General features: G+C 38.9%; 1 protein-coding gene across 3 annotated transcripts; it reads right to left on the bottom strand.

Moving 5' to 3' along the window:
- Positions 1-17652: 17652 nt before the first annotated feature.
- On the bottom strand, positions 17653-105273 carry LOC5572033 (nuclear factor 1). Of its 3 annotated transcripts, none has more exons than XM_021838802.1 (8): positions 104646-105273; positions 74260-74316; positions 73672-73833; positions 44051-44242; positions 43777-43954; positions 18831-18837; positions 18088-18224; positions 17653-17887 (listed from the first exon to the last, which is right to left on the bottom strand). In XM_021838802.1, exons 2-8 carry the CDS (start codon positions 74299-74301, stop codon positions 17778-17780), a joined length of 828 nt encoding a protein of 275 aa, XP_021694494.1. In that variant the 5' UTR covers positions 74302-74316; positions 104646-105273; the 3' UTR covers positions 17653-17777. The 3 variants fall into 3 exon arrangements, with proteins under 3 accessions (XP_021694494.1, XP_021694496.1, XP_021694497.1); XM_021838804.1 differs by having other exon boundaries at positions 104625-105273; XM_021838805.1 differs by lacking the exon at positions 18831-18837.
- Positions 105274-109673: the final 4400 nt, after the last annotated feature.

Raw genomic sequence — 109673 nt, forward strand, 5'->3', positions numbered from 1 at the left:
CCACACTATGAAATTGCTCTAACTTTTTAACCGTTGGGTAGAATTTAATGAAAATTTGGGTGGATTTAGTTCATAGTGCATGTCGATGAATAGATCAAAATCCCCATCCACTATCCCCCCGTTGATACTATTTGGAGCTGTGGATCCTATTCTGTAACCACGGTGTGATATGGTTACCAAACCACCAATACTGATAACACCGGCGAATAGTGTAGAAGTAGCAGGAGGAATGCACTTTTTTGAAGTCGATACCCGCCAATGTAAACTTTAGTTTAATATAGTAAGAGGGCGATCAATAGGCAGATCGATAGGTGGCCAGGGACCAAAATTGTATTTTTGTTTTTAAGCGAATAAATGTAGTGTAGTGTGTTGTTAATAAAGTGTTTTATGTCTGTAAAGTGATAATTTGATTAGTGCAATAAACGGTTTGTGTCGTGTTGTGCCAAAAGGAAACCTTTCACTTACTCGTGCCGAAGAAAAGGCTACCCAATAGGAAGAACCAGTCCCCAGGTACAACAGTGCATTATTTACATCCTGCAAGTTAAAGTCCTGTGATCAAAACTCGCGGAAATGGAGTCGAAATATGTAACAGCTCGCGCGTGATAAAATCTTGCGCATTCATTACGAGGACAAGGATCTCTCGCATCGTTCCATCGATGCAGAGCAGAACAAGTCCGCCAAAACCCGTGCCAGGAAGTTGTACCTCAACATGCTGACGAAAGTTGAAGCTGCATCATGGACGACGAAACACATGTGTAGGCCGACTTCAAACAGATCCCCGGCAACCTGTTTTTCACGGCCAAGGATAAGTTCAGCGTTCCGGAGCATGTACGCACTCAGAAGATGTCGAAATTTGCGAAGAAATTCCTGGTTTGGCAAGCTATCTGCACATGCGGGAAGCGGAATCCACCTTTCGTGACCCAGGACACGATGAACGGACAGGCGTACATGAAAGAGTGCCTCCAGAAGCGGCTGCTTCCTCTCCTGAAGGCCCACAACGTCCCAACAATCTTCTGGCCGGATTTGGCCTCATGCCACTACTCCAAGGACGTGCTGAAGTGGACAATAAGGTCAATTTCGTGCCGAAAATGTTCAACCCTCCCAACACTCCGGAGCTCCGCCCCATCGAGAAGTACTGGGCGATTATGAAGCAGCACCTTCTTAAACGACCTAAGGTAGTGAAGGCAGTCGAGGAACTGAAGAAAGTATGGGTTTACATGCAAAAAACGGTTGATTCACAGGTTGTGCAGAATCTTATGGCCGGGGTTAAGGCCAAGGTGCGGGTATTTGCATATGGACTGTAAATAAAATACGAGTAAAATGGTAAAATGGGATTGGGGGAAGGAATGTTAGTGTATAATCTTTGCTATTTGGAGACCGTGTTTGCCTCTGCATCTCCACAAAGGTTGCTGGGAGGGAAGTTTGTTAATGGGGAGGATCGTTGGGTCGCAGGATTCACTTTGATAAGCGATTGGACCATGATAAATAATTATTTGTGAGATATAAATATGCTTGTATGCAAATATAATATTCTCATTTGATATGAACAATATCTATGTAGAGAAAAATTATGCCGACACTTGAGGTGACCAACCAACAAAGTGTGTTGAATAAAGTGAACCTTTTGCAAGTCTACACTTGTAGTGTCGAACCATTCAAAGTTTTTTTTTTAATTACAAAAATAAAGGTGAAAAGAAAAAGATGTTTTGAAAAAAAAAATTAGACATAAATAATTTATGAATCAGAGTTTATGTCGACAATCACAGTGACGAACCTTTCATAGTTTATTGAAAAATCATATTTACGTCTCACCGTTGTAACGATTGAAGGTGCAGTCATACATATTTTATAGATTAGAAATAGTAGCATGAAACGAGCTCATCAATTGATCCGTCATCCTTGAGCAGCAACAATCCACTTTCAGCTTCACTCGTTTGCTCGGCGTTTCTGATCTATAAAATATGTATGACTGCACCTTTAATCGTTACAACGGTGAAACGTAAATATGACTTTTCAACAAACTATGAAAGGTTCGTCACTGTGAGTGTCGACATAAAATCTGAATCATAAATTATTAATGTCTAATTTAGTTTTCAAAACACCTTTTTCCTTTTACCTTTATTTTTGTAATTAAAAAAACTTTGAATGGTTTGACACTACGAGTGTACACGGAGACGGAATTCAACTCAATTTTGGGTTGTTTCAACGCAATTCCGTAGTTGAGCCCGATAACTCAATTTTGGCTAAATTTCCAAAGTCCCCACTAGGTAGTTTGGCTTTAATTCCATTAGAAAAATATACTCAATTTTGGGTTGATTTAACGCAAAATTGAGTTCTTTCGACCCAAACATAAGAAAAGTAGCATTTACCCAAATTTAACTTATTGGGCCAAAGTACCCCCATTGGGTAGATGCATCTCTCTCTATTTTTGACAACATTCGTGTGGGAGAAAGAGAAAACCGAGAGATTTTGGGTTGAAACTATAATCGATATACTTAATTTTGGGTAAAGTAAACTCAAAAATTAGGTAAAAATATTTCTCTGTGTAGACTTGCAAAAGGTTCACTTTATTCAACAAACTTTGAAAGGTTCGTCACGTTAAGTGTCGGCATAATTTTTCACTACATAGATATTGTTCATATCAAATGAAAATATTATATTTACATATAAGCATGTTTATATCTCACCAATAATTATTTATCATGGCCTAATCGCTTATCAAAGTGAATCCTGTGATCCAACGATCCTCCCCATTAACAAACATCCCTCCCAGTAACCTGTGGAGATACAGAGGCAAACACGGTCTCCAAATAGCAAAGGTTACACACTAACATTCCTTCTCCCAATCCCCCCTGACTGCAAGGACGTGGCCGGCGCCGTTATTGACCATGTATAAATAGAGGCACTGAATTATGCACACTGAAGAAGATTATGGCCTATCCCAGCCGATCTTCTAGTTGAGTCTTTGTGCATTTTCACTGACTTCGGTCAATCACGGAATAGCAACCATTGATATGTGTAGTCAGTCTAAGCTAAGCTAAGCTAAGCTAAGCTAATACAAATAGCTTGTAAAATCTAATACGATAAGAATTTTGGAGATTTTGGCATAGTCTCCATGATTTTGTAAAACAAATAAATGAATATTGTTTGACCACACCACACTGTGAGGTCCAAATATCAACAATAGAAAAACAAGTCTTCTTAAGTGATTAATCTATCTTTGTTGGAAGAGTTATGAAATATTTTTGTTTGAAGAGTATTGACGGATTTTATGGAGCAGACAATTTTGAGAAATTGAAGAAGAAAAAACGAGAATAAATCATAGTAATGGACAATTTGGATATCCCCGAACTGAATGGCAATGGGCTCTCAACATGATAAAAAAGCGTTTATTTTAAGAGCTTCGACAAATATCCTCTTCAAAGCCTGTACCAGGTGACCAGTTGTGTGTGATGACCGGAATCAATTGAAAATAATGCTTGTAGATATTGGATGTCTTTTTCTTCATAAAAGGCACAGGTTCCATACTATGTATCCGAACGAAAAACTAGTATGAACAATCCAACTCCATTTTAGCACATCAAGCATTGAGAGTTTGCAGTTTTAGGCAGTGATGGAAAGTGGCGAACATTTCTGCTGAACTGGAACAAAAACCAAACCAAATTTGTCTGTTTGAGAGTCTGTCGCCGTCACGTTTAATATGCGTTGGTTCACACTTGTGAGCTGTTCGCATCACGAGAACTTTTCTACAACAGGTTAGCAATGGTACCCTATGAAATAATCGATTTTCTCAATCAATCCACGATGGCGAGTGAAATCAACACAAACATAATTTTTTGTACGACGAAAAAACATTTTCAATCGTTGTTTTTTTTCATACTCATTATTTAAAAAATATGAGTATTATTTGGAGTGGATAAATCTGGTGGCCTTCTCGGATTTTGACATTATCTTAATTTTGAGTAGTAGAATGACTTTTTCACCTTGTATTTGAAGGCTACTTTTTCCTGGCGTTACGTCCTTATTGCAGCAGAGCCTGCTTCTCAGCTAAGTTATAAAAATAGGTCATTAAACAGAAATGTTGTTTTATAACGCTCTTTTGATTCCAAATTGATTATTCGACATTTTTTCTTTCATTTATATGGTCTGAAACCGTCGATTGAAATGAACAACAATGTCTGTAGATCTTTTTCTGCACGCATTCCTAAAATAGTTCCACCTGAGCAATTCATCAGAAATCTACCAAGAATCTCCGGATTCCTGCAGAGATTTTTCCGTAAACTACTACAAAAAATCGCAAGTAATTTTCTTTTGAACTCTATTATAAGACTTAATACAGGAATATATTCAAAATTCTATGTAATTTCTGTTGCATGGAATATCGTCAAGAGACATTACTTCTAGTATTTTTTGTGACTCTATATATGTTCCAGAATTCTGTCAAGGATTCTTCCATCTCTCTGCTACGAAATAAATGAATAAAGGTTTTCAATGAAATACATCTAAATATTTCTTTACAAGTTTTTTTCAGGGATATATTCGTGAAAAAATATTTATTTCAGAAATTATTTTTTTTTGGTTTATATAAGAGTTTATCTACACACTTAGATTTTTTTTCACGAGCTCGGTTGTGCGAATCTTCGTTTTCTAATTTTAACCGAGACTCAGCTAACAAATTGTCCAGTTGCTTAGCAACGAAGCAACGATCCTGCCCTCATCGCCCGCCCCCGCAGGAGCAAGCGTAAAGGACGAGAAGGATCAAACTCAACTGAGTTTGGCAAAAACTTTGACAGTTTCATATCTGATTTTTGACAGATTTCTAGCAATATCCTTTGCGGAATGTTGATAATATTTTCAAATGCTATTTTATTTCTTATTGGACTCCAAGAATTGTTCAAAAAATTTATCAAGACGCTATGTTACGTAAACATGAAGTTTGAAGATCATCTTTTGAAAATTCAAGCGAAATATTCACGTTTGTAGCAAACCAATTGTTTTTCAGTGTTTCAGGGAGGAGGGAGCAATTGTTTCCATTGACTTAACCTGGTTACGCTCAGGGAAGAAGTTATAATTTCCCAAAATGTTTTTCGAAGGAAACATAAAATTGTCGGGATTTGCGGGTTCAACGATAAATGTGTGGGTACAGTTGTGTTCAGAATAATAATAGTGAAAGCCGATTTTCATACAAAATGCTCAACTTTGGTTGTAACTTTGTTTCCATATGAGCAATCGGCATGAAATTTTGACATTGAACTACAAATATACTCAATTTCATTATCACAAGATTTGAAAATTTTCACACTACCAGCTGAAAAGTTACGCCCAGGTGAAATTGCTCGAAATAATAGTAGTTTTTTTTTGTAAATTTTTGTTCAGCAACTAATTTGTTAAAAAATTGGCTTGTTATTATGGGGAAGAAGATTTTGTTCGCTCTAGACAGACCGTGACCGCCATTGTGTCTTTTTTTTTTCATGCAACTAAGAGTATAAAAATCTTTATAGACTGGCCTGTATTTGTTCATGCTCATGCCAGTGTAATTTTTGGCGCGGTGTGGGATCCACAAAGTGCCTTCTCCACTAAAAACACTCTGCTAATCCTCCGGAACCACCTTCCGGTATCACTTCGGAGGGGAGGCTAACGTGCTGAGCGCACCTCTTCAATTTGTTATTCTACATGCTGAGCCCTTCGGCTCCTGTTAGCAGTTTTAAAACCGTTTAACGTTGTGCCTCATGCTGAGCCCTTCGGCTCCTCACGTTAGTAATTTGTTAGTATCTACTAGTTAGTATCTACTAGTTTCGCCCATTGGCAACCCGTCAATTTGTTAGTACCCACATGCAACATTCTGAGCCCTTCGGCTCCAGTTTGTACACTACTCTGCACTCATTCAGAGCGCGTACTCACACAGTTACGACGACCCTCTCCTTTTCTTTGTTCAGCTGGTAGGATGCCGAGGTCGGTCCAACGATTCCAGTTGAGCATAACTTCCGGTTCGTAGGCGCCTCGACTACCCATTACCAGCGTCCCGACGTACTCTACTCGACTAGTCCCCGACGGTGGACCTAGTCTACACCGACGAAGAATTCCCCGGCGGTGAAAATTCTCCCGAGACCGATTCTTATTTTTCTACGTTTCGAGCCGACCGGAAGGGTGCCGAAGTCAGTCCAGCGATTCCGGTGGAGCCTAGCTTTCGGTTCAGTGGTGCTCCTACGACCCGGGACCGGTGCAACGCCGCGTCTACTCAGCTAGTCCCCGGCGGTGGATCTAGCCTACTCCGTCAGAGAGTTCCCCGGCAAAAGAATATCTCCCAAAACCGAGCAGCCATTCTTCCTTTTTCATGCGTTCACTCTAGCTAGCAGATCGTTGGTCGCTACGCCACTTCCTCTGAAGCTCGGTACCGTGCTATCGACAGCGTTCCAGATGCCATCTTCTCGGCACATCTCTTCGGCAACGTTATCGACAGTGACTCCTCGCATGTCCCTCCTCACTTCTTCGAACCTAGGACATTCTAAGACTACGTGCTCCGGTGTCTCCTCCACATTCTCGCACTCCGGGCAAAAAGGTGAAGAAGCATGTCCAAACCGATGCAGATACTTCCGGAAACAGCCGTGTCCGGACAGAAACTGCGTCAGATGGAAGTTCACTTCTCCATGCTTCCTATTAACCCACAGTGATACATTTGGAATTAGACGGTAAGTCCACCTTCCCTTCTCCGCGTTGTTCCACTCTTGCTGCCACTTAGCCAACGAGTTCGTTCTGACTAACCTTCTCACATTTCTGGTGCCTCTTCGCTCATAACACTCCACGTCCTCGGCCAGGGTGATGCAGATGGGCATCATGCCAGCGATCATTGGCGTAGGAACAGGGGGGGCCAGGGGGGCCTGGCCCCCTCCAGAACCATCCAGGCCCCCCCAGAATTTTTGATGATAATAAAATTCAAAAAATTAAAAACAAACAATTTAACATGCAGCAAAATCTTCTGAATCCAATGTACAAGACTCTTGTTATAGACAAACATTTCTTTAGTAGTTACATTATTTCATGTTGTAGAACACTATAGCGAGAAAACCTCGCTTGTCATATACAGCATCAGCGTGGTGGTTCTGACTTTGGTGAATCACGTGATAACCGAAAACTTATCTGTCCGGCTGTCGATCGATTGGTTACTGTTAGAACTAGCTTCTTGTTGTATGTGGTAAGCGCAATTTTTCGACATATCCATTGTAAAAAATACCGTGGTATTGAAAAATGGAAGTTTGATTCCAAAAACTCGTTTTTTTTTTAATAATCCAAATAATTTTGTTTCAGCATAGAGCAGCACTGCATTCTGATTTCTCATGAGTTTGGAGGATACCCTGCTCGAGGTGTGTGGTGATGATGATTACCCTTATGAGAATCCACTAAATAAATCCATACATTAACTTCAAGTCGTATAATGTCAGAAAAAATAATTGAAAAAATAGACAAAGTTACTATAGGAATTTCTCAGGCTATACATAGCGGGAATTCTTGTCGAAAAATAAGGCTTTACTTTCAAGGAATTTCGGCAGGGCCAAGTTTTCATGAAATGGATGGTAAAAATTTAACATGACGTGAAAAAATGTAACAAAATTGACCAGCGCTTTCCTTGATTTTGATTAAATTTTTTAAGTAGTTTTGCATGAATAAATTTGTTGCTTGAATTATATTTTTTCAAGAAACATTATTATTTCAAAAATTATTTGATTAATATTCAATAGATTTGTAGCACAATTTTTCAAAAAGCTTTTCGATATGCATTAAGGTACACCGAGGCAAGTTGAAACGGGTGGGATAATATGAAATGCCATGTTTTGAATATGATGCCAATAAATATCGGCAGATTTTTCTACCCTAAACGTTTGGACCATTTATTAACTTAATTTTTTGTTGTTAATATTTCTTATCATACTACCATTTCACTATGATACCTTTCCATTTGATCTTACACCAGCCATTTCAACTTGCCCCGGTGTACCTTATAAAATTTTAGTATAATCAAACACCTCAAGGAATATTTACTTTTTATTATCAAATTGATTTTGGAAAATGTTCCCGGATTTACCTTAAAAATGTTACTTAATCTTTCAAAAGTTCAGTTTTCGCTCGCAATTCCCTTAAAAAATCATTAATTCTGTCAAATCTAATACAGAGATATTTCGCTGAAAGTTCTATTACAAATTCTTCTTTTAATTGCTTTAAATAGTTTTACCAAAAATTTCATTACAAATTCTTCCGCAAATTTCATCAAAAGTCCTTAAGAAATATTTCCAAAAAATTGCACATATTGCGCCAAAATGTCTTATTTGTTTTCTTTTTTAGAAATTTTGGTTCAAATCCTCGGATAGTTCAAGAATTGGAAAAAAATGTCTTGCTCTCGAATATTTTGAGGAAATTTGTTGAAAACCCCCAGGAAAATTTTGCTTCCGAAATTAGCATAGCGGTAGAAGAGTCTGTGGCAAAATAACTGGGAAGGGGAAAATTTATGAAGATATTCATAAACAAATTTTGATTGATTTTCCTTAAACCACTTCTTTAGAAATTGGTTCTTGGTTTGATTTTTTGTGCGATAAGAAAGCTGAATTTCTAAAGGCTTTCTGGCAGAATTCTAGAAAACCGGAAACCAAGAAAGGGTAGCTTTTAAGGATAATTTCTAAAGAAGATTCTGGTGGACCTTTAGAATTTTGTTTTATTTGTTAATTCATTATAGAACTTTTTACTATCCTGTAATTTACCTGTAGAAAACATATTATAAACTATCATTCATTGTATCATTCCCCACCTATTGTTCGACTTGCTTCAACATTTTGTTGTTTCTCCATCCTTCGCATAACGCTTTGAGGAACCTCATACAAAAATCTGTCCATACTCCAAAAAGCAACGTTTTAAAGAATCTAAAAGAGTTAATATTATACAAGTTTTGAAAAATTACACAGTTTTTATGCGTATGGTTTCTGATTCCTGAAAATCCATTAGGAATTCCTCAACAATAATAAAACCGATAATAAAACCTTCAAAATAGTTTGTTTGGAAATTATAGAGGTAGGAAAAAATTGTTTCTACGTCAATATGTTTACCATAGTATCATGAATCCTTTAAGTTCATACTAAATATTATATCAAATTCTAGTTACAAATACTTTCAGTAAAAATTCCATACGATTTAACACGAATCATTTTTTATTATAAAAGACGTCGAAAAAGAACACGATTTTATGTAGTAAATTCCTATAAGAACCTCTTAAGCTTTTCTGTGAGGTACATTGTTAACATGTTTCAGAAATTCTTAAATTATACGGCAGGAATTGAATGATTTTTTCCGAATTATATTTAAGCTGTAATTATTTCAAAACTTACTAACAAAGTTATTTCAAACCTTTTGTTTCTTTAGAAATCTGATGTGGAGTGCATCATAGAGGAATTCATAGAACAATCCCTAAAAATATTAAATTATTCCAGGAGTAGTTTTTGAACCAAAAAATTGAGAGTGTTTAAATTTTCATATGTTTTTTTTTATGGAAGAGTCCTGAGTTTTTATTCGCAAAAAATTGATTATTTCGAGAACCTGAAAGAATACTTGATGGAACTTCTGGATATTTTTTTAGAAGTATAAGAATGAATTGCAAGTGCTTAGTGAATCTGATGAAAAATTTCTTCCATTAAAAAATTTTTTTCGGATAAATCTACGAGATTAATTCTCTAAGAAATATCCAAACAAATAACTCGTGGATTTTTGATTATTTTCACGGAAAAGTTTTTGGAAGTATTGCTTAGTTAGGAATTTTTGAAAAAATAATAAACAAATAAAAATTTTCAAGAGACTTTTAAAGTAATGCGAGATGCTGCACCTTGATTTTAGATAAATCAAAAAATAATTATATGTAAAAAAATACAGATTTATTGCGGAAAGCTTCTCTGAGTAACCTTGAATAACATATTCCAATTAAATTTTTTTAAAGCGCTTATGACATTTTTGTGGAATATTACTAGGAATCCGATTTTTTAAGCAATTCGATAGAGATTCTTCGAAAAATTTTCTGATGAGATCAAAAAGTCTGAGAATGATTCTCTTGGGGAATCCCAGGACGAACTCAATGAAAACTAGTAAGGAGTTCTTGAAAAAAGCGCTGAAAAGTACGAACATAATTCATGAATAAATTCCTGTAGGAATTCTCAGAGGAAACTCTTCAAACCACATGATTTAATACCTGAAAAGATCAAAGAAGAAACACAGAAGACAATCCTTGTGAACTTTTTGCTAGAATTCTTTAAAGATTTTTGACTGGATACAACAAGAGTGAATCTTTTTCGTAGCGATAATTGAAATTTACAAATATCACTGATATGCCGCGAAATGAGACAAAATAACAAATAAATGTAATCGATACAAATCTGTAAAAACTACGAAATTTGTGAAAATCGTGATTATTGCGACCGGCATTACTTCTGTAAAACAAGTATTTGCTAGGCCCCCCCTAGGCCCCCTCCAGAAAAAAATCCTAGCTACGCCAATGCCAGCGATATCGCATACTGCCTCCGATGAAATCGTCCTATAGGCGCTCGCTACTTGTATGGCCATGAGTCAGAATGTGCTGTTCAACATCCTCCGATTACGCTTGGTTTTTACCGCTGAGGCCCAGACTGGGACTCCATACCTGAGAATAGAGACCGCTACACTCGCTAGGAGACGCCTTTTACTACTTCTCGGTCCTCCGACGTTCGGCATGATCCTCGCTATCGTGTTGACCGCCTTCGACGCCTTTTCGCAGGCGTAGTCCACGTGAGCGTGAAAGTTTTGACGGTCATCTACCATCACCCCCAGATGCTTCAAAGCACGTTTTGATGAAATGTCTTGTCTACCGATGTTGATTTCAGCCCTCTGAACAGCTTTGAGGTTGCTAACCAGCACTAGCTCCGTCTTATGATGAGCCAGCTGCAGTTTTGCTCCAGTCATCCACGCTTCAACCGTGTCAATCGCTTCCGTCGTCAGCATTTTGACCTCCTCCAACGTCTCGCCAGTCACCGTTAGAACGACATCATCTGCGAATCCAACGATTTCCACTCCGTTAGGTAGTTCCAGCATTATTTCTCCATCGTACATCGCGTTCCAAAGCGTTGGACCAAGGATTGAGCCTTGTGGCACTCCTGCCGTGATCCTGATCGACTTTTGACCCAACTCCGTTTCATATACCAGGACTCTGTTTTGGAAATAGCTTTTTAGCACACTGCACAAGTAGCCAGGAACTCGCATTCTATGCAGTGCTAAGGCTATAGCCTCCCAGCTGGCGCATTTGTTGAAAACATTTTTGACGTCAATCGTCACTACGGCGCAGAACCGATTGCCTCTCCTCTTCTGTTGGGATGCCTTCTCCGCATTCTGCACAACTGTCCGGATTGCATCCACCGTCGACACCCCTTTCCGGAATCCGAATTGTCTCTTCGATAAGCCACTCTCGCTCTCTGTGCATTGTGTCAGCCTTTTAAGGATGATCCTTTCCAGGAGCTTACCAAGTGTGTCCAGCAAGCATATAGGTCTATACGATGCTGGGTCCCCTGGTGGCTTCCCTGGTTTTGGCACCAACACCAGCTTCTGAACCTTCCAACTGTCTGGGAAACAGCCTTCATACAAGAGTTTCTGCAGCGTCGTCCTGAACAAATCCGGGAACGCTAATATCGCGGTTTTTAGTGCTACATTGGGGATCCCATCCGGACCGGGAGCCTTCTTCACCTTCAGACCCTTCGCCACTGCTAGTAGCTCTTCATTAGAGATTCGCACACCTCCGGGTTCTTCTTCCTCGTCTTCGTATGGCGTAGGCGGCCACACTATTGGGTCATGATGCGGAAACAGACCTTCCACAATAATCCTCAACTTGTCTGTGTTGGACGGTGCAATGCGTACCTCTGCCATTCGAACCTTGCGCTGTTACACACCTAGATCTACCTATGCGTATCTGCCGTACGCACACAAACACTTTTTATATTAACACTCACTGACAGTTCGCAACATATTTTAGTCTATAAACGTACGCGTCCGAAGTACCACGTATATTTTTAAGCACTTTTAATAAAGTTTCTGGTAATCGTATTCCGCGAGTTCAAACAATTTCCCCCGGGAATAGATCGCTTCCAAAATTCCGCACACGTTGTGTTTTTCCACTGGACTCCGGACTTTGCCTGCCGTCAGGTTATGGGCCCAGGTTGGAACGGATTCGATCTCGGGAAGATTCGATCGGGAAAAATCGAATGGCGTGTTTCGCTGACCCGTGGCGTCAGTGAGGTGAACTGCGAAGGACAATAGTGCCGGTCATTGACCGATTGAAAAGAACAGTGATTTGTGAAATTTGTGAATATGGGCGACGCTAAATTCGCCATTCCCAAGTTGAACGGTGCCAACTGGCACTCTTGGAAGGTGCGGGTTGAGATCCTGCTAGCCCGCGAAGATTTGTGGCATGTTGTTGAGGACGACATTCCTGCGGAAGAAGAAATGAGTGAGCAGTGGAAAAGTGAAGATCGCAAAGCGAGATCGACTATCATTCTCCTTCTGGAGGACGGGCAACTCTCGAAAGTGCGAAATTGCGTGCACGCGAAAGACGCATACAATGCGCTCAGAAACCACCATCAGAAGACGACCCGTTCGGTACGTGTATCGCTCCTGAAGAAGGTATGTTCCACCAATTTGTCGGATAACGGTGATGTCGAAAAACATCTTCAAGAGTTTGACGGCATTTTCGAACGCCTCGGGATGAGACTGGATAAAGATACGAAGATCTGTATGCTTCTTCGTAGTCTTCCTGCATGCTTCGACGGTTTGATTACGGCGCTCGATAGCCGTACAGACGACGATATTTCGCTAGAGGTAGTGAAATTGAAGCTGGTGGACGAATATAATCGACAATTGGAACGGAAAGGTGGCTCTACCAGAGTAGAGCGAGCGATGCGGTCGGATGTGCGGTATAGTGATGGCAGACCTGAAAAGGATACCCGTACTTGCCATTACTGCAAGAAGACAGGACACATTAAACGAAACTGTCGGAAGTTTTTGTCGACGCAGAAAAAGGACGGGAATTCTTCCCGCCAAGATTCGGACAGTTATCCGAAGGCAAAGACAGCGCACGGTGACGTCAGAGAAGTGGCGTTTACGGTTGGTGGTGAAAAATCTTCGAATTGGGTGATTGACAGTTGCGCCAGCTCACACATGTCCAACGACAAGGCTTTCTTCGGGTCGTTGCGTGAATTTTCTGGAGGATCCATCACGCTGGCCGACGGCCAGAAGACCAAAATTGCGGGTGAAGGTTCTGGTGTGATCCACGGTGTCGACGGTTCCGGAAAAGTGGCAAGAATTGAAGTGAACAATGCGAAGTATGTGCCTGGACTATCCACGAACTTGATCAGTGTTACAAAATTGGCCGAGAAGAACTTCCGTGTGAACTTTGATGTGAATGGCTGTGCTATTATCGGAAGACGTTGTGGTGGCCACCGGAAGTCGACACGGTGGATTATACTACCTGCGAATGGCGGAGGGCGCTATGGCTGCTTCGGAATCAGTGCACAAAGTGGATTGCAACACCAGTGGCACCGGCGGCTCGGCCATCGAGATTGGGCGGCTGCTGAGCGAATTCTTAAGGAAGAACTGGCTACTGGAATCAGAGTGAGTGATTGTGGACAGCGTGTGGTTTGCGAATGCGGCATGGAGGGCAAGTCAGCGAGGCTCCCATTTCCTCCGGTCGTAGATCGCAAATCGTCTCGTGTATTGGACATTGTCCACACTGATTTATGTGGTCCGATGGACATCGTTACACCAAGCGAAAATCGGTATGTGATGACGATCATCGATGACTACAGCCGGTTCGCGGTTACGTACCTGCTAAAGCAAAAGAACGAGGCAGCTGGCAACATCAAGGACTATGTGCGCTGGGTGAGCAATATTTTTGGGCGCAAACCCCGTGTTGTGCGCTCCGATGGAGGGGGAGAGTTTGACAACCGTGAACTCCGAGCGTAGAAATCGGAGGGAATTCAACCCCAGTTTACGACCCCTTACTCCCCTCAACAAAACGGCGTCGCCGAACGTAAAAATCGTTCCCTGGTAGAAATGGCGACGTGCATGCTGATAGACGCGGGTTTGGAGAAGCGCTACTGGGGCGAAGCGATGCTCACAGCCACTTATCTCCAAAATAGGCTGCCTTCCAGATCGATCCAGACAACACCATACCAGATGTGGTGGAACCGGAAGCCGGACTTAAGTCATCTTCGGGTTTTCGGGAGCCAGGCGTACGTACACGTGCCGGACACGAGGTGTAAGAAGCTAGACAGTAAAGCGACCAAGTTAACGTTCGTCGGATACGCCATGGAGCAGAAAGGCTACCGATTCGTCGATCTAGAGACGGATCAGGTGACCATCAGCCGTGATGCTTGTTTCATCGAGCTGGAGAACGGAACGTCGTCCGTGGAAGTTACGATCCCAAGAAGCAAGGAGCCAGAAGAAGAAATTAAGTTGTTACCGCTGAAGGAGAAGAAGGAAGAAAAGGACGATCCGTTTGAGGAGAGCATTTCCGCTCCGGAAGATTTGATCGAGACTGACGATGGTGATGAAGTTGGCGAGCCTGTTGCAAGTTTGACTGTTCGTAGATCGGAACGGTCAAATCGGGGTGCATTGCCGAAGCATTTCGACGTTTACGAACTGGACTACGTTGCAGACATTGCAGCGTGTGCAGTAGAAGAACCGGTTGGTGTGAAGGAAGCTCTAGCGGATCCGGTGTGGCGCAAAGCCATGGAAGAAGAATTGGAAGCTCATCGTATCAACGGAACATGGCAGTTGGTGAAGTTGCCCGAAGGAAGGAAGGTCATCGGATCGAGGTGGGTCTACAAAATGAAGAAAAACGAAGAAAACCGTGTAGTGAAATTCAAGGCCAGATTAGTAGCCCAAGGCTACGCGCAACGATACGGAGTCGATGTAGGTAAAGTGTTTGCCCCTGTTACTACTCAAGCAACATTCCGTACGTTCCTGTAGGTGGCGGCCAAACACAGCATGATCGTTCAACATCTTGACATCAAGACGGCCTACCTGCATGGGACGCTCGAGGAGGAAGTCTACATGCGTCAACCCCCAGGATACGTGAAGGCCGGAAACGAGGAGTTGGTGTGCAGGCTCCAGCGCAGCATCTACGGCTTGCGTCAGTCCGCTCGCTGCTGGAACAAGCGCCTGCATGAAGTGCTCGTGAAGAACGGATTCAAGGCCGCAGTTGCAGATCCCTGCCTCTACATTCGCGGCGCCGGCAAGACAAAAGTCCTGTTGCTGGTGTACGTAGACGATCTGCTCGTGGCTTCAACGAATGCGACCGAACTCAAGATAATCCAGGAGCAACTGAATGCGGAGTTCGAGCTAACCAACCTCGGGGAAGTGCGACATTTCCTTGGTGTTGAAGTACGACGTGAAGGCACAGTGTTTAAGATTGGTTCACGCAACTACATCGACGGATTGCTGCAGGCGCACGGAATGAACGAGGCGAAGCCCGCCAAATCACCAATGGATCCCGGGTATCTGAAACTGACCGACTCTGGAAAATCATTCGACGATCCGACGAGCTACCGCAGTCTTGTCGGTGGCTTGCTCTACCTGGCCGTTGTTGCTAGACCGGATATCGCAGCTTCCACTGCAATTTTGGGAAGAAGGTTCAGTGCACCGAGAGAAATCGATTGGACGGCAGCGAAGCGCGTACTGCGCTTCCTGAAGAAGACCCGAAGTTATCAGTTGCAGTTGGGAGGAGCTGTTGATCAACCGCTAGTCGGATTCTCCGACGCCGATTGGGCTGGTGATGCCGAAAGCCGCCGCTCTACTTCCGGAATGGTGTTCCAGTTTGGAGGCGGCACAATTTCGTGGGCAAGTCGTCGCCAGTCGTCCGTAACCCTTTCATCCATGGAGGCTGAATACGTCGCACTCAGCGCTTCGTGCCAAGAAGCGCTGTGGCTGCGACAGCTACTCCACGACTTCGGCGAAGATCAAGATGAACCAACAGTTATAATGGAGGACAACCAGGGGTGCTTGGCGTTTGTACGATCCGAACGGACCAGCCGTCGCTCCAAGCACATTGACACCCGTGAGCGATTCGTACAGGACTTGTGTGCGAAGAAGATGATCCAGCTCCAGTATTGCTCGACCGATCGTATGACCGCTGATATCATGACCAAGCCCCTTGGTCCGCTAAAGCATCAGGAGTTCTGCGAGCTTCTAGGACTGAAGTTTGCTGCAGAGATTCCGCATTGAGGGGGAGTGTTGGACGGTGCAATGCGTACCTCTGCCATTCGAACCTTGTGCTGTTACACTCCTAGATCTACCTATGCGTATCTGCCGTACGCACACAAACACTTTTTATATTAACACTCACTGACAGTTCGCAACATATTTTAGTCTATAAACGTACGCGTCCGAAGTACCACGTATATTTTTAACCACTTTTAATAAAGTTTCTGTTAATCGTATTCCGCGAGTTCAAACAATTTCCCCCGGGAATAGATCGCTTCCGAAATTCCGCACACGTTGTGTTTTTCCACTGGACTCCGGACTTTGCCTGCCGTCAGTCTGGACATGTTTCGACTGGTGTCGCCGGACCCTTAAACTTTGCCATCACAATACGGTAGGTGTTGCCCCAAGGGTTTTCTTCGGCTTCTCGACATTGCTCCTTGTAACAGATGGACTTGCTCCACTTAATCTCTTGTTTGAAAGCAGCTCTAGCTTCACGGAAAGCGATTCTTCGTTCCTCTCTCTCTACATCGGTTCTCGCTCTCTGGACGCGTCTTCTGGCTCGGAAGCATGCAGCACGGAGGGTACTAAGCGTCTCATTCCACCAGTACGCTGGGCGCCTTCGGTTCCTAGGCTCCAACTTTCTCGGCATCGATGCATCACAAGCCGTTGCTACCACTTCTGTCAACTCTTCTGCGTCAAGGTTCGCCCTGCTGTATGTTCGAAGCGCCTCAATAGACACCTCCTTGTCGAAGTCCTTTGTCTTCCACTTCCGCTCGTATGTCTGTGCGAGCTCATGTGTATAGTGGTTATCACGCCCAATGGTATGGGTGCCCTAGTGTAGATGTACTTGTGAACCTTAGAGGAAAACAATATGCACTCAGTCTCGAAAAACACCCAGAAACCGGGTGTAAATTTTTCAAATTGGGTAATATTTCCATATGCATGTTGATAAGTCTGGAAAGCGTGTGCCCGTTTCTTTGAGGAAAACAAAAACAAATTGTGTATGGCGAGCGTATGCTAGTCTACGTGTGTTCAAATGTGACTAAGCTCTATTGCAAAGGTGTCAGCAAAGAGACTATTTATGTCACAAGTTTGCTTCAGTTAGCAGGTTAGGCGTAAGGAAAGTCGTATTACTATGATTATGAAGAGGTCAATGTAAAAAAACGGTTAGTTTCCCATTGTTGGTTGTATTGTATGATAAAACCAAAATTTAGACTGAGAGAAAGATACACGGGATAATCAGTACCAACATAAAATAGAATAGAGGGGATCAACCTGGGATGTACCGTAAGACTTTTTGCATACAACATCGTAACGAAAACTTTTTAATTAAAAGTCTCCTTAATTATCAGTTGCGATAAGGTAAGGATTTTCTCTGATTTATTGAAAGTAATTAAGTATTTTATTATGAATGTGTTTATAGAAATCAGGTCACAAACTTTTTATTGTTACGATCAGAGATTTTGTTTAGTAATTTCCCAATAGTTTCCCAACTGAAACCACCAGCATTCCTCTCGGACATATCATCGATTGGCCTCGGTTACATTTGACAGCAGATTAAGTGGTGAAATCGAGCTACTGAAACGAAACTTATCAAAATCAAAGAAACATAAACATTTCCTGAAATGAAACCCTGAAACGAAAGCCGAAAAGCATTTCCGAAATACGTAATTTTTGTAACCATTCGAAATATACTATATGAAAACCATATTTTTCAAGCCCATCGATCTCATTATGTTAACAAACATTTTCAGTAGGTAAAAGTACAATATTCTCAATAGCGCAGAGAGATTAAGCTGAAACGAGACGGGAAATAGAGAAAAAAAATACCACCTTGCGTGATGCTCCACAGCTCGGACGAAGTAAAAACGCCCGTCGGTGCGATGAAGTCATACGAGAAGGCCTTACTGCTCCCTTTGGAAAATTTGCGTGAACTGTTGTGCGATTTTTCCCCCTGGTTTTCCTCATCGCTGCAGGGATGATATTGGTTTTGAAGGAATGACGGTGCACAAGAAGAGGTAAAAAACAAGCAAAAAGAGAAGAAAGAAAAAGAAAACGGAAATAAAGCACTCATCAGAAATCGATGGTTTTGAACACAGGTTGTTAGAGTGTAGAAAAACTAACTAAAATTTATCGGGTAATTTGCGGAAACGCCATTTCTATAAACTACCACAAAGAAAAAAAACACAAAGCTGAAGGGAGTGTACTGAACTGAACATCGAAGTAGCCTGGTTTTTCCGGGGCCTACTTCGATTGCGCTTGGTTTTCTCTACTGACTCTCGGTGTCTCGAAGAAAGGTATTATTTCCCGAACAGTAGTCCAGGAGTGAGCAGTGAAAAAATCGGTTAACGAAAATAAAAACAGAAACCGCATTAAAAGGTGCCGAATTTTGGTCGGTGCCAAACGAAAAGTTAACAACTAATACTTTTTGACTACGGATTTTTTTTCGGTTCTGGTAATGGAAACAAAAAGAATTGTCGCTCCATGCTTAAGGTGTGTCGTTCCAAATTTGGTGGTGCAACAAAATGAGTGTGGTAGAGTGTAGGTGTGTAGTCAAGGAAAAACCAAGGACTTACCTGAAACCTGTGCGAAGAGAAAGACAAAAGAAAGTCACTTTAAAGAAAGTTTGCCTCTCTGCAATTTCGGGGGCTTTAAATTGATTGTAGAAAATATGTAGAATGAAATTCTTGATAGTTTTTGCAGGGTTCCTTTGATAATGGAATTTCAGCGCTTGCTTAGATATGACGTTTTGAAATTTGACCGGGCAAACCCTTTGAGTTTGCTCAGCTTCTTCGCAAATAATCGCGTGTGAAGATCGGTTTCTGAATTTCCCTTTCAACGAAATTCCGTGGAATTCTACTCTCAGTTTCAGAAAGATTTGCTTTCAAAACTCATACGACCCATTAAATATTTACCATTCGGAACAATCTTTGCGATCTTGGTCCCGAAACTCCCAAGAAACCCGAAAGGAACTGAAGTGAGAAAAGAGTTAACCGATCTTGACGCGGTCAAATTTCAATTCATTATGCTCGTTGCGATCGTCGATGATCTTCACCGATCTTCGCAGCTTCCTTTTGTGTACCGTCTGCCAAAGATAATACCTTTATTGATCCGGTAAATATTGTTCGGGTACAGGAAAGCAAATCGATCGTTCTTTCTCACATTTCGATTTCTCTGCAAACACCATACAGTCTGCCCTGGAACGCCGAACCAGAAGAAGAACGATCGAGTGGCCATTCTTCGGGAACAATATGATTGAAAGCGGGTGAAAACAAAACAAATCAACCACCTTCGCTTCGGTTCGAGTGGTCAGTCTCACAAAACAAGAAGAAGAATACGAAGCCTTGTCCGAGCCAGACAGAAAGGTGAACAGAAGTAGCACCCATCCTCTCGTGTCTTGCTTGCCTCACAAAAGCGCTATTCTGGTTAATGTTTTTCTTTTGTAGACAACACAAAACCCGAAAACTCAAACAACGTTCAAGTTTCAATAAAATGGATTTCAGGAAAACAAAATAAAAGACTCTCTAGCAAAGTTATCTGGTCATCACTTCGGATAAGTGTAGGAGACGAGGCACGGTGGGACAAAACGTCGGAAAAACATCAAATTACCTTCTACACTTCAGGCACTTTGTACGACCGTTCTTTTCACGTTCGTTTTACGATCAACTTTGTACGACCAAAATTCAGATTGAAAAAGTTTTAATATAGTTATTTATGCAACAAATGCAAAATGATGATTTTTTCAGCACGAGTCGTATATTTATCCAACGAGGCTTGCCGAGTTGGATAAATACTACGACTGCTGAAAAAAATCGAGTTTGCTGACGGTTAAACGTTAAATCTAAAGCTGAAACTAGTTTTTATTATTCAATTATCCTCAGCTTTTTAGCAACAATTATTGAATAATTTTATAAAAAAAATTTTGTAGTCATGACAAGATACTCTATATGCCTCAGCGAATTAGTAAATATGTTATTTCGCTGAAAAGATTTAAACCATACAAAAACTTTTTTTTCATTAAAAAACACGTTTTTGAGTAGAATTAGTTAAATAACTCAGTCAAAACATTTTCATTTACTCAAAACATCTTTCAAATAAAACATGTTGTTTACACAGTTTAAAAACAACTAAATTAGCTTCAAAAGCATGTAAAAGGATTTGGAATCGGTTGAGTGCTCATGAAATAATAGTCAAACAAAGATTTTTTTTTCTATCTTTATTAACGAGATTTTTAGCCCTGGGCTAGTTCATCTCGGGACCAACGGCTTTACTTCCCTTCCGAAGGAAGACGTCACTGAAATTTTTAGTGACTATCTCGGGGATGAGATTCGAACCCAGGTCCTCGGCGTGAGAGGCGTGTGTTCTAACCACTACACCAGGTCCGTCCCCACAAACAAAGATGATTTTTTTGGTAAAATTTAGAAAAAATTGGAGAAAACAACTTTTAAATAAGACAAGTTTGATTTTAGCCAAATTTGATGCTGCACTAACTATAATTTAATTTTGAAGAGAAAAATGCTAAAATTCTTGGGAAATTACATAGTTATGAAGATATAAATTAAAGTTATTGTAGACTCCAGATTGAAGAAAGACGAGGTATTTGTAAGGAACAAAGTATATTTGTGTGCTTCTTCTTTGGAGGTCTAACTGATAATAATCAAAGAACAGAATTTAACATAATGACATAAGGTTAGCAAAGCCTACTGCTCTGCTACATCTCCCCTTTTAGAATATGTCGTATGGGGCCAACCAAGCTGGCAACTTCTTGGAGCGAAGCGGTCGTGGTTCAACATCGGTATCAGCGGATGGCTCTTGTCCAGTCGCTTCATCTGGTTGGATCTCATCAGGTTCGGCAACAGCTATCGCTTCTGGGTGGACCAGTTCAGGTGTCGTAAGCGGTCATCATTTGCTGAAGTGGTTGCTGAAACTTCAGGAACTGGTACGACATCGGGTCCAGGAGGGAAGGTTTCTTCTTCTAGGTCATCTGTTTCGATATGGGTGTAATCTTGATGTTCTTGTAGGAGGATTTGCCATGGAAGATTAACTGGTTGAGCAACGGATGGTTCTTTGGCTCCATAGCGTTCACGTAGCTGATTAGTGTGTGACCGTATAAGCTTCTCACGGGATCCGACGTGCAGGAACACTTTGTAGTCCAGGAATCCAGGATTTCTTGTTGTTGCTGTGGTACTCGGCGTACACCAGATCTCCAGGTTGAAACTCACGTTTGATAGCACCGTGTCTTCTGTTGAACTGCAGATTCTGTTGATCATTACTGCTCGTAGGTGTTCAAACGGGCTTCTTCAAGAGGTCCAAAGTCGTCCGGGCTGGTCTACCAAGAAACAGTTCTGCTGGAGTCTTCGTCTGCGGACTGCACTTATTCGGTGTATTGCGGTATACAAACAGGAAGGTTTGAAGATGCTGTAGTGTTGGCGTAGATTCCCCTTCACTTAACTTCTTAAGTCCGCGCTTGAGAGAATCGACAAAACGCTCTGCTTGACCATTCGATTGGGGATGGTATGGAGCAGTACGCATGTGATTGATTCCGTTCTCTTGGACGAACTGCTGGAATTTTTCGCTAGTGAATTGGGTTCCGTTATCCGAGACTAGGGTTTCCGGATTCCCGTAGCGCGCGAAGGTTTCACGTAGTATATCCAACGTTGCAGTTGCGGTTATGTTACGAGTTCGAAAAATTTCTGGCCACTTGGAATATGCGTCCACTATAACCAAGTAATAGTATCCGCCGATTGGACCTGCGTAATCTATGTGTACACGTTGCCATGGTTGGGTGCACACGGGCCAGGATTCCAGAGTAGTCTTCGTCGGAGCCGTCGCTGCTTGAGCACAGGATCTGCATTCACGAACAAAGTCTTTAACGTCCTCGTCAACGTTTGGCCAGTAAATGTAGCTTCTTGCCAGTGATTTCATTCGGTCCATGCCAGGGTGTCCCTTGTGGAGCTGATCAAGTACTTGCTTGCGAAACTTTTCTGGAATGACGATGCGGTCACCAAACATCAAACTGTTGTCGACTATCTGCAATCCATCGCGTCGGGAGTTTCTCACAGCAGGGTCAGTAATCTTCTTACTACTTACGGGCCAACCTTCTTTCAGGAATTGCATAACTTGCTGCAGAACTTGATCTTTCTGGGTTTCAGCAACAATCATCTTGAATGTCAGGGGGAGTTTGCTCACCGTGTCTGTGACAACAGCTTTGACTTCGTTTTCCAAGTGTACTGCAGCGAGAACGTAATCTTCATCTGGTCGGGTTTGAGTGGACATCAGTCTTGACAGGACATCTGCGCAACCGAACTTGTAAGTCGAAATGTGCTGGATCTCAAAATCGTACAGAAGCAAAGTGAGGGCCCAACGTTGCAGTCTGTTGGCAGTATACACCGGTATACCCTTCTTGGATCTAAAAATCTTGATCAGCGGCTGATGATCCGTCTGGAGGATGAATCTACGTCCGTACAGCATTTTATGAAAACGAGTAACTCCAAAAACTAGGGCGAGTGCTTCTTTCTCTATCTGTCCATAGTTGGCTTCTGCTGACGTCAAAGATCTTGATGCATGTGCGATAGCCTTGATTTCGCCGGTTGGAAAACGGTGCATGATTACGGCCCCAAGTCCATACTTGGATGCGTCCGCCGCGACAATAATTTCCTTGGCTGGATCAAAATGGGTCAAGGGCAGATCCGAACAAAGAATTACCTTGAATTTGTCGAATGATTGTTGACACTCGAATGTCCAATTCCAGTGGGCGTCTTTCTTGAGCAGATTGTCGAGAGGTGATCTTAACTGTTTTTTTCTGCTTCAAAAATCGTCCATTATAGTTGATAGCTCCCAGGTAAGAACGAAGCTGTTGAACGTCCTTCGGTGGTGGCATCTGGGAAATCGCTAACGTCTTCGATGGATCTGGGCGAATACCGTCTTTGTCGACTATGTGCCCGAGAAACTTGATTTGGGAAACGGCGAACTTGCATTTTTCAATGTTGAGGTGAAAGCCATATTCTCGAATTCGCTCAAGGACAGCATACAGGCTACGGTCGTGTTCATCCTTGGTCTTGCCAGCGATGAGAATATCGTCCAGATAAGGTTTCACTCCAGGTATTCCGGCAACCATGCTATCGATGATGCGTTGAAAAGCTTTTTTTTTTTCTGGCGTTACGTCCCAACTGGGACAAAGACTGCTTCCCAGATTAGTGTTCTTATGAGCACTTCCACAGTTATTAACTGAGAGCTTTCTTTGCCGATTGACCATTTTTGCATGTGTATATCGTGTGGCAGGTACGAAGATACTCTATGCCCTGGGAATCGAGAAAACTTCCTTAACGAAAAGATCCTCGACCAGCGGGATTCGAACCCACGACCCTCAGCATGGTCATGCTGAATAGCTGCGCGTTTACCGCTACGGCTATCTAGGCCCCTTGAAAAGCTCCTGGGGCTGATTTGACTCCTGGCGGTAGGCGGTTATACTGGAACAAGCCTCGATGTGTGTTAACCGTAAGCAGCTTTCTTGAAGGTTCCTCAAATTCAACTAGGCATCTGACAAGTCCAGGTGGGTGAAAAACCGTGCTCCGGATAGTTCAGCGAACAGATCATCAGGATGCGGAAGAGGGTACCGGTCAGATTCGAGAGCGTCGTTCAAGCCAGTGGAATAGTCACCGCATACACGGACAGAGACATTATCTGCCTTCCGTACGACGACTATCGGTGCCGCCCAATCTGAAAATTGCACTGGAGAAATTATACCTTTGTCCTGGAGCCGCTGGAGTTCTGCTTCCACCTTCGGAAGTGCCGCGTAGGCCACCTGTCGTTTCGGACAGTACACCGGACGAGCGTCTTGCTTCGGGTACAGCTTAATTTTCGCTTGCGTGCATCGGCCCAGCGTACTCTTGAACACTTCTGGAAACTTCTGCTTGAGCTGCTTTGTAAAATCTTCAGGACGCTGCTGGATTGCATTGACAAGACTGTTGATTGGAATGGACCAAAGATCGAACAGGTCCATGGTTTCAATTCCCAGCACGTTCAATTCAGGATTTTTTGAAATGAAAATGCGCCCTGACTTGCTCACGTTGCCGATGGTGATGTCGGCGTGAAATTCTGCTAGAAGCTTGAGATTATCTCCAGAGGCGGTGATTGCTGCTTCGGCAGTTCTCCGAGTCGCTGGTTGTCCTATTTTGATCCAGTTTTCTTCCGAAATGACTGTGATGCCCGATGCCGAATCATGTTGAAGCTTGACCGGTACCCCGTTGAGTTCCACTGTGACGAATTTGCGCTTGCTTTCCACGTTCCGGATTGAGAAAATTCCTTTTGTCTTCAGATTTTCCTTTGGCTTGAAGTGGAATGGCTTTGGTTTGGTTTTGTCGTTTGAGCAGTACCCTTCTTTGTGGCCTTTCTGCTTGCACTTGGTGCAGGTGTGACTGGAGAACGGGCAAAAGCGAGTGTAGTGCATTTCACCGCATTTCCAGCAAGGCGTCTTGGGGGTCTTGGCTTTCTTCGGGTTTGAATCTTTATGGTTCCGAGTGATGGCGTTGATGGTCTTGCTATCCTTGTTTTCGACCATTTGAGTATCGTGCTTCAGGTTAATAATACGATGACACTCCTCCACCAGATTTTCCAAAGTGATAGTACTTGGACCATCTGGCCGCGCCGGGGCTGATTCTTCAGCTTCTAGTTTGAAGATCAGCCTGGCACGAATATCAGCATCGCGTGGTGATTGCAGGCCGCAAATGAACTGGAGAGCCTTGAAATGGTCGTTAGGTAGCTTTGACAACTGGAACGCTTCGCAGTGTTTGTTAATCTTCGCCGCATACGAGGTAAAATCGCCTGCTTCACTCTTGAAGTACTGCAAACACTGGTACCTCGCATGGAAAATTGACTTCCGACGTCCGAACAGCTTCTTCAGTTTGCCAACGGTTTCATCTAAGCTGAATTCCTTTGGGTGCTTCGGAAGGATGCTGTCCACGTATCGCTCATGGACCGTCGTACTGAGTTTTCGGAGAAGCAACCTCACCTTGGCAGCGTCGTCCAGGCGTTTTCCGTCCTCTTTAAAAACTTCTTCGTAACGAGAATACCATGCATCAAAGAATAGGCCGTCGTCAGGATCGAACTGGAACTCTTGAATCCCGAAGGCGAGCGATTCTATGATTTTCTCACTTCCATCGGTTGAATCGGGTCGTTCCAGAGCAGTAATCCGCTTCTGCTGTTGCACAATTAGCTCCGTTAGACGTGGAATAGCGTCCTTGAGATCGTTGTCGGACATTTCTTCTTACGGTACTTCGATAGATGTTCCGTCGAGAGACTTGAGGTGACTTCGGTTCGTACTTCTCGTCGCCAAAATATTGTAGACTCCAGATTGAAGGAAGACGAGGTATTTGTAAGGAACAAAGTATATTTGTGTGCTTCTTCTTTGGAGGTCTAACTGATAATAATCAAAGAACAGAATTTAACATAATGACATAAGGCTATCAAACTTGCAAATTCACCTTAAAAACGTGTTGTGACATGCTTTGCACCATTAAATGAGATATGTAATAATTTATAATGTACGACAACAATTATTTTGGCTAAAATACAGTAATGGACAAAACATTTGCAATTTTTACGATTTTCCATACAAAATGACCAACTTTGATAAACTATATCTCAGTTATTAATGGACCGATTTGAATGAAATTTTCACAGAATATCAGACATAACTTGAATTTTAACATATATGTTTGAGTGATTTTTCCAATCACAAGTTGAAATGCAGTAACGGTTTGACTGAAGTGAATAAATAACTGAGATCTAGCTTACCAAAGTTGGTCATTTTGGATGGAAAATTGAAAAAGTTGCAAATGTTTTGTCCAATACTGTACTTGCATCTTTCTATCTATAGTGGTGCATCAGTACCCATAGTGGAGGGTCCCTTAATAAACCTATGAATTGCGCCAATAAAGTATCCATAAGGACTTACCGCGATAGAGAAATTCTTGGAGGAACCCCGGAAGAATTTTTGGAGAAACTCCTAAGGAATTACTGGCGGAACTACGACGAATTGCTGGAGGAACCATGAAAAAAATCTGAAGAAATTACTGGTGGAGCTCAAAAGGACTTCCAGGAGGAATCCCTGGAGGATATCTGAAAAAACCGTAGGAAGTAGAGAAGCTCTGGAGGCGTTCCTAGGAACTCCAAGGTAATTGATTGAGGAGCTCTGGTGAAACTCCTGAATAAACTATGGAGGAAACCCGAAGGAAATCCTGGTGGAATTCCAAAGGAACTAACGGGGAATTGCAGGATTAAATCCAATGGAGGAACTCCGGAAGAATTTATGGAAAAACTTTGAAGCAAACACCGTTGGAACTCCGGAGGAACTTCCGAGCAATTGCTGGATGAAATCAAAGAGGAATTGCTGAAGGAACTCTGGAGGATTTTCTGGGAGAAAGGAATTCCTGGAGGAACTCCGGAGGGATTCCAGGTAGAAATTCGAAGGAACTACGGAGGAAATGTAGAAAAAGCTCTTGAAAAATTCCCGGAAGAACTCTGGAGAATTTCTCAAAAGAACTCTGGAGGATTTCCCGGAGGAAATCTAGGGGCGTTCTTGGAGTTACTCCAGAAGAATTCCTAGTGGAATTCCGGAGGATTTCCGAGGAATTACTGGAGCAACTCAGAAGAATTTCTGGAGAAACTCCGATAAAATTCTTAGAGGAACTATGACGGAAATCCGAAAAAAATACCTGGTGGAACTTAAAAAGAATTTACAGAAAAACATCTGAAGGATTTTGTGGAGGAACTCCGAAGAAATTCTTCCATAATAATTCCTGAAGGAACTCCGGACGATTTGCTGGAGGGACCACGTAATATTTTTTAGAGAAATTCTAAAGGAACTGTGGAGGAAATCCCGGAGGAACACTGGAGAAATTTTCTGGAAGAACTCCGAGGGATTTTTTAAGGGAACTCCGAAACAATCCATAGAGGAAATTCGAAGGAGTTCCCGACAGAGCTCCAAAGGAATTCCCGGCAAAAACATTGAAAGAGTTCCTAGAAGAATTTCTTAGGACACTCCGAAGAAACTCCTGGGGAAACTTTAAAAGAATTCCTGAAAAAAAAATCCTAAATAATTCCCGGAGAAACTCGTAAGCAAATCCTGCAGTAATTCTGAAGAAGTTCTTGAACAAATGCCCGGAGTAACGGAGTTATTCTTTAGAAATTCCCGACGGAGCTGTGGAGGGTTTCCCAGAGGAAGTCTGGAGGAATGCCCGAAGCAACTCTGAATGAATTCCTGAAAGATCCCTTAAGAAATTCCTGGAGAAACTCCGGATGAATTGCTGGATGAACCAGACTCTGAAGAAGGAATTCCTGAAAGAACTACGGAATAATTCCAAATGGAGCTAAAAAGGAAACCCGAAATAATTTCCGGTGGAGCTCTAGAGGAACTTCGGAGGATATGCTGCCTGAAGTCCAGAAGAATTGCTGAAAGAACTCCAGAGGAATTTCTTGAGCAACTCAGGAGAAATTACCTGGAAGGAATTTTTGGAGGAATTCTGGATAAAATTCTAGATAATCTGCAAATAAAATCCTGGAGAAACTCCGGATGTGTTTCTGGAGGAATTCCGGAAGCGTTTCTAAAGGAACCCCGGAGAATTTGCTTGATTAATTCCGGATTTTTTTTTTTTTTTTTTTTGAGAAGTAAGGAGGAAATTCGAAGGAATTTCCGAAGGAGCTTCGGAGGAGCTTTCCAAAAATTACTGGATGAAATCCAGAATAATCGCAGGAACTTTGAAAGAATTTCCGGTGAAAATTTGGGAAAGTTCCAAAGACTTCCTGGATCAAATTCAGAGAAATTGCACAAACACTCGACAAATCCTGGAGGAACTCCATAAGAAATTCCAGGAGAAACTTTTAAGAAACTTCTGAAGAAATCCTAGTGGAACTCCGATCCTAGTAATTACTTGAGGAACTCTGGACAATTCCTGGAAGGATCACGAAAAAAATCCAGGAAGAAATATGAAGAAAATCCGAAGGAATTCCTAGTGGAGCTCCAAAAGAATTCCCGGGGGAATTCTTGGAAAAAAACACCGAAGGAATTTCTGGGGAAAATACCTGAAGGAAATCTTCATCCCCGGAGGAAATCCTTGAGAAAATCTTAAGAGGAGTTCTTGGGGAAATCTCCGGAGGAATTCCAAGAAAAATATCTGAAGGAAATCCCCGGATGAATTCCAGGGGCTAATTTTTGGATAAATTCCATGAGGAGCTCCCGTTGGAATGTCTGGATCAAATTTCCGGAGCAATTTCTGTAGGAATCTCCCGGAGGAATTGCTGTAAGAAATTCCCGCAGAAATATATGGAGAATATCCCCAGAGGAAATTCTGAGGAAAATTCCCGAAAATTAATATGAATAGAAATATATGAATAGAAATATGTAAAATACTCCAAATCCCACTTATGGGGATTTCTTTTATTACCGTACGGGTTTGGGCCGAAGGGTCTCAGATTTCCATGAAACTTTTTCCACAGGCAGGGCTCATGGATATAGGAATAAAAAAAAATTGAGAAAAATTCAGGGTCGCCTATTTTTCCGGAAAACTCAGATGGAAATTTTTTGTTTTCCCTTGACACTACTTACTTTAAAAAATCATAACTCAAGAACGAAGCATTGTAGAAACAAAGTTTTTATATGAAAATTTAAGCAAATTTTCTCAGAAATCCAAAAAAAATATGAACTGGTTTTCCACAAAATTTTCCACCGTTGGGAAAATTCGTAAAGAAAAGCCGGAAAAACTATGCTCGAACTCGTGGAAAATTTTCAAAAAAATATTTTCGAGAAGGTAATTTTATAAGCTTTAATCACTGAAATTTTTGGAATGCACTTTTTTTTCGTTTTTGAGTTATGGCCAATTTTGTGAAAAATGTCCAGATGTGCCATATAAGACTTTTCTTTGAAAAATCATAACTCAAGAACGAAACATTGTAGAAAGAAAGTTTTTGTATGAAAATTTAAGCAAATTTTCTCAGAAATCCAAAAAAATATGAACTGGATAAAGTTTTCCACAAATTTTTCCACCGTTGGGGAAATTCATAAAGAAAAGCTGGAAAATCTATGCCCGAGCTCGTGGAAATTTTTTAATAAAATATTTTTAAGAAAGAAACTTTATAACCTTCAATTCTGGTAACTTTTAGGATGTACTTTTCTTTAAATCCTGATCTATGGTCAATTTTGTAAAAAATGCAAAGATTTGCCACACATGCCTTTTCGTTAAAAAATCATGACTCAAGACTCATCATGACTTGTCGAACCGGATTCAAATTATCTAAAAAATATGAAATTTTTGAAATGGAATCAGTTTCCCAGGACATTTTTCACTGTTTAAGAAAAAAAAAATGAAAACCCGATTAGCTATTCCAGCTTTCAAACAAAGTATATTTGAAAAGAGCGATCAATAAGATCCAATCCTACAATATTTTTCAATACTTGGAATGGAAAAGAAACAGTTTTTTCAGCTTTGCTTAAAGGTGTAATGTTTCATGAAAAATATAATCCAATCCGACTTATACTTCATTAAAACCAATCCCATATCGTTTCTCTCAGATCTTTTAAAAAATTTGCAATTGCTTTGATAAAAAAAACCTTGTTTTTTTGATGCTTCGATTGAAATATGGGTTTTCAAAGAAAAGGCTAATATGGTCATTTTTCACAAAATTGACCATAACTCAGGAACAAACAGAAAGTACATCCTAAAAGTTACTAGAATTGAAGTTTATAAAGTTTCTTTCTCAAATATATTTTAATAAAAATTTTCCGCGAGTTCGGGCATAGATTTTCTAGCCTTTCTTTATGAATTTCCCTAACGGTGGAAAATTTTGTAGAAAACTTTTTCCAGTTCATATTTTTTTTTGGATTTCTGAGAAAATTTGCATAAATTTTCATACAAAAACTTTCTTTCTACAATGTTTCGTTCTTGAGTTATGATTTTTCAAAGAAAAGTCTTATATGGCACATCTGGACATTTTTCACAAAATTGGCCATAACTCAAAAACGAAAAAAAAGTGCATTTCAAAAATTTCAGTGATTAAAGCTTATAAAATTACCTTCTCGAAAATATTTTTTTGAAAATTTTCCACGAGTTCGGGCATAGTTTTTCCGGCTTTTCTTTACAAATTTTCCCAACGGTGGAAAATTTTGTGGAAAACTTTTTCCAGTTCATATTTTTTTTGGATTTCTGAGAAAATTTGCTTACATTTTCATACAAAAACTTTCTTTCTACAATGTTTCGTTCTTGAGTTATGATTTTTCAAAGAAAAGTCTTATATGGCACATCTGGGCATTTTTCACAAAATTGGCCATAACTCAAAAACGAAAAAAAAAGTGCATTCCAAAAATTTCAGTGATTAAAGCTTATAAAATTACCTTCTCGAAAATATTTTTTTGAAAATTTTCCACGAGTTCGGGCATAGTTTTTCAAGCTTTTCTTTACGAATTTTCCCAACGGTGGAAAATTTTGTGGAAAACTTTTTCCAGTTCATATTTTTTTGGATTTTTGAGAAAATTTGCTTAAATTTTAATATATAAACTTTGTTTCTACGATGCTTCGTTCATGAGTTATGATTTTCCAAAGTAAGTAGTGTCAAGGGAAAACAAAAAATTTCCACCTGAGTTTTCCGGAAAAATAGGCGACCCTGAAGTTTTCTCAATTTTTTTTTATTCATATATCCATGAGCCCTGCCTGTGGAAAAAGTTTCATGAAAATCTGAGACCCTTCGGCCCAATTTGTACGATAATAAAAAAAAATCCCCTTATGCCTCTACTGGAATCCTGAACTCAGAAGAGCCTCAAACGGCTCTGGAACGTAAATTTGACCCCTTATAAAACTCCTGTGCAGATATGGTTTTCTGGGCAGTCAGCAACTTTCGCGGTCTAGACAATAGCGTAGATCATTGATTGTTGAAACCTTTGATAGGTAGGAGAACAACTAGATAAAAACAAAGGTGGAAGTGATTAGCCAGCAGCACACACAGTTCGTGATACAAAGATCCTAGTTAATTTGGTTCAAATGGATCATTAAAATAACCAAAACGGCCGCTATGGAAAGCATAGATAGCGCCACCGTAATCTTGTGTGTTTGACAGAACAGCAATGCTAAATCCCATATACAGTGGCGCCTTTGTTTTAATGCGGTGAGCACTGCCAAAAACTACCTTCAATGATCCATTGGAAAAGTAGAAATTTGAAAATCTTGATTGATTATTAAAACGAGAATTCGAGCACAACCTGAGAATTAAATATTGCGAGAACGCCATTCGCTAATTGTAAACAGGTGGCGAATTTCCAAGGCTAAACCGAATAACTCCCTTGGAGGGAGGGAGAGAGAGAGATGGGCACTGTTACACCTCCCCTGAGCTTCATAAGCTGTTACAAGAAGGGGTCATAAAGCTGCATAATGGTGTCTAGGGAGCATGATGGATTTAAAGGCGGTTTCAGAGAAAATTTCAAAACAACAAGGTAGAGATGTAAAATATTAGAAGAAAAGAATATAATCTCATCCAATTCTACTTGTGCCCATACGGGAATCCCACATTCCCCCTTCCTGAAAAGTACCTTATACGCATCTGGAACACAAGTGTTGCGTGGGAAATTACAAACCAAAAATGCTCAAGAAAAGCAATGTTCTTTGATCGCAGTACGCAATTGAAAAGAAAGGCAATTTCAAATGAAGGTATCTGTAGAATTTCTTTCGCTGATTTTTTTACTTTTCTTGAGCGGAATATCCCTACTTGGCTTAAAGCCAAAATTTGAAAACATAAATGACCATTTTGAATAGTTCTTAAAATAAAGGGTGTTATGAATAAAAATTGCTCGACCCTACTGCATGTAGCACAAATTCATGAAGGTAGTTTGACAAGACTTTAAGTGTAATTTAGCGATAAATCTGACTTTATGTGCATGACTTTATGATGAATTTTCATCAAAGATTTTGCTGGCTGGTTTTCGGTCTTCACCAACGTTAGTGTTTAACGAATTTTGGAATTTTAGCTTGAAATCTATCTCCTAAGAAGAGTTCTTGAGATTTCTGATGAAATTGCGTAGAATTTTGAGGTTCCCTGTGCGTTTTTTCTTTTTTCTTTTTTCAAAGCAAGGATTCCGCAATTCCAAAGAAAATCTGAGAATCCAGGATGTCAGAACTCATACGTAAAATTCAAAATTATTTTATAAATACCTGAATTTTCACCGACATCCCGAAATTCCTAAAACACAACATAAATATCGTAATGCCAGAATTAATACGAAAATTACAAAGTCCTACGGTCGGTAATCTTACCGGAATCTCAGAATTCTTTACAAAACCGCAGATATCTCAAAACACCTTTCGAAATAACGAAACTCACATCGTTTTCCAATAATTTTTACTCAAAAGTTAATTATTCTATTCAATTCCGCAATATCAAAGCATGTGTAGCAGCCTCTGTAGCTAACTATCAGTAGCTTTGTAGTGAATGCTACCTTTATTTATTTAGGACTGATTCATTTTACGACCCCCATAAAACGGTCGGAAAAAGAAGTCGAAATGTATTGTACCACGAAACCAAACCGACAACTTTCACCCACTATCCAATCGAAAAGAACAAAAGAAACAAAGCAACCCGGGAGAAAATTGTTCTGTCCGAAGCGGGGGCCAAAAGCGCCAAATCATCCCCCTCTCGCATTACCTCCTGAGCCGGCTATCGACAGACGGATCGACTCGACTTGAAAGCCTACAAATAAAAACAAATCCAAAAAACACCAACCAAACCATTGATAGCCTGTAGTTTGGTTCTTCGGCTCACTTTTGCCGACCGACGACGCGAAACAAAACTATAGGACTCCATTACAAACCAACAACCGTCCGAAATCCATCCATCGGCTTCACATCGAGGATGATGATTTAATAAAATCGACCCGAGCAAGCAAAGGGAAGGATATTAGATAGCTATCGCTTCCCGCCGCTCTGATGTGTGTCCAGAGCCGAACTTATGGGGGACGAGGGGGCATAGCCCCTGAGCCCCCACAAATTTTACCTCACATGTAAAATAGTTTGCGAATTTTAATGTAAAAATCTCAAAATTTCAAGAGCACAAATCTTAAGAACCAGAAATATTGTTCAATTGGTTACTGTCTGATAATGATCAATCGATTAAGTTTAAAGCTCGCCATCTAGTTTCTAGATTTGTGCTTCTGAAGTCATGAGGAGTATTGCTTCGATTCGTTTTCACCTTAACCAAAATAGAAGTCAAATCCATTTGACAGCATCATTTTTTTTTTTTTGGCAGAATAGAGGCCTTCAAAAGTTTATCGCTCAGGGTCCCCACTTTTGTAAATCCGCCCCTGTGTGTGTGTCTGTGGGTATCCATGGCATCCAAGGCGGCTCTGCTCTGGGGTTCAATTCGAAGCGCCGCCGAAGCTGTTTGTATTCCTATCACTCTATCAACCAGAGCATGGCTTGCTTGAATGCGTTTTTCGGTTCGATGCGATGACGCGCGTTCGGGATGACCATTTCCTCCTTCGTTTTATTTCTTCAATTTGGCAGACAAGCCATTTGAGCGATTATTGTGTATTCCCGTCGCGTAGGATTTGAACACGTTGGTTCGGGCAGATAATTTGTTATTGTGAGTTGCGTCACTGCGGAGAGAGACATCAGGGAAGGTCAAACTAGAGGCGGCTAGTAATCGTCTGAAGTTTGGCCACACCCAGATCGGTATCACTGATGAAAGCTATACCACTTAACGACTAGTCGGGGAACAGTTGTTGCTGGTATCGATTCGTTGGGATCAGGGTGTAACATTTGGTGTCAATTCTCAACACAAAGGGGAGTTGGCCAGTTTCCTTGACCTTATTGTGTTTCAAAAACAAACTCTGAGAACTAGGATGCACTTTGTCTGTCGGCGTTTTGATAAACTACATTGGAATGTTGAAGATTAATCTGTCATGTTAGGGAGAAGTAAGCCGCTATTAAAATTTGCACACGTCATTGATGATTTTTGTTTTACTTTAGTTTATTCGTCTCACTTTGGAGAGCCATTTATGAACCGATTTAAATGAAATTGTCAGCACCTCAGATATAACTTTCAATATATATTTTTCAATGTCTTTTTTTTTCTAATTCAAATGCAGTAATGATTCAACTGAAGCGTTTTTTTTTTGGCAAATTTCAATAATTGACATAATTCAAAAGATGAAAGAATGAGCTTGATAGCATCTTCAGCAAAATTATACGTTACTAAAGTGTGGCCCATTTAGAATTGAAACATACTCAATTTGGCATCATGTGGACACTCAACTCAAATATTGTACACTTCATTAGAAAAATATTGAAAAAAAAACAATTTTTTTTAAAGAAATTTTCGGACTTTTCCTGGAATACGGTACATTAACCGTTTTAGATTCCGCTTCATAATAGCCAAAAGTCGTACAATCGGTATGAATTAGGGTAAATTATGTGGGTTGAGGGTTCACGTAGATATCATCATCCATCAGGAAAAATCCTTAAGTTTCGTCAAAACTTGATCATACAGCGTACTGGTACAGATTATGGCCATATGCTTTTGTTCCCTATTTGATTTTCTGCAGACATGGTATGATTGGAAGTAAGTGTCCGACACTTGCTTTGTGACTTGCGATCCGTCGAAATAGTTTCTTCGTACTCATTGAGTACATACCAAACAGTATTTGTTTGAAAATCTAACACTTTGGCATATTTTTATTCCTGACCAAGATGGGTTTTTCAAACACAATTATTTTCCTTCTTTTCTCTTCCATGTTGAATTTATCAGTAGTATGCTGCGAAAAAAATCATGTGATGTCGTTATTGTTATAGAGCATACATAGTCGATTCAGCTTCTGAACTCGACCACTAGTGTCGCTGTAAGAACCAGATATATTTGTTCCAATGCTAAGTGGGCCACACCTTAAAGAATTTTTTGTCTAGGTCTTTTCTATTTTGAATTTACTAATCGTTAATAATTGTTCGTTAAAAATTTCACTTTACTCAAATTGTTTTTACTTTTGATTTCGTGAATGGATATATTCTCATGATTATATGCTGAAATTCAAGTTATGTCCGAATCAATCCATAAATGACTGAGATCCACCAAAACTTACTATTTTGTATGAAAAATCTAAAAATTTGCAGAAGTATTATCAAATACTGTAGAGGTGCGTAGTAATAAGTGTATTACCTATTTACGTGATAGATGATTTCATGTGAAAAATGTGACAAAACAATAGACACCACTTTTGTTTTACGATTGCGCTTCAATGAAAAGAAGTAAATCAGAGAAGCAAGAAAGACCCTCGAAAAGAATTTGGGTATCGGGTAAAAGAAATCACGACCCACAAATCGGAGAGAAAAAATCGTGTGAAAAAGGATCAGGTACATATTTGAACCACAACTTACTAACTTCCTAACTGCATTTTAAAACTATGAAATTGCGAGTTATCGTATTGGTTTCAAAAACAAGCAAAATTTCCCTTAGACCTAGGCTTTGTAGTGAAAAACTTGGCGATTTCCTGATGGGCCGTCCATACCCAGGTAACAAACAATCAGTATATTGTGCAAAAATGTTGATTTATGACCACCATTTATTAGCACAAAGATACATTTAAATAGCACAGCATAAGCCGTACACAAAGAATTTGGCCGAATATAGGGCTTATAGTCACCTGGGTAAACCACGGATTTAATTATTAGAAATTACATGTGAAGCTGACGGTTTAGATAAGATGATCATTGAATCCTTCAAGAGGCTCACAAAAATCAGCCAGCCAACCAAATAAGGCCTAAATGAAAATAGATCTTTTCAAGGATCTTCATACTGGCTAAGGCTTCTGAGAAAAGTCTGACAAAATCGGCCAGTTTTTTTTATATCCAGCACCAAATTCTTTCTTTGATTTCACTTTAGTGTTGGAAAATAATTTCACATGAATATACGTTTTGCATATATTCCAAACTACGTTTTACCAAGAAAATGTTTTATATTCTAAAAAAATAGTATCAAATTCCTCAAGGAATAGCGAAAAAAGGGCTTCTTACATTTTGCTTCAATTCTCCTTTTTATCCACAGATTGATTCCAGAGTATGTTCCCGGATAAAAATAGAAAAAAAAAACTCAGCCCTTCAAAAGATGAAACTTTTCCTCCGCAATTGCTCCAAAAAATCATTGTTTCTGTCAAATTTTTTCATACAGTTTCCCAAAAAAAATCAAGTTCTTTCGCAAAGTTCATCAAAAGCCTTTCAGAAATAATTTCAGGATACATTATGAATTGCTTCATGAATTCTCCTCTTTATCTCAGGAATATACAGAAATTATCCACGAAAAGTATTTTTTGAATGTCTATTGCCTTCGAATCTTCAGAGGAAATTTGTTGGAAAACCCCAGACATACTTTTGCTTTCAAAATTAGCATAGCGGTTGAAGAATCTGTGGAAACACATTTAGCAAAATAACTGGAAAGGGATTTATTGAGAAATTCATAATGAAATATGTAAGGATTTTCCTTAAAACATTTTTTTTTTCTGCCAATTATCCATATTCTGGAATTGAATTCCTGTGCTATTTGAAGACGGACTCTAGAAGGAATACTTCTAGATTTCAAGGTTAATTTTTAGAGAAGATTCTGATGGAGCTCCATGAGAAATTTGTTTTATTCTTTTTAATTCATCAGAGAGGTTTCAATTATCCGTTAGTCATTCACCTATAGAGAAAAGATTATCAATAATCAAGTATGTTCAATTGTTCCGTTATCCATCTGTTGTTTCTCCTTCCTTCACATGGCTTTTTCTTGAGCAACTTCGTTCAAAAACGTTCTACTCCAAAATAAAAGTATCCTAGGACTTTTAGAAAATTACAGGATTCTTATACGTATGATTCCTGATTTCTGAAAGTCCAATAGGAAAGCCTCAACAAATTTGCAAAGTAATGCAAACATTTCTTCAAGATTTATATTTGGTAAAATTTCACAATACGAATTTTACCATAAGACATCTTTGCAAGCATCTTTGGCGATGTTCTTAACATTACCGCCAATATTTTCATGATAAACTTCTGTAGTTCTACCAAAAGATTTAAAAATATTCCCTCCAAAAAAGTTTGTTTGAAATTTCTGCAAGTAAAAATAAATTGATTAATTTATTCACCATAGTATCATAAAATTTTGCGGTTCATGCAAAACATTTTCTAGTACAAAAACCTTCAGTTAAAATTCCCTCCGTTTTAACGTAAATCATTGCCTGTTATAAAAGACAAATAAAATACTAACAAGATTTTTTGTAGTAAATCCTACAAAAAAAATCTTTAGAAATGTTTCATAAAAAAAAATTGCAAGCTGAATAATCCAATTTTTTTAGAAGTTCTTTCAAAACTCAATGAATCTGATATAAATCGGATATTGATATGGTGTGATTCGTAGAGTAGATTGAGAAAAAATCTCTTAAAATATAAAAGTATTCCTGGAGTAGTTATTAAACCAAATCAAATTGGGGTATTATTTGAAACCTGGAAGAATACTTCAATGGAATCTCTGAAGCTTTTTTTTCGATAAGTTCGAGAACAAATAGCAAAATCCTTTAGTAAATTTGTCATTTTTTTTTTTTTTAATTCTTCAAGAATCGCTAATGCTGTTTAAAGTAAAAAAAATCTCTGGAAATTACTTGGATCGATCTCTGGAGACTTTTTCGGAACAATTTTATTACGACAATAATATAATTCTCCGAAGAAATCCTGAACAAATTGCTAGGGATTTTTTTGATTATTTTCACAGAAGAGTTTGGGCTCATTCACAAATTTCATAACGCTGAAGGGGGTGGGTGGGTGTCCCTCGGATGTTACAGCTCATACAAAATTTGGGGAATATTCATACAAAAAGCGTTACAAGGGGGTGGGTGGGTGTCAAAAATGGCCTGTTTTGGCGTTATGAAATTTGTGAATGAACCCTTTATGGAAGAGCAGTTGAACGTATTCCGCTAGAAACTTTATAGGAGCGTTTGAACTTTTAATTTTTTTAAGCAGGCATTTCGATTTTTTTTTTTTTTTTTTTTTGCAATTTCTCATCGTATTAAACTGTTTTTAATCACACTGAAGCATGCAGCGCAGGAATAGTCATTACACAACTGAAACCAGTGTTGTAATAATTCATTACGCAACGCTTTCTCATGACGCAACTGTTTTGAATTGCGTAATGAATCATAACACAACATTTTTTTCAGAAATTGTAAAATAAAGATGAATGCATTCCGATATAATTTCAGATACTTTCAAGTGGTCTTCTACAAAAATGCAAAAAATAGTGTACGTTACTCGTTGCAGAGCTCGATTTATACAGCACTCGTCGTTATTATCCGATTTAAAATTCACGACTCGTGCTGTAAAAATCATCATTCTACAACTTGTTCCGTAAACTACTATTTTTTAATTCCCTTGTATATCATTCTACTTTTCTTCGAGAAGAAGTACGATATAGTGGCCTATTTTTCCTATCAAAAGAATCATTACTGAAAAGTGCTACTTTTCAGCATTCTCTTCGGTGCTGAAAAGTAGCACTTTTCAGTACTGTTTCAAATGTCTGAGTCTCTACAAACGCCATCCATCTAGTTTTTAGGAATTCCTCAATCACTTTCCAAGTAGCTACTAGTTCTTTACCATTGGGTGATCCGGTTCAGACTCAGGGTTTTTTTTTATGTAGAATAGGAACGTTCAACTGGTACAGAAGACGCTGTAGTAGAGTCAGATTTCTTACTTATAAGTTTTCACACTAGCGTTTGCGTAGGCAGTTTGACAAATGAAAAATTGAAAATTACTCGTGGCATCTTACCTGGTCTGTCCTTAGATCAGTATTTATGGAAATGTGAAAATTTGTGACGGTATTCTACTGTGTGTATAGCACAGCCTACCTGATTGAAAAGTACTGAGTCAATACAACGCATGGATGTGCACGTGGGTTTCCTCTTAATATGTTTGTGATCCTAGAAACAATTCGATAAAAATGGCATTTTTTGCAATTTCTCATCTTAAGGTGAAGATGAATCGAAGCCAAACCTCGAATTATCAAGAGCACTAATCTGGAGAACCAAACGTCCGTTTAAGCTGAAAACTTAATCGATTGGTCACTAGCTGACCAATCGATTAAGTTATTAACTCAAACAAATATTCGGTTCTCCAGATTTGTGCTCTTTAAAATTTTGAGTTTGGTTTCGTTTCATCTTTACCTTAATAGGCTATTTTCATCACGTCAGTTTGTCATGAAACGGCCTACTTTCCTGCACTGAGTTATGCCGTTCAGTAATAATCATTACGCAACTGAAAACAGTTGCGTAATGAATATTATGCAACGACTCGGCGAGCCTCCTTGGATAAATGTACGACTCGTGCTGAAAAAATCCTCATTTTGAAACTTTTTGCATATATAACTTTTTCGAAAGAGTTTTGAAGGAAAGATATAATATCAAATTGAGAACTTTTCTGATAAATCGTTTAATATATTTTCCCAATTGAATCTTGTTTAATTGGTCATGGAAATCTTGAGGAATATTATGAGGAGTTCTGAGAGCATCCTAGAAGAATTATTCAACTTTTTTTGTTTTGTAGAAAATCCTCAAACAATTGGATGGTATTTTGAACTAAAAATTATAATTTATGTGTAATATGACGAATTCCATGTCAAATCGGTCAGTCACAGAACTCGACTATCTTCGATTTGGATTAAATTTTGCACATATTTTTGGTATGGTAAGTGTTTTCCATAGGAAAATTGATCATTTTGACTCAAGTGTAACTTTTGAAAATGGCCTATAAATTTTTGCATGCAACTTATTTGAAAAATTCCAACTCGGAGACTGTTGATCTTTGAATGATTCTAAGAAATAATGATTATATGAATAATTTCTCTACAAGTAAATAGCCATTTTCGAATTATATCAAGTTTAATGCAAAAAATATTGTTTAAATTATAAAATATGCCATTTTCATAAGTTATTCGCATATCTCCATTAATAATAAGGCTGATACAAATATTAAATTTCTTTTATGTCCGAGACCACTTGAAGGGTACGAGGGGGGGGGGATAAAAATAAATAAGGAACAAAAAAATAAAAATAAAAACAAAGTTATTTTTCTAATTTTAATTTTTAACGATAGTTGTTAAACTTTTTTCAATTGTCCTCTGAACCATTATTTTACTTGTTTTTTTAAACTTTAAAAATTGAATAAACCTAACTGATGTCAAAAAATGATGAATCTTTTTTTTTCTCCCCTTCAAAATTTTCGTATTTTTGAAGGGGGGGGGGGAGGGGGGTGACATAAAAGAAAATTAATATTTGTATCAGCCTAATACGTTTTCGAGAGCAAAAACCATATTACTTTCCACTTATTTATTTTCCTTGATGGAGAATCGCGAATAACTAATTAAAATGACCTATTTTAATATTTAAATAATATTTTTGGCATTAAACTCGATATACATCGAACATGACTACTTCTACATAAATTATTCATATAATCAATATGGCTTAGAATCATTTAAAGATGCTTACTTTATCATCAGAACGTATTTATTTTGACAAAAAATCAAAATTTTTAAAATTGACCAAAAGTTGTTCTTAGAAAAACTTTTTTATTAAAAATTTCTCCATCATGAAACTTTGTCTCGAACATCTGTTTATTATCAAGATTCTATGGTGAAAATTTAAAAAATATAAAAAAGGGGGTTTTTGTGTAATTTTAAATTTGAGTTTTATTTTTGATTTTTTTATGAAAATTAATAAAATATTTTTTCAGTGTATATATTTTTCTAATAGTCCAAACGGTTCACTACAACTTCTTCATACAACATTTTTCTCTAAAATCAACAGTTTCCGCGAGTTAGAATTTTTCAAATAAGTTGCATGCAAAAATTGATAGGCCAATTTCAAAAGTTAGGCTTGAGTCAAAATGATCAATTTGTCTATGGAAAACACTTATTCTACCATACCAAAAACATGTGCAAAATTTAATCCAAATCGAAGACTATCGAGCACGATTTTTATTTTTTTTCGACTCCAGAATGGAATTCGTCTAATAAGTAAGTTTTAGTATGTTTATGATTCGAAATTCTTCAAGAGATTCTTTTAAGCAAATTTGATACAGATTCTTCAAGAAATTTTCTGGTAAGATCTTTAGAAACTTTAGGGACAAATCTGTTGAATTTTAACTACTAATCCCGGGAATGATTTTCCGGGGGAATCCCAGGTGGAACTCAATGGAAACTGGTGAACGTGTTCTTGTAGAAAGCACCAAAAAAATGCCAAAATAAGTCAAGAAGAAATCCCCACTACCTGAAAAAACTTGGAAATATTACAAAGCGATATCCTTCAATAGTTATGTGGAAGAATTCTTGAAGGTTTTTTCTACTAGATTAGACAAAGAATGAATATGTTCCGTAGTGAATGTTTTAATTTACAAGTATCACAGATGTGCAGCGATATGAGACAAATTCACAAACAAATAAAATCAATACAAATCTGTGCAAACTATGAGATTTGAGAAAATCGTGATTATTGCGACCAACATTACTTCGGTAATCCAAAAATTTGCTAGGCCACCTCCAGGAAAAAACCGTAGCTAGTAAACCATCTAGGGCATTGAAAAAGGTTTCTGAGCAGCTTTACTATTACAGTCGAAGCTCGTTATAACGACAACTTTTATAACGACCAAAGCTCTCTAAAGCGATATTTTTCGGTCCCTTGAAAAATATTTCAATGTTATATCTATTCTCTATTGCGACGGTCCGTTGCGATGTCGTTATATCGCGCTTCAACTGTATTCCGATAGTCAAATAGGATGAAAATTTAACTGTTTTCGTAAACTTACGGTTTTACTAGAAAGTTAAATTTTATGCAGCACTTATTATCTGCACTTACTCTAGAAAGCATAATTCAAGTGAGGAAATAATAATATATAAGATTCAAGATAAAATTTGTTGCATTTTACTCTAGTGCTCTGCTTGCCCCATTATTGTGGCACACTTGTCCCGTACTTTCATCGTTAAAAACCTAAAAAAAATTGTATAAACGGAGTTGGTGGTCCAATGGCTACCTGACTAGAGGTACATAAGATAAATATAATAAAATATTATCAAAATATGATATGCATATCTTATTATGATATAATTTTGTTGAAACAAAAATATATCATATTGTGTTATATTTATTTTGAGTATATTTCTTTTTGTTTATTTTTCTACCGTGGGAGCCAGTTGCATTCTGACGTGGCAGGCACCATTATCGCCTAAAAATAGAAGATCACCAGCAGTTATACACTGAGGGTGTCTGTTAGTCCCAAGCAGTCATCTGGTTGATTCTTTGAGTAAGTGCAGCTGATCTGGCGATACTGGAGTAGCAACCACGGGCGGCCAACCAAGCTCAAGCACAAGCTCAAGCTCAAAAACCTGAAAAAACTGTAAAATCTCAAACCGTTTTTTCAATCCTAACGATTACGTCATTTAGCACAAGCGGTGAGCTGACCCTCACACTGAAGTATTTTAAAATTGTGCTAGTGTAGGTCAGAAAACACTAGAAAATAAACATTTTCTTTAAACTTCGTGCTTCTTTGTACCTTATTTCAAACAACGTAGGTAATGAATTCAGAAATAAAAATAATAATATAGTGAACAGTGGGGCAGATGGTCCATTATTCGACGCTCCAATTTTCAATACAAAAACTTTTTTTTCCTGTTAAACATGGATTGGAAGCTTTCGTTCAACGTACTGACAGTAATGAAATATCTTTTGATTTACTTATAAAAATGTTTGTCCTTTGGGTGGCGAATACTGGTACACCTTTTCGAATCAGTCAGTATTATAACCGATTTATCTTAACATTCAATGATCCGCCATCGTGATCATCGCAACTACATCAGCGGTTTTCCTGATCAAAAGTGATTTTTTTTTCGACGAAATTGCAATCACTATGTTTAAGTCAAAAAAAAACTACAGTCATGTATTGTCATGTAAACTTTGATGATTTTAAACGAAAAAACTGCCTTCGAAAATTCTGAAATTTCCCCAACCCACTTATTACAGTCAGCTATCCTATAAGACGCTGCCATTCGCTTTACGACCACATTTTTTTAGTTTTAGTTGTCTTCCAAGCGATTTAGGTGATAATCGGTAGACAACTATTTATTATTTATTACACCACTACAGAAAAATTAGCTTTATCTCATTCAAAACTGCAGAAAAAATGCGGTGGGATGAAAGAAGGTGGCTGTATTTTATAGGAGACCTGATTGTATTCGCAACCTACAATGAATAGCAAACTTTATCGTGTTTCACAAATAAACTTCTCTAGAAAACTAGTGTTAACATGATGCATATTCAAAATTAACACAATACCTTCGAACTCTCAACCCAGTGGCAAGTAATCGGATAAGATCCAAAATATCACAATAATCATGGCGTTTTTACCAACGCAAGGAATCCCTATCAGTGTTCATCCCCACCTCGAAAACCACCCCGCTGCTATCGTCAGATTATATACTTACATCGGATGAAGTTGGCCAGATAGAGATCCAACTCCTTAATTAATACTTGTATGTGGTACGGATTGATGCACAAGCTGGGACTGGTGCAGAAGCAGGCCTTCTCGAGCCGCTCGCCGTCGGTGCTTTCCAGGGGAATCGCCTTAAACAGGATCACCATCACCAGATCCAGACGCCAAACCTTAAAAAAGACGACCGAACAAGGAGTGAAAAAAAAATCATAATCTCAGTTGGCCATGGTGGCTCTCGTGGTGCAATTCAAGCAACCGAAACGTACCTTATCCGCCTGCCGAAGGCAGTCTATTCGGCGCATTTTGCCCTTCTGGTCCGGATTAGACAGGATGCACATGGAGGTTTTCTTCTTCGAGATGCAGTGGACGAAATTCTCCCGGCTGTCGTGGGTGATGTCCTTGCGCAGTTTCCCCAGCAGACGGGCGGCCCACTTTTGCTTGGTTTCCGGGTTCTCGTTCTGTGCAATCCGGCGACAGGGTGACATGGAATAACAGACAAAAAGGATTTAGTTTGGGGTTGAATGCAAAATGCAGCGCCATGAAATGAAACTTCCTGTAATATAGCTGATGGCCGTTGGGTGAATGCATTTTGTGGGTGCAGATATGGAAGCCAATCGGAAATGCGTGGACGTGAGAGAGATGCCCTCGACGAATGCAGAACGTTGTGCTTGCGTTTTTCGTCTGCGTTGCAATGAAGATGATTTGGGGTGTCGATTATAAATGCAATATGTAAAATATGAATGTGCATCTGCATCCTTCGTTCATGGAGCCATGACGCTTCAGACGAATTTTCCGAGTGGCAAATCGAAGCAGGCTGTAGCCCACGCTAGTCGATTCAAGTAAGCAAGTAAATGGTGCGGCCAATCGTGGTCAGTAGGTATTTGCGAATTTGGTGGAATTAGACAGAATATCTCTCAATTACGGGTTTCCTTCCAAATCGTAAATAAAGAAGGCTGCTGCGTTTTGCCAGAAACATTTAAATATCATGAACTGCGTCTCAAACATCTTGAAGAAACGGAGTGACAACAAAACTGAACGTTTGTACAAGTCAATCTTTAATAGTCTCTTAGGACAAAATAAATCACCTGATGGGATGAAAAATTTATTAAATGATTTCAGTGCTAGAAGTCATAATGAAAAAGAAAACCCGATCTGGAAATCGCCTGAAAGGTCATTCTCAAGAAATTTATTAAGTTCACTCCACGGCATACCAAGACAAGACAGTCTCTTTACTTGTGTGAACATCCAATTTGATTGTAAACATGTGACGTCACTCCTATCGTAGTATATACGGTCTGGATCACTAGATTATTTTTTCAACAAATTTTTTCGAGATGGATGAGAATGACGTTGTCAAGTAGCTGTCAGTGTTCGGAATATATAACCTTATCAATTTTGTAAACCGTGGTTCACTCTAACAAAAGTTGTCTGTCCATGAGACAAGGGAACATTTCCGGAAGCCTGAGATTAATTTTCATGGGGGTCATGGTACAAAACATTGCCACATGCAAGCTGAATGGATGATTTGTGGAGGTTCTACTCGCACTCCGGACATCCGTTCTGTGAAAGAAGATACCAAAAAGAGTGCATGCAAGTTGCGGAGGCATCCATAAGTCCAAGCTTTGGGATGCCCGTCAAGCAAACGAGTTGTGATGGCTCCTGCCAGGAAGAAGAATAACACACCCAAATAAGCCTCCTCAGAGGTCTCCTCAAAGATCTTCTTAAAGGTATCTGCTGAAGCCTCCACAGAAGTCAATCATTTAGATCATTTCTTGTGAAGAAACCATGTCCATAAAATTATTAGATTTACTTGAGTGCGCTCGCACCGATAATTTTCAGCAGACCACATATGCACATCTCAGTCAATATTTTGGTTTGTATAACTTTTGCTATACATCATTCTATATAAATCAATTCACTCGTGTAAAATGCATGGAAAGGCTATATACATACCAAGACTTCGCATGACATTTCCAGACTTTTCGTGGTCAGCAACACGATGCCACAAGATTTTCACCTAGTGCCGAACTCGGAACCTCTGGATTCAGAATCCGATATTGTACCACTACACCACCAAGTGTTACATGACAGTAAGGCGATTATTTACCATTATGAATGAACAATGAACATTTCCCATATAATGACACTTGCATTGAAAGTTATCGAATCCCACCGTTCGAAGATACCAAGCTGTGATGGCAAGTTTTGGCTAAGTTACCGCGATTTCATTCCACGCTATTCTGGATTTATAGATGGTCGGCGTTCAGACAAACCGAACTGGATGATAATTTGGGCTTGTAAAAATAAGTCACAGTTCGACAAAAAAAAAGTCGATCTGAATGCACAGAGACCGGACACCCCGGGCTTGAAAGTATAAAAATAGACAAAAATAATGGCGTTTTCAGAATATTCGTGTCTGCCCCAGGTCATTTTTAAAATATACTTGAACATTTAGCATTTTTTAAATAAAAAACAAATCTAATCAATAACCCGACACAGTGTTTTATATTCAGGACAGCAGAATTCATGTGCCATATTATGTCTTAAACATGAAATTCGATAAGAAGAGTTGTTCTAAGATTTGCATGGACCTCCCCCCCTTTTTACACCCCCCCCCCCATTATTAAAGTATTGCAAATGAAGAAATATTTGATATAAATGGTTGAAATAAACGATTTTAGTGATACAACAATCCACCAGCTATCTCTCTAGAAATATCGTGGCTTATGAACAACCCCTCTACCATACTGTGGAACCGTCAATAAATTACGTGTTCATTTTAGGGGTGATTGTTCAAAGGTTACGGTTCATGTAAATAAAATTTAAAAAAATGATGAGTTGACCACAAGGGGAAGGAGGATGAAAATTACCAAAAATATAACCACGTATCCCTTGCAAGTTATTTTGTTTCTTGGTAGTAAACAAGATGAATGAATGAATTTAAAATCTAACAGGCTAACGAACTTTTCACTTATTTCTATCAAATTCTTTGCTAGTGTGATGGCTTTATCATCTTTGCCAAATTTCTCATGTACATATGAACAGCTCAATGACAATATTTCACAAATGACAATAGGCACAAAAAGTGCCTTTGAATTGTTATTGGACATCTAAACATTTTCACAAATATCAAAAATATACATTTTTAAAACGAATTTATCTATTGTTCACGGAGATCTACAATTCCTTCAGATAAGAGTTGAGTTTACTTGCAACTACATTATCTTCTGCTTTATTTTTTGTGCACCACCTTTTTATGTCTTTGCTACAATGTAAATTAGAATTTTGGATTGAGAAAAATAAAATGGAATATATGTTTCGTGATACTTTTAAGCTATTTTTTTCTACATGTATTGAACAACGAAATATTTTGTTGTGGTTGGTGATTGTCTTTTATGTTCTTTTGGATATTTTTGTCGAACTAATCCCCAACAATATGTTCCCATTGCATTGACGTTATTTTTCCCTTTAAACCGTTGTTCAATGATTAATGTCAAGTTTTTTATAGCTAGCCTTTTCTATAGAACTGTTTTTTATAGCACTGGTTTATAGAGCGCTGCATATGACGAGCCTAACCTCACTTATTTGACAGCTGCTGGTCCTGTTGTTTACGTTTCGGACTTAGTCGTTTTTTCCATCATTTTTTCATCTTCGCATTTCTATCACCAGCATACTGATGGTGACGATTTTCCACGGTAGGAAGATAGAATAATACGATCCGTGGGTATCTGCAGTGGATTTGACCTCTCCTCGCAGCAAACTTTCACGAAATTAAGAATGATTCGAAAAAAGTACTAAGTCCAAACTGTAAACAACAGGACCAGTACCTGTCAAAATTGATGCGTGACGTCACAGTGCAGTGGAGTATTGTCTGGGTACTTATCAAAAGAAGGACGTGATGGCCATGCTGATTCAATATCCCCATCATTGTTCCTGTCCTACATGTAAACAAAACATGGCAAGAGTTGTGTTTGATCCTTCGACCTTGACGCTTGCTCCTGCGGGGGCCGGCGATGAGGGCAGGATCAAACATGTCGCGCATCGGTCGAGTGAAAATGATAAAAAAACCGCGATCGCTTAGTTGTGTTTGATCTTCCGACCTTGCCGCTTGCTCCTGCGGGGGCCGGCGATGAGGGCAGGGTCAAATATGTCGCGCGTCGATCGAGTAAAGTGAAAAAGTGCCGCTTTCGATTAGTTCTTTTCGATCTTTCGACGTTGACGCTTGCTCCTGGGCAGTGCGTTAAGAAAGCCCGAGCAGTCGTCAGTTGTTTTCCCTCACGGGTCGCGCGCCTATTTTCTCTGAGTGCTTTTATATAGCCGAGCAAACGAGTGAAGCTGAAAGAGGATTGTTGCTGCTCGAGTATAACGGATCAATTGGTGAGCTCGTTTCATGCTACTGTTTCTAATCTATAAAATATGTATGACTGCACCTTTAATCGTTACAACGGTGAGACGTAAATATGATTTTTCAAAAAATATGAATGGTTCGTCACTGTGAGTGTCGACATAAACTGTGATTCATAAATTATTTATGTCTAAATTTTTTTATTCAATACCCCTTCTTCTTTTTACTTTTATTTTTGTAATTAAAAAAAAACTTTGAATGGTTCGACACTTCAAGTGTAGACTTCCGAAAGGTTCACTTTATTCAACAAACTTTGAAAGGTTCGTCACCTCAAGTGACGGCATAATTTTTCTCTAAATAGATATTGTTCATATCAAATGAAAATATTATATTTACATATAAGCATGTTTATATCTCACAAATAATTATTTATCATGGTCTAATCACTTATCAAAGTGAATCCTGTGACCCAACGATCCTTCCCATTAACAAACATCCCTCCCAGTAACCTTTGTGGAGATGCAGAGGCAAACACGGTCTCCAAATAGCAAAGGTTACACACTAACATTCCTTCCCCCAATCCCACCTGACTGCAAGGACGTGGCCGGCGCCGTTATTGACCATGTATAAATAGAGGCACTGAATTATGCACACTGAAGAAGATTATGGCCAATCCCAGCCGAACTTCTAGTTGATTCTTTGTGCATTTTCACTGACTTCGGTCAATCACGGAATAGCAACCATTGATATGTGTAGTCAGTCTAAGCTAAGCTACATGTAAACAAAACATGGCAACTTTGGATTACCCTTTTCAGCCCCATGAAAATGTTGATCAGCCTGAAATCTGCAATTATTTTCCATTTAAAATCAGGGTAATAATTCAAATACAGAATGTCTTGCAGAACGTTATATTTTTCTTTGTGTAAGTATAAGTGTAAGGCACTGGAATACTGGAGTAAACATTTCCATTGTGCAGTAACAAGGCTTCTGTCAATAAAAAGATGCCCTTCAGTTGTATCGTGTTCGACCTCGAAAAGTTCAAACAGCTGGCGAAGATTCCTTAAATATGTTATTCCGTTGTATCCATCAAACGTTGAGCGGAAATCATCGACCTTCGACCTATTTGCGGTTCTTGTGCCTGTTTTTAACAGTTGTTTCTCCCTCAATCTGGATCCTAACAATGCAAAAAGGTTTGAAGGCAAATTTAGATCCCAGGTTGAATTATCAAAGCTAGCTTAACCAACCTGGGCGGGATTATCAGTCTGACCCGCCGACGTAGACGGCTGTGGATGATATGATGATTTTGTTGCTATTGTAGGCGTCGAGTTTATTAGCGGTAAGCCATCTTCGTGATTACCAGGACAAGTTCCCTCCTCCTCTTTATCAATCTCGTCAGATGGTAAGACTTTTTCTGGAAGATAACAATGCATATGAGCCACATCAGGAGCTGATAATATCATAGGCACTGTAAGTATTGACCAATGTTCCCTCTTGAGTAGCATTGAATGGCAGCAAACACAAGGATTAATTTTATGAAAATCGTTGATTTGTGGATCCCTTCTAAAGTACTGCTTGTGCTTTTCAATTACCAGTGGAGTGAAGTTTAATTGTTTGTGCCTTGGCATGTAAAACCACAAATGTTATACAAGAGACTTCTAACCAAATCACGCTTAGAGTTATCCATTTTCGCCTTGCCATTAACACTTTGTTTTTTACTTGAATGAAGAAACATGACACGTCGTAAAATTATTTTTATAAGTAAAAGTATAAATCAACTCAACGGCCGAATGTGAGTTTTAGCTACCCAATTGAGAAAAGCGAGTTTGACAACAACAAAAATCAACCGGTTTATATAAATTTATCTTACCTTTTAATTGTTGGCAAGGAGGCACAAGTATTGTTTGTTTCACAATTTATGTATCGATTTCCAATAGCTTTAATTTCAGCATTGTTTATACTTCAATGTTTAATAACCAGAGCAAAGCAGTTTACAGGCACTATATTGATAGGATATTTAAAAAGAGGTATAGTTATCACGCAAGCATAGGATTAATTCAAAATTAGTCCAAAGTCCGTTGATCTGTCAGGGAACATTCATAAACCACGTGGACTTTTTTTTTTGGAAATCAAGATCCCTCTTCCCGGAATGCCCTTTTGTTCATATACAAATTTAAAAAAGTCACGTGGTTTATGGATTGCCCCTTGATTTAAAATTCGATATTGTAAATATGAAACATAATAGCCTGCAAGGGCCCTTCATAAACGACGTGATTATGGATGGCTGCACAGTATGGTCAAGGAGTTGTTCATAAACCACGATAATTCTGGAGAGATAGCTGGTGGATTGCAGTATCACTGAAATCGCTTTCAATCATTTATACCAAGTATTCCATCATTTGCAATACTTTAATAATGAGGAGGGTACAAAAAAGGGGGGGAGTCTATGCAAATCTTAGAACAACTCTTCATAGACGGCATCCACAAATTACGTAACGCTCTAGGGGGGGGAGTAGGCTAAAGCGTTACGGTTCATACAAAAATTTTAAATTTTTCATACAAAAAGCGTTGCGAAGGGTGGGAGGGGGTCAAAAAATTCTGATTTCAGCGTTACGCAATAAATGAACGCTGCCATATTGAATTTCCAGTAAAAAACATAACATGGCACATGAATTCTGCTGTCCTGAATATAAAACACTGTGTCGGGTTATTGATTAGATTTGATTTTTAAATAAAAAATGCAAAATGTTCAAGTATATTTTGAAAATGACCTGGGGCAGACATAAACATTCTGAAAACGCCATTATTTTTGTTTATTTTTATACTTTCAAGCACGGGGTGTCCCGTCTTTGTGCATTCAGATCGACTTTTTTTGTCGAACAGTGAATGGATTTATCCCTCAAAGCAATTTTCAGCGATAAGCTGCCTTGCGATTTTATCCGTCCACAAAACAAAGCGAAAATAGATGGGGAGCCGGATCCTATTCTTGGCACTTTTGATTCACTTCGACAGTGGGGTAGCTACACAACCCACATTTGACCACAATATGCAAAGCATTGAAGTGCTTCTTATAGCACAGTTTTAGACAATTCGACCAAGAAAAACCCCCAATGTCAAAGTGAATCATGGAAATCCCCAAGTAGCTCGGCACCCTAATTGCTCTTTTTCACAGCTGTGAGAAGTTTTTTCTCTTTTTCCTATCAATAAAGAACTTATCTTGTATCCATCGCCACGAGCAGCAGTTGTTTTTATGCACCAAATTACCCACTATTTCCGTCAATGTTGGTGTGGTAGCATGACTAGCGTGCACGCATCGCGGTTGTTTTAGCAATGTTCTAGGTTTGAATCCCATCGCCGGCACTAGTTTTTATTTGTCCACATAGTGAGAATTCTACGGAGCAGTTGGTGAGCGAAAATATGATGGAGTGAAAAAGAAATTATCCCCAGTGTGGAATGATTGTCGGTTATTATCCTCCGTTGTGTAACTCTAGGGAAAATTAGTGAGAGCGAAAAATGATGTTCGCGTGAGGAAGCGAAAAAGCATTCTCTTTACGTGCGAAAAATCGTAGATTTCGCATCATTGATACGAAAATTCAGATCCCTGCTTATACGATACTTGGTTCACTGGGATGGTTTTACCATGTCTGTAGTCGATATCAGATTGACGGAAAAGATTTCTGTCATATGTACCTGAAAGACGGGTGAAATGTACTACATTGTTATTTTCTCTGAAATTCCATGGTAGTTTTAAGAATGGGCGTAGTTAGATATAATAGTAATTATTACCACAGGTTTTTTTTCCAGTGTAGGGACAGAGTGGTATTCTACTAAAAATAAAAACAGAGTGTTCACAGCACTCCTCGGTTCGTGGGTTGGATTCAGCCTTTCCCAAACTTCACTAATGCTTTGATCGTTACTCTAAATGCATTTCAAGTTATTGATCGTAGGATCTTCAAAACCTAGTTGCTAGATATTTGTAAGCACTTCTTTATTCTCCTAATATTCACTGAAACTTCGAACTTAGATGCAACTACCAATTCATTCGAACCGAACTATTTATTTACCGTTCTTTATTGCCTGAAAATTTGTTGGCTACTGACGAGCAAATGCTTACTTAATCGCATCTACATATCGCTTCGGTTTATTACCTACATTTAAATCCGAGTTTTAAAAAAGTGTTGTGTATTCATTTTATGTGTGTTATCAGTAGATGCATGTGTACTTATAACTGTTCAGTGTTGTGTAGTTCAACCGTGTGTATTACAGTTTTATCGTTTTTAATCCTAGCTGCAAGTTTTAATTCACTGATTCACAGGCTTGATAAATTCAAATGATAAATTAAGTAGATCTTCATGGGCAATCGGTGAACACAGAGTAAACAGAACAATTCAATTTGTCAGTAAATAGGACAAGCATGTTCATCAGGAATTCTCCTTGAGATTTTTTTCTTCTACAAATCTATGCATGCTACATGAATTTCATTTTTTTTTTAGGAGACTACACTTTGACTGTGCATTAGGGTGCAGCCTAGGTTGCGGTTTATTTTTCGAAAGTTCCTAAAACCAAAAGTTTGTGTGCTCTTCTGAATACCAATTACATAAAAAACAAAACCTCTTAATTTGGGGCCTAAATATTATGATTTAGAGGTGGCTCAAGTTTTTGCTTTATTTTATATGACTTCCAGTGAAATTTACATTATTTTGTTATTCTTGGACCAATTCCGCATCTTACAGCCATTCTATTCTACAATAGTCCGAATCGAAAATTTATCAGGAAAAAGGTGTTTTCTCTGAAAAGTTGTCCGTAATTGAATTTTGCATCTTCTTAGAAATAACTTAAACTGGATAACCCTTAGGGATGGTACACAAATTATGTCACGCTAAATTTCAACTTTTTTGACCCCCCCCCCTTTGTCACGTTTTTTGTATGAGTCCTCCGAAATTTTTGTAAGGCTTGTCACGCTTGGCTTGACCCCCTCCCCCCCTCGGAACGTGACGTAATATGTGCATGATCCCTTACTTAAGCTTAAATTTTGAATCAAACTTTTTTGTTTGAGAAAGTTTGTGGCTGCACTATTCTGCAAACTTTTAGAAAATGATATTATGAATAATTTTTTCGTAGAAATTTTTGATATAACTAATCATTTGAACTAAGTTGATTGATTCTGAAAGTTTTAACTTAGGGTGAACTCCAAAAAACAGTTTTTTGTCTAACTTTTTTGTTTTAAGTTTTACGTGAATGTGGGCTCCAGAAGAGTTTTTATAGAGGAAGTAATGATACACATTTAAGTTGAACATTTGTATTTCTAGCTATTTCGAAGTTATACACAAATTTGAGTGAAATTGTCTTTAGATTCCCATAACTGATTAAATTGATTAATTTTTTTGTTTATTTCAGCGGCATTCGAAAAACCACCATTTCTGTCAAAACTGTGAGAGCGTCGTGGGTTCGAATCCCACCGGTCGAGGATCTTTTCGGGTTGGAAATTTTCTCGACTTCCCAGGGCATAGAGTATCTTCGTACCTGCCACACGATATACACATGCAAAATGGTCAATTGGCATAGAAAGCTCTCAGTTAATAACTGTGGAAGTGCTCATAAGAACACTAAGCTGAGAAGCCGGCTTTGTCCCAGTTGGGAAGTAACGCCAGAAATAAAAAGAAGTGAGAGCGTCATTTTTGTAAATTGAGAAAATTCACCATAAAAATACACCTAAAAAACTTCAAAAATACACACCTCAGTCAAAATTCGCCTGGAACTCATAATATTTTTAAGTTATCGGCGTGCTGTATTCATCCCCAGAAACATCGGATTTCTTCAAATACCAGATGTGTATCATTACTTCCTCTACAAATCTTCTCAAGACCACATTCACGTTAAACTGAAAAAAGTGAGACCCAAATTTTCGGGTCCACCCCAAGTTAAAAGTTTCAGAATCAATTCTCGAAAACTTATTCATACAGACTCAAGTCAAAAGAGTATACAAACTTACTTTATCGATCCTACGTGTTAAGCAGGCGGAATTCTACACGTACCGCTTTGTACCAACTCAACTTTTCACTTTTAGAACGTTTAATTTCCGGATTTACAAAACGACGAAAGTAAGATTTTCAACTTTCGCAACCTAACCACTACTTTCGCCGCCCCGCTGTATGGAGAGACAAAGTGACTTAACCACGAATCAAAACAAAACACTACTTGAGCCGATTTTACACTGGTAGAAAAACGTCGAAAGTAACTGAATGAAACGGCTAATCATTTTCTTATAAATAATTTTGAGGGAAATAATAGAAACTACCTAGTTTTTGAACGTGAGCTGAGTGTATGCAAAATTTAAGCGAAGTACACGGCAAAAAAATGTTAAAAAGGTGATTCATTTTAAAACAGTTTTAGAAGATAGATTGTGATTTTTCCTAATTAATTTTCTCAAAACCGTATAAAAGTTACTTACGTCGATTTGAAAAAGTAATCGAGAATTAATTTAGCTCAAATGGGGAGTTAGATCAAAAGTATCTTCGACAAAATTGTTCAAAAAACGTTTTCTAAAAAAAATTTTGAGTTAAAATTAAATCCAAAATGAGGGCTAACCAACTCAAGTTTTTAAGATGATGTAAGACTCAATTACGGACAACTTCTCTGAAGCCATCATACGACATTAACATCAGCAAGAACAGAGAAAACACTATTCGGAGCATTGTGCATTCATTTTAAAATTTAATTTATGAATCGTTTGAAGTACATTAAATTTGTTCAAAACTATAACTTATATTAGTAAAACATAGTTTTCTCAATTTTATGAAAAAATTTCTTGAATAATTAATTGATTAATTAACTACAGTGAACTCTCCCTTGCGTATCTTGATCGGAGTAAGAGAACTAGGTTTCATGATTCCTTTGATTGCATTTGTCCTGGTTTTGTGTTCTATAACTCGATGAATACTTGCCCAACTCATTGGTCCTTTTAATATAGAGTTAGGGAAAAGTGTAGAAAAAAAATGCTTTCTTAGTTCCTACTATGTATGATAATTGTTAATAAAGAATTTCTTCAAAGTCTTATACAAAATAATATTAGAAATTCCATTACAAATCTTGACTTCAATCATGCTAAAAAGTTACATAGTTTTCATCATAATGTTTCAATAATTTTCTAAAATTCCACAATACGTCTAAAATTTCCCTTTCGATTTCGCTTTTTCCCCCAACACTCCATTAAAAATTTTCCAAAAAAATATTGCATAAAAGCTACACGCTATTATTTCAATTACATTCAAATTGACATCCAATCTTTTCAGTTCCAGGTTCTTCTTCAGAAAATTCTTATCATGATGAAAATCATAAAAATAATTTATAACTTCCTAAATTATTCATTCTAAAAATCGACAAAATGTAACTGTAACTAAAAATATCTCAAAGAAATCTTAGCGAAAAATCATTATCTTAAAGTCGAGTCTAGTACACGACACTGAAGACGGCCTTACAGTTGAGGTCGAAATACGCGTATCTGTCAAAGGATACAAACTCTAGTGGAATTAAATGGTATAGCACTAAATTCGGTTTTTTCATCTGCTTAAAATCCTTGTTATGTGTATTTTTAGGAATTACAAAAATGGTAAAGGAAACAATATAGGAATGTTCGGGAAAATAAATGTAGAAGAGAAATTTCTACTTGAAATCACAATAAAAATATGAATATATGAATGGCAAACAGAACAAAAATGGTGAACATATTCTTTGGGATGTTTAAGAAATTTTTTGAACATCCCTTGACAGAATCATATTTCAGTTATACTTTAAAAAAAAAGTTTCATTGGAATATGTCCATGAATTTTTATCAACTATTTGGGTTACAATTGTGGTGGAAATCATCAGCAAGAATTCTACTATATTTCAGTTATACAAAAATATCTTTTTATAATCGAAATATCTTTTTTATAATTATTATAAACTTATTGGAATAAAATTATGTTTTTTAAGTAATTTTAGATGTGATTATTGTTTTTATCAATGTTCGGTAGAACTTCTAAAGGAGCAGCATAACTCTAGCATAATCCATTAGAAAATACTTCAAGCTATCTCATACAAATAAAATAACATCATAGTCACAAAAACTGAAAAAAAAAAATTTGCACAGTTAATTAATGATCATGTAGGCAATTCCCGGCTAAAGAAACTTGCTGCTATAAGGTTTTAACGTTTTGAACATGTAAACTTCATAACGTTAAAACCTGACAAAATTTTGTCAAATTTTCTTTTATAAATTTCTCCACAAGATTCAACAAATTTAAAAATCACTTAAGAAATTTTACCAAAATGCACAGAAAGATCCTCTGTTAACTGAAAAATAAGAAGCTGCTGTAACCGTTTCCTAATGATTTCCTAAAAACAACCAAGATAATTTATATACCTTTGGGGAAAAAAAATACTCCAAGAAGATCCCCAGAAATTTGTGGATGAAGATTAAAATCAATTCCTTCAAAAATGTTGCCATGGACTTCGCCAAAAACTATGGAGGAAGAAATTCTTCCAGATTGAGAATACGAATAGCTTCAGATTTTTTTCACTTTAACAAACGTCTAAAATTTCCATTCCATATAAAAAATAATGCAAGCGAGATATATCGCCAATAAGTGAAAATAGCCTCGAATCAATCAACCAGATATTGCTGAAGGAATTGAGCTATTTTTTACCAAAATCTCAAAGCTAACCCCTCTACCGGCACAATACAAATATACAAATATACAAATCGCGATAACTTTTTTTTCTCGATATTTTTTCACCATTTTTCCACAAGTTCTAAAAAAAACTCCTCTAGTTTAAGAATCTGTGTCGATATTAATGATTGATCGTCTGGATCCGGTGATATTCCAAAATTCCTTAGGGGACCGACGTGTTGCCAAAACCCACGTTAATTTCTCCGGCTCGCTCTCTGATATTTACACATCGGAACAATATACTGATAAGAGTATGTTGTGATAAAATGAAGCAATTTGGTGCAGCCTTCTTTGAGTAATGAGCATTAGGTTTCTGGTTCCACTCTGGCCAAACAAAGATCTAGAGAAGTTCTCTATAAAAACATCATAATTTCCATTTATCTCCAAGAATACTCTAGCAATTTGTATGATTTTTTTAGAGTAGCTCCTTATTACCTGGCATTGCATATCCCACATTTATTTATTTATTTATTTATTTATTTTTTTTTTTTGATAAATTGACCAAAAACAAATTGGCCGTCAAAGACATTTTATATGGAGAATGTCGGTCCCCCAGAAACATCCGATATCTTCAAAACCAGGTCACCAATGATTGATATCAACAAGGAAGAAGAGTTGTATGATCCATATACATATCCATTTAAGAAGATTCTTAAAACGAAATTCTGGGGAAAACTGTGGAAACATTTTTGTAGGAATGTTTACAAAACAGCTTGAAAAATACAATGATTTATCATGGAAGAAACAATGACGAAATCTATTAGAGAATTTATGAATAATTCACTCAAGATAATAATGGAGGAATATGAATCTATCTAAACAAATAAAAATGAAATGGTGTTTGAATGTCACGAAATAGCTTGAAAACGAGGTAATGGAATAGTCTAACTCTTTCAGTTCATGAAGTGTTCCGACGTGTTTGTGTGTATAAAAACTAAAGTGCCAAATTTTCTGAACTAAACTGAGTATCTATTCATCACTCTCACTTTCCTGCAATAACAAGAATTACTGACTGCTTGCTACCTACCAGCAATATACGACTTCCAAATTACAAAACACGCAGCATCCCACAAATCAACCGAAACCAGTAGCTATACGCACAAACCACCAGGGACCTGCCTCGCTTCGCACAAAAGAAAATTACCGCATTTTGGTGCACAATTAGCCCTAAACAGACGCTCGTGGTGGGTAGTTCTTTTACTGCTTCGGGCTATCTTACAATATGATTGCACGTGCCACCACCCACCTCCACCCAATCACCCGAGCCCTACCCACGCGTCATTGAATCGAATCGCAGCAGCAGAAGATTGGCCTCCGCCGCCGCCGCCACCGCCTGCTATATTATCCGGTGATTAGCGATTGTTGTATTGAATTAATTTTCGGGTTGCGCTGTTCGGTTGTCATCGTTACACGCATCTCGCACACAATAGATAAGGTGATTATCTTGTTATTGTTTGGCCGGGCTTTATTAATATTTCATATGTTTTCTCGACGGTCAGGATTTGTCGGAACAACACCGGAAGATAACATCAAAGGTATCGAGTTCGGATTACTGCGACCGGGAGGACGAGGATGATCACTTGTGGGGTTTCACGCTGAGTTTCATCTTCGAAAGACCTGATAACGTTGGGTTTCTTTGCTCGAAATTGAACACATGTTTCCATGTTTGCAATGCAAATTTCGCGTCTCGCTGACGGTTAATTGGAAAATAAACGCTTGCTTTTTGATGTCGATAACGGAATTAGCTTCCCCCTCTCCATCGCTGACAAGTCAACAATGCACTTCGAAACCCTCCATTAGCGCTGGCGATAACTTCATTACCACTGCTCGAAAATTTTTCGCCATCCGGCTTTTGAAGTCCGACGCGTTTCGTTTACGAGCGTTTCCAGGCCGAAACGCAAATCACAGAGTCGCTATTTTTTAATGAAACTTTGTTTTCATAGTAACGGCTTATTTGATAGACTTTTTTCAAAACGTTTTGTAAAAAATATAGAAAACTTTTGATGGTAAATGTCGTATCGGATAATGAATAATCATAAGAAAAGTTACATTTGGATTAATATTAGTCAGTCTGAAAATGCCGTTTCTATTTGCGTTTCAAGCTGGAAATGCTCTAATGCGTTCGATGTGCGGGCACCCTTTCCTTTTGGGGTGAATTTTTCTGTACCCGGTGTAAATTGACACCGCCGCACACGCAACGCAGCCCAAAAGGGAGTTTGGAATGGTTTTCCCTCCAAGAACTTACTCAAATGCCGACATTTGCCGGTTGATTGAGATGGTATCACGTTTCTCCTGCGAGCAAAGTTCCTTCAGAGAGCAACAGCATCGAGCAGCACATGGGCAAAGTAATTGAATAATTGGCGCTATCAGTTGTAAAACATATCAAGCATGCTCAAAGTGTTGCCCAACCTGACTTGCCCCTCTGGGTGCCCCCAGATTGCCTTTCCCTTCCAACTTCAAGCGTTGGTAATGGACCATGGCAATAACGAAGTTAACCAATCGACTTTCAACAAATAAAGTGTCTATCATCATCACCATCACCATCATCGACACCCACTCGAAGAATGCTTCTTTCGGTTCCGAGTGCTGAGCATGGGCATAACCAGGATTTTACATATACATAGGGTGATGTGCTAGTATCCATCGTATTAAGCTTTACTAAGTGAGAACCTGCAATTTTCCCAGTATTGCAGTGAATGATGCTGATACAAACCGATGCCCAACAATTCTTTCCCAAAACGGCTTTCACATTGTACAATAAGATTTTGATAAATCTTGATCGTCTTTTTGGAAATAATGCAATGAAATTGCATCTCATATTCGTTATGTCGTTCTCATTTCTATCGCAATCAGTTTTCAGATTCGTCTCACAACTTAGGCTCACTGTGATATAGTGAGTGGTCAAAATACAACATATCAACGCTGATATAAATGTTTTACTAGAATCGGGCATCTCCCTCAATGCCTTCAGCATGATGATTTTAATTTCCTTTGAAATGCATTGTTTGCCATAAAAATTCAGCTCAAACATGTAAACACAACTCCTTTTGACCGAACAATCATGGCAGCTGCTCACAGTGCAGCGAAAACAACACAATCAAAGGAACCGTTTTCTACACCTAGCATCGCGCACAAGCTTTTTTTTCAGTACGACGGATTGAACTTTGTTTACATTCTCAATTATACACGATCGTTGCGGAAATTTAATAAAATTTCGTAAAATATAGAACTTTTACAGCGTGAGATTGGAATGAAATCCTTCAGTATAAAAGTTAATTAAATTATTCACTTAATTGAACTGAAGTTATTTATCGAAATACAGTAGTTTTATTGCAATTTTGGTGTACAAGTGTACGAACCATATCAGCTTTCACAAAATTACACTTGGACAATGAATCTATGTTGCAAGTATGTTTGAATATCCGCCGTAGTGGAACATTTGAAGTTCAGTACGACGAATAATAGCGCTTACGACGAAGTGGAACGAAACCCTATGGCAAATACTGTAGAAACTTGTTATACTGACATCGCAATGTAACGTCGAAGCTCTTCAGAGCAACTTCACAAGAGATCATCGTTGTGACGAGATGTCGTTATAAGAATGTATCGTTATGAAGAATCTCGATGTCGTTATAAAAAAGCAAATATACACATATATAGACATCCAAAATGGGATCCACGAGGAGGATTGAAGTGCCAGCGAATTCCGGAACTCAAACACTCATTAGCGATAGCATGCCTGAACTCTTCGGCGCACAACAGTTTTCGCAGCTCGTTGGCAGAACCAACGAAATTCTTGCCGTTGTCAGTGTAAATATCTGCACACAAACCACGGCGAGAAACAAAACGACGGAAAGCTTGGAGAAACTTAGCCGTACTGAGATCCACTACAAGTTCTAAGTGGACTGCCTTCGTACTAAAGCACACAAATACTGAAATATAGGCCTTCGGTGGCGCGTCTCGACGATGGCGTGGCTTCAAATAGATCGGAACCCAAAAGTCGATTCCGACTACGGAGAATGGCCGCGATGCTGTGACACGTTGTGACGGAAGTTCGGCCATGAACTGTTCGATTGCTTTGGGTTTTGCTCGGAAACATGTCACGCAGTTGTGAACAATCCGCCGAGTATTATTTCTGCCTCTCAGGATCCAAAATAGCAGCCGAAGAGTGTTGGTGAGTAGCTGCACTGCTGCGTGAAGAAGACGTTCATGCAGACTACGAACAAGTAGTTCCGTGAACGGGTGTGAACCTGGGAGCAGAATCTGATAACGGGAATCGAAAGGTTGTGCCGAGCGATCAAGACGTCCACCGATACGAAGAACATCATCCGAGTCAATGATTGGGTGGAACCAACGAAGACGAGAGTGTGGAGAGACAGTTTGTTTTGCTCTGACAGCCTTCAATTCCGCCTGAAAGCTGTCCATTTTGGACCAAACGAACGAGAGTCAATTCAGCGCCAAGAATCTCGGCGGTAGATAGTGGCAAGGAACCGACTCGTGTAGATTTTGGTAGACGTAGATTATTGAAGTATCGCTGCCAGTACGCAGTGATCCGCAGCATATGTTGGTAGTTGGAGAATCGACCAACGTAATCTTCAACGAATGTTGGCGATGGTAACGCAGTTGCAAATGAAGCCTTCCGTGCTTCCTATGCCGCTTCTTCATCAATACTTTCACTGATCTGAATTGGCCATGATTCCTTTTCGTGTTGGAGCCATGAAGGTCCTTCCCACCATCTTTAAAGATGGCAATTGGCACTTGAGAAGCTCCGCCGCTGGCAGCCCTCTTGAAATTATATCGGCGGGATTTTCAAGACCAGCGATGTGGTTCCATTCACTGTTCTCAGTAATTTGCTGGATTTTTGAAACGCGATTGCCGACGAACGTGGACCATGTCGACGGTGTTGCCTTGAGCCAATTTAAAATGGTTGTCGAATCAACCCAGAAGTACGCCTTAGAAAAAATACGCAGCGCAGCGGAGACCTTGAGGTAAAGTTCAGCGGCTAATAGTGCACCACAAAGTTCTAATCGGGGAATGCTTTGTTGCTTGAGTGGTGCGACCTTTGAGCAAGACGTCAGAAGTGCTACCCTGACTGTCCCGGAGGTGTTTGACGATCGGATGTAAGCACATGTTCCGTAAGCAACTAAAGAGGCATCAGAAAAGATGTGCAGCTCAGCAGAGGTTGAATCTGGAACCAAGATGAACCTATCAACGCGCAATTCATTCAAACGAGGTAGTTCAGAGTAGTCTTCAATCCAGCGGCGCTTCATGTTATCTGGTAGCTCAATATCCCAGTCGTATGGCTTGTCATCTTCGTCCCTCAGACTCCAGAGTGCTTGCATGAAGACCTTGGCTACGACTACGACAGGTCCCACTAAACCGAGTGGGTCAAACAATTTGGCGATGCTAGAGAGGGAACTGCGCTTTGTAATTACAGTATCCGTGTTGAAGGAGGCTTTGGGAGCAACGTACTTCAACTGATCGGAGGCGGGCTCCCAATGCAGACCCAGGGTTTTGATGGACTGGTCTTTAGCAAAATCTACCGACGGCTCTAAGGCATGATTAGCAGGAGAAACCGGAGAAACGCCTTCTAGTACTTCCGGACAGTTGCTTGCCCATTGCCGGAGTTGCATTCCAGCTGAATTCAACATGGCGTCCATCTGCTCACGGAGTTCGATGGCTTCGTCGACAGTGCTTGCTCCGGAAAAGAAGTCGTCGACGTAAAAATCTTCGCTGGCCGCCCGAGCTGCGATTGGAAAGTTTGTTCCTTCGTCGAGTGTGATCTGTTTCAATACTCTTGTAGCAAGATATGGAGCAGAAGACGTTCCGTAGGTTACAGTCTTCAGTTTGTAGATCTGTATCGGGTCTGCTAGTGATCGGCGCCAGAAGATTCGACGGAATTGACAGTCTTCTGGAGACAGCAAAATTTGCCGATACATTTTGGCAATGTCGGCAATTAGCATGATCGGGTGCAAGCGGGATCGCATCGTGATTGCCCTTAAGTCTTCCTGTACGATTGGACCAACTAGCATAGCATCGTTCAAAGAAACTCCACTAGCGCTCTTGCACGATGCATCGAAGACGACACGAACCTTAGTGGTGGTACTCTCTTCACGAATCACCGGATGATGGGGAATAAAGTAAGCAGGCTCGGACGCTGCCTCCGCGTTATCAATTCGCTCCATGTGGCCTAGTTCCTCGTACTCATCCATGAATTTCGTATATTCTACTGGTCTCGTACCAGTCGATTTTCGATCAAGCTAAAGCGATGGAGTGCAGTGCGCCTATTGCTTCCCACCTTCTTTAGCACGTCTTCCTTGAATGGTATGCGCACCATGTACCGTCCGTCTTTACAGCGAACTGCAGTCTCAGAGAAAAACGTCTCACAATAGGCTTCGGATGGAGAAGGAACAACTGCCGAATCACCTTCAATCGTCCAAAAACGCTCCAAGTTGCGCTGCAGCTCGGCAGTTGTAGCGACGTTGCAGACTACGGGGGACCTTAAGTGTTCTTGAGATGTTTTACCGCTAATTATCCAACCAAAGACAGAATTAACAAGACAAGAAAGCGACTCGCCTAATGGAATACGTCCCGCAACGCTGAACAAATCAAAAAACACTTCCGCTCCCAATACAACGTCGATGGTTCCGGATTGATAGAAGGACGGGTCGGCTAGCTGGATACCCGTTGGAAATGACCAACTCGACGCGTCGACAGAAATTGATGGCAAATCGACAGTAACTTTGGGTAGGACAAAAGATTCGATGGTGGCGCAGTAGTTAGTGATTCTGGATTTAATGGTTGACTGGAATTTACAGCGGACCTTGGTGTCCGCTTCACCGATTCCTGCGATTGGCAAATTAACCTTGCTCAAGTGCACTTGCATTTGCTGAGCTACACGCTCCGTTGCGAAGCAACATTCGCTGCCTGAGTCAAACAAGGCGCGTACTGGATGCTCTTTCCCGCTTTCGTCTACCATGATGATAATCGCTGTAGCCAACAGGACCATCGTTCGGGATCTGTGCAGAGAAGTGCAGCTGGTGACGCCCATGTGTGCTGCGGGGGTGGATGACATTACTTCATTGTTGCTGGATGACGGGTCTGACGGCGGATACAGATTGACTACTAAATCGTAAAAGTTGAGCCAGCTCTCAACATTTCCATCGAAAATGGGCAGCTTAATATCGGGTAGCTTAACATGGCAAACTTGATTTTGGTCTGACGGTCGTGCTGCCGGCAACGAATCGTTTTGGTTCAGTTGAAGTAACGTACCTTTTGCCTTATAGTATAACCGCTCTACGTCTGTGCGCTCTTTCAGGTATCCTTCCAAAATTTCATCAACTTCTTCCAGCGTCTCAAGTTCCCCCTGTACTTCATTAAACTCGTTCCACAATGCGATGAGATTTTCTAAGCGCACTGCCACCTCGCGCTTATCCCGATCGGCTTGATAACTAGTGAGGAATGACCCAATCGCGGACAGGGATGCAAGGATGCTGCGTTTGCGGTTTTCCAAGCCTCGTAGTTTCCTCTCAGCAGCTGACATATTCGCAATCTTTGATGAAAATCTGTAACTAGGGAACAGCGTAGACCACACGAGACGATTTAAACTTGAAGGAACTCTAATTACCTGATATCAGGTAAATATTGCCTTGATTTTTAAGAATGGCTCCTCGCCGATTGCGCCAATCGCAGTTGACGGAAAATTATGCTTCTATTGGTATCGTCGTGGAAGTTGTTTTAGCTGTTTGTTGGTTGTAGAATATTCCTGCAGGCCACTGCTAGTCCTGATTATCAGTGGGTGAATTTCGTTGCTCAGAGCATCAACCAAACAAAAATTACAGCATCCAAACAGCAGAAAAGGGGACAAGCAAAAAAGGATCACGGTAGAACATTCCACATAACGTTGGATTGCATGGAATTGCACTCACCTGGGTGAGGCATGAAAATGCCTGGTATTAATTCCAATTAGAAACAGTGTGGACTGTGAGATGGCGCATTCGCCATACAGTTTGTACAAAATGACTAGCAGAATCTTAATAATTAGATGATCAATGGAGACGATTCCCCATTTCTGGTCTGAGCGGAATTTTCTCGACGCTCAATCCGGCTCGAAGGACCAATGTTTAATCTTCAGGGAACTAGCGGACTCTGCCTTCACTTTCCTTTGATGGTCTATTTCTATGGATTCACACTTTCAACACAGAATTGCTTGCACGGTAGATTTAAACAAAGCTTTATTCTTATTCACAACCAACTCGCGCATTTATTCTTAAGATTAAATGTTTGTAACTTAATTTATTGGTTTTAACTTAATCTAGCATAACATAACAACGAGAATTTTGACATTGATCACAACAAACTAACGAAAACGTAGATTCGACACGATGGGTCACTGTGGTCACACGCCTTACGACGACGGAGGATCGATCTGCACTGGTTCGGTTGGGGTATTTGATGAGAGCCAAGAGTGTAGTGTGTCATCCCTCTCTCGTCTATGCCGGTCATGTATTGAGTAGATGTGGATGATGAACAACAGAGAACTTCATCTCACACATGTAGGGTCACCTAGTCTATGTGTACTGACCAATCGATGGTTGATCGTCGAGTGACTACGTTGGTGATAGATGGGTGACAATCCACAGATAAGAGGACATGATATCCAACACTACTGTATTAATAATAACATTATTTCAATAAGGTTTCTGTTCAATTGACCTCCCACATATCTATAGCGAAAGATCCATCTAGATAGGGAGCAATCTAGACCGAAAAAAATAATGCTAGATTGAAAAAATCTTCGATACCAAAAAACAAAACTCTGGATGGCATTTATGAGTCATACAATTGCAATTTTTCACTAAAATTTGATCTTGTAATTTTCGATAGTTGGCATATCAAAATATGGAGGCAAATCTACAGTAATAATCAACTAGATCACTTCAAGATAAACCGCAACATTGCGCTCACGGCTTAAGCAAAGACAAATTAAAGACCTCCATGTCCCTTACAATCCATTTTTGAACCAATTTACGATCTTTCAGCTACATACGAAAGAAATGGAACTGATGAAGGGAACCCTGGTCATTTTTTGTAATTATGTACCCGGAAACTGTTTCAGAAAGAACTGGTACATATCAGAAGTTCATACGCATGTATGGAACGACAGTTCAAATTTCATTATTTTTCATTCTGGATCTGAATAGACGCCATGCCAAATACCAAACATACGTTACGTCCCAACCAAATCAGAGCCTGCTGCTCAGCTTAAGTGTTCCTATGATAACTTTAAGAGTTATTTACTGAAAGCTATCTCTGCCGTTTGAACATTTTTGCATGAGTAGATCGTGTGGCAGGTACAAAGATACTTATGAGGAAAATAACTAAAGTCCTTTTACAAATTTTCAAAAACCCGTTTTTTTGCTCAAAATTGAAGTATTGCTCAAGAAAATTTGTCATTGCATTGCACTTGTCATCAGTAATACGATTTTTACGAGGATATCTTTAAAATTGAACGTAAAAAATGGTTTTAAATTGATGACGATATAGTCAACAGTTCTCTGCAGCTATTTCTCCGGGGATTCCACTAGGGATGTCACCAGTGATTCCTCCAGGGATCCCTCCGGGAAAAACTTTTGTACACTATGATGTTTGAGAGGGCGCTAGGTATACCTTCAGCAATTCCTCCAGGAATTATCGCAGGGATTTGTACAGGAAATCTCTGCAGAGATTTTTCTAGAAAATTTACGAGGAGTGTCTGCAGAAATGCCTCCAGTGAATCCTTCATAGATTCCTCAAGTAAAATTTCTACTGGGATTTCTCCAATGGGTCTTCCAGGAATCGTTTTAATAATTCCTCCAGGAATTCGGAATTCTTCAAGCGATTTGTCCTTAAATTCTTTCAGAGAAAGACTCCTCCAAGAATTCACCAAAGAAAAACTGTATAGAGCTCTTTGCAAAGATGTCTCCAAGTCTTTCTACAGGGATTACACTAGAACTATCTCTTATAGGATTACTCCAGATATTTGCTCGATGGATCCCTCCAAGGATACATGCGAGGATTTCCTCCAGGTAGTCCTCTTCAGGGCTCCATGGATTCCTCCAGGGATCGCTCTAGCGATTCCATCAGGAATTCTGCCAGGAATGCTTGTTTCACGAATTCTTTTGAGGGGTGCCTCCAGGAATTCCTTAAAAAACACCTCTTGGAAAATCGCTATGTGAATTACTCTAATGATTTGAAATTTCTTCAGAGATTCGTTTTGGCATTCTAATATTTTATCAGAAAATACTCTAAGAATGTCTCATTAGGAAAATCTCCAACTAGATACCCCTAGGAAATTTTTTCATGGGTTTCTCCAGATATCTCTCCAATGATTTATACAGAAATTTCCACGAAGGAATTTCTCCAGAAATATCTCTGCAGGGATTTCTTCTGCAAAATCTTCACAGTGATTCGTCAAGTAATCCTAGAAGGACTACTCCAGGAATATTTACAAGGATTCCTCCTGAGATGTTCCCAGGGATTCCTTCAGCATTCTTCTTCGTTTTATTTGGCTTTACATCAATTATCTTAATAAAGCCTCGCCAACAATATTTCGCCAATTCTCTCGGTTCATGGTCGCTTCTCTCCATCCTCGACTGTGACCCACGCTCTCCAGGTCCTGGTGCACCTGGTCAATCCACCTAGCTCGCTGCGCCCCACGCCTTCTTGTTCCGACCGGATTCGTAGCGAACACCATTTTTACAGGGTTGTTGTCCGGCATTCTTGCAACATGCCCTGTCCAGCGTATCCTTCCAGCTTTAGCTACCTTCACGATACTGGGTTCGCCGTAGAGTTGAGCGAGCTCGTGATTCATCCTTCGCCGCCACACGCCGTTCTCCTGTACGCCGCCGAAGATCGTCCTTAGCACTCGGCGTTCGAAAACCCCAAGAGCTTGCAAGTCCTCCTCGAGCATAGTCCACGTCTCATGCCCATAGAGGACTACCGGTCTTATGAGCGTTTTGTACATCGTGCATTTGGTACGGGGGTGAATCTTTCTTGGCCGCAGTTTCTTCTGGAGCCCATAGTAGGCACGACTTCCGCTGATGATGCGCCTTCGTATTTCCCGACTAACATTGTTGTCAGCCGTCAACAAGGCTCCGAGGTAAACGAACTCGTCCACCACCTCGAAGGTATCCCCGTCTATCGTAACACTGCTTCCTAGGCGGGCCCTGTCGCGCTCAGTTCCGCCAACCAGCATGTACTTTGTTTTCAACGCATTCACCATTAGCTCGACTCTTGTTGCTTCGCGTTTCAGGCGGGTGAACAAATCTGCCACCGTTTCAAATTTTCTCCCAATAATATCCATGTCGTCCGCGAAGCAAACAAATTGTCCGGATCTCGTGAAAATCGTGCCTCGACTGTTAAGTCCGGCTCTCCGCATGACACCTTCAAGCGCAATATTGAACAACAGGCACGAAAGTCCATTGCCCTGTCGTAGTCCCCGCCGAGACTCGAACGTACTGGAGTGTTCGCCCGAGATCTTCACGCATTTTTGCACACCGTCCATCGTTGCTCTGATCAATCTTGTGAGCTTCCCGGGAAAGCTGTTCTCGTCCATGATTTTCCATAGCTCTATGCGGTCGATACTATCGTATGCCGCCTTGAAATCGATGAACAAATGGTGCGTAGGGACCTGGTACTCACGGCATTTCTGGAGGATTTGCCGCACGGAAAAGATCTGGTCCGTTGTCGAGCGGCCGTCGATGAAACTTGCTTGATAGCTTCCCACAAACTCGTTTGCTATAGGTGATAGACGACGGAAGAGAATCTGGGATAGCACTTTGTAGGCGGCGTTTAGGATGGTGATTGCACGATAATTTTCACACTCCAGTTTGTCGCCCTTTTTGTAGATAGGGCATATAACGCCTTGCTTCCACTCCTCCGGTAGCTGATCCGTTTCCCAGATTCTGACTATCAGCCGATGCAGACAAGCGGCCAACCTGTCCGGGCCCATCTTGATGAGTACGGCTCCGATACCATCCTTGCCAGCGGCCTTGTTATTCTTGAGCTGTTGAATGGCATCCTTAACTTCCCCCATCGTGGGAGCTGGTTGATTTCCGCTGTCCACTGTGCTGACGTAGTCATCGCTTTCGTTGTCATGACCTTCTGTGCCTGTGTTCTCTGCGCCATTCAGGTGTTCGTCGTAGTGCTGCTTCCACCTTTCAATCACCTCGCGTCCGTCCGTCAAGATGCTCCCATCCTTATCCCGGCACATCTCAGCTCGCGGCACGAAGCCTTTGCGGGATGTGTTGAGCTTCTGATAGAACTTCCGCGTTTCTTGAGAACGGTACAGCAACTCCATCTCTTGGCATTCCACCTCTTCCAGGCGGCGCTTTTTGTCCCGGAATAGGCGGGTTTGCTGTTTCCGCTTCAGTCTGTATCGTTCCACGTTTTGCCGCGTACCATGCTGCAGCATTGCAGCCCGCGCTGCATTCTTCTCCTCTAAAACGTCCTGGCACTCCTCGTCGAACCAATCGTTTCTTGAGCTCCGTTCCACATATCTGACAACGCTTTCGGCAGCGTCGTTAATGGCTGCTTTGACTGTCCTCCAGCAGTCCTCAAGAGGGGCCCTATCGAGCTCGCCCTCATCCGGCAACGCTGCCTCAAGATGCTGCGCGTACGCATTGGCGACATCCGGTTGTTTCAGCCACTCGAGATTGTACCGGGACGGGCGTCGGTACCGTACATCATTGATGACGGATAGTTTTGGGCGCAGTTTCATCATCATCAGGTAGTGGTCGGAGTCAATGTTAGCGCCACGATAGGCTCTGACGTCGGTCCTTGTCATCATCAGTGCTTCCGGAGTGTGGGCTATGCATGTTGATTATGCTGAAGTTAAAGAATCGGCCTTTGATTCTTAACTTGCACATTCGTTCATTGATCGGCCACCACCCGATCACGCGCCTTTGCATATCACCCATCACTATGAAAGCTGTTCCCAGCTCGCGTGTGTTGCCGCAGCTCTGGTAGATGGTATGATTACCTCTAAACGTTCGCACCAATGCTCCTGTCCAGCACACCTCCTGCAGCGCTACGAAGTCGAAACCGCGGGTCTTCAGTACATCGGAGAGTATGCGAGTACTCCAATGAAGTTGAGAGATCTGCAGTTCCACGTACCGAGTTTCCAATCGCTAGTTCATTTTCGTCGCTGTGGTCTTTGCCGATTGTTCCGGTCCGTATTCTCTCGTTGACGTTCCTGTGCTGATGTGTTTTTACGGTTGGCTTGCAGGGCCTGACATCAACCCCCTAGATTTCCGGAGGACCATTCCCCCTAAATGTTCGGAGGGCCATAGTACGCAGTTTAGCTTAGAGTCCTTCTCTGGCACTCGGACGATGATCAGCCGCCCCTGACATGGGGAACAGACGCTGTTGTGAGCCGCTCCTAACATGGAGTACAAACGCTCAAGGTTTCCAGAAGCAAGAGCAAAAGCAAACCCCCCCCCTTCCCTGTCAGCATACGACCAAAGATCCCACCGGGGGTTTATTACCCGATCTTCCCCAAGGTTACTCGTACCCGGCCAGTACCACGAGGAGGTAGGGATAGGAGTTGCTGGGCAAGAGGCTAAGAACCGCACAAAGGGGTACGCGAGGTACCAATGGTACGCCATGCCCAGCCATTTACCGCGCCGGATTCCTTCAGCAATTTACCCCGGTAATCCTTCAAAGATCCCTTCATCAATTAACGCAGGTAACCTTTCATTAATTCATTCAGCAATTTACCCAGAAAATCCATCAGATATTCCAACAGAAATTTCTCCATAGACTCCTCCAGGGATTCTTCCTGGAAAATTTCTCCAGGGATTTCTCCAGAGATTTACTCAGCAATTTCTTTAGGAATTTCTCCAAGAATTACTTCAGGAAAATCTACATGCGTTCGTCTTAAAAAGTTCCAGAGATTTCTTCATCTATTCCTACAAAGATTTCATAGGGTATTCATCTAGAGACTTCGGTATGTTTTTTTTAGAGATTTTCCAAAGCATTTTCCAAGGATTGGGAAAGGATTCTTCAAGGGATTCTCTCAGATATTCTTCTAGAGATTACTCTAAGCTTTACTTCAAAGAGAAATCCATACTTTTTTTTAAAGGGTACTATCCATGGATCCTTAGGGATTACTCTAAGGATTTCTTCATAATTTTTTTTTTTCCTCCAGGGATGCCTCAAAGATCTGGCGATTCCTCCAGGAATTTATTCATGAACTTCTTCAGTAGAGGAGATCATCGTGCAATTCTTGTAAAAATTCCTGGATGAATCGCTAAAGGCACTTCTTCTTCTTCTTCTTGGCATTAACGTCCTCACTGGGACAGAGCCTACTTCTCAGCTTAGTGTTTTTATGAGCACTCTATGAGGACTCTAACCACTCGGCTAAGGAAGGCCCTCTAAGGGTAATTTCTGATTGAAACCTTGTAGGAATTCATGAGGGAATCTCCAGAGGAGTTTGTACAGGAATTTTCAGAGGTCAATGGCGTATCTCCAGAAAAACTTCCCGGAGGATTACTTGGGAAAATCTTCATGTAGTGATTCTTGTAGCGATTTTCTTGGATATTCCTGGGAGAATTCATGAAAAAAAATCTTGAAGTAATTTATTGTAGAAACCCTGAATGAATTCCTGGCGGAACCTCTGAAAAAATCTTTGTGGAATCCCTGGAGGAATCCATGAAAAAATCTACGGAATAATTCCTGAAAGAATCTAAAGATGTCTACATGGGAAAGTTTCCGCAAGTATGCTTGGACAAATTTCTGCAGAAATCGCTGGATAAATGGCAGGAGTAATTTGTTATGATCCCTGGAGGAAATCGTGGACAAAGCCAAGATTTTTTGTAGAGATTTTCTTGGTGGAATCTTTCGAGGAGTCTCTGGTAAGATTTCTGGAGGAAGATCTATTTTTGAAAATTTTTGAAGATATCTCTGGAGGAACCTCTGGAATAAGTGCTTGAAAAGTTCCCGGAGAAATCCTTAGAGAAAATCCTGGAGGAATCTCAGTAAATATTATACTGGAGGAGTCTATGAAGGAATCACTGGAGAACTCCTCGCCAAATCTCTAGAAAAAAAAAGAAAAAATCCTTGTAGAGATTTTCCTGCAGAAATCCCTGGAATAATATTTGGAGTAATTTCTAGAGGAACTCCTAATAAAATTCCGGGAGGAATTGCTAAAGGTATTCCTGAAGCACTGGAGGAATTTTCGGAGGATTGTCTGACAAAATCGCTTGTGATTCCGATTTAGCATTTTTTTTATCTGGGTGGCCAAGATAGCCGTGGCTGTAAACACTCAGCTTTTCAGCAAGACCAAACTGAGGGACGTGGGTCGAATCCCAACGGGTTCCGAATTTTCTTGACTTCTTAAAGCATAACGTATCTTTGTACCTACAACATGATATACAAATGCAAAAATGTTCAATCGGCAGAGATAGCTATATGCTATTGAAGACTAAAACCTGATATATTGGTCGTGATTAGATTATTCTATATGACAAGATTTATATGATCAGTTTTATTCACTAATCTTCATAGTATACCAGGCTAAAATATGTTTACGCACAAACAACACAACTGTACAGGTTTTAACCAGTGATTCCCCTAAACTGTCACAAATCACTTCAAAACATCTCCCAAGAGACTTAAATAGCTTTTGTGAATAGCTAAAACAGCTGTTTTGAGACGAAAAACGAACAGGTAAGAGTAAAATATTGGTATGTGAAGCAAAACGTCAAGTGTGCACCTCATTTTGACACATCTTTTAAGACAGATTTGTTTCTTCTTTGTAAAAAAAAAATGAATGATAAAATAACAATTCGGTCATTTTGCACTCTTTAAGGCATTTTCCCAGAAATTCCCCAATGTATCCTATTGAATGTATCGCTTCAAAAACATTAAACATGTGTTTTTGAGTAGTTTTTATAAAGATATTTTTGCAAAGATTCTACCATAGCATTTCGGTGCGAAGCATAAAAAAACCCTTTAGGGATTTTTTCAGGAATATTATTAACGTTTTTCAAGAATCAATTCAATATAATTTTCAAACTTTATAATCCTCTTCGTTGGATGACCTCAATATATATCATAACGCATTACTCCTAATATAATAGGACTGTGATATAAATATTTCTTGAATTCCATCATAGATTCATCCATACATCTCTTTCGTGCAGAATTTCTCAAGAAGTTTTTGATTAAATACATCCAAAGATTATTTTCTTTTAGAGATATATCTTAGACAAATAATTCAAGAATCAAAATATTCTCTCGTTTCACCGAAATTTCTATACAGATTAATATTAGAATTTCTCCATGAATTCTTTTTTTCGTATACGATTTGTTGGGGCCTTCCTTAGCCGAGATTTTTTCATCATTATTTCTTGAATATTCTGCATACAGCCTAGAAGAAGTTCAGAAAGCATCCTTGGAGAATTTCTAGAAATAGTGCATACTATTTAAAGAAAATAATTGGAAGAAAATCTGTAACAATTTTTGGTGGAATTGCCCCCGTCTGACTACGCCCACGGTGCTGAGCGGAGCCGGTTTCGATTCTTGCCTCGGATAAGAAAACCCCGACCGTCGTCGGTGTACTTCAAAAGAACCTGATTGTAGTTTTTACCGGGCATTATTATTGTTTGATACAACAACCATTGTTCCGATAATTGAATGCTTTTGCATCTACTGAGACAGATGACAGCGATGGGCCGGAATGCATCTTCGAAACATAACCTGGCAATTACGCACACAAACTCAGGCTACCTAATCATCCAAGTAACCCTCTCTTTCGGAAACTGAAAATGGAGCCAGAGCCTACTTCACTCACCTGGAAATCTCGCTTGCACTTGTTCTCCTCGTTGTGGGTCATCTTTTTCTCGTGCTTCTTGAGGTATCGTCGTTTTGCCGCCTGCAGGTTGAACCACGTGTAGCTGAACGACTTGACGTAAGGCAGCAGTGCTTCGATGAACGGGTGAAAATCTTCCTGTTGCTGAAAGGGCGCATCCCGCCGAGCGCGAACATTGTTTGATGTCAAAAGAGTACGACACTCGAGTCAGTAAATTGGATTACACAACAAAAAGACGGAAAAGTGCAGCGTTTATGGATTTGCATTCCATCACAATCGCGCGCGGAAGTGCATCAAGCAAATTTTGTTCCTAATCAATTTCGATTCCAATTGGTGGGAGATGACGGAATTTTGTGTCGGATTTGTTCTGTCGAGTTTGCCAATCGATCGCAGTTGGCTGGATTTTGTGATTTTGGAACTTCCTGGAAGAAGGGTAACCAATCAGTGCCTACTACTGCAGTGGATTTCGTTCTACGATTATTGCTACGAATGTGCTGTTTGTTCGATGGAATGCAGACAATATGATCGAATGAATGACTCTATTGAATGTACGACATAAACTGCGCTTACCTGTGTCAGAAAAGGCCCTTTAATTGAAGACTTATTATCCATGTTGCTCAGCACTTCCTGTGCGAAAAAGAAGGGAAGAAAGCGTATTGAGAAAAGACAAATACCGGTAAGTAAACTTGTCACATTAGTCCATTGACATGTGTTTATTTTTCACAGCATTCAATTCATTTGCCAAGTGGCCTTCGGTTGTTGTATTTGAAAAGTCGAACAAGCTTCCTGTTTGATAGTCTCTTGTTGTTGCATCTTGAAACCCTCAAGACTAATAATAAGCTATACACTACTGATTTCTTAGATGATGATGATAGATTTCTTTTGGAAAAGTTTAATTTAAAGTTAAAGAAAAACATTCACCATTATCAGCATATTAAATAGCAACTTTGTGATCAATTTTCTCCAAGGCCTTCTATTGGCAGTGGAACTGCTTTGTATTTATGGGCAGTACATATTTATTTTCAGACTCATAGAAAGATCTTCGTCGATAAAATCAACATCTCATTATCTTATGTTACGGTAAATTTCAAAACGATAACGAGCCAAAGCAACAGATGAACACAAGCTTTTCTAGATTCTTTGATATTTATGTCATTTTGCCCAGATAATATAATCTATCATCCGATTGATCGAATCTCAACATTTGAATGAATTGTGTGAACAAAATCTGGCATTCTGATGTATTTTTTATGTAGATTCCGAATCAGTCGTGATACTGTACTATAACACTTGTTCGAATGGAATTTTATCGAACGGCATTTGGTCGAAAGTATTAAGGTTTTTTTAGTTGAAAGATCATTTGCTCAGCTTGAGTTTGGGAAACTTAATTGAATGGCATTTGGCCAAAGTAATATTTATCTGAAGGTACATTTGGTCCTATAATATTTGGCCAAAGCCATTAAACCAAATTTCATAGATACCATCTTATGGGCTTCCATAATGATTGTAAGTTGAAATTATTTAACTATTAGGGTGGTTGAAAAAATCGTTTCTACTTCACATCGCTCATTTGATTCTTGATCAAATTCTGAGTGTTCTCCTAACATTTAAGCTCATTTGGATGAAATCCAAGACTACACAAGCCCTTCAAATTTTGTATGGGAATTACTAGGGGAAAAGCACCAATTTTCGACCCATCCATACGATTTTGGCCTACTTTGTATGAAAATCCGAAAATTTTGCACAGAATTCTTCATTCAATCGATCATTGTGCTCATCCTTGTGCTCTTAAGTCTTTGTAGAGATTGCGCCAGATTTGGCAATGGTGCCTATTCAGATTTCATGTTCTTATGAGCAATGTTGAAGAACTTCGGAATAGATAGAAATCAATTTCTAATTACTGAGACGTCCGATTTAAAAGCGGCCTGCAACGAAGTTATAGTTAATAAATGTATAATGGTTGGTTGCCGAAGTAGGTCTTGCGATCCCAGTTGGGGGATGACTCCAAAGCCGGCGGTTTTTCGTGATCGATACTACTCGGCGTAGATCCTGTCAGTGAAGCTAGCCTACTCCGATAGAGAGATCCCCGACGGAGGAGTATCTCCCAAAACCGGTAACGTTATGCGTTGTTCTTACTCCGTTGTTGGCCGGTAAAGTGCGGAAGTCGGCCCAGCGATTCCGCTTGGAGGATGGTTTCCGGTTCATTGGCGATCCGACGACTCAAGCCGGTGATAGCTACGAACTACTCGGAATAGTCTCTGGCGTTGGATCTCACCTCCTCCGACGAAGATTTCCCCGGCAGCGGAAGATCTTCCGAACCGATGCTTTCCGGGCAGATGTCGAGGTCAGTCCTGCGATTCTGGTAGAAGGAAACTTCCGATTCACAGGCGCCTCGACGACCTTTTGCCGGTGCTACTTCGCGATCTATTCAACTAGTCCCCAACGGTGGGCCTAGTCTACCCCGACCATTTAGTCAATGCTGGTCGTTTTGTTGCCGAGGTCAGTCCTCGGCGTAGTCCACGACAGAAGATCTAGCTTACTACGATCGCGGCTCGAGGTCCTCTGGTCTTCTCGCAATTTCTGTCGCATCGATATAATTTGCGTTATCGCTCTGTTTACCGCGCGCCACGTACTTACGTGTAGACACATTTCTTGCACGATGTTGTCGGGGCTTAGATCTCCATCGCTGTTTCTGAGCATTTCGTTCTTTCCGAATTCTTCTGCGAATCTTGGGCAGTCGACAACTACATGTTGCGGTGTCTCCTCGATGTTTGGGCAATCTGGGCAGTGTGGCGAATCTGCGTGCCCGAATCTATGGTGAAACTTTCTGAAACATCCATAACCTGATAGGAACTGTGTCAGGTAGAAGTTCACCTCTCCATTCATCCATTTCTGACGTCTCTTCGTTGGTAGCAATCGATACTCCCAGGTGCTTCAATATGCGCTTCGATGCAATCACATACCTTCCGACGTTGACCTCCATCTGCTGAACCACTTTGCAGTTGCTGACTAGCATTACAGCATATCAATCTTCACCTTCCTGGGAAATCGCAGTGTAGTAGGCCGAGAAACATGTATCAATCATAGGAGGCACGTCAGATATATGTTATAATAAATGTCACTTTAGATCCAGAGCTCTAAGAAGTAACAAGTGTTTTATTGACTTCTACATTGGCGACGAAAGTGAAGGACGTTTGGCCGCCGGCAGAAAGTTCCAGCCGCAGAAGAGGAAAAAAGTGAGAATCGCGAAGCTCGAGAGTGAGAATTATTTGGAAATCATCGTTGAGCGGAACAGAAAATAGCTACGGTAATTATACCTCATGTTAATTTCAGGTGGAGAAAAATGTTTGACAGAGTGAATTGTTTCAAATTTTGACCTGAGCCAAAGGGAAGACATTCCAGTCTGGCCAGCAAAAATCTCAGACATAGAGAAAGAATGTTCTAGTCTGTCTGAGTAGTGACTAGAAACAAAGAGAATTCGGAAAATTCTAGTCTGTTCTGGAAAAATCCTGACACATAGGGATTAAAGGTAATCCAGTCTGTCCAGGTAGACAAAGGGAAATCAATTTTCAGCCTGTCTCCGAATTGAAAAGATTGCAGGGAACATAGGTTCCAGTCCAATAAATTAGTGAAGACGTAGTGAATTGTATCAAGACCGTCTGAAAAAAAAATCAACTCTGTTGTTGATGTCGCTTTGGACCTTTGCTATGCAACGGTTGAGTCTAATGGATGCAAATGAAAAGTTGATCCAATTCACGAAGAAAATAAATAACTGTCAAATAGAAGATTATTTTGAATATAATTTTATAAATTATAATTGGAATCATATTATTCCACAGTTCAATTAGCATAAGCATAAGCATAAGCATAGATGACCGTACAATTCGTAGTTGCTACTCCGTGATTGACCAGAACAATCGAAGTTGCACAGGGAATTAATGAATGGGGCTTGGGATTAGCTTACCATTCTTCAATGTGCACAAATCGAGAGCTCAAATTTAAAAGTCAATAACGGCGCCGGCCACGTCCTTACGGTCATCGGGGAAGGGAAGGAATGTTAGTGTGACTACCGTTGTTACTAGAGACCGAGATCACCTCTGCATCTCCACGGTTGTCATGGAGAGGATATTGGGTTAGTGGGATAAGGTAAAGATCTGGGAGTCACCAATGTTTGGTGATGCGAGCCATGATATAATCACGCCTAACCGGATTCGCGAAATAATTCGATAATCGCATTAAACGCCGAACAAGTGTTCGTCACTCGCCCACGCAAGAGCAAGCGACGCGATCAATAGATCAAACACTACTAGCGATCCGCGGCGCTTTTTCATTTCTCTGAGCGAACGACGCGCGACAAGTTTGATCCTGCCCCCATCGCCCGCCCCCGCAGGAGCAAGCGTCAAGGTGGAAGGATCAAACACTACTAACGAACCGATCACTTTTTCACCGCTTCACTACCGACGCGCGACATGTTTGATCCTGCCCTCATCACCCGCCCCAGCAGGAGCAAGTGTCAAGGTCGAAGGATCAAACACTACTCTATTCAAAAGATGTTTTTATTAATGACGAAAACTGAAAATTACATGTATATATTTTAAATTATATGAAACAGGAATAATGCCGACACTTGTAGTGACGAACTATACATAGTTTGTTTGAAAATTACATATGAGTATTACTGTGCATTTTGTCTCGATATGTTACAAGTTTTAAAAAATACGTCAACATTCACAATGTCGAACAATTCAAAAGATAATTTTTAATAACGTATAAAAGAGACAAATATATGTATATTGAAATTGTATAAGAAAAAAACATAATGCCGACACTTATAGTGACGAACCATACAAAGTTTGTTTTAAAATTACTTAAAAGTTACGCTTTCAAGAAAATATGTGTTATCACAAGAATGAAACGAACTCACCAGTTGGTAATCCATCCTCGACTGAACACAAAACTGATACTGACAGCAAAACTTTTTGGCGTCCCGAAAACAAACCGTCTTGCTTGTGCCTTCCAAATACCTACCCAGCAAGTCGCTCCAAAACAGAAAAAAAATCTTAGGAGCCGAAAACACGCGCGAAACCGTGAGCCAAATCTATCGGACGACGCAAAACCGAACTGTCCTGCTTGGGCTTCACGAAGCACTACCCAGCAAGACGCTTGAAAACAGGAAAAAAAAATCTCCGGCGACGAAAACATGCGCGAAACCGTGAGCCAAATTTATCGGACGACGCAAAACTGAACTGTCCTGCTTGGGCTTTACGAAGCACTACCCAGCAAGACGCTTGAAAACAGGACCATATTATTCCACAGTTCAATTTTACAATTACCCCGTTTGTTGAGAATGATGTTGGTCCTACAAGCTCACGCTGGGATCTGTGGAAAGATCAGTTCTGCGCATATCTTGCGTTGAAAAACGTAACGGATCATGAGGAAATGTACAAGGCTCTTATGTGTTTTGGAGGTCCGGATGTACGAAAAATTGCTCAAAATGTGCCATCTGTGGTCAGCAATGTTAGGGACAATCCTTACCGCATCGCGATGGAGGTTTTGGACAATTATTATGCGCCTCGTATGTCTTCGCGGTACGAGCGATTCAAATTCAGACAGATGATGTTCAATCCTGATGAGAAGATAGATCAATTCGTCATTCGGTTGAGGTCACAGGCCGCCCTTTGCAATTTTGATGACCAGCTCGATCAAATGTTGATGGACCAGATAGTTGTAGCTACACAAAATGACGATAAACTGAGAGCAAAATATCTCGAGGCTGATGTTTGCCTTGATGATATGCTGAAAATTGGTCGAACACATGAGTCAGTAAGAGCACAGGTAATGTTAAACTACTTGAAAATTATTTTAATGTGTCCCATGTAATATATATGTAATTTCACCAATTAAAAAAATAAAATAAAATAGGTTCAAGAGTTTCGTGGAAAGTCAAACGAGATTGGAGATTTGAACACCATGTAGAGCATTGACAAAAATGCAGATAAACCTAGTCGGACTTGCTTTAGGTGTCTTGGTAATCATTTCTCTAGAGATCCAGGATGTCCAGCCCGTTCATCACGTTGCAACAAATGTAAGTCTAAAGGACACTTTGCCCGGTGTTGTGATCGTTTCCGTAAATTCGAAAGTCAACAATCAAGATTCAAGAGATCGATGAAGCAAGAAACTGGGAGGACGAACGGAAAGTCTCGATTCGATAGAAAACCGAAATTCATTCGCGAAGTTGATGATGTGACCAAGCCCGTGGAGATCCGAGAAATTTTTCATCTGGAAGGCAAACGGTCAGTTCAAGCAACAGTAGGAGGTGTCAATATCAGGTTCATCATAGATACAGGTGCTGATGAAGATGTACTAAGCGAAATGGATTGGAGATGTTTGAAGCAAGTTGGATTTGAAGCTTTCGGTATTCGCAAAGGAAGTGATAAGATTTTTCATGCGTATGGTTCAAACAAAGCCCTAGTTGTACTAGGTGAAGTTGATGTGAAAATCGCAATCGAAGATCAGTCCTGCTTCACTACGCTTTACGTTTCCAAGATGGTAAATGTTCCTTACTATCGGGGAACACTGCCGAAAAGCTTGGTGTGGTAAAATTCCTCAGATCGTTGTCTGATGATACACTGCCTGCAATTAAAGGTGAGTAAAAAAATTGTGCTTTAAATTTATATTACCATTGGAAAATTATTGAAATAAATATTAAAAAATTTAGATATGTGCGTATCGATCAAAATCGATAAAAGTAAATTAATTAACTCATTACGCGTGGTAAAGATGGACAAATTATGGGTGAAATTATGAAAAAAATCCACGTGCTCGGCTGGGATTTGAACCCAGGACTCTTGTATGCTAGACGAGACAAGAGTCCTGGGTTCAAATCCCAGCCGAGCACGTGGATTTTTTTCATAATTTCACCCATAATTTGTCCATCTTTACCACGCGTAATGAGTTAATTAATTTAATAACCATGCGGATTGGATTACCGAATAGCTCAATATAAGTGTCAGTCGATAAAAGTATTCCTCCTGTTCAACAATCTTATCGTCGGATCCCTATTCCTTTAGAAGAATTAACTCTTTTGAAGCTTAAAGAACTAGAAAAACAGGACATTATAGAGCGTGTTCGAGATGCGTCAGAATGGGTATCTCCAATGATTGTAAAACGGAAAAGTTCGACTGAAGTGATAATCATAATAGATCTTCGAGAAGCTAATAAAGCTATAATAAGAGAGATTCATCCTCTTCCAACATTGGAGCAAATGGCTTGCAAACTGCGAGGAAGCAAGGTATTTTCAAAATTCGACATTAAGCAAGCATTCCACCAACTCATGTTGCGTGAAGATTGCCGTTACATCACCACATTCATCTCTCCTTTGGGTCTTATGAGATATAAGCGATTGGTTTTTGGTTTATCAGCGGCACCTGAACTTTTTCAAAAGTGTATGGAGACAATATTGGGAGAATTCCCATGGGTTATTGTGTTTATTGAAGATATCTTGATACATGCTCCCGATATAGCAACATTGAAGGTATTTTAAACTTTAGAATATTATGTTTAAATGTTAGGTTTTGATAATTTGATTTTACAAATTCGAACAGATATTGTGAAACGTCGACTAACCGAAAGGAACATATGTTAAATGATTCCAAAACAGTAGAATGTGTCTCTCAAACTGATTTTCTCGGATTTAACTTAACATCGAATGGTGTTCGCATTTCACAAGAGAAGTTACAAGCTATCAGAGAATTTCGGGAACCGCAGTCTGCCGAAGAAGTTCGAAGCTTTCTGGGTTTAGTAACATTCGTAAGTCGTCACATTCCAAATTTGTCAACTATTGCCAATCCGCTAGTAACTCTTACGAAGAAAAACATAATATTCAATTGGACGGCACACCAGAAAGCGTTTGAACTACTGAAAACTAGTTTACTAAAAGAAGAGACCTTGGCTTATTTCGATCCTGAGTTAGAAACATTCGTAGTTACTGATGCCAGCCCAGTCGGCTTAGGTGCAGTTCTGTTTCAGAAAACAAGATCGGGAGAATACAACATAATTAGTTACGCTTCAAAAACACTGTCAGATGTAGAAAAACGATACGCCCAAACGGAACGTGAAGCTTTAGCTTTAGTATGGGCACCAGAGAAGTTCCATTTTTACCTATATGGGAAGTTTTTCTGGCTCATAACAGACCACAAACCACTTGTAACGATATTCGGAGACCGATCGAAACCTTGTGCTAGGATTGACAGATGGAAGTTAAGATTGATGTCTTATGACTACAAAGTCATTTATAGACCTGGAAAATCCAACATTGCAGATCCATTATCTATAATGTGTCAAAATCAGACCTTATGCCCAAGTAGCTACGATGAGGAAAGTGAGAGAATTGTAAGGTTGATTTCGTCTGACGTTTCTCCTGTAGCAATTCCAGTTATTGGAATAATCGAAGCCACTAAAAAAGATTTAGACTTACTGGAATTAATTAAATGGTTGCCTTACCCACACAAACGCTGGCCGAAGACATTAGCTAGATACAGATTAGTTGCAAATGATCTATCAACAGACGGGCAGATAATATTGAAGAATCAGAAAATTGTCATACCCAGAAGCCTTCAGAAGAAAATTCTACAATTGACTCATGAACCACATCTTGGTATTGATGCAATGAAGCGGCGATTGAAAGAGAAAGTTTGGTGGGTGCGTATCGATACGATGGTGGATAGTTTTGTTAAGGAATGTCATGGATGTTTGCTTGTTTCGCAACCATCGGTGGAACCTATGACTCGTATTGAAATGCCATCCAAACCATGGAGGAAAATTGCCATAGATTTTATGGAAGTATTGAATGGCATTCATCTTTTGGTTGCAGTAGACTACCATTCAAGGTTTCCGGAGATTGAAATCATGACTTCTACAACGGCAAATCTGACGATATTCAGATTACGCACCATCTTTTCAAGATACGGATTCCCAGAAGAAATTGTGTGCGATAATGGTCCACCATTTCAGTCAGAAGAGTTTAAGGATTATTGCACATCAAATGATATTCGTATTAACCATTCAATTCCTTATGCACCATTTCAGAATGGTCTAGTGGATCGACAGAACAGGACCATACTGAAAACTATACGGATTAGTGTAGCTATGGGAAGAGATTGGAAAAATGATCTATACAGTTTTCTTTTGGCTTACCGAAACACTCCCCACTCCATTACTGGAAAATCACCAGCGGTCCTAATGTTTGGTAGAACGTTGAAGGACAAATTACCTGAAGCGCTGAATACGCAAGAAGATGAGAAAGATGTGGTAACCAGTTTTGACCAAATTAAAAAGGATAAAGGAAAACAATATGGCGATTTTAAAAGGAAAACTAAATACTCGGAAAATGACGTCGGCGATACTGTGCTACTGAAGAACCAAATGAAGAAAAACAAACTTACTACTAATTTCAATTCACAGCCTAACATAGTTTTAAGACGAAACGGGACGAGGCTTACGGTTAAGGATCTCAAAACCGGAGCAGAAAGTGACAGACATGTTAACCATGCTAAACGAATAACATCAAGCAGCCCTTTTCAGAACTCTGAAACAGCTGCTACTGAAGATCTGTTCGATCCGAATCAAAACACAGCTTCTAGTAATCCTAAGCATCGTGAAGAAGATGGCCGGGATGATACCAGCAGAATAACTAAGAAACCAAGACGAGAACGACGAATGCCTGAGTATTTGAAAGATTATAATATAAATGAAATTGACTGTTAAGCACTTTTATATTGAATGTTATTGAAATAATTTAAAATTATATAAAGTTGAGGAGGGATGTAGTAGGCCGAGAAACATGTATCAATCATAGGAGGCACGTCAGATATATGTTGTAATAAATGTCACTTTAAATCCAGAGCTCTAAGAAGTAACAAGTGTTTTATTGACTTCTACACGCAGTGTCAAGGCTACATCATACATTTTGTTCCAAATAGTTGGACCGGGAATGGAACCTTGAGGGACGCCCGCTGTTACTTGCATTGACTTCTGTCCTTCATTTATTTCGTACACCAAGACTCTGCTCTGGAAGTAGCTCTTCAGGATCTTGCACAGATAGTCGGGGACCTGCCTAATGTGTAGTGCTGCGGCGATGCCCTTCCAGCTGGCGCTGTGGAATGCGTTTTTCACATCTATTGTATTCACGGCGCAGTATCGATCTCCTCTTCGTTTCTGCTTCGACGCTTTCTCAGCACACTCGAGTACTGTTCGAATTGCGTCCATCGTCGATACTCCTTTGCATAATACAAACTGCGTTTTCGACAACACGTACTCACTCTCCATACACTTCATAAGCCTGTTGAGGATGATTCTTTCCAAGAGTTTTTCGAGCGTAACCAGAAGGCAAATGAGCCTAAGAGGCTTTGGCAGCAGTACCAGCTTCTGGATCTTCCATATTCGTGAAAAGTTTCCTTCGTCAATACACTTCTGCAACACCTTCCTGATCACGTCCGGATATGACTGGATGGGCGTTTTGCCGCTTCTACAAGCTCGTCGTTAGACACTTGCTGGTCCACGACGATTGCTTCTGCGTCTTTACCGTACGTCGTTGGTGGCCAGGACGTTGGATCGTGTTTCGTAAAGAGACCATTCACGATCACCTTCAGCTTGTCTGGGCACATCCCAGCTGGCGTCGAAGGGTTCTTGATCGTTGCCATAACGACTCGATACGCACTACCCCATGGATTGGCGTCTGCATCTCGGCACAGTTCCTTGTTACAATTGAATTCACTAAGCTTGATCTACCATTTGCGTGCGGTCCTAGCTTCTCGAAAAGCCGTCTTTCACTCCGTTCCCTTCATTTCTATCCCTGCTCTCTGAGCCCGCCTTCTGGTTTTGAGACAAGCAGTGCAAAGCGTTTAACAGTCAGCTCAGTGGCGTCGATATCCTCGTTATTGTCGTCTTCCCAAGTGCCTCAACGAATAGTTCCTTGTTGAAGGCTTTCGTCTTTCACACCCGCTCGCTAGTTATTCTTCCTATTGTTGCCGCAGGGTTCCGTTGACCGATGCGGAGGTGAATCGCTTGATGGTCGCTATGGGTGTATCTCTCACAAACTTGACTAAATTACCAGTCAAAACTAAGAACCAAAATTCATTCTTTGTATATTAAAATAAAAGCTACTTGATTATGATATCACTGAGTTCAAGTTTAGAACTAAATGCGTATTATAATATTCGTATTTCAATATTCTGGTTATGAAACCTGAAAACTACTTTTTTTGCAACATGAATAGTCTGACCAAAATCTACCCAGACAGTAAACGATCAAAGTCGTTCAATTTGTACAAACTGCATCACTCCCGCACTGTATGAAATCGTTTGAGCGATGAGTTTCCTCGCATAATATGCTATTTTATGAGTTCATATGTACATTCCGTTTCGTCCCATTTACTTGTACAACGTAAGTCACGTAAACTTTGTTCTCACTAATTAATTCGCATAAAAGTACAGACTAATTCGCAAGAAAATCAATACACTCGCATTGCATGTTATGTTTCATCATATATATTATGCACGTATATCACCTCACTTTTGTACGTATAAGACCTTTTCGCGACATCTTATGCATCGCATAAGGATATTTTTTTTTATTTCCGTACAAAGTGGGCCGAAGGGTCTCAGATTTTCATGAAGCTTTTTCCACAGGCAGGGCTCATCAATATATAAATAAAAAAAATTGAGAAAAATTCAGGGTCGCCTATTTTCCTGGAAAACTCAGTTGGAATTTTTTTGTTTTCCTCTGACATTACTTACTTTGAAAAATCATAACTCAAGAACGAAGCATCGTAGAAACAAAGTTTTTTATTAATGAAAATGAAAGCAAATTTTCTCAGGAATAAAAAAAAAATTAACTGGAAAAAGTTTTCCACAAAATTTTCCACCGTTGAGAAAACTCGTAAAGAAAAACCGGAAAAAATGATTCATAAATTATTATTTCGAATGAGAGAAAATGTGTTTGAAAACATATATTGTTATCCATTTGTTATCAGACATTTTTCATACATTGGTGACAAATTTAGCTATCATTTGTTTAGCATTACAAAACATCAAAATGACATCAGCTATAAGCATCCATAGCTGAGAGAGAAGGGACTACTCACTGACACTTAGCTTGTTTTCTTGCCTTCTTTGATTTCTTTCTTCCATTCTGGGGTGTGCACAACGGTTAAATAAACTATTCAACTTTACTATGAAAGAGGACATTAATATAAAAGATACCAACAGCAGTTAAGCAATACCCAACCTAACATGTGAGATCAAAGTAAAACACAAAGATCATCGAAAATGTCAATTAAATTTATTTGAGTTTTGGCCGAATTTTCTCACTCTGCACTTCCAATGTATGGTTTTGGTGACTGGTCCGCCATGACTTTTGAGAGTACACAATCTAAGCCAGCTGTTTCCTCTCTCTCAGATGCATATCATCAAAGCCCTTGCTAGGGTATAGCGCAGCCCTTCCCAAGCGTTATAGCCGATTGCAATACACTAAGGTTTTTTTACGTTGGTCCGTAAAAAAAACCACGTTAATTCTAAAAAACACGCTAATAAAAAAACCGACGTATAAACACGCTTTAAATACAAACCTCATGTTTTTTGACGTTTCATGATCATATGAATCATAATGTAGAACATTGTTTTGTATGGAAAAAATATGACTTTTTTACGTCGGTTTTTGGATTAACTCGTTTTTATGGTTGTGTTTTTTAATCGCCTCGTAAAAAAACTTTAGTGAACTTCCGTTTATATTATAGAAAATTGGTAAATTTATCGTACATGAAATCATATCCTATATGTGGCTACACCCCAACCTCTTTTTACGATCGTTATGGGGGGCCGTAAAAAAAATCGGTCGTAACATAGTTATAATTCTGGTTTAGAAAAATACAACTAATACAACAAATGATATTCAGCAAGGTTAAAGCATTGATTGAGAACATTCAAAAATGGCCATTTAAGTTTTCATATTCTGGTAATAGATGGCAACACTGCCACACAAAAGAGCCATTTATATGGGGGTGTTATGTAGATACTAATAAATTTTAAAGATAATGATATCATATGTTCACCAAAGTTGAAGGAAGTGTTGCATGCCATACAGTCGACCGAAACACAAATGTTCATGTGACTGGCAACACTGTTCAGGAATAATTAACTTTTGTTTTGCGGATATCTCAGGATCCTGACCACTTAGGAAGATGGCGTCTTCGGCAAAGTTGTTTAGTAGCTCAAGGGCTATCATGATTCTAGTCAAGAGATTCGAGATATTTCCACCAGTCGGCCCTAGTGAGCATGAAACTTTTATTTTATGGATATCGCAAGACTCTGACCATTAATTAAAAGGGGTGGTCTTCGACAAAGTTGTTAAGTAAGTCAAGGAGTACCGAGCAAGTTGATTCAAAACATTGCCATCAGATGGCACTAGTGTGCATTAAACTTCTATTTCGCTAAAATCTCAGGTGCCTCATTTGTTAGAAAGATGGCGTCGTTGACAAAGTTTTTCAGTAGCTCAAGGACTCTCATTATTCTATTCAAATGGTTTGAAATTTTGCCAACAACATGACTACTTAGAAAAATTCGACAAAATTATTCAGTAAGTTAAGGACTATTATTCTTCAAGCTGGATTTTGTCACCAGGCGGCATTAGTGGGCATAAAACTCGTGTTTTCAAATTTTCTGGCCAAAATAACGATAGTTTATAATCAACTTAACAACTCTACCGCCACGTTTTCACACAGTCAGGATCCTGAAATATCTGCGAAAAAACAGTTCGATGCTAATTGCCGCCGCCTCCTGGCTGAATCTTTTTGGATCAAATAAAGATTGGCTCTGAGCTATTGAACAACTTCGTCGAAGATGCCATCTTTCTAAGTGGATACATCGAGTGCAGATTTCGCAAATACAGAATACAGAGTGCAGATTTCGCAAAAAGTTTCGTCGCTGAAAAGCAAAATTTCAAATTCCATGGCCAAAACAATGACAAGCCTTGCGCTACTCAATAATTTTGCCAAATACCCAATATTTCTTAATAGCCAGGATTCTGAAATATTCTTAAAACAAAACACTCGCTAGTGTCGTCTGGGGACACAATATTGGATTGCATGGGACGAACAATGATAACCCTTAACGTAATGAAGAAGTTCGTCAACGGTGTCATTTTTCTAAGTAGTCAGCATCCTAAGATATTTGCAAAATCAAAGTTTTCTGCTCACTTGCGTCACCTGTTATCAATATCTCTAAACTCATGACTGTAATAATCCGAAGACGCCATCTATCTAAGTAGTCAGGATCCTGAGATATCATAGAAACAAAATTTTGATGCCCACTAGCGCCGCATTCCAATGACCACCGCATGTCAACCCTTAATCTAGTGAACAATTTTGCTGAACATCATGATCCTCTATTTTGATGACTTTTTAAGATATAAATCATTTATAAAAACAATCGATAATCTGAATTTCGGTCGTAAGCAGAACCGTCGTAAAACGAACGATCGGAAAAAGGGGTTGGAATGTACTTTACATAAATCTTGTCGAACATTCTTTTTTTTTTTTTTAATTTAATTCGTTTATTTGGAAGGCTCAGGTGCCGTAGGGCATAACAGAGCCGAAATCTTTTCTTTTTTACATTGTTTACATTTTATTTATTTTAATAACTATGTATATATACATATATATATATATATATATATATATATATATATATATATATATATATATATATATATATATATATATATATATATATATATATATATATATATATATATATATATATATATATATATATATATATATATATATATATATATATATATATATATATATATATATATTATGTGCAAAGTTTCACGTATAAGATGTCGAGAAAAGGCCTTAAAAAGCACGCAATATGAGTGTGTAGATTTTGCTGCCAATTAAACTTTACTCTAATACGACTTAATTTGGATAACAAAGCATATTTCATAACCTGCTACGAATAGATTGGACTCACTTTGTACGAGTATACGGGGCGTATTAAATGTACATATGAACTCATAAAATAACGTTTTCTGCGTGGAAACTCATCGATCAAACGATTTCATTCAGCGCGGGTGTGTTATAATTTGTATATAAACAAGTTTGTTCGTAAACTGTTATAAAACTTGTGTTTGGCTGGGTACGATTTCTAACTAATTAAAGTACGGTGATTTTGCAATAACATATCAGTAACATAACAGTATCAGCATGCGCACATACAGCAAGCTGTAGCTACTTCATTCCGAGTTTTTTTTAATCCGGCTGGTTTAGAATTAGATTTGGCGGATGTAAAACATGGAAATGTAAACTGTGGAAACATGTTGCTAAGGTGATGAAACTGTTTTTTTTTTCTTTTGAAAGATTGTATCTAAAGATTTGTGGTGTTTTGCATGCAAGAATTTTAAATAATTCCACCAATGGTTTGGCCAATGCTACGCCACCCGGGTAGTTTGTTTTTCTCGTTTGTGATAAACTGAGATGACAAAGCATATCAGTTATATCTGAGTGATTTGATGGTGCTGTTCAATGCTTTCTGACAACAGTAATAGCAAAAAAGCTATTTGAAGTGTGAAAACAGCATTTAATAATGACCATTGTGCTACTCAAAATTGAATATTTCAAACCAGAATTATCTGTGCAGTTTTCATGGGCGTAAATAGCCATCAGACTTCGGGGGGGGCTCGGACCCTTAGTATTGGAGGTGTTGGATTGTTAAGGATTTACAAAAATTCCGATGCTTGTTTAGACAATATTTGTAAATCGATCGCACAAAGGTAAGCCATAACTTCGAAAGTGTCTCAAATTGTTTGATAATTATGTGTAATGTACACCACTAAAATCTAATAGGATTAATTTATTTGGCAAGATAACGTTTTTTACATAATCAGATGATGTGGCTCAAAAAGTGAAATGAGTTGAAGTTAGCGTTAGCGTTAGCGTAGTTACGGTATACTTCGTAGATTGGATACTAGCAACATTCATGTTTTTTCTTTTGATAATCTCATCTAGAATGCCTTCAGGACCAAGGCTAGGGAATAAGCCTTGATCCAATCTTAAATAAGAATACCAAAACCATGAATATTGCTATTCCCGGCCACGCCCATCTTTACTGTAACTTGGGGTTGGGGAAGGAAATGTTGATGTAGCACTTACTTAATTAGAGGCCTCCGACTCAGCGACACCTTCATAAGTGCTACGGAGTTGGGGGTTGGGAGGAGTATTAGATCATCAGGATTCGCCTGAAAAGCTAGCGATAGACCCAAAGTAGTGTTTGTTTAATTGTTTTTGATTTAATCTCTTGAATGCCGGCAATCAAAAGAGGACAAATGTTTGATTTACAGTATAAAGAATGTTGTTTCACGTCAAAATAGTCGATCACGCGTTCAACGGTAATAACGATCCGCTTTCTACCTAGTAAAAAGCAGAATAGATCCCTGCAGGGTCATCTAAATAAGAAAAAAAAACTTTGTTATGATTCACATGGAACTGTCATTTACATGAACATACAACCGACCAAAATGCACTCACAATGCATAGCGTATTCCACAATAAGTGACAAGTTGAAACGAGTAAATTGCCGCACTTCAAATAAGCGAGAGAAAAAAACACCCGGGAAAACCGCAGAAACATGCCGCACTCCGAATCGCGAAAACCTGATCACGAAACCGTTACATCTAAAACAAAATCGGGTATTCTGTTTAAAAGGAACGGACTCACCAAATGCTTGCAGCCTCCGGAAAAAAGTTACTTATTCCCCTGCCACGGCGCCGGTCAACGTCCACCCTACTCTTGATCCAGGTTGAAACGTATTTGTTTTCCCAGGTTCAGAAACTGAATTTTCAACGCGAAACTGAACAACATTCAAAACGCGGAAGAGCAACAATTTCACGCCGAAAGAAGATTTCCACTTTTTCACTGTCACGAAGAACAATTCGACAAATTTAAAACGATTGCGGCCAACTTGGATTGCATCAACCAAATTTATATGATGCACGGAGACGAAAAAAACATGACAGTAGATCAAAGTGAAATGAGTTGAAGTTCACCCACAATAATTGTGTTTTAGCTAGAGATTTAAGCCTTTCTCCCCACGACTTTGATCGACAATTTCTCTACGAAAAAAAAAAGCGTTTGAGCAAACAATGTTGCAAATAGAATAAACTTTTCGAAATCAGTTAAAAAAGTTGATTTGCATTAGTAAATTGATTGTTTATCAATAGTTTTACTACTGGATTAATCTTATTTGTCCCAACTTCTTAACGGATAAAACTTAAAATTTAGAAATTTCTGAAATTTTAACATAAGATTGAATAATACCTTTGAGAACATTCATAAATTATTATTTCGAATGAGAGAAAATGTGTTTGAAAACATATATTGTTATCCATTTGTTATCAGACATTTTTCATACATTGGTGACAAATTTAGCTATCATTTGTTTAGCATTACAAAACATCAAAATGACATCAGCTATAAGCATCCATAGCTGAGAGAGAAGGGACTACTCACTGACACTTAGCTTGTTTTCTTGCCTTCTTTGATTTCTTTCTTCCATTCTGGGGTGTGCACAACGGTTAAATAAACTATTCAACTTTACTATGAAAGAGGACATTAATATAAAAGATACCAACAGCAGTTAAGCAATACCCAACCTAACATGTGAGATCAAAGTAAAACACAAAGATCATCGAAAATGTCAATTAAATTTATTTGAGTTTTGGCCGAATTTTCTCACTCTGCACTTCCAATGTATGGTTTTGGTGACTGGTCCGCCATGACTTTTGAGAGTACACAATCTAAGCCAGCTGTTTCCTCTCTCTCAGATGCATATCATCAAAGCCCTTGCTAGGGTATAGCGCAGCCCTTCCCAAGCGTTATAGCCGATTGCAATACACTAAGGTTTTTTTACGTTGGTCCGTAAAAAAAACCACGTTAATTCTAAAAAACACGCTAATAAAAAAACCGACGTATAAACACGCTTTAAATACAAACCTCATGTTTTTTGACGTTTCATGATCATATGAATCATAATGTAGAACATTGTTTTGTATGGAAAAAATATGACTTTTTTACGTCGGTTTTTGGATTAACTCGTTTTTATGGTTGTGTTTTTTAATCGCCTCGTAAAAAAACTTTAGTGAACTTCCGTTTATATTATAGAAAATTGGTAAATTTATCGTACATGAAATCATATCCTATATGTGGCTACACCCCAACCTCTTTTTACGATCGTTATGGGGGGCCGTAAAAAAAATCGGTCGTAACATAGTTATAATTCTGGTTTAGAAAAATACAACTAATACAACAAATGATATTCAGCAAGGTTAAAGCATTGATTGAGAACATTCAAAAATGGCCATTTAAGTTTTCATATTCTGGTAATAGATGGCAACACTGCCACACAAAAGAGCCATTTATATGGGGGTGTTATGTAGATACTAATAAATTTTAAAGATAATGATATCATATGTTCACCAAAGTTGAAGGAAGTGTTGCATGCCATACAGTCGACCGAAACACAAATGTTCATGTGACTGGCAACACTGTTCAGGAATAATTAACTTTTGTTTTGCGGATATCTCAGGATCCTGACCACTTAGGAAGATGGCGTCTTCGGCAAAGTTGTTTAGTAGCTCAAGGGCTATCATGATTCTAGTCAAGAGATTCGAGATATTTCCACCAGTCGGCCCTAGTGAGCATGAAACTTTTATTTTATGGATATCGCAAGACTCTGACCATTAATTAAAAGGGGTGGTCTTCGACAAAGTTGTTAAGTAAGTCAAGGAGTACCGAGCAAGTTGATTCAAAACATTGCCATCAGATGGCACTAGTGTGCATTAAACTTCTATTTCGCTAAAATCTCAGGTGCCTCATTTGTTAGAAAGATGGCGTCGTTGACAAAGTTTTTCAGTAGCTCAAGGACTCTCATTATTCTATTCAAATGGTTTGAAATTTTGCCAACAACATGACTACTTAGAAAAATTCGACAAAATTATTCAGTAAGTTAAGGACTATTATTCTTCAAGCTGGATTTTGTCACCAGGCGGCATTAGTGGGCATAAAACTCGTGTTTTCAAATTTTCTGGCCAAAATAACGATAGTTTATAATCAACTTAACAACTCTACCGCCACGTTTTCACACAGTCAGGATCCTGAAATATCTGCGAAAAAACAGTTCGATGCTAATTGCCGCCGCCTCCTGGCTGAATCTTTTTGGATCAAATAAAGATTGGCTCTGAGCTATTGAACAACTTCGTCGAAGATGCCATCTTTCTAAGTGGATACATCGAGTGCAGATTTCGCAAATACAGAATACAGAGTGCAGATTTCGCAAAAAGTTTCGTCGCTGAAAAGCAAAATTTCAAATTCCATGGCCAAAACAATGACAAGCCTTGCGCTACTCAATAATTTTGCCAAATACCCAATATTTCTTAATAGCCAGGATTCTGAAATATTCTTAAAACAAAACACTCGCTAGTGTCGTCTGGGGACACAATATTGGATTGCATGGGACGAACAATGATAACCCTTAACGTAATGAAGAAGTTCGTCAACGGTGTCATTTTTCTAAGTAGTCAGCATCCTAAGATATTTGCAAAATCAAAGTTTTCTGCTCACTTGCGTCACCTGTTATCAATATCTCTAAACTCATGACTGTAATAATCCGAAGACGCCATCTATCTAAGTAGTCAGGATCCTGAGATATCATAGAAACAAAATTTTGATGCCCACTAGCGCCGCATTCCAATGACCACCGCATGTCAACCCTTAATCTAGTGAACAATTTTGCTGAACATCATGATCCTCTATTTTGATGACTTTTTAAGATATAAATCATTTATAAAAACAATCGATAATCTGAATTTCGGTCGTAAGCAGAACCGTCGTAAAACGAACGATCGGAAAAAGGGGTTGGAATGTACTTTACATAAATCTTGTCGAACATTCTTTTTTTTTTTTTTAATTTAATTCGTTTATTTGGAAGGCTCAGGTGCCGTAGGGCATAACAGAGCCGAAATCTTTTCTTTTTTACATTGTTTACATTTTATTTATTTTAATAACTATGTATATATACATATATATATATATATATATATATATATATATATATATATATATATATATATATATATATATATATATATATATATATATATATATATATATATATATATATATATATATATATATATATATATATATATATATATATATATATATATATATATATATATATATATATTATGTGCAAAGTTTCACGTATAAGATGTCGAGAAAAGGCCTTAAAAAGCACGCAATATGAGTGTGTAGATTTTGCTGCCAATTAAACTTTACTCTAATACGACTTAATTTGGATAACAAAGCATATTTCATAACCTGCTACGAATAGATTGGACTCACTTTGTACGAGTATACGGGGCGTATTAAATGTACATATGAACTCATAAAATAACGTTTTCTGCGTGGAAACTCATCGATCAAACGATTTCATTCAGCGCGGGTGTGTTATAATTTGTATATAAACAAGTTTGTTCGTAAACTGTTATAAAACTTGTGTTTGGCTGGGTACGATTTCTAACTAATTAAAGTACGGTGATTTTGCAATAACATATCAGTAACATAACAGTATCAGCATGCGCACATACAGCAAGCTGTAGCTACTTCATTCCGAGTTTTTTTTAATCCGGCTGGTTTAGAATTAGATTTGGCGGATGTAAAACATGGAAATGTAAACTGTGGAAACATGTTGCTAAGGTGATGAAACTGTTTTTTTTTTCTTTTGAAAGATTGTATCTAAAGATTTGTGGTGTTTTGCATGCAAGAATTTTAAATAATTCCACCAATGGTTTGGCCAATGCTACGCCACCCGGGTAGTTTGTTTTTCTCGTTTGTGATAAACTGAGATGACAAAGCATATCAGTTATATCTGAGTGATTTGATGGTGCTGTTCAATGCTTTCTGACAACAGTAATAGCAAAAAAGCTATTTGAAGTGTGAAAACAGCATTTAATAATGACCATTGTGCTACTCAAAATTGAATATTTCAAACCAGAATTATCTGTGCAGTTTTCATGGGCGTAAATAGCCATCAGACTTCGGGGGGGGCTCGGACCCTTAGTATTGGAGGTGTTGGATTGTTAAGGATTTACAAAAATTCCGATGCTTGTTTAGACAATATTTGTAAATCGATCGCACAAAGGTAAGCCATAACTTCGAAAGTGTCTCAAATTGTTTGATAATTATGTGTAATGTACACCACTAAAATCTAATAGGATTAATTTATTTGGCAAGATAACGTTTTTTACATAATCAGATGATGTGGCTCAAAAAGTGAAATGAGTTGAAGTTAGCGTTAGCGTTAGCGTAGTTACGGTATACTTCGTAGATTGGATACTAGCAACATTCATGTTTTTTCTTTTGATAATCTCATCTAGAATGCCTTCAGGACCAAGGCTAGGGAATAAGCCTTGATCCAATCTTAAATAAGAATACCAAAACCATGAATATTGCTATTCCCGGCCACGCCCATCTTTACTGTAACTTGGGGTTGGGGAAGGAAATGTTGATGTAGCACTTACTTAATTAGAGGCCTCCGACTCAGCGACACCTTCATAAGTGCTACGGAGTTGGGGGTTGGGAGGAGTATTAGATCATCAGGATTCGCCTGAAAAGCTAGCGATAGACCCAAAGTAGTGTTTGTTTAATTGTTTTTGATTTAATCTCTTGAATGCCGGCAATCAAAAGAGGACAAATGTTTGATTTACAGTATAAAGAATGTTGTTTCACGTCAAAATAGTCGATCACGCGTTCAACGGTAATAACGATCCGCTTTCTACCTAGTAAAAAGCAGAATAGATCCCTGCAGGGTCATCTAAATAAGAAAAAAAAACTTTGTTATGATTCACATGGAACTGTCATTTACATGAACATACAACCGACCAAAATGCACTCACAATGCATAGCGTATTCCACAATAAGTGACAAGTTGAAACGAGTAAATTGCCGCACTTCAAATAAGCGAGAGAAAAAAACACCCGGGAAAACCGCAGAAACATGCCGCACTCCGAATCGCGAAAACCTGATCACGAAACCGTTACATCTAAAACAAAATCGGGTATTCTGTTTAAAAGGAACGGACTCACCAAATGCTTGCAGCCTCCGGAAAAAAGTTACTTATTCCCCTGCCACGGCGCCGGTCAACGTCCACCCTACTCTTGATCCAGGTTGAAACGTATTTGTTTTCCCAGGTTCAGAAACTGAATTTTCAACGCGAAACTGAACAACATTCAAAACGCGGAAGAGCAACAATTTCACGCCGAAAGAAGATTTCCACTTTTTCACTGTCACGAAGAACAATTCGACAAATTTAAAACGATTGCGGCCAACTTGGATTGCATCAACCAAATTTATATGATGCACGGAGACGAAAAAAACATGACAGTAGATCAAAGTGAAATGAGTTGAAGTTCACCCACAATAATTGTGTTTTAGCTAGAGATTTAAGCCTTTCTCCCCACGACTTTGATCGACAATTTCTCTACGAAAAAAAAAAGCGTTTGAGCAAACAATGTTGCAAATAGAATAAACTTTTCGAAATCAGTTAAAAAAGTTGATTTGCATTAGTAAATTGATTGTTTATCAATAGTTTTACTACTGGATTAATCTTATTTGTCCCAACTTCTTAACGGATAAAACTTAAAATTTAGAAATTTCTGAAATTTTAACATAAGATTGAATAATACCTTTTCTGTTGAAGTTAAACTCTGCGTGGCTATCATCAAATTAAAGAGTTTAAACGTTATTTAGATTTTGTCCGGTATTGGGTGCTGTCCGCGCACTGGGGGATCTTCCCCGAATGATGAGACAGTTTGATTGAACAAATATTTGGACAGAATTGATATAAAAAGTATAAAATTCTTATACACATTTTTGAATCGTTAAGAAGCTCTACCGCAGGTTTGTGAATCATTTTATTATGGATCATGCTTGCTATCCAATTATAGCATGTTTGAGGAGAGAACGCTTTGAATAGTAGTAAAAAACAATAATTCGTAGAGTGGTATCTAAGGCATCATTGAAGCCAACTGATGATTCGCCAGAGCAAATCAATGCTATTCAGCTTTTAGTTGAACCGTAAAGCTTCGTATGCAGTTTTCTACAAGAAAGGAAATTCTTGACCGAATGGATCAACAAATTCGATACAGAATTTTATTTCAAACTGCATTTCTTCTCAACTAAGTACTTCGATAAAAAAAAAAAGATTTTCTTAAGACAATTAATTTCACACATCATCAAGATAGGCGATTTCTTTTTCTTTTCAGCAGCAAATTAGCGGAAAATTTTGACTACAGGACAATTATTGATCCCAAAATCTCGAAGCTTGTTATAAAATTGGTAATCATATACAACAGCTTAACCGTTTGGTTTTCTAATTAACAATAGGACTACAAATGGATCAAGCGAGTTCAGCCAATTGTAAAACCTGTTTCGGAACATATATAACAAATAAGGGATTAGCACATAGATAACAAAAAAGAGGTTGGCTGAAGACATGAGACGTTTTAAAACTACGTTTTGCTAATACATTCTAAACAATGATCATCCAGAAATTTTTAAAATTTGTATTGAACATGCAGTTGAATTATCTCATCATCTATTTTTCAAAATTTTTAAGGGGGGCCAAGTTCACGTTTCGGGGGGGCCAGCCCCCCCTGGCCCCTCCCTATTTACGCCAATGGCAGTTTTGCTCCTAATGTTGTATGTGTGTTTTGACGGTTTTGACAACGGAAAGCGTCATTTATGCATCCATGCCGTTGTTCTATGAAGATACTAAACCGTCCAGATGATGCGGATTCAATTTCCCAACTAAAAAATTGAGTTTTTTGTTGAACCGACTTCTTTACTGGACCTTAAGACAATTGAATGGATTTGGTGAGTTTGTTCCAATTACACTGCTTATTTTCTGGGCTCTGTGTATTATGGGATGGGCTGAATTTTTCTTCTCGTTTCAGAGAGCGAGTAACGGCACTTAAACCAAAGCTCATTAGTTATGACACCAGGTGTAAATACCTGTGCCCCATCCCTGGATGAAAAACGCGCATGGAGTGACATTAATTTCTTAACAGTGTCACTCCCAACGATGGTAGAAACATAACATTCACACTTACACCCAATTACAAAAAATATACTAAACAACACATACACCAAATTTCAATCCGGTCACATGACATGACATGACAGCTCTGTGTATACATTTGTATACATCGGTGGAGGACCAGTGCATACACGGGCCTGTCATTTTTATAGAATAACTGTCAAACAGCTTCCAAAACAGCTGATTTGGAACGTCTTGTGAAAAGACCTAGAGGTAGTATCCTAGACTATTACCCTTCCTATTGTCGCACCGCCACCAAACCGGATCGCGCCAGTGAGACTCGCGACACGCCTCAACTCGCGCCTTTTGAAATCAGTTTTTTAATGTGGCGCTGCATTCTTACGATTATTATGAACACAGCGCACTATTCACATACACTACCCGTCATAAATACGGACTCACTGAAATAAGTATTGCAACACTCAGCTGAATAATGAATCACCCCCAAAAAGTTTAGCATCACCTCAAAACAGGTTAATTCACATTGCTATATCTCGAGATCCTTACGACTTGCAAAGAACCGATCTTCAGCTAAGTTGTTCAGGGGATCAAGGACATCCGGAAAGCGAACAGTTTAGTTCGCGATTTTGCCGCTAGGTGGCACTAGGCATGCAAAATTGAGCATTTCAAACTAGTTCTAGCTTGTGATCCATAAGAGATAGAAAGTTTGAGTCTTCGGCGAAGTTGTTAAGAAGGCCAAGTACCTACATCCAGAAGACAAACAGTTAGGTTGTAGATTTCGCCGCTAGGTGGCGCTAGTGAGCATGCAAAATTGAGCATTTCAAACTAGTTCTAGCTTTTGATCCACATGAGATAGAAAGTTTGAGTCTTCGGCAAAGTTGTTCAGAAAGTCAAGGACATCCCGAAGACAGATAGTTTGGTGTGAGATTTTGCCGCTAGGTGGCCTAGTGAGCATATAAAACTGAGCATTTTAAACTAGTTCTAGCTTGCGATCCACAAGAGATAGAAAGTTCGAGTCTTCGGTAAGTAAAGAACAGAAATTAAGTAAAGGACATCCAAATATTAAATTTTTTTGGTTCCTAATTTTGCCACTAAGTTGCACTAGTACGCATATTTATTTAATTTATAAAACAAATTCTATCTTTCGAGCCAAATGAGATAGATAGTTTGAGTTGTTCGGAAAATCAAGGGTATCCAGGAAACAGTTTACTCTGGAGGGATGACTGTACCTAAACATTATGAATTTGATAAGATAGAATTTCCAGAATGCTGTTCAGAAATCCTTTGGCATTTGGAAGTTGAAGTGATTAGGGACGGAATCATACTAAATTAAAGTAATTCAGGTCTGATCAAATGTATATTCAAGTGTATCATATCTAATTCATATTCTGGTGATTCTGGTATGACTTACTCCATGTGCGAGTGACTCAGTCAGGACTCATATTTATCATATTTAATTTATTCAAGTCAGAATCTCTTCATATACAAGTGGTTCAAGTTTGATTGTCTTCATATCCAAGTGATTGATGTCTTATTCTCTTATTATTTGACTTCAATATGGAGTAAACAAAAGTCATGTCAAATTCACTCCATGTTCAAGTGACTCAGGATTGATTCATTTTATATTCAATAGATTCAAATTTAGTTATCTCCATACCCGCAAGTGTTTCACGTCAGATTCACTTTATTATCAAGTGATTCAGAATTTATTCATTTAATTTTCAAATGATTCAGTTTGCTCCATATCCTAGTGATTCTTAACTGATTCACTCATATTCGACTGTTTTAGGTTTGATTCATTGATGTTCAAATGATTTCAAGTGATTCACTTCATTTTCGAATGTTTCAAGTTTGATTCACTTTATGTACAAGTGATTCAGGTCTGATTGATTTCCTTTGTCAAGAGATTTGGGATTTATTTCCAGTGATTTATGTTTGATTCGCTTCATATCCAAGTGATTCATGTCGGATTCGCTCCATATTCAAGTGATTCAGGTTTGATTCGCTTTACATTCAAGTGCTGCAGGTCTGAAGCACTTCATATTCACCTATTTCAAGTACGAATTACTTGATATTAAAGTAGTTCAGGTTTGATTCATCTAGAATTTTCCACTTTTACAGATATAACTTGATGTTCAAGCAAATTAGGGCTGATTCACTTCATTTTTAAGTGATTCATGCTTAAATCACTTTATGTACGTTTTTCAGATTTGATTAGTTCAAAATCCAAATGATTGATGTTTGATTTTAAGGCATTCAGGTCTCATTCATTTTATATTCAAGTGTTTCAAATTTGACTAGCTCCATATCCAATTCACTTCATATTCAAGTGTTTCAGGTGAGAATCACTTCATGTGATTCATGTCTGATTCACTTCATAGTCAAGTGTTCAAGGTAATATTCACTTCATACACAAGTAATTCAGGAACGATTACATTCTTGTTCAATTTTTCAGATATGATTCGCTTTATATCCAAATGATTCATGTCATGTGAGACTTCATTTTGGAATGCATGCTCACTAGCGCCACCTAGCGGCAAAATCGCGAACTAAACTGTTCGCTTTCCGGATGTCCTTGATCCCCTGAACAACTTTACTGAAGATCGCTTCTTTGCAAGTCGTAAGGATCTCGAGATATAGCAATGTGAATTAACCTGTTTTGAAGTGATGCTAAACTTTTCAGGGTGATTCAATATTCAGCTGAGTGTTGCAACACTTAGAGTAAAGTGGGGCAAAAGTTCGAGTGGGGTAAAAGTTTCTTTTTAGGATTTCCAGCTCAATTCAAAACAAATCTTATAAATGTCATGGTGGTTCGAATGCTATTCAAGTAAGAGATTTTCAATCCAAATATCATAAGAATCGATTGAGATTTGGAAAAGTTATTTGTTGTTTTTCGACGTGAATATTGTAATTTTAGGTCAAACTTTCGTTCCATGGAACCAATTGAAGATAAAATCTTTTTCAATATTTTATGCGAGGGCTCACCTTAGATATCATAAGGCTGCTTTGAGGTGTATTAGTTTTTGCATAAATGCTTGAAAACAATTTTTGGCCCATAGTGGGGCAAAAGTTCGAATCTGCGGGCAAAAGTTCGACCCATGTATAAAATCACGGAAAAATTTGCAAATTGCCTAAAATTCACATATAATCTTCAAATTTAGTTAAATTTGTCTGATCGTGTGAAAATTGTCATCAACATTTTACATTTCCACTTAGTTTTATGAAAAACTTGTATTTTTGAGTATATTACAATTAACCCGGTTTTGGGCAATTTTTTGATGAAAATTTAGTGTGTATTTTTGGTCAAACTCAAGTTTACGGCTGGTGTAAAGTTTGCCTGTCATAAAAGGATCGATATTTTGTGTTTTAGCCAGCGAACTTTTGCCCCACACTAGATTCGAACTCTTGCCCCACCGGTGGGGCAAAAGTTCGAATAAGACAATCAATTTTAAAACTGTTATAACTAAAAATGGATAAATATTTTGACACAAGTTTGTTCAGCAAAATTATAGCCAATATGTTGAAGGTTCACTATATGGTATTTGTTTTATTTTAACTGCTATTGTTTTCCTGGAAATTTTGATTATACCACTAAGGTCGAACTTTTGCCCTACCTTACTCTATTTTAGTTAGTCCGTATTTATGACGGGTAGTGTATTAGCTGCGACGCACGGGGCCCGAGAAAACAATAATTATAAATAAATGTTGGTCTTGATTTCTACCGGATACATAATATCATCCAACTCCTGGGCATCTATGAGGGTGTTGGTGAGGACTCTTTTCAAATAGATGTCATATCCATTGGCCGGCAATGGAAATTGTCATGACTTTCCATCTCTGACTTCCGATTGAATAGCTGTTTCATCAAAAATAGTTTTTCATGAGCAATTAGAAAAACAGTGGTAAAGTAACTAACATGACAGTTTTCAATATGCAATCTACGAAATACTCTGTTACCACTCAATGCAACGCAATATTAATTATGAGAACTTAAGTTATTACTTTGTTATTGCGAGCTGCAAAGTCATCATAGCATGACGGGCTACGTAGTCTTAATTAATAAACAATAGGCGCCTTAAATCTAGGATAGTACGTAATACCTATTTATTACATTTTTATATAATCATTGTTTGTTTGATATTTGTAGGCTGACCATACGTACCGTATTTAACGGGACAGTACCGTTTTTAACCCCTCGACGGACTGTCCCGTCGTTTTATGGAAAATGCTCGAAATGTCCCGTATTTAGGAAATGGAGAATTGGCACATAATTTTCAACACCAGTAAAAAAATAACAACATAGCAAACAGTTTTTAGAAATATTTCAGAGTTTATTGTCTTACTCATCTATTTTCCAAGCAATTATTAGTTTCTCAAACAGAGCTAAACTTGATCCGTACATGCTTCTGCTTAACTTTTTGCGTTTCTTTACTCATATTTATGCCAAATTTTGCTGGATTTCCAAAATATGGATCTTCATATGATAATTATTCATATAATACCTAAAATGAAAAAGAACAACTATGTATGTGTTTACTTCTTATACGCAATTGATTGGATTAACAGTTTAATAAGTGGATATTTCAATTAAGCAATGAAATATTAGAAAAATTTACGTTTGAATTTGAAAAATGGAAAGGTTTATGTAATTCTTAAAAACGCTGCTTCTTGGAAATCAAAGAATGAGCTTAAAGGTTCTTAAGTGATTTTTATTGAATCATACAGGCATGTAGCTTGGGATTTCATAATCTGGTTCTGCTACTTTCCCTCGAATGGAGGTTTCCCGAATGTCGTTCTCCCAACGCCTGTTCTCAGAATGCTAGTTTCCCCGAAACCCCGTTTCCCCGAATAACTCAGTTCTTCGAAAAATTCTAACACTCATAATTGGCATAACCTTTTGCATTTCAAGGTGGTGAACAATATATGTTTTTGGCAATATGTATTTAGTAGAGAATCATCAAATATCTCCTTCTTTGGTAGCTTATCGATCTTTAAAAAATTTACTATTACTTAGCTTTTTTCGAGAAACGGGCCATTCGGGGATCTGGAATTCGGGGAAAAGTAGCACAATCGCATAGCCTATGTCTTTTAAAATTGTCCCGTTTTTGTTTTTTATTTGTCCCGTTTTTATCTGGTTGGCTTATGGTCAGCCTAGATATTTGCAAATTTCCTTTTAGTTTTAATAACATCCGGCCGTAATTGTATCTGACTGTAAATGCAAAACTGAACTATAAGTTTGTCGAGTAGAGCAACGCTTTCAATAATTGTAATGTTTTATAATATTATAAATTTGCCTAATGTTGATATTAATAATCGGACGAAACTGGACAGCTTAGTCTTCCTATGATGTACGGTAAAATGCAAAAATACAAAGCAAGACCATGTCGTCTAAGTTCAAATATCAGTATAATCCATAAACAGTTGACATGCAATGACAATTATGGAAGTTCTTAACAAATACTAGTTTGAGAAGCAATAAAAGTATAAAAAATCAAACAAATGTATCAAACATTTGGCATTCTATTACCATGTAACAAATATAACTTAATTTCCTTTTCATTAAACGAGTCAAACCCCATCAAACGCCTCATCGCCATCGTCGTACGCCAAGCAGCATCATCAACTTAAAGAATCCAGAACATTTCCCTTCAGAACGAGCCAAATCACTTTCATTCATGACATTCCTCGTTATTTCCTGGCCAACGTCCCAACCTTTACCGCACCTCCTCGACTCTCCTGGCTCCCTTCTTACAACGAACACCAATCATCACCTCAGCCAGCCAGACTTTTCATTCATTCATTCATGATAACACACTTGAGTCTTGGCAAAGTTCTAAAATAGTACTACGCTCGGCTACTACCGATGATGTTGGCTGATGCTTCTGCTTGGATAGTTTGTTACCATACTACTTTTGGCGTTGACTCTCTTGGCTCTGGGCTGCTTGCTAGCAGGTAGGCCAAAAATCGTACCGAGCGCCAGGCGAAAGTGTCTATTTTCGAGCCAAACAAACCACTCTGCAAGACTCGTTGAAGAACCCGGCCTACCAACCGACCGACGACACCTCAGTGCCCAGACTCAGTCTCAGTCAGTGCCAACTAGACCAGCGAAGTGCGCGACATCGATGACGTCGACACCAACCACACACAGCAGTCCATGATTCTGCAAAACTTTGCTTGTTCATGGCTTGCTTCCTCTTTTTTTTTTTGGCTGTTTCGATTTGGCTCGAAGAAAGCGTCTTTTAGAAAATTCTTGGCACGAAACTAAGTATTTTGTATGTTTTGATACAACATGTTGATCGTCGTCGTCATCACGGGATCCCGCGGCCAACTGCGACCGGTTCTGTTTACATGCGATTTGTGCATCAAACCGATCGGACGCATGATTTTGGGGAGAGTTTTTAACCTAAAATTCATCTAAATTTGCAAATACGCCTAGAAAGGGAATGGATCTAAGAACCCTGTCAAAAGCGCATGGTTGCCTTGCGTTACTGCACACACTGCATAGCTAGAAGAGTGCACCCCATCGTGCATCACTAGAAGGGACTGAAGTTTGCGTGGAAAGGAGGCGCACGCGACAGAGAGAGGAAAAATCTGGGCCTCTTTCGTAATCACACCAGAGCTAGAGAGCTGCGATGAATTTTCTTTTCAAACACAACAACCACCCGCTTTTCTCAAGCGCATTCGCTCGCCCCTCGACACCGTTGTTGATAAGAACTGATAACAGACAGAAAGGCAACATTTCCCACAACCCATTCCACCCACCCTCCACGGATGTTTACGTACTCGTTCTGTTCCGGATCGGCAGGAATTTTCTCGATATCTAACGCAATAAATCAACCACTGACACTGGCAAGGATCAATGCGATAAAAATTGGAAAATCCTTGAGAAAAAATGGATTTTCCGCCTCACGGTTTCCGCACTCCAACGACTCAACGAATTCAGACTAATCACATAAGGCTACTGGTAACGTTAACAACTGAACAAAAATCTACCGAAAACTTAAAAAACTTCACAGTCTAGACACATTAATCACAGCACACATTGGAGATGAACACCATCGGGGTAGCATAGACTACTGCTGTTGGAGTTTGTTCTTGTTCCTCCGATTTCCTTCGCCACGCACAACTACTCAAAGCGGGGGTCAAACACTTGGCTCACTTGGACCAATCCTGCGTTCTGCGTCTAGCAAAAACCGAATTTCACCGATTTTCCATCTTCATCACAGCCTACTGACTTTTTCTCAAATTTCGTCGAGTGGAAATCTTGCGGATAGAGAAGACAGACAGACAGATTTTAGAAGGGAAAATTTCAGACGAGAAATTATATCAAAATAAAAACCGAACGAGAGGAAAAAGAGGTGTGCGTGTCGCCTGTCGTGTGCACTAAAGTGACGGTCGTGAAGAACAGGGCTGCTGGCCGATGCTGATGCTGCAGGGCGAAAATGCAGCTCTCGGGTCGTGAAACGTGCACGGCTGGTGGGAAATTGATGAGCGAATTTGACAGATGAGATGCAGAGCGAATTGCGGTCGGATGCTGTGGAAAATTTTCGCTCGGCGAGAGGCGAAGGAAATTCGCGCGGGTTTGAAATGAACGTTGGGTAAATGGCTACTTTATATGTACTACTTCACTCATATTCTAATCAATATGTTCCTTATAAATGTGCAACTCACTGTTGAATTTCAGACAAATTGACCGAAAAAAAAACATACCGGAGTGGATTATAGAGGTTACAAATAGTGTTTGCAGTAGTTTTTCAACGTACACGTTGCACAGTGGTCCAGGAATCAGTTTTACGCGGAAAGATGCATTTTGAGCTTTAGAATGAAACATTAGACAAAAACAATCTTCTACAAAGTTGTTTGTATTAGTAAGGTCCTTTGTTTGGTGTTATTGAAAATTAGGGTGGAAGAATTTTCATAGAAATTGTGTAAGTAATTTTCTTATTTGTAGAAATAAAAAATTAAATTGACCGATTAAGAGCTTTTTTCAAATATCTCATCAAAGTAGTCTATGAAACACTTTTAGAGCTTTTAAAAATGCGTAATTTGGTGAGTGAAGAAACTCACTACCTCCTTCCGTTTGGAAATTATTGTTGGTTTTCTCTCAAAAACATACCTACTTTAATTGTGAATATCTCTGATTGGGGCCATTATAAAAAATATCTTTTGACGGCATTCAAAAGACAAAATAAAATTGCATATTATATCAAAAAATTACAGATGTGTTATTTTTGTAATTTTGATAAAATGCCCTGAAAAACAAAAGTTTTTAAGCAGAAAAACTTTAATAACTTTTGAACTAAAATAGATATCATATTTTGCATGAAAATTTGCGTATTAATAAAGTTCTTAAAGTCGTTCATAGACCACTTTGACGAGAAATCTGAATTAAGAAAGATAGGGCTCTAAAACTATTTTGAAGATGTTCATAGTATGTATTTTTTTATTATTTTTCATATTGAGCATGTAAATAAAATTTTAGACAAAATGATCTTCTACAAAATTGTTTCGAAAAATGTAAGCTTTCATACTGTGTCATTTAAAACTAGGGTGGTCCACAATATCACACAAATCATATAATCAACTTTTTTATTTGAAAAAATACTCTTATGCAAAGCGGTAGAACTTGAAATTTTGATTGACTTTGCCAAAAAAGCTTTTCTGTAGCTCAAAATTTGACCAATCTAGAGCATTTTTTTCTAATCATCGCAGGGTAATCCAGCAAAAATAAGTTTTTCAACTCTAATTTTTTTAACATTAGTTTCTCATCAAAGTCGTCTATTATCGACTTTTACACCTTAACAAAACGCAAATTTTCATGCAAAAAGATTATTGATATCTATTTTTGTTCAAAAGCTATTAAAATTTTTGTGATAGAAAATATTTGTTTTTCAAGACTTTTTATTAGAGTTACAAAAATAACACATCTGTATTTTTTTTAAATAATATGCAATTTTATTTTGTCTTTTGAATGCCGTCAAAAGATTTTTTTATGTTTGCCCAGAGATATTCTCAATCAAAGTAGGCATGTTTTTTAGAGAAAAACAACAATAACTCCCAAACTGAAGAAGATAGCGAGTTTCTGCACTCACCAAATTACGCATTTTTTAAAGCTCTAAAAGTGTTTCATACACTACTTTGATTAGAAATTTGAATTGAAAACTCTAGAGCCAGAAAACCAGTTTTGTTCGGACCACCCTATGTCACCGTAGGGAAAAAGCTCTAAATCGGTAAATTTTAGAGATACAAAAAAAACTTTTTTGACAAAGTTGCTTGAAATTGAATGGTCTACAACTTTGCTGAAGCATTTATAATATAATTTCTACAAATAAGAAAGTTAGTTACCCAATTTCTATGAAAATATGGTCCACCCTAATTTTCAATAACATCAAACAAAGGACCTTACTAAAACAAACAACTTTGTAGAAGACCGTTTTTGTCTAATGTTTCATTCTAAAGCTCAAAATGCATCTTTCCGCGTAAAACTAATTCCTGGACCATAGTGCGTTGTTTCTCGGAATAATGCACTTTATATATTTTTGCAATTTACCATCGTAAAAGGCTGATTTTCATCACGCCAATCTGTCAGGCCTACTTTCCTGTACTTAAATATGCAGTGCGGGAATAAACATTACGCACCTGAAACCAGTGCTGTAATGATCAGCCTCCTAACACCGCCCATACTACCCCATTGGAAAATAAAGAGCAAACATCGCTGGTTCCCACTGGGAAGTGGTTCCCACTGACAATTCAAAAAAAAACAAATAGTCATTTAAGGACTAACAATCGAGGAAGGCGAAATCTTTTTTGCATAAACAAACGGTTGTAAACTATTCGTTTGCAGTACAACAAGTTAATTAGAGTTGATATGGTTAGCGTGGAACACATTTAAATATCGGAGAAAAATTCCCCTAATATGATTACACCAATGTACGTTATTGTTCTTGGGTTTGACGCTGTCCTCGAAAACATGGCTGCCTAGCACCGGGCTGGTAATGATTTATTACGCAACGCTTTCTCATTACGCAACTGTTTTGAGTTGCGTAATGAATCATAACACAACAATTTTTCAGAAATTGTGAAATAATGGTGAATGAATTCCGATACAATTTCTGATACCCTCAAGTGGTCTTCTACGAAATTGCGTTGTACGTAACTCGTTGCAGAATGATGATTTTTACAGCACTCGTCGTAATTAATCTTCTCGACAAGCATCGTAGAATAAATTTACGATTCGTGCTGTAAAAATCATCATAATGCAACTTGTTCCGTAAACTACTTTTTGAATAAGTCGATTACAGGTTTCGGGGTTATGGAGTAGAATATGGTAGGGAGGTATCGAGTTACAGAGAGATCAAAGTATGCTTGATTGAAGGAACCGCGCACTTCATCGAGTTAGGAAGAATATCGAATAATAAAAAGTTAACTGCATTATTAAATCACCTTAGTCGTTATCACCAATCTTATGCCCTGTTAGTCATCCGGTAACCACGGAAAAGATCAAACCTAGATAATTTACTTTTTCACATTAAGTACTAAGATAAAACTCAATGCAGTAAATTGAACGCCTAGTAGACAGTTGAAGATCTTAAATGAATGATGCAATCTTACCTGCAATATACGGCCTGTAGAGTAGTATCAAACGAGTTATTAGGAAATTAGTAGGAATTAGAAAAGTTCTTTATTTTTCAAAAACTTCAAATCTTGATAGTGTAAGAAAAATCTAAATTATACATTTATTATACTTTACAAAAAGAGAAATGGATTGGTAAAATTAATGTCATTATTTTATTCCAAGAAATTTTTGGATTTCATAGCAATATTACAGCTGTAAACACTTAACTGTAAATTCTGCAAATTTTGAATGTTTCATGGCAGTTTTCAACGAAAACTCGTCGGGAAATTATTACATGGCCACCGAGTGTCAAACAAGGCCCAGGACTGCTAAAATTAACCCATGTGATTTTCTTTACCAAATTCTGCAAATTTCGATATGTTGCAAGTCTGAGTTGAACAAAATGTGACAATTGACCCCATTACCGGGACATGCCTACCGATTGTTCAGCATGGCCCAGAATTTGATATTCCACTTGGCTGGAAATTGCAAATTGGCCACATCCGGGCCTCTGGAACCTATCCAGCTTTTTACGCTAGCTAAAAACTGCGGGGGGTGATTCGATTTTGACATTTCTTGTCTACAGATTTTATGGTGAGGTCTTAGACAGTGACTTCAAATTGTTTATTGAACTGTCAAAAATTTCCATTGTATTTATTAACATGCCTTCTGCAAATTCCAACTGCATATAATTATCAGTAATTTTATTTTATTTTTCTGTTTTAGGAACCGTAGGACCACAAATATATGTATGGGAAGAGTTGATGAACCTAACCAATGGAAATTAAATTTATAATCCATGCCAATTTTCTGTAAGAATTAGGTGGTACACGATGTTCATTTAATTTCCATCGACGAGGTCTACGCCATTAATGACCAGCGTCATGCTAAGATAAGGTGACCAGACGTCCAGACGCAATTTTCAACATGATAATACTGCGTAAAATCTAATTGTTTGACTAAACTGAGCAATTAGATCATGATTTAGACCTACAGTATTGGACAAAACTTGGACTTTTTCGATTTTCCATACAAAGCTAGATCTCAGTTATTCATGGACTGATTCGAATGAAATTTTTACAGAACATCAGATATAACTTGAATTTTAACATATATTTTTCAACAATTTTTCCAATCACGAGTTTATAAGTAATAACGATTTAACTAAAGTGTAATTTTCGACCAAAAATTCAAAA

Source organism: Aedes aegypti, chromosome 1 (genome assembly GCF_002204515.2).
Source record: "Aedes aegypti strain LVP_AGWG chromosome 1, AaegL5.0 Primary Assembly, whole genome shotgun sequence".
NCBI classification, from domain to species: Eukaryota; Metazoa; Arthropoda; class Insecta; order Diptera; family Culicidae; genus Aedes; species Aedes aegypti.

Coding starts and splice junctions, on each gene's coding strand:
- LOC5572033 (XM_021838802.1), bottom strand. CDS start 74,301: ATGGATAATAAGTCTTCAATTAAAGGGCCTTTTCTGACACAG. Junction 44,243..73,671: donor AGTGCAAGCGAGATTTCCAG/GTGAGTGAAGTA, acceptor CGGATTGCACAG/AACGAGAACCCGGAAACCAA. Junction 17,888..18,087: donor GCTGTGGAGCATCACGCAAG/GTGGTATTTTTT, acceptor CTTTCGTTTCAG/GGTTTCATTTCAGGAAATGT.